This window comes from Ranitomeya imitator, chromosome 6 (assembly GCF_032444005.1).
Source record: "Ranitomeya imitator isolate aRanImi1 chromosome 6, aRanImi1.pri, whole genome shotgun sequence".
Classification (NCBI taxonomy): domain Eukaryota; kingdom Metazoa; phylum Chordata; class Amphibia; order Anura; family Dendrobatidae; genus Ranitomeya; species Ranitomeya imitator.
In genome coordinates this window covers 49177035-49289081 of record NC_091287.1, presented here as the reverse complement: position 1 = coordinate 49289081, position 112047 = coordinate 49177035, and the positions used below count along the sequence as shown (strand labels likewise).

The 112047-nt window shown below is 42.9% G+C and overlaps 1 protein-coding gene and 2 long non-coding RNA genes across 5 annotated transcripts; all 3 read left to right on the top strand.

Moving 5' to 3' along the window:
* The first annotated feature begins 5228 nt into the window (after positions 1 to 5228).
* MAP3K8 (mitogen-activated protein kinase kinase kinase 8) lies at positions 5229 to 69130 on the top strand. 2 transcript variants are annotated; one of them, XM_069729637.1, is made up of 8 exons: positions 5229 to 5247; positions 48598 to 48956; positions 52871 to 53038; positions 56346 to 56607; positions 59216 to 59322; positions 62488 to 62640; positions 64154 to 64397; positions 68591 to 68860. In XM_069729637.1, exons 2-8 carry the CDS (start codon positions 48624 to 48626, stop codon positions 68722 to 68724), a joined length of 1401 nt encoding a protein of 466 aa, XP_069585738.1. In that variant the 5' UTR covers positions 5229 to 5247; positions 48598 to 48623; the 3' UTR covers positions 68725 to 68860. The 2 variants fall into 2 exon arrangements, with proteins under 2 accessions (XP_069585738.1, XP_069585737.1); XM_069729636.1 differs by lacking the exon at positions 5229 to 5247 and adding an exon at positions 35195 to 35556 and having other exon boundaries at positions 68591 to 69130.
* An 11859-nt stretch (positions 69131 to 80989) lies between these two features.
* LOC138643561 (uncharacterized) lies at positions 80990 to 81747 on the top strand. The gene is made up of 3 exons (XR_011314184.1): positions 80990 to 81049; positions 81356 to 81391; positions 81675 to 81747. It is a non-coding gene; the product is annotated as an uncharacterized lncRNA (long non-coding RNA).
* Positions 81748 to 84125: 2378 nt separating this feature from the next.
* Positions 84126 to 92836, top strand: LOC138643560 (uncharacterized). 2 transcript variants are annotated; one of them, XR_011314183.1, is made up of 9 exons: positions 84126 to 84232; positions 85608 to 85752; positions 86546 to 86651; positions 87524 to 87674; positions 88131 to 88308; positions 88401 to 88462; positions 88546 to 88626; positions 89403 to 89501; positions 91564 to 92836. It is a non-coding gene; the product is annotated as an uncharacterized lncRNA (long non-coding RNA). The 2 variants fall into 2 exon arrangements; XR_011314182.1 differs by having other exon boundaries at positions 88078 to 88308.
* Positions 92837 to 112047: the final 19211 nt, after the last annotated feature.

Sequence of the window (112047 nt, the reverse complement as noted above, 5' to 3'; positions counted from 1 at the left end):
TGGTTTGCCTGTCATTTTACACTGATGATTGCAACATAATTTTAAGGACTGGAAAAAATTCCAAGAGATTCCACTTCGATAGTGCTGGGCAGCCCGCCTGATCTAATAGTATGGGCGTCATTAATAGGCTGTAAGCCAGACACTGTGCACTACTTGTGTGTGATCAGCGCCCTAGACGAGCAGCTTTTGTGCAATTTAACCCCAAGCCATCACCCCCTCCATGAGTTGGTAGGTTGTGAGTGGTTGTCTCACCAGTATTTTGCTCCTGTGTTGCCGCCATCTTTACTATATGGGTTTGCTGCATCCTCATAGTGCATTAGTTGGATACTGCTGCCCCTGTTTTTGCTGCATTAATTCTTAAATTTTTGGAGGATTTTTAGTCTTCTTTTTGTGGCTTTGTGATTTAGTTTTATTCCCTAAGGATGCATAATCTAATTGATCTAATGATCAGTACACTGCAGTTATCACATAAGCACTATGCACTTCATTCCCATGTGCTTGTCACAGATTTTAGTTCTTCTATTCAGATCTATAAATCTCCATTCTAGAATCATATTTTTGTATGAATGACATTAGAAATGGTGCCTGCCCGCAGCACATGTACTGTTCTCGTGTCACTGGTGTCCCGGCCAGCCTGCGCACGCCTGCGCCGCCTTCATGCCAGCGATGATAACCTTGTATTCCATGGGGCCATGAGTCGGAATACCATTATTGTGAGTAACCCAATGTACGGTGCATGCACCACTAGCGTATGTTTCATTCATTTAATCCAGTCATATGACCATAAAATTTGTTTCCCCATCTTCTCCTCATCTGAGAAAATCGGATCACACTGACCAGTGTGTGGTTTGCACAAGTGACCATGTTGTGATGAGAGAATATACTACCAAGTGACCCTAGCTTAAGGCACCACACCAGTGTTTTTTTTTTATTTGAACCGATGGAGTGGTGCTTTAAGGCTGTAGTCACACTAGCGTATAGCATCGGATGCGATATTCTAGTGACACTCGGCTCATGCTCTGCAGCGAGTGGGAGCCGAGTGTCTGTGCTCCGATGCGCCCCCATGAGAGGATCAGGGCACAACTGTGGAGGAGACAGAGAAATTAATTTCTCCGTTTCCTTTGTTGCCGGCATCAGCGTATATCGCACTGCACTTGGGTGACATCCGAGCGCAGCGCGATGTTTCGCACGTACCAATAGACTTATATGGGTGCGAGTGAACGGAGCCTCGGTGCCAATTGCAGCATGTTGCGATTGTTCTTGCATGCCGAATCAGCATTAGAAAATAATTGCAGATCTGAGCGGCACCACAGAGTAACACTGGGCCGAGTGCTAAGCGATCTTTTATCTCAAAGCACTCGGCCGTAAGGTACGGTAGTGTGACTCAAATATAATCCCCCTGCCCCCTTTCTCATACTCACCTTATGCTCCCTTCATCAGTTTCCTCCGTCGATTCAGTCAGTCTCCGGCAAAAAGTGATTTGCCGGCAGCTCCAGTGTCTCGTATAGCGACGCAGAGGTCACTTATCAATACAAGTCTATGAGATCCTCGTTCTGGGTGTCATAGACTGGCATTGATAGCTTGTGACGCAGCTTCTGACCAGACAGAGCCTACACTCACAAGATGGCGCCGCGGGACTGGATCGTCATCGAAAAAGGGTGAAGATGCCGGAGGGTGAGTATGCGACTGGGCGTAGGGGACTTACGCTTAAAGCACCACTCCAGCGCTGGAAAAAAAACAACAACTGCTGGAGTGGTGCGTGTAATATAGAAACTACCTTACATGTGATGGAGCATGCCACAGAGAATCTGTTTGGGGGAAGAATAACACCTTGATTTAATATTTTGTCTAGTGCAAGTCCAGAGCTCAGTAAGTATTGTGGATCCACAAGACAATGTGTAAGTGCCTTTATTTTTCTTACATGCAAAAAGTATAGCCAGTTGTGAGAATGACCAGCAGGGGGCTCCATTTTTATTTTGCTTTTTCTATGATTCTGGCTTCTAATCTTTGCCTTACAGCCGCACACAGCAAGGGTCCTTAAATTTTATCTTTGCGCCCTTCATCACTCTGTTTATTACTCTTTGTTTTGAAATGTTATCTTGTTTGTTTGTTTTTTTTCAATTCCCATAAATCTGAATAAACACATTAAATGGTTTAAAAAAAAAAAAGAAATCAATTTTTCCCAGGGTCCAAAAAAATGCAAATCCTTGTGCAAAGAAAGAAAGGGCACTTGTTCTCAGCAGGGAATTCCCCAGTAGATTATCTTCTGCTGATTAAATTCCCATGTAAAGGAACACTAAGCACAGATACAGCAGATATTGAAAAATATTCCAGCAATTCTTTCCATAATCTCCTCATTCCTTTCAATTCTATTTATGTTCTCATACTGAGAAACATGTCCCAGGTGTAGCTGTACAGATGGCTGCAGCAGAAGCCTCTCCCTTCTGACTGGTCTGCAGTAGGACAAACCATTTGTAAGCAAACCCACTTGGCTAAAGAGGTGGTCGTCAGTCGTCCTCCAGGTAAAGAGGGGACTGATCACGAGATTTACCCTAGTGTTCTCTGCAGGATTTCTGCCATAAACTTGCAAACATTAATTGGATTGCTCACCGATCACTGAGGATCAATCCGCTGGGACCCCCGCGATCTAATCCCAAGAGTAGCAGGGCTCTGGAGCTTGGGAACTGGGGTCTCAAAGGAGTAAAGATGCAGATGCTTTACCTCCACTCCATTCATTGTCTATAGGACTGTGCTTCGCTTTCTCCGGCAGTCCCATAGCGAATGAATGGAGCAGAGATTGATCATACGCACCTCTGCTCTCTCCAAGGATGACTCTGCAGAGCTTGGTTCCTGGGTTCCAGAGCCCTTATCCTATGGATAGGAGATAACTATGATTAAGGTCATAGTTTTAGTTGATACAGAACAAAACTGGTGACAGTATCCCTTTCATTATTTTTTATGCTTTATTTCAGTCGTCCATCATCTTATTTTATTAGGCACATTCTTTTATGCAGATCTTCACAATTTTTTGGATGAAGCAAACACATTTACTATTGGTCCTGCTACTGTCCCCCCATATACCAAATGACAGAGAGTGGTAGTCTGAAGCTCAGACTCAGTATGTCACTGTAATTACCGCAATTTTAGTGGTAAAAGGATATCAGGGGTGAGTACAGTTATGCATCCCTGACATCTATGGTAAAGGGCATCTTTAATCTCTAGACGACATGTGCCGTACATGTACGGCGCAAGTCAGAAGTGGGTGCATGGAGCCTTCCCACAGGGCGAGCTCGCCCCATACCCGGCAGATCATGGCCTTGTGTTAAAGCCAGGACCTGCCTATAACAACTGTGGGCAGAATGGAGCCCTGTCTGTGGTTGTAAACCCGTTAAATACTGCTGTCAATCTCTGACAGCGGCATTTTCCAAGAATAAGCATGGGTGCGCGTCGTTCCATGTGCCCATTGGCACGCCCGTCACCAGTGGATTGCAATGACAGCCGTGGTTTGTTGAAATCCTCTGTGCTTTTCATTACAAAGCTCCTTTGAAACTCTGCCTACGGCCGGACAATTGCAGCTTCAAGTTCCCTAAGGGGACTATTAAGAACAGTCTAAGTAAACGAAAAATGGTTAACAAATTATTATTTTTAACTTTTTCAGACATGAAAGATTATTATTATTATGAAAGACCATTACTGATAAAAAGCAACTGCTATTTCTGCAGAGAAGAAAAGCCCTTTTTGTTGCAAAATTCACTTTAATAACCTAAAAAGTAAAAGTCTTTTAAGCATTTCAAACAGTACATGCAAAAAATCTGGAAAATGCATCTTGTGATTAAAGTTCAAAACTGCATGCGTGTTAAAAGTTTAAGGGTATGTTCACACGTTCAGGATTTCCATCCTTTTTTTTTCCTGACTGTTTTTTAAAAAACTGCAGCTCTTGGCAGAAAACGCAGGTCCTTTTTTTGGTCCTTTTTTGGTCCGTTTTTGATGCGTTTTTTGATGCGTTTTTTGATGCGTTTTTTTGATGCAGTTTTCTAGCCAGAGTCTGTGTGTTTTCTAGGAATTTTTTTAGGGTTAAAATGGCTGAAAATACCCTAACCCTACCCCTAACCCTACCCCTAACCCTAACCCTACCCCTAACCCTACCCCTAACCCTAACCCTACCCCTAACCCTACCCCTAACCCTAACCCTACCCCTAACCCTACCCCTAACCCTACCCCTAACCCTACCCCTAACCCTAACCCTAACCCTACCCCTAACCCTACCCCTACCCCTATTCTAACCTTAGTGAAAAAAAAAAAAAAAAAATTCTTTATTTTTTTTATTGTCCCTACCTATGGGGGTGACAAAGGGGGGGGGGTGTCATTTACTATTTTTTTATTTTGATCACTGAGATAGGTTATATCTCAGTGATCAAAATGCACTTTGGAACGAATCTGCCGGCCGGCAGATTCGGCGGGCGCACTGCGCATGCGCCCGCCATTTTGCAAGATGGCGGCGCCCAGGGAGAAGACGGCCGGACGGACACCGGGACGCCGGGTGAGTATAAGGGGGGGAGATTAGGGCACGGGGGGGGCATCAGAGCACTGGGGGGGGGCATCGGAGCACTGGGGGGGGGGCATCGGAGCACGGGGGGGCGGGATCGGAACACGGGGGGGGCAGCCACACTCCGCCCACGCACTTCCGCCCGCTCCCCGCACTTCCTGCTGCAGCGGTTCTGCACATCAAATCGCAGTAAAACCCGCAGATATATTTTTGATCTGCGGGTTTTACTGCGGTTTGGACCTCACAATGGAGGTCTATGGGTGCAGAACCGCTGCGGCTCCGGAAAAAGAATTGACATGCTCCTTCTTTTTTCCGGGAGCTATTCAGCGCGTCTTTTTTTTAACAATTTCCGGACCATGTGCACAGTGTGTCCTGTTTTCCATAGGGTACAGTGTACTGTACCCTGCATGGAAAACAGCTGCGGAACCGCAGCGGCAAAACCGCCGCGGTTCCGCGGTAAAAAACGCACTGTGTGAACATGGCCTAAGGATGTTTTTTGCTATGAGGTGAAACCCAGAAGAAAGAAATGAAACTACGGCCACTTCACACAGGTCTCACTTTCAGTTTCTACAAATAAGGCCACAGCTTGAACTATGGGGTTCTTTTGACACACGGAGGCGGTGGAGGCAGCGGAGGCGGTGGCAGAGGAGGCGGCGGAGGCCTCCTGTGTAAGAGCAGTGATGGCTCCTTGTACTTCAAAGGTAACAATCATTTAATACATGATCTCAGCCGGGCACATTTAACTCTGAAATGAGAAAAGCATGCTATAAAAGCTGCTGGGGATCAAGCAGCACCGACGACTAGTCGGACAGGCGGGTCCCAGTCAGCTTCTCCCTGCTGCCCTTGAGTGACATAGTTGAATAACTAGAGTCTGATGGGCCCCGCTGCAAAACTTGGTCCCCCCTCCCCCCATGTTGATCAGATGTGTGGACCCTAGCAGTAGTGTTCTAAATCCTATAAGGACATACGTGTTGCCCCCCCACTACTGTAGTAATATCCCCCATCTTGTACGTGCTATTGGCCCCCATCCTATACTAATATCACCCATCCTTGGCCTCTTTCTGGTATATATATCCTCCATCCTGGTTTATATGTCCCTCAACCTAGGCCCATCCTGGTATATATGTCTCCCAACCTGGAATATGTCTCCCATCCTAGGCCCATCCTGGTGTATATGTCTCCAATCCTGGTATATATAGCCCCCACACTGGGCCTATCCTGGTATATATGTCTCCCATCCTAATATATATATCCCCCACACTGGGCCTATCCTGGTATATATGTCTCCCATCCTGGTATATATGTCTCCCATCCTGGGCCCATCCTGGTATATATGTCTCTCATCCTGGTATATACGTCTCCCATCCTGGTATATATGTCTCCCATCCTGGGCCCATCCTGGCATATACCGTATGTCTCCCATCCTAGACCCATCCTGGTATATATGTCTCTCATCCTGGTATATATGTCTCCCATCCTGGTATATATGTCTCCCGTCCTGGTATAAATAGCCCCAACACTGGGCCGATCCTGGAATTTATGTCTCCCAGGCTGGGCCCCTTTATGGTATATATGTCGGCCGTGCAGTCGTTATACTGTGTGTAAAGGAGCTGTGGGGCCATCATCCTGTGTATAGGGGAACTATCGGAGCATTATACTGTGTATAGGGGAGCTGATGGTCTATCATACTACAGCTCTGGCAAAAATTAAGAGACCACTGCAAAATGTTCAGTTTGTCTGATTTTTCTCTTTATAGTTATATTTTTGAGTAAAATGTAAATTGTTCTTTTATTCAATAAACTTCTGACAACATGTTTCCGAATTTCCAAGCAATAAATTTAGATTTTGTTTCTGACAAGGAAAAATGGTCGAAATTAAAAAAAAACCTCAGTGCTTTCAGACCTCAAATAATGCATAGAAAACAAGTTCATAATTATTTAGAAACAACAATACTAATGTTTTAACTCAGGAAGCGTTCAGAAATCAATATTTTGTGGAATAACCATGATTTTTAATCACAGCTTTCATGCGTCTTGGCATGCTTTCCTCCAGTCTTTCACACGGCTTCTGGCGCAAAAATGTAAGCAGTTCTTCTTTGTTTGATGGCTTGTGACTATCCATCATCCTCTTGATTACATTCCAGAGGTTTTCAATGGGGTTCAGGTCTGGAGATTGGGCTGCCCATGACAGGGTTTTGATGTGATGGTCTCTTAATTTTTGCCAGAGCTGTATGTATAGGGGAGCTGTGGGCCCGTCCAACTGTGTATAGGGAGTTGTAGAAGGAAGTACTTAGGGGACATTATTAAAGGGAACCTGCAACCCCCAAAATCGAGGGTGAGCTAACCCCACCGGCATCAGGGGCTTATCTACAGCATTCTGTAATGCTGTAGATAAGCCCCCGATGTATCCTAAAAGATGAGAAAAAGAGGTTAGATTATACTCACCCAGGGGCGGTCCGATCCGGTGGGCGTCGCGGTCCAGTCCGGTGCCTCCCATCTTTTTTACGATGACATCCTCTTCTGGTCTTCATGCTGCGGCTCCGGCGCAGGCGTATTTTGTCTGCCCTGTTGAGGGCAGAGCAAAGTACTGTAGTGCGCAGGCGCCGGGAAAGGTTAGAGAGGCCCGGCACTGTGCACTGCAGTACTTTGCTCTGCCTTCAACAGGGCAGACAAAGTACGCCTGCGCCGCAGCGTGAAGACCAGAAGATGACATCATCTGATGAAGATGGGAGGCGCCAGACCGGACCGCGACACCCATCGGACTGGACCGGGAGCGGGACCGCCCCTGGGTGGGGTGAGCATAATCTAACCTCTTTTTCTCATATTTCAGGATACATTGGGGGGCTTATCTACAGCATTCCAGAATGCTGTAGATAAGCCCCTGATGCTGGTGGGGTTAGCTCACCCTCGATTTTGGGGGTGACAGGTTCCCTAAATGTTAAGTGGGCACCTAAGAAGCATTTTTTGTAGGAGCACTTAGGGTATTGTGGCCGTCAAAGGTACACAAGGGGCATTACTACTTTCTAGGGGCAAAATGTGGACATTGTTTTCTAGGTCACTTGCACAGGGTTATAAATATTTTCTCGGGGGCAATTTTACCATCTAGAGGGCACAAAGGAGGCATTTTACTTTGCAAGGGGCACATTGGTGGGCATTATTAAGCGGGGCACTAACAGGAGGACTATTATTGTACCACACAGCCGATGCAGTAATAGGGACACATATGGCAGCATTGGGTTGAGGAGTTTATGCAGGTTCGTAATAGATGGGGACGGTGCAGGAAATGTGAGAAGTCAGATGTGTCTTTGTTGTAATCTGTGCAGACATGTTGTGACTGGAAAAAGCCTTCATATCGGTCTGGGCCAGACGGAGAAGACTTGAAAAGTGAACAACTCCATCAGAAAGAACGTCCTCTGTAAGTCACCATCTATATCTGTACTGTGATCACTTGTATCTTCCACTACTACATGTCACCATATGACAGTAGTGTCCGTGTTGGTCTTTGTATAGGGAGTTATTTTCAGTAACAGCGCGCCCATCTGAGGTTCCCCTGTACCCACAATTAGGGTGCGCCACTATAGTTGGAATCAGGGTTACCGGTTATGGGGGCACTCGTCCCCTGAGCTGAACCTCTAGTTACACCTCTGGTGACCACTCTGTAACAGTCATCCACCAATTGTCCACCATACTTAAGATTATAATTCTAATTATTATTATTATTATTATTATTATTATATTTCAAGTTATTCCTTCTTTTTTATTTAATCTCCACATAATCCATATCTCTATGAGTTACAGCGGGAGCGGACAGATGTGGTGTGAGGTCTCGTTTCAACAAGATTTATTTCCTTTGTGGAAAACTACACCTTCCCTCAGGGACAGATATACCGATCCTTTATTAGATCTTTTTTTATTATGTTGTTTTTTTGGGCATTTTGATCTGTTCTACTCATTTAGTGATTAGCAGTTACAGGGATTTTCCAACATCATTTGATCTTAACATTTTGGCATACTATCTGTCGCGTGCAACTGACTGACTATATTATTTATTTTTATTTTTTTTTTTGCAGTTATGCTAAAAATCCTCACGGGATTGTCACTTTTTTTTAATGAAGAGTTTCCTAAGGATTTTTCCACAACTATGATATTGGTTATTTCCCAGGAGCTGCTCCACTCCATACATTGTTTGCATTCAGCCAGAGATGAACACAGTTGATCAGTTGGGGGTCCTCGTTGATTTTATGTTTAGTCGGCCCTATGCAATGTCATGCATGCATCATGTCACAGTGATGACGTCGCACCAGACCTACTAATTGGAAGAGATGCCAGGGAAGCCGTCATGTCAGAGGAGGTTAGCAGTCATGCATGTCTTTTTGCTAAACTTTAATTTTTACCTATTATAATACTTGGTATACATTGGTATAAATTGCACATATACCAATATGGATTCTGGAGGCTACATCTGGTGTGATAGTCTCAGACAAAGTCTTTCATTTTATAGCAGGGCATTGGAGTCCAACTTAACAGTTATAAGGGTACGTTCACATTTGCGGTTTGCGCCGCAGCGTCGCCGCCGCAACAAAACGCATGCGTCGTGCGGCCCTATCTTTAACATTGGTGCCGCATGGGGCCGCATGTGCATGCGTTGTGTTGCGTTTTGTTGCGTTTTACGCCGCACGCGGCGTTAGGGCGCACCTGTCTGGGCGCGGCAAACGCAACATGTTGCATTTTTCGGGCGGCGCCGACCTTTTAAAAAACGCATGCGTCGTGTCAACCCTATCTTTAATATTGGCGCCGCATGGCGCCGCATGTGCATGCGTTTTGCTGCGTTTTTGTTTGCGTTGTGCGTTGCGGCGACGACGCTGCGGCGCACAACGCAAATGTGAACTTAGACTAAGATGAGCGCCCCCTTCTTCCTTAACCTGTGAAATTTTGCATGACATCTGTCCAATTGACAATCATTTGTTTAGCTGAACTAATAGTTCCAGTACCTAATGTGCTGGCAGAATGCTGATGGCAAGGTCCTACCAACTGAAAAAGAGTGGATGGTGAGTTGTAGAACATGAGAATCAGGACAGTTCCTGGACATATTAGACTGTAATGTGCACCTAAAGCACTTTTAAGGGGGTTGTCGATAGTAAAATATTTTTTTTTTCGGGCATGGATTTTTAAAAAAACAAATGGAGGCTTACGCACCTTCCAGCTTACCTGCTTATTCAGCGATGCCAGTCCTGGAGGTTTTCGCTGGATCTGGAAATGGTGTCTGCTCTATTCGGAAGTTACCAGGACCACTGCAATCGGTTTTGATATCTTGATTGTGGGCAGGGGTTTTTGTTCTGCAGATGTTTGAGGCTGATTCATTAAGTTTCACGCAAATGTGCTCCAGTCTGAAATGCTTGCAAAAAGTTTGAGTCATCTTAGTAGAGCGCACGCCATTTTGCTCTAAAAAAGTCCCCAAAAAAAGTTTAAAGACAAAAATTAATTTTCACAAAATTCATCAACTACTTCCTCCATTTTGAAGAATTTGGCTAAAAAAAAAAAACATCAACGAACATCAGAAGCAAAAAAACGAAACTGACTTGCAAAAAAGCAAATTATGAATCGCCCCCGTAGTGTTTACTAGTTTTTTTTATCAATACTCACTGTACCTCCCTTGATAAAACTCATCACTTCTGCTTTTTTGGGACTTCTCAGGCATGACTTAGGCGTTACTGCGATGTCTAATGTGTCACAGTTTGTTTTTCTCATGTGAAATGTTTATCTCCTGAACTATTAATAACTTCCAGAAAACTAATGAATTGAGTTGTTTTGTTCTCTTGGTTACATCAGGCTTTGGTTTTGTTGATGACCTTTGCAGACCTGAGGTGTCTAATACTCAGGAAAACGGACGAGTGCAAAAATCTTATTGCATTCTGACCAATGTTAATCTGCTCATCTGCGATTTTTTTTTTTTTTTCTTAGCTCAAATCAGGATGAGAAAAAATTGCAGCCTGCTGTGATTGTCCTTGTATATTGGACAAGACTCACCAATGCAAGTCAATGGGTGTGATAAAAAAATCGCAAGGCCTATGTGAGTGCCGTCCGATTTTTACACACTCATGTCCTTTGAAAAGCCGGCAATTCATCTGCCGCGTACAATGATATCACAGCGTGACCCAACAGGATAGATAGAAATAGATATATACACATAGAATAGATAGATATAAAGATGTCAGTGACATACTATATAATTAGTACAGTGATTGTGTAGCTTAGTGTACATGTATTTTATTACGAAATAAATTATTTTCTGAAAAAAATGGCATTTTATTAACCAGCAGAGGGAAATCAGACAGCTGCGGACAGATGTTTATAGCCTGGGAAGGCAGTAATGCCTATGAAACTTCCCAGGCTATTAATATCAGCTCACAGCTGTATACTTAGCCTTACTAGTTATTAAAATGGGGGAAGAAATAAAAAATATTTACAACGAAGGAGAAGTGCTTCTTCTCAGTGCCAGAGTAGGAGCAATCAGACACTGTGGTCTTCTGGCTCCACACTGTCACGGTAATGCCGTGACAAATATAGTTGTTTGTTATTTTAATTCTGTTACAGGAGATATTGGCTTCAGTGGGTTGGGAGTTGGCGTAAGTAGAGCTGGTTTGGTTAATGTAGATTCGTTAAATGAGTCTATGTCATTATTTCAATTAAAAGGACTCTATTCTGAGTGTTTTTTTATACACTATCACTATGGGATTAGCAATGGTGGTGTCTTATAGATACCTCTCCATTACTAACCTCTGGGTTTGATGTCACCTGACAATACAAAGGTGACATCAACCCCCCAACTATCACCCCACTTGTCACCGCACTAGAGGAAGTGGGAAGAGTGAGGCTAAGGGCTCCTTCTCACATGCGCGAGACTTGGATGAATCTCGCACGGCAATACCCCAGCACGGCACCCGGCACTCAGGAGCGGAGTGTGTGGCTGCATGTATTGCTATGCGGCTGCACGCTCCGAACTGAGTGCCGGGTGCAGAGCCGGGTGTTAAACATGTGAGACTCACCTGAGTTGCTCACAAGTGAGAAGGAGCCCTTAGTGTGAGAATTGGCACATATTATGGATGCGCCTTTTCAGAGGTGGCTAAGAGCTGATGTTTTTAGTCTGGAGTCTGGGTGTGGGTCAGTACCCATGGCCCCTTCCTAGGCTATTAAAATCAGCTCGCAGCTGTCTGTCTAGCCTTTGCTGGTTATTAATTATAGGGGGGTCCTACGTCATTTTTTGGGGAGGTCCCCAATGTTAGTAACCGGTGAAGGCTAAGTCTCTCTCATAAATTACTTAGAGAATTGCGCTATGTAAAAGCTCACCATGGGATCGCATTCGCAAGGAAATCAGATTGTACTCGAATAAAAAAATCGACTTTTCAGGAACAAAATTGGACTGTTTTTATTTTCACGGTGATGGATATAAGCCCTAAATAGCACTTTCTTTGAGCGAAGGATTGTATGAGTTTGCTCCTGTCGAATGTATCCACTGTGGATTTTGTCAGAGAAATGCTGAAGGCTTTTCCGGATTTGCATTGCAAAGAGTGAAATGATCAACAGTTAAATCCAAGGCATAAACTGAAATGCTGCGGATCCCGGATCTACACCACATGTTAACATACAACTGGAATTTCCAAATGGAAAGCTGCAGATCTGCCCACCCTGTGAGAACTTATCATATAACCCTAGGAGGGGTTCACTCCTTGTTTGTTAACTGTTTAGTGACTGCAATGAGAAGACATTCACATCATATAGGACTAACCTGGTTCCATCTACTTATCAAGTTCTATAGTTTAGTATTGAAAAAAGTTATTACATTCTATTACATGGGGTCTTCCCTAAACAAGAGCCCTTAGTGATATGCATATGACAAAGGGCTGTCAGTGGCTGGGGGCTGAGTGCCACAAAGGTAAAAACAAGAGAGACAAATCATTTTTCTCATTCAGTCTGGGGGAACTCTTAGGAAATGTGCACACGCTGCGGATTCCATGGCGGAATTTTCCGCAGCGGATTTGCAAAATCCACAGTGAAAAACCACTGCGGTTTTTACTGCGGATTTATCGCGGTTTCTTTTGCGGTTTTCTCTGCGGATTTTCACCTGCAGTTTTCTATTGGAGCAGGTGTAAATCCGCAGCGGAATCCGCACAAAGAATCGACATGCTGCGGAAAATAAACCGCTGTGTTTCCGCGCGTTTTTTTCCGCAGCATGTGCACTGCGGATTTCAATTCCCATAGGTTTACATTGTACTGTAAACTCATGGGAATCCGCAGCAAAATCCGCAGCGTGTGCACATACCCTTATACTCAGTAGGGGGTTGTGAGGCCATCATATTGTGCAGGGGCATCATACTGACAGGTACTACACTGTATGTGTGGGGTACAACTGTAGGGAAGGATTCAATGTCAGGATACTATACTCAGTGTTTGTGTGCCATTGTTGGGAGCATCACACTCTAAAATGGCCATAAAAGGGAAACAGCGAGGAGCTTAAATAGGGATATACATCTTTTTTTGTAGGGGGCAATTAGAACTTTTGCTATAGGGCCCTGTGATTTTTATGTACGCCACTGTCTGATGTATGGGGTAGAGACCCTGATTCCAGCGTTGTGTGACTTAATAGACTACGTGTTGGTGTTTCAATAAAATTAGCAGGAGATTATCACTAGAGGACAAGGTGTCTCATGCCTCCTGGTCCTACCATGCCCCCACCACTGATTGGCAGCTTTCTGTCTATGCATAATGTACACAGAAAACTGCAAATCAGTGGTGTGGACAGGGCTATACACAGCCCCAGCATTTGAGCTCTGCTATATCTGCAGCAGAGAAAACAGTGATTGTATCACAACTGCTGCATCCAGTAAATTAAATGACACATCACTGGAATCAGGGTCTCTGTCCCTACATCATGTTGCTGTTAGATTACATAGCAAAAACCCGCAGACAGACTCCCTTTAAATGGTTTATCTCACCTTCTTCAACAGCCACCACTCCCCTACCTCCTGGCTTCCCGTCTCCCGAAGATTGGCAGTTTGAACCAGCAGCATGGTCAGGATGCTAGTCTGAACTGATCACTCCTCCACTTCATTAGCTGAGGCATCTTTGCCAGGAAGAAGAACGGGGGCACTGAAATAAAAAAAATCCTCAGCCTTTGGAAACAAAGAGGAATTTTAATAAGAAATAAATTGTGAATTTGATTGTTTTTAAAGGGTTAATATAAGAGTACATAATCTTTCAAGATTTTTTTTTTACAGGTATTTTAATTGCATGCAGAGTTTTGGGTGCCCAGGTCTTGAGACAATCACTGATCATTCATTAGAACCCGGAGAATTGTACGTGGGGGCTGTGTGGGGGACATTACTGTGTAGGGGGGCTGTATGGGGGACAGTCTCCAAGGGGGCTGTATGAGGGATAGCATTGTACATGGGGCTGTGTGGGGACATTATTGTGTCAGGGGGCTGTATTGGGGACAGTCTCCAAGGGGGCTGTGTGGGGACATCATTCTGCATGTAAGTTGCGTGAGAATATAATAATATGTTAGAGGGCTTTGTGGGGACACCATAAAGTGTAGGGGGCTATGTGTGGACATCATTATGTGTAGGGGGGCTGTATGGGGACATCATTGTGAGTAGAAGGCTGTTTGGGGACATAATACTGGGTAGTGAGGCTGTGTGGGGATGTCAAACTGCATAGGGGGCTTTGTGGGGATATTATAATGTAAGAGGGGCTTTTGGGGGACATTTTACTGTGTGTGGGGCTTTGTGGGGACTTCATATTTTATTATAAGCTATTGATGAAGGTACAAAGGCTGAATAACAGGAGCAGTATGATTTCTAAACTTTATAAAAAGTGGTACATTATAGGGTGTTGATTCACTGCAACTGATAGGTCTTATTGTAAAATGTATTCTTATCGTAACGAGCAATAACAATAGCAGACAAGTCAATAAACTTAATTCTGTTCAAAATTAAGGGATAAAAAATAAAAATAAAATAATAATAATGAACAGAATTAAATTTTACTGGTTGGTTTGGCCCTCCACAACAGTCCCACTGTTTCATGTGGCCCGTTGGGAATACTTGTACTTCATGGAAGAAGCCTATATGAAACGTGCGTCGGGGTCCTCTCTCCTGCCCTCTAATACCGATCAGGTTATTTACATGCTGTGATGCTGTTGTTTACCATTATGCAATTATGTTTTGATCGCACTATTACCCCTTTGTCCAACTGAACCTAATGTATTATACCTTGTATGCATTGGCATCTTATTCACACCAATTCTTAATTTTAAATGGACACAGATAAGATATATTTATTACCATATTGATTGTTCTTGACTCTGAGGTTATCTAGTTTGATTTTTTTCCTTTGTAGTAGAGGGAGCTTTATCTGTGTCTCATATTCTCCCATTGTATGTGTTTTTATTGTTTTGATTTAAGGAATAAAGTTTGCATATTTTTTAGGCTTCTTGGGTTTTTTCTACTTCCTCTTTCTTTTGGTTAATTTCGTTTTTGGTAATGACCTCAACCCTTGTTTGTCCTTATACAGGTTTTTATCTGACTCATGTGTGGCACGCCAGGAATCCGGATGCCACAATGGCAATGCCTCCCTCACAGGGGGTAATGTCATGCCTGGAAGCAAGAAGGGATCCACTTTAACAGGTAACTCTGGCATACAACACCTTGCCTGACTCCAGACCAGAAGGGGGAGCTCTAAACCCAGTTTCAGGGGAACTTCCCTATAAGTTCTGGTCTGGAGGCGGGGTCAGTCAGTCAGTCAGAGCTAGTGTGTTAGGAAGAGGAAGCAAGTGAGGAGAAGCTGGGGATAGGAGCTGTGACTGAGCTCACCCCAGGACTGAGCGCAACAGACCGGACATCGGAGTCAGTGGTTGTGTGGGAACTGCATGCCCAGCAACTGAATCTGGAGAACAGGAGATTGCAGATCTCTTGGCCACATCTGACACCCGAAGGCACAGCAGCAAACTAGAGAGCCCGAAGTCACCACGAGCTGCCTGCCATGCGGGTAGTGTTTCACTTAAAAGACAGACTGAGAGAGAGGGTCTTGAAGAGAGCTTAAGGCATCAAGAACCTAAAGAACAGCACAGTAGGGAGGCTTCTAACTAGGGGGATTCTGAACTGCTTTCAGGCTGCCCGGATCTCCAATACCACCTGTACCTGTGCTCCGGACTGCACCTACAATTAAAGGTTAAGAAACTACAGTCCCTGTGTCCTCCAATCATTCCTGCACCCCAACGTCCACAACCCCTCATAGACTGTTCCGGTAGCCCTGGGGCCCTGCTTCACCTGTGGGAAGCAGAACCATCCCAGCGGCATCACCAGCGGTCCCTTTAAACCCTTTCTGCCATTAGACGTACTATTGCGTCCATGTGGGGTGGGCTTTACTTCCCAAGGACGCAATAGTACGTCATATGCGATCGGCAGCGCTCACGGGGGGAGCGCCGCCGATCGCGGCCGGGTGTCAGCTGTTTATCGCAGCTGACATCCGGCACTATGTGCCAGGAGCGGTCACGGACCGCCCCCGGCACATTAACCCCCGGCACACCGCGATCAAAGATGATCGCGATGTGCCGGCGGTACAGGGAAGCACCGCGCAGGGAGGGGGCTCCCTGCGGGCTTCCCTGAGCCCCCCGCAGCAACGCGATGTGATCGCGTTGCTGCGAGGGTCTCACCTCCCTCCCTGCTCCCTCCAGCCCCGGATCCAAGATGGCCGCGGATCCGGGTCCTGCAGGGAGAGAGGTGGCTTCACAGAGCCTGCTCAGAGCAGGCACTGTGAAGGCTGCAGCGCTGCATGTCAGATCAGTGATCTGACAGAGTGCAGTGCAAACTGTCAGATCACTGATCTGTGATGTCCCCCCCTGGGACAAAGTAAAAAAGTAAAAATAAAAAATTTCAAATGTGTAAAAAAAAAAAAAAAAAAAAATTCCAAAATAATGAAAAAAAAAAAAATATTATTCCCATAAATACATTTCTTTATCTAAATAAAAAAAAAAACAATAAAAGTACACATATTTAGTATCGCCGCGTCCGTAACAGCCCGACCTATAAAACTGGCCCACTAGTTAACCCCTTCAGTAAACACCGTAAGAAAAAAAAAAAAAAAACGAGGCAAAAAACAACGCTTTATTATCATACCGCCGAACAAAAAGTGGAATAACACGCGATCAAAAAGACAGATATAACTAACCATGGTACCGCTGAAAACGTCATCTTGTCCCGCAAAAAACGAGCCGCCATACAGCATCATCAGCAAAAAAATAAAAAAGTTATAGTCCTGAGAATAAAGTGATGCAAAAATAATTATTTTTTCTATAAAATAGTTTTTATCGTATAAAAGCGCCAAAACATAAAAAAATGATATAAATGAGGTATCGCTGTAATCGTACTGACCCGAAGAATAAAACTGCTTCATCAATTTTACCAAACGCGGAACGGTATAAACGCCTCCCCCAAAAGAAATTCATGAATAGCTGGTTTTTGGTCATTCTGCCTCACAAAAATCGGAATAAAAAGCGATCAAAAAATGTCACGTGCCCGAAAATGTTACCAATAAAAACATCAACTCGTCCCGCAAAAAACAAGACCTCACATGACTCTGTGGACCAAAATATAGAAAAATTATAGCTCTCAAAATGTGGTAACGCAAAAAATATTTTTTGCAATAAAAAGCGTCTTTCAGTGTGTGACGGCTGCCAATCATAAAAATCCGCTAAAAAACCCGCTATAAAAGTAAATCAAACCCCCCTTCATCACCCCCTTAGTTAGGGAAAAATTTAAAAAATGTATTTATTTCCATTTTCCCATTAGGGCTAGGGTTAGAGTTAGGGCTAGGGTTAGAGTTAGGGCTAGGGTTAGGGCTAGGGCTAGGGTTAGGGCTAGGGTTAGGGCTAGGGTTAGGGTTAGGGCTAGGGTTAGGGCTAGGGTTAGGGTTAGGGCTTGGGTTAGGGTTAGGGCTAGGGTTAGGGTTAGGGTTAGGGCTAGGGTTAGGGCTAGGGTTAGGGCTAGGGTTAGGGCTAGGGCTAGGGTTAGGGTTAGGGTTAGGGCTAGGGTTAGGGCTAGGGTTAGGATTAGGGTTAGGGCTAGGGTTAGGGCTAGGGCTACAGTTTGGGTTGGGGCTAAAGTTACAGTTAGGGTTTAGATTACATTTACGGTTGGGAATAGGGTTGGGATTAGGGTTAGGGGTGTGTCAGGGTTAGAGGTGTGGTTAGGGTTACTGTTGGGATTAGGGTTAGGGATGTGTTTGGATTAGGGTTTCAGTTATAATTGGGGGGTTTCCACTGTTTAGGCACATCAGGGGCTCTCCAAACGCGACATGGCGTCCGATCTCAATTCCAGCCAATTCTGCGTTGAAAAAGTAAAACAGTGCTTCTTCCCTTCCGAGCTCTCCCGTGTGCCCAAACAGGGGTTTACCCCAACATATGGGGTATCAGCGTACTCAGGACAAATAGGACAACAACTTTTGGGGTCCAATTTCTCCTGTTACCCTTGGGAAAATACAAAACTCGGGGCTAAAACATATTTTTTGTGGGAAAAAAAAGGATTTTTTATTTTCACGGCTCTGCGTTATAAACTGTAGTGAAACACTTGGGGGTTCAAAGTTCTCACAACACATCTAGATTAGTTCCCTGGGGGGTCTAGTTTCCAATATGGGGTCACTTGTGGGGGGTTTCTACTGTTTAGGTACATTAGGGGTTCTGCAAACGCAATGTGACGTCTGCAGACCATTCCATCTAAGTCTGCATTCCAAATGGCGCTCCTTCCCTTCCGAGCTCTGCCATGCGCTCAAACGGTGGTTTCCCCCAACATACGGGGTATCAGCGTACTCAGGACAAATTGGACAACAACTTTTGGGGTCGAATTTCTCCTCTTACCCTCAGGAAAATACAAAACTGGGGGCTAAAAAATAATTTTGGGGGGAAAGGTTTTTTTTTTTAATTTTCACGGCTCTGCGTTACAAACTGTAGTGAAACACTTGGGGGTTCAAAGCTATCACAACACATCTAGATGAGTTCCTTAGGGGGTCTAGTTTCCAAAATGGTGTCACTTGTGGGAGGTTTCTACTGTTTAGGTACATTAGGGGCTCTGCAAATGCAATGTGACACCTGCAGACCATTCCATCTAAGTCCTCATTCCAAATGGAGCTCCTTCCCTTCCGAGCCCTCCCATGCGCCCAAACAGTGGTTCCCCCCCACATATGGGGTATCAGCGCACTCAGGACAAATTGGACAACAAATTGTGGGGTCGAATTTCTCCTGTTACTCTCGGGAAAATACAAAACTGGGGGCTAAAAAATAATTTTTGTGGGAAAAAATTTTTGTTTTATTTTTACGGCTCTCCATTATAAACTTCTGTGAAGCCCTTGGTGGGTCAAAGCGCTCAGCACACAACTAGATAAGTTCCTAAGGGGGTCTACTTTCCAAAATGTCACTTGTGGGGGGTTTCTACTGTTTAGGTACATTAGGGGCTCTGCAAACGCAATGTGACACCTGCAGACCATTCCATCTAAGTCTGCATTCAAATGGCACTCCTTCCCTTCTGAGCCCTCCCATGTGCCCAAACAGTGGTTCCCCCCACATATGGTGTATCATCGCACTCAGGACAAATTGGGCAACAAATTTTGGGGTCCAATTTCTCCTGTTACCCTCAGGAAAATACAAAACTGGGGGCTAAAAAAATAATTTTTGTGGGAAAAAAATGTTGTTTTATTTTTACGGCTCTGCATTATAAACTTCTGTGAAGCACTTGGTGGGTCAAAGTGCTCACCACACCTCTAGATAAGTTCCTTAGGGGGTCTACTTTCCAAAATGGTGTCATTTGTGGGGGGTTTCAATGTTTAGGCACATCAGTGGCTCTTCAAACGCAACATGGCGTCCCATCTCAATTCCTGTCAATTTTGCTTTGAAAAGTCAAACGGCGCTCCTTCCCTTCCGAGCTCTCCCATCCACCCAAACAGTGGTTTACCCCCACATATGGGGTATCAGCGTACTCAGGACAAATTGTACAACAACTTTTGGGGTCCAATTTCTTCTCTTACCCTTGGGAAAATAAAAAATTGGGGGCAAAAAGATAATTTTTGTGAAAAAATATGATTTTTTATTTTTACGGTTCTACATTATAAACTTCTGTGAAGCACTTGGTGGGTCAAAGTGCTCACCACACCTCTAGATAAGTTCCTTAGGGGGTCTACTTTCCAAAATGGTGTCACTTGTGGGGGGTTTCAATGTTTAGGCACATCAGTGGCTCTTCAAACGCAACATGAGGTCCCATCTCAATTCCTGTCAATTTTGCAGTGAAAAGTCAAACGGCGCTCCTTCCCTTCCGAGGTCTCCCATCCGCCCAAACAGTGGTTTACCCCCACATATGGGCTATCAGCGTACTCAGGACAAATTGTACAACAACTTTTGGGGTCCAATTTCTTCTCTTACCCTTGGGAAAATAAAAAATTGGGGGCGAAAAGATAATTTTTGTGAAAAAATATGATTTTTTATTTTTACGGTTCTACATTATAAACTTCTGTGAAGCACTTGTTGGGTCAAAGTGCTCACCACACCTCTAGATAAGTTCCTTAGGGGGTCTACTTTCCAAAATGGTGTCACTTGTGGGGGGTTTCAATGTTTAGCCACATCAGGGGCTCTCCAAACGAAACATGGCGTCCCATCTCAATTCCAGTCAATTTTGCATTGAAAGTCAAATGGCACTCCTTCGCTTCCGAGCTCTGCCATGCGCCCAAACAGTGGTTTACCCCCACATGTGGGGTATTGGCATACTCAGGACAAATTGTACAACAATGTTTGGGGTCCATTTTCTCCTGTTACCCTTGGTAAAATAAAACAAATTGGAGCTGAATTAAATTTTTTGTGAAAAAAAGTTAAATGTTCATTTTTATTTAAACATTCAAAAAATTCCTGTGAAGCACCAGAAGGGTTAATAAACTTCTTGAATATGGTTTTGAGCACCTTGAGGGGTGTAGTTTTTAGAATGGTGTCACACTTGGGTATTTTCTATCATATAGACCCCTCAAAATGACTTCAAATGAGATGTGGTCCCTAAAATAAAATGGTGTTGTAGAAATGAGAAATTGCTGGTCAACTTTTAACCCTTATAACTCCCTAACAAAAAAAAATTTTGTTTCCAAAATTGTGCTGATGTAAAGTAGACATGTGGGAAATGTTATTTATTAAGTATTTTGTGTGACATATCTCTGTGATTTAATTGCATAAAAATTCAAAGTTGGAAAATTGCGAAATTTTCATAATTTTCGCCAAATTTCCGTTTTTTTCACAAATAAACGCAGGTACTATCAAATAATTTTTACCATTGTCATGAAGTACAATATGTCACGAGAAAACAATGTCAGAATCACCAGGATCCATTGAAGCGTTCCAGAGTTATAACCTCATAAAGGGACAGTGGTCAGAATTGTAAAAATTGGCCCGGTCATTAACGTGCAAACCACCCTTGGGGGTAAAGGGGTTAAGCAGGTTCTGTGCCACGATGGGCACCCTGCAATGTTAACCAGCCTGCATACCCACCGAACACATCGTTGGAAGAGAGGACTGTACCTCATGTCTCATGTATGTTTAGAATGCACACAGAGAAGTATTTCTGGATCTTTACTGTATATACCCAAGCCTTTCAGCAAGGTGCGAAAGATAATTAAAGAGTAAGTGCCCACCACATTACTCTTTATAAAGGGTCAATGACCAAACTAGTTTGCAGTAATCAGGAAGACATGATAATAGACCATGCTACAAGATAACTTGGGTTGAGCCAGTTACTTCACTGGTGCAGCGCAGTAATTCAGTTCTGTGATACATCTCGTAATGGGGTATATCCTACTTCTCACATCAACCAGCTCGCAGCCACGATTGGTTTGTCCAAGGGATCAACTGTGATCCACGAAATATAGCCCCCAATTCATTTTATTGGCGAATATGCCTATTTATCTAGTTTTTAGAATGTTCCTCCTGTTTTTGATTTGCATTCCTGTTCTTCTTGTAATTTACAACTTTAAAAAAAATCCATTTTACACGTATTCCTCTATTTTTTCTTATGTTCGTCATTGTAAGCAGAGATTGTGATTTCCAGTTGTTTTTGCCTGATCCATGAATTGCGCCTTTTTATAACTAATGTCATATGAAACTTTCAAGTTGCATTCCCACAATGAGCTTTTGGTGAGTTTATGACGTGGCAGAATTTCTGCACCTGTTATTTAAATTAGGTTACTTGCGTTTTTTCTTTGCTTTTTTATCGCATTTTTGACTTTGCGATTTTGTCTCTTTTTGGTGTGTCTCATGTGTTTCCGCTTCAGAACCGAACAAAAAAATGCATGTCCATTTCTTACATTTTCCTCATCTAATGCAAGTCTATGGGAAAATCTGCACAGAAAACTCAGCGTACCCTCGAGAAAAATTGGCATGTTGCGGATTTGAAACAAGCAACGCAAACCAGAGATTTCTATAAATCCCATCCACATGGCTGGAACTGTAAGGCTATGTGAACACGTTCAGAAATGTCTGCAGAATTTTCCTGAACAAAACCGGACTTTTTCTGCAGGAAATACACATGCCTTTTTTTTTCACATTTTTATCGCTTTTTTTTTTGCGCGTTTTTTTGCGGATTTTTCGCATTGTTTTCTGGAGCTTCCCAATGCAATAAAATAGCGGCAAAAACGTGTGAAATCCACAAAATTAATGAACATGCTGCGTTTTTTACCGTGATGCGTTTTTTTTGGCGGAAAAAAACGCAACATGTGCACAAAAATTGCGGAATGCACAAAAATTGCGGAATGCATTTAAATGATGGGATGCTTAATGTAAGCTTTTTTTAGCGTTTTTTTCAGCAGAAAACAGCCAAAAAACTGCAAAAAAATCGTGAAAAATCCTGAACGTGTGCACATAGCGTTAGACGCTACATTTTTGACACAGCGTCAAAAACTCATCGTGGGAACATAGCCTAACGAGGTCTAGCCCAAAGCAAAGGAATCTACTTGTGTGCACTATACACCGTAATCTGACACCTTGTAACACTACTGAGAAGTAATCAGTGTTAACTTTTCTGCATTGTCAGTACATGTCTGCTTCGTTGGAATAATTAAAAGATTAATAGTAAACTTGCTTCCTAGAAAACAAGTTTTATGGTGTGAGCTGTATGGGATATATCCAGCTGTAGATAGAAAGATGTCAGTTACAGGACGGTGCATTAAGTTATACCAAGATCTAATGATTTTCTATTCTAGGTTAACTTGAAATAAACACAGCAATAAATCCAAAAAATAAATCTGCATTCACTCTATGTGAAGTGTGCGCACTGTCAGGATTCTCGGGTGCAGTAGCGCTTGACCGCAAATATGTGATTTGTATACATAGCCTGCAAGCGGTTATGGCCAGTCTCAATGTTCAGGACCAGGCCACCTGTGACAAACTCCTGGCAGGTGGGAACGCCAGGCAGAGCGGGAGGCTATAGAACAGGGGTGTCAAACTGCATTCCTTGAGGGCTGCAAACAGGTAATGTTTTCAGGATTTCCTTGTACTGCACAGGTGATAATTTAATCACCAACTCATTATTTGTGTAGGTGATTAAATTATCACCTGTGCAGTACAAGGAAATCCTGAAAACATGACCTGTTTGCAGCCCTCGAGGAATGCAGTTTGACACCCCTGCTACAGAACACCTTGAAGTTGCAAAGCTGGAGGCAACAGAAAGCCGTGAAGCTGCAGAGCGCCAGGCAGAGCGGGAGGCCACAGAACGCCGTGAATCTGTAAAGGTTCCGGAGTGAGGTTCGTTGGATGCAGTGAAGAGCAGGAGGCAGAGAAGGGGTTAACAGAATTTTACTCAAACAGATTATTAACGTATAATGGATATTCCGCACTGGGAGATAATATTAACAAATGCACCGGAACACTGAGCGCCACCACGGAATTTGCACAAACACACAATATTTGGGGGAAAGGGGGTGTACGAAAGAGATAACTTATCGCTTGAAGATCTTGTTGGGGAGAGGCTGGAATATCTCCCGCTAGCATCGTAGATTGTGGACAATGTCTCTGGTTCTGTTACGGAGAAACAAAATGCACTGTCTCCCGACCGTGTCGATGTATCCGGGCTCGCTTGGCTTGAGTACGTTGGAATGTAGAAACAGTCTCTTTTGTTGGTTCCTCTGGGATGTCGCAGAACTCGAGCAGCAAGCAGGGCCGCAGGTCTCGGAAGCGTGGAACCTCCGACGGACTCGCTATGAAGAGAGTGAGTAAAATTGTCTTTCACTGGGAGAGATAAAGGACCTGACGGGTGCAGGAACACTCGGGGACAGCTCAGTCAGAACACACTTCATTGGTAAGTTAATCTGCAGGGAACTAGAGTATGCGGCGTTCGCAGTCGGGAGGGAGTCAATCTTCTCCTATTTCTCCTGTCGCCTTCCCGCCAAATCTCCCCTGTTCCCGCCCTCAGCCCCTTTTATTTCCGCCATGCCCCCTCCTGTCCAGTACAAAGGTCCTTCCCCCTCAGATGAACCACCCCCCGGCAGTAGCAGTGACAGTCCCGATAGTTCCGGCCCCAAAATGCACAGGGAACCGCTGACTTTGTCCTGGCTCATCTTCTTACAAAGCTGCGGAGCATAAGTACCAGAAGGAGATAGCTCAGAACCGGTCTACATCGGGCACTTCAGCACCTCAGGAAACCAAGTCTTCCAAAGTCCGATCTGAGGACTTCTCCTTGTTAGAAAAGGACGGAGACCTGGACTAATTTCTGCTCTCCTTTGAGCGGACCTGCCACCGACACCATCTGGCCCATGATCAGTGGGCCAAATACCTGACCCCAGCCATTTGAGAGGTAAGTGCCTGGACATCCTGGGGGACTTACCAGAGGGGGAGGATCAGAACTACGACAGCATCAAAGCATCTCCGGTCCTCCCAAGACCTCCTTCTCTCCTCCACACTTATTCGCTCCTCATCCAATCGCCTCCAAGACTTCTCCCGAATATCCCCCATCCTCTGGAACTCTCTGCCCCAACACGTCCGACTATCAACCACAGTCGGATCCTTCAGACGGAACCTGAAAACTCATCTCTTCAGGAAAGACTACAGCCTGCACTGACACCGCTGCTGCCTCACCAACACCGGAGCTACCGCCTCACCAACACCGGAGCTACCGCCTCACCAACACCGGAGCTCCTGCAACCCTCAACCTACTGTCTCCTTCCCCATAATCCTGTAGAATGTAAGCCCGCAAGGGCAGGGTCCTCGCCCCTCTGTATCAGTCCGTCATTGTTAGCTTGTTTACTGTATGTGATATTTGTAACTTGTATGTAACCCCTTCTCATGTACAGCACCATGGAATCAATGGCGCTATATAAATAAATAATAATAATAATCAAAGTGCCCTAATCCAGCAGTTCAACTTCATGCTGGAGTCTTACCGCAGGAAGGTCTGGTGCCTGCAGAAAGGCCCAAAGGACACCTGGGCCGACCACATGCGGGCCCTCATGAAAGCTGCTGAGCGTTGGACCAAGGGTCTGGAGCTCACCACCTGCCAGGAGATTCAGGAGCTGTTTGTCACCGAACAATTCCTGTGGAACTCACCTGAGGGTAATGGGGCGCCAGAGAGCTGTGACTGGTGACGGCAGGGGGATATCCGTATCCCCTGGTCCTCTCATGTGTGGGTTTTCTTACAAGTAGTACCCTGGCAAAGCCCCTGACGGACCTCACCAAGAAGCTGCCCATCGCAGTTGACTGGACAGCTTTCCAGGCTCTCAAGACCGCTTTCTATAGCTTTGCCGAACTACAAGCTGCTGACTTTGAACGGCCGTTTGTACTGTAGTATAGACCAATGCCAGTGACTTTGACCTTGGTGCTGTGCTCAGCCAGGTTAACTCGACGGGCCAGTAACATTCTGTCTTGTACCTGAGCAGGAAGCTATTGCCGAGGGAGGTGGCCAACTACATGATGGTAAAGGAATGCCTGGCAATTGTATGGACCCTGCAGCGTCTGCAGCCCTACCATGCATGCAGATTTCTTGCAGAAAATTTCAGGTTTTTCTCAGGAAATTTCTGCAAGAAATCCTGAACCTGTGCACATAGCCTTAGCCTTTGTTCTACCATGGAAGCCATGTCACGTCACGTGTGGGGACGGACAAGAAACTAAGAAGGTGCCTGTGGATGCGAGAGCTTCCCTCCATCCACACGTGATAAGGAACGGTAACGTGACACATACAGCTAACAGCTATCTCCAACCTTCTGTATACCCTACTTTTATCTGTACTTCTGGCTGTAATCTCTCTATAATACTCTGTATATATTTGTAGTATCTAGTGCGCCTTAATAATAATTTTTATTTATATAGCGCCAACATATTCCGCAGCGCTTTACAGTTTAACAGTTTCAAACACAGCAGTCATAAGTAACAACGTTAACAATACAATAATTAAAGCAAAATAAGACGACCCTGCTCGTGAGAGCTTACAATCTACAATGAGGTGGGGAGATACAAAGTACAGGTGTGTATTTACAATTATGTATTTAGGCTACTTTCACACATCAGGTTTTCAGTGTCAGGGTAAATCCGGCAAATGTTGGAAAAACTGGATCCGGCGCAGATTGTGAAAAACTGATGCGACGGATCCGTTTTTTTTACGGATCCGGCTAGCCTATCTAGATTATTGGATAAAAAATTTTTTTGGGAGCATGCTCAGTTTAAAAAACCAGATCAGGCCACCGGATGTGCCGTTTTCCGGATCCGGCACCTTCCGGCTCCCATAGGCTTCCATTCTAGCAAACAGCCGGAAGCGCCGGATCCGGCGCTTCAGGCTTTTTCGCCGGAGACAAAAGCGTTGCTATGGACGTTTTTTCAAGAAACCGGAAGCGGCAGATTTGCCGGATCCTGGTAAAACCGGATGAAACACAATGTTATCCGGTGCAATCCGGCACTAATACAAGTCTATGGGAAAAAAAACCTGATCCGGCGGCAACATTCGCCTGATCCGGTTTTTTGAAAATTAGCCGGATTTAGCCTGAAACTGAAAACCTGATGTGTGAAAGTAGCCTTACAATGATGATCCAGCCATCTTCAGGGGGTGGGGGATAGATGGAGATAGTGAATGGGCTACACATGCAAACATAAAATGACTTTGATTAGTGAACGTGGTAGGCCTCTCTGAACAAATGTGTTTTGAGCAAGCACCTAAAACTATGCAAATTGTGGATGGTCCTAATATCTTGGGGTAGAGCATTCCAGGGGATTGGCGCAGCATGGGAGAAGTCTTGGAGTCGGGAGTGGGAGGTGCAGATTAGTGCAGAGGTTAGTCGAAAGTTATTTGGGGAGTGCAGCGGTCGGTTAGGCCGATAGATCGAAATGAGGGAGGAGATGTAAGGGGTTGCCGCACTGTGGAGAGCTTTGTGGGTGAGAACAAGTACTTTGAATTGTATCCAATAATGAATGGCGAAGAACGATTAGCCAGATGGACGACCCTGGCTGCTGCATTAAGGATAGACTGGAGAGGAGAAAGTTGAGTAAGGGGGAGGCCAATTAATAGAGTATTGCAGTAGTCCAGGCCTTTCGGCAATTAAAATGTCAATTCATTTTGGGCTGCTCTTTTATCTTGAAACCCAATTTCCCACGTCCTTGAGTTCGGCTAGTACTTATACGCTACCTGGGGTTGGTTTCTGACCCGATATAAGCTTGTAAACGGACCGGGCTTATATCTAACGAGGAACTGGTGGCACCGGTCTGGTGTTATTGGGGGATCCTGGCAGTGACGGATCGGAGGTTTATATACATATTCCTTTATATTGGGACTCGTGATATATATAGATACACGGTATAGTGTATATATATATATATATACTCTATCTCTATCTATATAACTGTCTAAGGTCCACTTCCATCTGTCTGTCACGGAAATCCCGCCTTGCTGATTGGTCGCGGCCAGCCGGCTGCACCCAATCAGCGAATTGGCCCCTCCCTACTCCCCTCCTGTCAGTGCCCCCTCCATACTCCCCTCAGCCCGGGGAGACCCTCAGCCTCCGAGCCCATGTCCAGAGGCGCAGTGTGCTCCATGTGTGCCGGGGTTGTGCCAGCTGCAGGGCTCCTCCAAAGCCGCAACTAACGAAGAGCTGGATGTGGTGCGCCCCCCCCCCCCCCCCCCGCAGACGCGGCTGGATGTGGTGCGCCCCAGCAGATACGGCTGTGTGTGTGTGTGCACCGTGCTCCGCTGTGCGCCTCCCTCCTCCCTGTGCTGCTATGTCGCTGTGGAGGTATTGCTAGGGCAGACAGTGTCCGCTACGCACAGCTCTCAGCATCCTCCTCCTGACGTCTCCATAGCCCCAGCTTTCCATCTCTGGGTGCCCTCACACCGCCTCTCTCCTTTCCTCGGAGCCTATCTGGAGAGTGTCTGTTCTGTTACCGTCTAATCAGTGACTCCTCCTTCTCTCATCATAAGTCAAATCAAGGGAGATAAAAGCCCCTCAGCTCCTGCGGCACATTGGGGGGGAAATGTTGCACATTTGTCAGCTATGCATGTAATACAGAGATGCACACACGGTATAGTAAACAGAAGGAATCGGGTCAATAAAAATAGGGGTATACACATACCAAATAAAGATCTAATTAAACCATGATAATAACCTAGTTCTAATCCTATTTTACCCATTAGATGGACACAATAACTGTTCAGTACAGAAAAATATGAAAATCCGATAAAAAAAAATGTACACAAGAACAAAGTATAAAAAAATACAAATTTTATTAAAGAAAAAACACAAAAAACAGTAACATACAAAACAACAAAATACTAAACCTGGTAGGTGTCACAGAGTGGGAAACCAAAAACAGCGCAGGAACCCACCATACTCAATAAAGAGGCACTTCACAGAAAACTAAAATGGACCAAAATGGTGCACATGGTAGGTCTGTAAGCATGATATCAAAAAGAATCACTAATCGTAGAGAACCTCCAAGAGCAGTTACCTATATCAATCTGTAAGTAGATACCTCCGGTGGGTGCTGACGCCTGCCCCTACGCACGTTTCGGCAATCAGCCTTCTTCTGGGGGTGGTATCACACCAATAGGACCATGGTTATATAGTTTAAAACAGCCAATCAGAAAAGACATAACACACAGCATAAAGAAACGGGTTCTCTCAATGGCCAAGAAGCCGCCGGAACTTAATACACAGGGCAGAGGCGTAGCTAGAGCTTTTGCCGCCCGGGGCTGTTCCCGAGTTTGGCGCCTCCCCCCCCCCCCGGCTCAATACACACAAAGGTTACCAAAAATGGTTTTCCTGTTTTGTAGAACTTAAACTGGGCCTAATGGTGTCACCCCCACATGCCACACCTGTGACTTAATACCACCACACCATGACCAGGCCACATAGTGACCGAATAATACTACATACAAGGGACAAATACCACCGCACCATTTCCAGACCACATATTACCACCACATAGTGACTGAATACTACAATACTGATCAGTAATAAAAAAAAAAAAACACAATACTATCACCATAAGTGCCAGTATTCACAGGAGATCTGTACTTAGTATGCAGTGTCTGTGTAGAGGTAATACAGAGATCACTGGTGACATTATACACAGGACCTCTATATAGTATACAGTGTATAGTGTCAGTGTATAGGTAACACTGACTCACCAGTGACGTCTCTAGGTGAAGTCCTTCATCTTTCATCCAGCACAGACCGCCATCATTCCTTCCAGCCAGGACTCGTTTCTGCAGGAAATAACACAGTTATCTCGAGCTCCGCTTGCAGAACACATTACTTAATTTTTCACAACTTCTACATTACATCACATGAAGAAAAAAAGGTGATATAGTGTCACTCTGCACAGTAACAGGCCTGCCCCCCATTTAAAACAGTATACTCAAAAAATAAAATAAATACATCACTGCAGTAATAATATCCCTTAATTATCCCCTATGGTAACACTATTCCCCACCCTGGCCCCGTTTATCTCATTCCTGGCTCCAGCCATATGTTCTCGCATCCTGCCCTCATGAGTATCCATTCTACCCCATATGATCTCCCCATCCTGCCCCACCAGCCTCCATCGTATCCGTCCTGCCCCATGATCCAATCCTGCCCCGTGTCTCCAATCATGCCCCGTATCTACATTCTGCCCATGCCTCAAGTCCTGCCCCCAGTGTGTCCAGCATATTACCCCCATGTTGTCCAGCAATCTGCCCCAGTGTGTCCAGCATATTACCCCCATGTTGTCCAGCAATCTGCCCCAGTGTGTCCAGCATATTACCCCCAGTGTGTCCAGCAATCTGCCCCAGTATGTCCAGCACTGCCCCCAGTGTGTCCAGCAATCTGCCCCAGTGTCCAGCCTTTCCCCAGTGTGTCCAGCAGTCTGCCCCAGTGTGTCCAGCATATTACCCCCAGTGTGTCCAGCAATCTGCCCCAGTGTCCAGCCTTTCCCCAGTGTGTCCAGCTTTGCCCCAGTGTGTCCAGCATATTACCCCCACTGTGTCCAGCAATCTGCCCCAGTGTGTCCAGAAGTCTGCCCCAGGGTCTCCAGCATTGCCTCAATGTGTCCAGAAATCTGCCCCAGGGTCTCCAGTATTGCCCCAGTGTGTCCAGCAATCTGCCCCATGGTCTCCTGTATTGCCCCAGTGTGTCCAGCATTCTGCCCCATGGTCTCCAGTATTGCCCCGGTGTGTCCAGCAATCTGCCCCATGGTCTCCAGTATTGCCCCGGTGTGTCCAGCAATCTGCCCCATGGTCTCCTGTATTGCCCCAGTGTGTCCAGCATTCTGCCACATGGTCTCCTGTATTGCCCCAGTGTGTCCAGCATTCTGCCCCATGGTCTCCAGTATTGCCCCAGTGTGTCCAGCAATCTGCCCCATAGTCTCCTGTATTGCCCCAGTGTGTCCAGCAATCTGCCCCATGGTCTCCTGTATTGCCCCAGTGTGTCCAGCAATCTGCCCCATAGTCTCCTGTATTGCCCCAGTGTGTCCAGCATTCTGCCCCATGGTCTCCAGTACTGCCCCAGTGTGTCCAGCATTCTGCCCCATGGTCTCCAGTACTGCCCCAGTGTGTCCAGCATTCTGCCACATGGTCTCCTGTATTGCCCCAGTGTGTCCAGCATTCTGCCCCAGGGTCTCCAGTATTGCCCCAGTGTGTCCAGCAATCTGCCCCATAGTCTCCTGTATTGCCCCAGTGTGTCCAGCAATCTGCCCCATGGTCTCCTGTATTGCCCCAGTGTGTCCAGCAATCTGCCCCATAGTCTCCTGTACTGCCCCAGTGTGCCCAGCATTCTGCCCCATGGTCTCCAGTACTGCCCCAGTGTGTCCAGCAATCTGCCCCATGGTCTCCAGTATTGCCCCAGTGTGTCCAGCATTGCCCCAGCCCCAGACAGTCAGACATAAAGAAAAAAAAAAAAGTAAAATCCTCACCTCTCCCGTTCCTAGCGCAGGTCCGGTGCAGTCAGCGTCTCTCCGGCTCTGCGACGCTCAGGACAGAGAGGCAGAGCGGCGCGCACAGTAGTGACGTCATCGCGCCCTCTGCTCTGAGACGTCGCAGAGTCAGAGGACGCTGAAGCCGCAGGAACCAGGAGAGGTGAGTATTGGGGCGGGGGTGGGGGCGGGGCCCGGTGGTGGGGGGAGCTGGCCCTGGTCGTGGCGGCGGACGGCGCCGCCCGAAGATTTAAAGGGGCGTTTTTTTTTTTGTTTTTTTTTGCTTCTTCTCCTGCAGCGCCGGCCGCCCCCCGCATTGTGCCGCCCGGGGCGGGGTGGGGCGGGGTGGGGCGGGGCGGGGCGGGGCGGACCGCCCCCCCCCCCGCACCCCCCTTCCTACGCCACTGACACAGGGGCACTATATTTATATCCATACGCACCAATCATGGAGCTATATGGCTCCACATAGCTTATCATGATCCGGTGTCCACCCATCTAATTTAAATATTACAAATACAACAGAATGGGTTGCACCCAATGTAATGAATGACCAATCAAAAAGAACTTAGAAGGTGTGTCATGAAATGACAAGCGTCAAAAAGAAAGTGCCCTGTGGACACATTAAGTTACAAAAGAACTACACATGGAGATATAGGCTGCAGATCTTGATGGCGCACATCGCCCCGCCCGATGTAGCGATGTGCCGTTCCTTAGCGTGCAGATGTGCGCACGCGCCGTTGCCGTTGTGGTGTGGGAGCATTGCTGGGCGTGTCTTTTCGACTCGGCGCTCCGGTCACGTGACCGGACCCTGGCCCAGTGGGCGGGGTCTGGCGCGCGGCCGGACCGCCGATTCTGACGCGCTCTCCGATGTCTCTCTCCCCATCGGGCGGGGCGATGTGCGCCATCAAGATCTGCAGCCTATTTCTCCATGTGTAGTTCTTTTGTAACTTAATGTGTCCACAGGGCACTTTCTTTTTGACGCTTGTCATTTCATGACACACCTTCTAAGTTCTTTTTGATTGGTCATTCATTACATTGGGTGCAACCCATTCTGTTGTATTTGTAATATTTAAATTAGATGGGTGGACACCGGATCATGATAAGCTATGTGGAGCCATATAGCTCCATGATTGGTGCGTATGGATATAAATATAGTGCCCCTGTGTATTAAGTTCCGGCGGCTTCTTGGCCATTGAGAGAACCCGTTTCTTTATGCTGTGTGTTATGTCTTTTCTGATTGGCTGTTTTAAACTATATAACCTTGGTCCTATTGGTGTGATGCCACCCCCAGAAGAAGGCTGATTGCCGAAACGTGCGTAGGGGCAGGCGTCGGCACCCACCGGAGGTATCTACTTACAGATTGATATAGGTAACTGCTCTTGGAGGTTCTCTATGATTAGTGATTCTTTTTGATATCATGCTTACAGACCTACCATGTGCACCATTTTGGTCCATTTTAGTTTTCTGTGAAGTGCCTCTTTATTGAGTATGGTGGGTTCCTGCGCCGTTTTTGGTTTCCCACTCTGTGACACCTACCAGGTTTAGTATTTTGTTGTTTTGTATGTTACTGTTTTTTGTGTTTTTTCTTTAATAAAATTTGTATTTTTTATACTTTGTTCTTGTGTACATTTTTTTTTATCGGATTTACACATGGTATAGTGTATATACTGTACATATATACTGTACATATAGTTTTCATTGTGCATATATACAGATACAATACATATATGGACACATGTATACATAGAAAAATACACATACAGTACATATATACACCTAGACATACAAGAATGAATTGCGGCAATGACCGCTGATGACGTAGCATCACGCGAGACCACTACATCATCACGTATTATTGCCGCAATGCACTCTTGGGACCGGAGCGTCGCGAGGAGCATTGCTAAATGCCTGGCCTGAATCTGGGGGCTGCCGGAAGGTGAGTATATAACTATTTTTTACTTTAATTCTTTTTTTAATAGGGATATCGTGCCCACCTTGTTATATACTACGTGGGCTGTGTTATATACTACGTGGGCTGTGTTATATACTGTGCTATATACTACATGGCTGCTATATGCTATGCGGCTGTTATATACTATGTGGCTGTGTTATATACTACGTGGCTATGCTATATACTACGTGGCTGCTATATACTATGCGGCTGTGCAATATACTATGTGGGCTGTGTTATATACTACATGGCTGTGCTATACACTACGTGGCTGCTATATACTACGCGGCTGTGTTATATACTATGTGGGCTGTGTTATATACTACATGGCTGTGTTATATACTACGTGGCTGTGTTATATACTATGTGGCTGTGCTATATACTACGTGGCTGCTATATACTACGCGGCTGTGTTATATACTACGTGGCTGTGTTATATACTACGTGGATATGTTATATACCAGGGGTGTCAAACTGCATTCCTCGAGGGCTGCAAACAGGTCATATTTTCAGGATTTCCTTGTACTGCACAGGTATTATCACCTGTGCAGTACAAGGAAATCCTGAAAACGTGACCTGTTTGCAGCCCTCGAGGAATGCAGTTTTACACCCCTGTTATATACTACTTGGCTGTGCTATATATAGCACTATGTGGCTGTGCTATATACTACGTGGCTGTGCAATATACTGTGTGGGTTGTGCTATATACTACGTGGCTGTGCTATATACTACGTGGCTGTGCTATATACTAAGTGGGCTGTGCAATATACTAAGTGGGCTGTGCTATATACTACATGGCTGTGTAATCTACTACGTGGCTGTGCAATATACTATGTGGATGTGCAATTTGCTGCGTGGGCTGTGCAATATACTGCGTGGGCTGTGCTATATACTACGTGGCTGTGCAATTACTACGTGGCTGTGCAATCTACTACGTGGCTGTGCAATATGCTACGTGGCTGTGCATTATACTGCGTGGCCTGTGCTATATACTACGCGGCTGTGCAATATACTATGTGGCTGTGTTATATACTACGTGGCTGTGCTATATACTATGTGGGCTGTGCAATATACTATGTGAGCTATGTTATATGCTATGTGGCTGTGCTACATGCTACATTGGCTGTGTTATATACTACGTGGCCTCTGTTATATGCTACGTGGCTGTGTTATATACTACGTGGGCTGTGTTATATGCTATGTGGCTGTGCTATATTTCTCTGCTGTATCTGTGCATAATGAATTGTGGTATGTGTTATAGAAGGGGGGCGCACTGAGACTCTTTCGCCCAGGTCCCTCAAAAACCTGGAGCTGTTCCTGGCTTCACTCATTGGTTGCGCCTGGCCGGACAAATCCTGTGTATTCATTGCATTATTCTTAAATCTTCATAAATAAACTACATACATATTCTAGAATACCCGATGCGTTAGAGTCGGGCCACCATCTAGTATATGTGTATGTATGTATATATATATATATATATATATATATATATATAATATATATATATATATATATATATATACACTGCCCTCACTGCAGAGTGCACCAATAGCCAGTACGTGACAGGGCAGCCCCTCGGGTGACTACTTGTCCTAGGTGCAGTTACCTGACTGACCTGAGGGTAAAGGGGAGCCAGAGAGCTGTATCCCCCGGCTCCTCTCAGGTCTGTTTTCCTTACAACACCGTTACTGTTTTTTTCCGATACCGGTTTTATATGGACGTGTGAAGGGGGGAAAAAAGGTCCCATAGGCCGGACCACCACTAATCATAAACTGATGGCATGTTCTTACTTCAGAAAATGGGATTAACCTGTTAAGTAATAGCGAACCTTTAAATCCCTTCTAATCTGCAGCTTTCCAGTCGTTCCCTTGTTTTGCCCCCAAATCCTGGAAATGATGCAAGGTCTGTGTTATCTCCGTACACAGCCCGTTAACCGTTCGTTTGCTAGATACAATGGTGTACAACAACAAATTATATTGTGGTACCGTGTTAGCCAGAAAAATCGATGTGAATGCTTTTCTGCCCAATGATGACAGAAGTATTCTAGGAGTGATACCTTTATTGGCGAACCAGAAAATAATATGTACAATGGAAGATAACAGACTTAATTTCCCGGTAGCGGAGGCAGTCACATTCTGATCCCATTTATTCGCTCACGTACATTAGATCAGGTCGTTGCTAATGTCACCGTGATATCATTTGCTCATTTTTCCTGTGAAGCGAGTTTCCATTCATCATGGCGCCACCTTCTATGTAAATACTGTAGGCCCTCCCCGGGTGTCGGTGCAGATGGGGGGTTTCTCTGGGTGGCCCGAAGACCTGAGATCACTTCTTAGTTTGTCTCTGTAGGGTGAAGATCTTCTTTGGTGTCTTTGTGCTCTCAGGCGCTGTGAGGGTTAAATCTCCTTCTGTTTCCTTCTCATCATTTCCTGACAGTACTGCCCAGCTTCTGAGAAAAACTTCCTGCCTGGACTTTCCAGCATTGAGCTGCAGGCTGGGCAGAGAGCAGCCATCACCTCAGGACATGGGGACTGTGCGCTGGAGCTCTGCTGGGCTGGGAATGGAGGGCAAGTGACCTCTGCTGTGCTAGCCATGCTGGCCCACATGGAGTGTACAGGTAAGTGGCAGGAGCTTCACTGTGTGTCGCCACATCAGGTTTTACCAGTGCTGTGTGTATGCGGAATACGCCGGGGCACGCACGCCATTGCTTTCTGTCTAAGGCTACTTTCACACACAACCGTCGGTACGGGGCCGTCGCAAACCGTCGGCCCGACGGACGTTGCGCTAATTAGCACAACGTGGGCAGCGGATGCAGTTTTACAACTACTACGTTCACACGATGAGTTTTTGGTGAGTCTTTGAAAAAATGCAAATAAAATTATTTTTACTTAATGGGTGCAGAAAAGCTACAACATCAAAAGCTCATTGTAGGAACGCATTGTATAAACCATATACTGTAATCTGATTTTCATCCAGAAAAAATGGATGATTTTTTTTTCATCTGTATTATCAAATCCATTTTTATTCCACAGCAGTGAATAAACTGAACAAAATCAAATACAGTTTCCAGCGTTAAAGAATTGCAATGTATTTATGAAAATCGGAGGTTGTAAGGTTGATCCACATGGGATTTTTAAAATTTTTTATTTTTTTTTTTTTAATTACCGTATATAACTTTTTTTTTTTTTTTGAGCAGCCGTACACTTGAATATGTGAGCGTCCTCTGAAATCCAGAAGAGAATAGTGCAGGCTGCGTTTTCATCACATGGACAATTGTTGAAAGTAAAAAAAAAAAAAAAAAAGACATTTGAACAGTGCAGCGCAATTCCTGCATTTATGTGTGGGATGGACGGCGCAAGGTCCGATGTTAATCAGTATGTTAGTTTACCTGAATGGTTATTGTTTGTTTTTTTTTTCCACACGGACCAACAGTGTGTGAAATGCATCCCAGCAGGCACTTGCTTCATCCGTTTTTTCAGATGAGAGTCGCAGATATATTTCAATGGGTGCAAACAAAAACGGATGCAATTCGGACACCATGCATATTACATCCGCTTTTTTAATGGTTCCATTGCAACTATTAGCAGATGGAAACTGGTATAAATATTATTGCTGTATAAAAACGGTGATCAAAAATTGACATATGGGCGAAATACTGATGGTATATGGATGACTAGATTGGATCAAAAAATTGTCTTTTGTTCCTGGATGAACTTGGCCTAAGGCTGCTTTCACATTGCATTCCGGCACCTGTTCAATGTCCCCGTCGGGTCTTACATCTGAATTTCCTGCAAAAACGGCATTCACAAGTACGTCCGGGGCCATAGACTATAGTGATGTCGGCCGAGTGAATGCGTGCTTTGCCTTGCACAATTTTCAGGTGTGTAGCCCTACCGGAGGTGGATAATCAGTCAACTACTACGTCTGAGTGTCTGTCTCCAGTGGGCATACGCTTTAGAAAGTGATGCACCATTGTAATCTATGGTTCACCCCCCAGCGCATACATCTGAATCTCGTTTTGCCGAAGTTTCAGACATAAACCCCGACGGGGCCACCGAATGGGTGCTGGAACGCAATATGAAAGCAGCCTAAGACCTCATTCGTATGTCTGTGTTGTATCCCTTTTTTCATGGATAGAACACGTACCAATTATAATGTATGGTGCTATTCACATTTTTTTTCTGGCAGCACGGATGAAAAGGGGCAATACAAGTCTATGGGTCCGTGAAAAAACACGTACAACACATGGATGGCATCAGTGTACTACCGGTGTGCCGTCTGTAAGCAACATTCTAAAGTATAGGAGAAGCTTTGTCATTTATTTATTTATCCATTTGTGAGAAACACTGATGGACATATGGGCCAAACTCTAATAACACACTGATCCAAAATACTGATGACACCGGTACTATGTTTTTCACATACGTGGTTAAACACAGATGTGTGAATGAGGCCTAAGGCCGGTACATCAGGACGTGAAATCCATTTATTTTTGTGATTTCACTCCCCACAAGTTGAAATCATAATGTCTTGGTCTCCTCACCTGAGATGGCAGTTAGGATTAGTACAGTCTAATTAAATTAATAATATGTGTAAAGTAAATATTGGCCAACCAAGGTGTGAAATTGAACAATACCTCATAAGCTCAAGGGCCAACCAAAGTGTGAAAGTAAAGAGTCCTACAAACTCAATGCACTACCAATGTCTTAGGGCTGTCCCACACGTCCAGATAATTCCGGTACCGGAATTATCCGTGTCCGTGTGCCCCTACGTTTCTGTGGCACATCAGTGTGGCACACGTGTGCCGCCAATGTGCCCACTGGGTACCACAGGCACCGTGCTGGGTACCACACGTACCAGCATCTGGTGCTGAAGCCGCGATTCATATCTTCCCTGCAGCAGCGTTTGCTGTAGAGAAGATATGAATAATTGTGTTTAAAATAAAGATCTATGTGCCCCCCGCCCCCTGTGCGCCCCCCCCGCTGTTCTGAAAATACTCACCCGGCTCCCGGCTCCCTCGCAGCGTCCTGTCCTGGCCGCACCTTCTACTGTATCAGCGGTCACGTGGGGCTGCTCATTTACAGTAATGAATATGCGGCTCCACCCCTATGGGAGGTGGAGCCACATATTCATGACTGTAATCGGCGGCACCACGTGACCGCTGATACAGTAGAAGATGCGGCCAGAACAGGAAGCAGCGCCGGCGAGGGAGCGAGCGGGGTGAGTATTTTCAGAACAGCGGGGGGGGGGGGGGGGGGGTGCACAGGGGGTGGGAGGGTTGTTTGGCACATAGATCTTTATTTTAAACACAATTATTCATATCTTCTCTACAGCAAACGCTGTTGCAGGGAAGATATGAATCGCGGCTTCAGCACCAGTGGGGGGGACAGCGCTTACAGTAGCGCTGTCTCCTGCACGGCACACGGACTGCACACGGACAACGTCCGTGTGCGGTACGTGTTTTACACGGACCCATTGACTTTAATGGGTCCGTGTAATAATGTGTTCTCCCACGAACACTGACATGTCTCCGTGTTTGGCACACGGAGACACGGTCCGCAAAAAATCACTGACATCTGAACAGATGCATTGATTTTAATGTGTCCACGTGTGTCAGTGGCTCCGGTACGTGAGGAAACTGTCACCTCACGTACCGGAGCCACTAGCGTGTGAAACCGGCCTTAGGTAAACTATTCCTCACCAATTCACCCCCCCCCCCCCCCGACATTGTAATTGTGTATTTTTTCGTGAACTCATGTTAAATTTTTGTTGTTCAGAATAGTCACTTTTTTTCAGACTCAAATCTTTTTCCACTAAATAATTGGATCAAATTGCCCTTTATTTCCAAAAATAGTTTTATGGTTTCACACACATCTTGCATTGATGACCTGTGTTCATGCTTCTGTGGTGGAAGCAAAGCTGAACTTTGGGATCTTGAAAAACGCAACAAAAGCTGCTTTTTGTAAGCAGCTTCTTTACTGCCAAGAGAGCAGCTTTTGCCTGCAGAAAAAAACGCAACGTGTGAACATAGATTGGAGGTACGGCTGAAGGCTTTGCACCCCTGTATAAGCTTTATTATGGATCTATGTCAAGATGCCTGAGACGCTAAGGTCCTTTTAGGGTCAGAATTTGCTAGCCAAAACCTAATTCGGGTCACAGAAAAGAAGCAAATGAGTGACATTTCGTCCACACAATGGAAATCTGCAGAGTAAAGTGACTGCACTATAGAGCGGAGATTCACAGTTTATTTTATGTTGCAGATTTTCCCCTCTACAATCTAAAGCTATGTTTCCATGGTCCGGAATGGCAGCGCTTTGGACGCAGCGGACACCTGGCCTGTCCAAAGCGCTGCCGGCTTTTGTACGAGCGGTGTTCACTGAATAGTGCAGAAGTGCCGCATTCTATACATAGAACGGTGCTATTTATCTTGCAGAGACTGAGCTTCTCTGCAAGATACATAGACATGCTGCAGTCTAGAAAGACGCGCCGCATGTCCGATTACGCAGGTCTGCCACCTGCGTCTTTGTACGCATAGTGGATATGGGATTTCATAAAATCCCCTCCACTATGCTGTAACATCTGGACGCAGCAAATATGCCACGTGGAAACATACCCTAAGGCTATATTCACGCATTTTTGCGGTGTCTTTTTCCATAGGCAAAAACTGCTCTCTTGGCAGTAAAGAAGCTGCTTACAAAAAAGCAAGTTTTACTGCATTTTTTTTTTTCTCAGCGTTTTTTTGTCTCTTGTGCATGCTGATTAACTTTAGTTCCCTCCCCAAAATCATGATGCAATATCCTTAAAGTTTTTGCACCAAAAAAGCAGCAAAATCCGATACCTGTTTTTTTTTTTTTTTTTTCACATATTGCTTTCTATGGGTGAAAAAACCACTGCAATAATGCTGAAAGAATTGACATGCTGCAGTTTTACAAATCAGTCAGGAAAAAGAAACTGTGCATGTCATTTCTGAACTCCAGTAGCTTTTGCTGGTACTGTAAAACAAGACTTTAAATTTGCATTAAAACAAGCAGCAAAAAAAAAACGCAACGTGTGAACATAGCCTCAATGGAACGTGCAATCAATGAGGAATAAACTGCAACATTGTTACAGAATTAGGCTACGTTCATATTTGCGTTGTGCGACGCAACGCACAACGCAAATAAAAACGCACCAAAACGCACGCAAAAACGCTGCGCTTTGTGACGCATGCGTCGTTTTTTGCCGAAATTTGGACGCAAGAAAAATGCAACTTGTTGCGTTTTCTGCGCCCGACGCTTGCGGCAAAAAAACCGCATGCGTCGCACAACGCAGCACAACGCATGTCCATGTGTCCCCCATGTTAAATATAGGGGCGCATGACGCATGCGTCACCGCAGTGTTTCCCGACGCTGCGTCGGGAAACCAGAATGTGAACGTAGCCTAATCTTGCTTGTCTTATTCTAGTGAGCAGCCTGATCATCCGGAAAGTTAGTGGATGATCTGTAGTGGGTAACCCGCTGTCTCTGGAGAGCTCAGTGTCATAGGAACGACCATAAAGTCTCCTGGCGCCGCTGCGCTCGGGTCTATTCTCGGCGTAGCATGGCCGCCTTCATCTCCAGCATAATATTATGATGTTTGTAACCTGGATTACAGTTCTCTGATACTTTGTGCCTTGAAGTGTAATCCCACCCGCATCCATCCCCCCCATTCACTGACTGTATATGGACTGTGGCATTTTTGGGATTCCTGTCTGGAATTGTCTGTGTGAGGTGCGGATGACAAATGTCACATATCGGTCTGGTCAGTGGAAACAACAGAACAAATACATTCCTGATCCGTAGCGTCACCGAAACCGTCCTTGTTCTCCGATTCTGATACTAAAGATAGAAAAGTGCAATATTTTTACTTTGCAATTGATTTCTATAGTATTTGCAGTCCAAAATATTCTGTTTCTGTTAGAGAAAAAACTTTAGCAAAAACATCAAAACTTGTAGTGACCAAAATGCCAAGTGAAGGAAATAATCAGGCTTGTTTTTCCCTTCTGAAAGGGACTTTCCTGCTCGGCCTTCTGATGATTAATGTGCGCCCCTGCAGTAAGAACGCTTTATAAGATGTGACCCAATCATCAGAGGTTATTGTGGATCGCAGTTTTACACACAGCAAGTTATTCAAAACCAAAAAAGACACCGCAGAGAAGTTTTTTTCCTAGGCCAAATTCAGACGTCCGTGATTTTTCTCATGTGGAAAAAAAACTGACCAATGTTCAACAGCGTGCTGAGTCTGGTTTCAAGATCAGTGACTTTTCTTGCACGCAAAAAAAAAAAATGATGATGCTGGGTGCTGACTCATCAAAGCTTTTATGCCCCAAAAACTGTTGAAAAAGCTTTGGAAAGTCGCCAAATTTTTGCACAGCTTGGAGTTGCCTGACACTTTTGCCATTTTGGATCAGGTTCCGCTGAGATGGGTGAAGCTGGGGAGGAACCGGAATGGGAAATGGACAATCCTGCCCATCAAATTCCTCAAAAGTGATGGCATTTTGTACACCAGAAATACTACTCTAGTCCTTGACTGGAATAGCATTTCTGATGTGGTGTACGCCGTGTCCCTCTTAATTCATTGCCTTCTACTCCATGAAGACAGGTGTATTGGGAGCGTGCGTTACCTCAGTCTGGATAAATCTGCCCCACGGAGCCTTCCTAACTAAGTTCTAGCAAACAGCCAATTAAAAACTGACTGCGAAGATACTAGGATGCCATCAGAGTGCTGTCCGAGTTTTTCTTGGACTCATAGACTTGACTAAATAGTTTTTACCTGTTTCTTGGCTCAAAATTGAACAAGTTTCTGGTGTTTTTTATTTTTTTTTTGCAAATACTTAGTCCCCAATTTATCACTTGCAGTTTTTTTTTATCCCAAATCACTTTTTTTCTTTTATAACCTCGTGTTATATTTGTTACTGTTTTTTTTGCACAAAATTGTTAAAAATGGTGCACGCTGTTCATGAATTTTGAGCAAAGTTAAAAACATTGTTCGACAGACACAAGACATGCAGGGATTCCCTGTTTGTTAGGCAATCCCTGCATGTGTAAGGGCCCCTTTCACACATCAGTTTTGTCGTCAGTCACAATTTGTTGGCTCGACAAATCCGTCGCAGATTGTGAAAAACGGATCCTTTTTTTTTTTGACGGACCAGACTAGCGGATCTGGCTAATTGGATCGTAGCATGCTCAGTTAAAAAAAAAACGGAATCCGTCGCCGGATTCCATCATTTGACGGATCCAGCGCCATAGGCTTCCATTCTAGCAAGCGACGGACAGCGACGGGTCCTTTGCTGTCCGTTTTTTTTGACGTTCACAAAAACCGTTACTTTGTCCGTTGTCTCCGGCCACCGGACAAACAATTTTCGACAGATCCGGCGAACGACGGATGAAATGTGAGGCCATCCGTCGCTAATACAAATCTATGAGAAATAAACGGATCCGGCGGCATCAGTTGCCAGATACATTTTTTTTTCAAAATTCGACGGATTGCGACTGATGGCAAAAAACTGATGTGTGAAAGGGGCCTAACTTTCCATAGTCCACACACCTCCATATGATGCTGCTTTTGGGTTTATTAGCTGAGGATGTCTTAGTAGGGCATATAACGAAGTGTATGCAGTTTCCGTCAGCAGAATATTGGGGCTGTGTACTGTAGCCTGTATTCCATGAAAGCAGCTTTTATAGAAGTTATGTCTTTCCTAGGATATAATCTGCAGAATACAGACCTCCGTAAGTAACGCTGGAATTGTATTAGTCAGTGTCTTGGCTACAGGGGTGCACAAGGTGCTGTAGTTCAACGTGCCCGATCCTTCAGTCCCTCTTAAATTATCTGTCACGCAAGAGTTAGGAGGGCCCTATATACATTGGATAGTTTGTGTCTCCTGCCAAAATCACCATGTTCGGGGGACATCCACCTAATGTGTATGGGGGATTTTAGCCAATTATCATAATGATAGAGTTCTTTCTTCAGTTTTCTCCTCAATTTTTTTTTAGTGGGCACCTGGAAAAGGTGTTTTGGGGTGTCATGATTTGAATGAAGAAAGCAGGAATAGATCCAACTACAAGGATAAAAGTTACTGAAGTTTTATTCGCTCATATTAAAAATTTCACAAAACATCCATTTATAGTCCAAAAGCGAACCACCACTGATGCTTTTCGAGTGCACTAAGTACTTTCAGTCATGGCCATGTAGCGGGATCTATCCCTATTTCATCTGTCTTACCGCCTGAGCAGTGGCGTCGATCTGAGCTCCGGAGCAGAGGTCCCCAACGTTTCTGACCTTGAGAGCCACATTCAGCTCTGAGAGAAGGTCGCGAGCCACATCCAGCCTTGAGAGAGGGTCGCAAGCCATATTCAGCGCCCAACCCCGACACAATAGTGGCAACCAAAGCCCCCATTACAGGAACAATGGTAACCACCTCTCGTGTCTCCCCTTTTCCTCCTAGTTTGTAAGCTTGCGAGCAGGGCCCTCATTCCTCCTGGTATCTGTTTTGAACTGTATTTCTGTTATGCTGTAATGTCTATTGTCTGTACAAGTCCCCTCTATAATTTGTAAAGCGCTGCGGAATATGTTGGCGCTATATAAATAAAAATTATTATATTATTATAACCAAAGATTTTCCACAAAAAAGCAATCACCTCAAAGCAGTATACAAAGATCCAGGGGTTCCTACTCCCAAGACGCTGTCACATCCAGCGTCAAACACCTCCTCTGACAGGTGGTGTCATCTTATCTCCAGCGTACCATAATTAAATCATCTCAAATCCCCTAAAGGCCCCTTCACATTAAGCGACGCTGCAGCGATACCGACAACGATCCGAATCGCTGCAGCGTCGCTGTTTGGTCGCTGGAGAGCTGTCACACAGACCGCTCTCCAGCGACCAACGATGCCGGTAACCAGGGTAAACATCGGGTAGCTAAGCGCAGGGCCGCGCTTAGTAACCCGATGTTTACCCTGGTTACCATGCTAAAAGTAAAAAAAAACAAACACTAGATACTTACCTACAGCCGTCTGTCCTCCAGCGCTGCGCTCTGCTTCTCTGCTCTCCTCCTGTACTGTCTGGGAGCCGGAAAGCAGAGCGGTGACGTCACCGCTCTGCTTTCCGGCTCACAGCCAGTACAGGAGGAGTGCAGAGCGCAGCGCTGGAGGACAGACAGCGGTAGGTAAGTATCTAGTGTTTGTTTTTTTTTTTACTTTTAGCATGGTATCCAGGGTAAACATCGGGTTACTAAGCGCGGCCCTGCGCTTAGTTACCCGATGTTTACCCTGGTTACCAGTGAAGACATCGCTGGATCGGTGTCACACACGCCGATCCAGCGATGTCAGCAGGAGTCCAGCGACGAAATAAAGTTCTGGACTTTATTCAGCGACCAACGATCTCCCAGCAGGGGCCTGATCGTTGGTCGCTGTCACACAGAACGATTTCATTAACGATATCGTTGCTACGTCACAAATAGCAACGATATCGTTAACGATATCGTTATGTGTGAAGGTACCTTAAGACCACATCCAGATCTGCTCTTCTGTGCAGGGTTGCTCACAAACTTCACCATTTTCAGATGTGCTCTTCATATCTGTTTGCAAGAACTGGAGCTAATGCACCAAGCTGACAGACAGCCGCGAGCCACAATTCATGGGACCACGAGCCACATGTGGCTCCCAAGCTACTGTTTGGGGATCCCTGCTCTGGAGAATTACGGACTACTGTGGTGAGCTGGCCTCTCCTTACCTTTTTCGTCATGATTTGAATATCTTGTTAATACTCCCTTACCACATTCAGGTTCTGTGGGCCTTGGTGTAGTCATGGAGTTGTAGAAAATGTAAACTTAATGCATTTGGACCCAAACTATATACTTGGATCAATTAATCCCTGAAAGAATGAAACCACATTCGGACTTCCGTGAAACACGGACTGAATATGGACCTCGATGTCCGGACCGATTTCTGGTCTCTTGATCCAAGCTCAACTGCCTCATATATGTCTATGAGATTTTGGAGACCTCTGGCCGATTTGGACTTCTGAGTTCAGCCTAAGACTTGGTCAGTTTCTCATGTGTTGACCGATGGGTGCCAACTGACTTTTTGGACTTTGCCAGATCCCTGATGGTAACACCAGCTCTATTGAGAGTGGCGATTCTACATGCTTAATTCCTAGCAGCACTAGGCATAAAGCAATATGGCCAACTGGCTAGTTATTAATAGAAAAACTCACTTTACAAATGTAATAACCGAGCCGGGAATAGGCGAGGGAAAAAATATATATATCGGGAAACCGGAAACTTGGCTCCTTCTTGGCTTCCCTGCACATTTACCAGAATGGTATCGGTAATTGTAACTTTATATTAGCTCTGATCACAGTTTGTAAGTTTAGACCCCAGACCTTTCTCACTTCGCACTGGTTTATATTATGCAATAAGGGGAAATTAACTTGTTTACTAAGAAAGGATGGAAGGGTGGAACTTATGGCCGCGATTACGGGCAGACCTCCGTAGACTCAGCCACAGACCACTATCTGACCTATATTTCATTGTCAATCATCCTCAAAGTAGGGCACAAGTTAAAGGGCCAGAAGATAGCAGCTCATCTGATACACTTCAATACAATTTTCATATATTAACTCTTTGTATGCTGACATCTGATTGAACAGAAGACGCAGTTTTGGGTAACTTCTGCAGTCACCCGGCATTAGTTAAGGGACCAAGTAGGCCACACGCTATGATTGATGATGTACTAAATGTCTTAGGACGACAAGGGGACTTTTCCTACTTTTCCATCCCCGCTACCGACTGCTGGGAAACATATTTTTGCTTTTGATGGACTGGGAACTGTGTTGAAGTTTTCCTGTAATCCGTCCCTTTTTTTTTTTTGCCTTATTTGGATTGGGAAAATGAATGTTTTTCTTCTTAAGTCACATTATAATGTTTGCCCAGAAATTGTCTTGTTGTCTCCTCCAGGGATCAAGGCTTAGGTCATCACCCTGCTATTCATAGGCTTCAATCGTGACTTGATTTGCAGGAATTCAGATTACACAGTTACATAAAGTTGGAATTATAAAATGTAATGCTTGGCAACAAGTGGCTCATTAAGTATGGGGACTACAACTCCCAGCATACTGAGAGTCTGTAACTATTAGATCATCCTGTAGGTCGTAGTTTACAGTACAGTTAATGCAATTTGGGTTCATTTGATTAATAATTTCCCTTTTGTATATTGCATAATGGATTTAATGCAAATTTAAGAGGAAGCTGAATAAATGGAAGGATCAGATATTGGATTGTAAGTGCCACAATAGTTATTGTTTCCCATCTGTAAGATGCCATCCATAATTGGAAGCTGATTTCATCTGTTTTTGGGCAGGGCCGGTTCTGCATGACACGAGGCCGCTGCGTGCGGTGCCTTTAGGTGCATTGTATCATACTCGTATTATAACTATGACAGCCATCAAAAGAAATGCAGATTGTTATGCGACGATAACGCAAAGGTAAAGGGTTTGGCCCAGGAACATCAAAGGATAAGTGATAAATGTGTAATCAATCACTGGCGATCCCACCACTGTGACCCTCATAAATCCTAAGAACGCACACCCATTTGAACAAACTGGCGGTCGATCATGCTAACATCCAGTCCATTTCATGTCTTTGGTACTAATGGAGATGTAGTGCCCACTTATCAATCCCATAGACTTTTAATGTAACTATAGTGCACATGCGTGACTACTACAACTCATCCAAATCGGGGGCTTTGGACCACTTATAAAACTAATTTATTCAAGTGGGGAACACTGAACCATTATTCTTGTTATAGGAGTCCCAGCATTGGATCGGTGATAAAGGGCTTGACCTCTATGTAACATTTTAAGGAGGTTTTCCGCTATGTATAAAAATGTAGAGAATGGGTTAAGTAAAAACAATCCTATACTCCCCTTCTTCAACCTTCCTGATTCTCCTGTCTTGTGCTGACGTTTCAATATTTCCGTTTGGTCTCTTCTAACTTCCTGCAGTGATCATGTGCAGTACAACGTTCAGGTGACTGCTGCAGCCAATCAGTGATGTCATCACATACAATATTTGACTACTGAGGTTATTGATTGTCTGCAGCGGTCACATGAATGATATACAGTATGTGACTGCTGTAGGAAGTGAACAGAGATCGACGGTGAGCTTCTGTGGTAGATTACAAAGATGAGAATAGGGTATTTATTTTTTTTATTTAATCACTTGGCTTAATTTTTATTTTTGCTTGGTATAAATTCTGTTTCCTGCCTGAATCTGGCATTGTTTTTTTGTTCTGCCTCTTCATTTAAAGGGAATCTGTCACCCCAAAAATCGTATATGAGCTTAGGCCACCGGCATCAGGGGCTTATCTACAGCATTCTGTAATGCATTCTGTAATGCTGTAGATAAGCCCCCGATGTAACCTGAAAGGGAAGAAAAACGGGTTATATTATACTCACCCAGGGGCGGTCCGGGTCTGATGGGCGTCGCGGTCTGGTGCCTCCCATCTTCATACGATCCCGTCTTCTTCTTGTCTTCCTGTCACGGCTCCGGTGCAGGCGTACTTTATCTGCTAAGTTCTGCAGTGCGCAGGCGCCGGGAAAGGTCAGAGAGGCCCGGCGCCTGCGCACTGCAGTACTTTGCTCTGCCCTCAACAGGGAGATAAAGTACGCCGGAGCCGCGGCAGGAAGACAAGAAGAGGATGGGATCGTATGAAGATGGGAGACCCCGGACTGCGACGCCCATCGGACCGGGACCGCCCCTGGGTGAGTATAATATAACCTGTTTTTCTTACCTTTCAGGTTACATCGGGGGCTTATCTACAGCATTACAGAATGCATTACAGAATGCTGTAGATAAGCCCCTGATGCCGGTGGCCGCAGCTCATATACGATTTTTGGGATGACAGATTCACTTTAAGGGATATGGCCCCTTATCTCTGTATGTAAATCTAGTCTTGAAGGGGATTTTTATGTGGTGTTTCAGAAGCCACAAAGTTGTATAGTTCTAGGGGATCATGCCATGCTTACAAGGGTTAGGGATGTCTGGCCTTTGCGTTTAAGTTTGCAGTCTCTCTATGTGACTGCTGACTTGTGAAACCTCACAGTGCGCTGTCAGGATCCTTCAATGCTTGGAGCGTGATTGCAAATATGCGATTTGCTTACATTAGATCATGTGACGACTAGACGTGTGCGGCCTCGCTGGACATGTCTAGTCGGAATGTGGCTGGAAGTAAGCAAATCGCATATTTGCGGTCATGTGATCGCCCGCTCCTGGCGCCAGCACTTGGGCATCCTCACAGAACGCGCTGTCGTCATTCTCAAGTCTGCAATCACACAGTGACTGCAGACTTGAGCCCCAAACCTGGAAGACCCCTTTAAAGGGATTGTCCACATACTTAAAGTAAGTAAAAATAACAGATACTCTCATTCTGCAGCGGCGCCACTGTTCTGGTGATATCTGCGCTGGATCTCCCAGGGCTTGTGTGATATTGTTAGGCCTCGCGAGTCCTATAGCCAATCAGCGGCTGCTAAGCTCGCACTTTCCAGATGAATGCCCGAATAAAATAAAAAAAAAATAAAATGTACTTGTTTCTGAAGATGAATTTGGTATAGGATACAACATGAACCTCCGTTTTATTTCCTAGGGGTTGCTTTAGAAAGCAGTGCCATAATGGATTTCATGAGCACCACCAGTGACCAGAAGGAGGATGCGGAGATGCTTCTCACTTATTTAAATGTTACGGATTTGGTGACTATAATGGAAAACCTGTATCGTGATGAAGTGTCTGCAGGGGAGAAGAACGCGGTCAGCCATGGACTAGAAGCTTGTAACCACGAGGAGAGGACGGACTCTCTGTTTCTGAGCGGACAAGAAACTTCCCTCCTCTCATCGGTCAAATACGGAACTACTAAGGAGCTGCTCAGCTTTACTAACCAAGTATCTGATGCAACGAAACATTTACATAAATGCTTTGAGCAGGAATGTGGGATTATATTGAACAAGGTAAAGAGACACTTGACTATTACTACTTGTCAGATTTCTCAGTATTTTAAGAAGTTTTCCAGCTAAAACAAAATTGTTCTTGTATTAATGGGGTTGTCCTGGTTTGGGTCTCAAATCTGCAGTTACTCTTTGTGACTGCAGACCTGTGAATCCTCACAACAGTATGCGTGCTGTCAGGATTCTCCGGGATGTATACACTTGTGGTCATGTGCCGACTAGCCGTGGCCCCACTCTATACAAGTAAATAGAGAGAGGCTGGACACGTCTAGTCGGAATGTGGCCGGACGTATGCATATCACATACTTGCGGTGACATGATTGCTCGCTCTCCCACCACCAGAAAATTATGCGAGTATTCACAAGTCTACAGTCACATAGTGATCGCAGTCTTGAGCCCCAAGCCTGGACAACCCCTTTAATTTAGTAATTTACTAATATGGGTCACATCTGAAAAGCGCCAAGATCGTCAGCTACAAGCTCTAGTCCCAGGTCAAGGTTGGTCGTCTTCTGGTTTGTGTCCGATACAGGACAGTCCATTCTTTGTCATTACTGGAGGGGAACTGTGTGTGAAAATGGCTGTCTGTCTGCTCATTGCAATAGGTTACCCAGCCCTCTCGTCTCTATATCTAGCAGTAATCCATCTTCACAGACTATGTTTGTTTACATAGAAAAATGTTCTAGGACTGGAATCGGAGCACAAAGGCTAATTCAAATATATTCCTCATTTATCTTACCATTTCATAAAGCTTTGGCCATTTTTTGTTTCATGGAAAATCCCTTTAAGCACCAGTTAGATTCCGTTCACATTTTTCTTTTTTCCACGTTCACCTTATGATCTGGAAACGTAAAAGAAATAAGTTGTCTCCATTTTTGGCCAACATCTGAAAGTCCTTGATGGAACATCTAACTCTATTAGCATGGGATTCCTTAAATACGGTAAATATTGGTTACCAATGTGAATTAAAGGGATGTCCAGTGAAAACAAATTAACACCCATAGGTGTCAACTTGTTGATTGGTGGTTGTCCCACCACTGGGACTCACAGTGATTGGCAGAGAACTCTAATACCCATGACAAAATGAAGCGGCAGGTAAGATGCGCGACCAACGCTCCATTCATTCTCTATGGGAATGCCAGAAAATGCGCTCCTCAGCTCCGTAGGGAATGAATGGAGCAGTGGTTGAGGGTGGGCACCGTTCCTCAGTTCTAATGGGGATAAAAGTACCGTGTTCTGTAAATTGGTTTATGTCCCAGCGGTGAGACCCCACACTGGTCTAACAAGTTATCCCCCATCTTATGGGTCGGTGGGTCGGTGACGGTGTTTTTACCAGACAGTCCCTTTAAACCAAAGTGAACCTCTGTATTTGATTAGCTCTTGGTAGAGTTGCAGAAAAGTCTAAATTGACATCCAATGCTCATACTTTGATCCCTTTGAAACTGTCAGCAGACAAATGTTGGTCTTTATGATATTTTTACTAGCCTACTGATATTATTCTTTCCTCCAACCTAATAGGGCTAAGAAAGTTAAGGTTTTATTTCAAAGGGGTTAGCAAGAATTGGACAAACATAGTTGTTTTTAGCCAGAAATCTGGCCGTACCGGTCCATAGAAGTGAATGTGGCTGAGCTGCAATAACAAGCAAAACCTGTGTGTGTGTGTGTGTGTGTGTGTGTGTGTGTGTGTGTGGGGGGGGGGGGGGGGGGTGTCTGTTTTTAAGAAAAAATGCTAAGATTTTAATTATTTCTGCCTGTGGTTTCATTGTCATTTCCACATGATCTCCTCCTTAGCATCACGAGGGAGCTGTGCTAATTTCTATACAAAGTTTGATTCTATGGGATTTTTTTTTTTTAATTTATATTTTTATGATGTTTAGTTTCTGTTTTTATTCAGAACCTTGGTTTCTATTAGTCATTAGCTTTTGAGGAAGATGTGAATGTGTAGTAACGGCTACATGTCAGGTTACTATAGCATAGCTTTCGTTCTGTGTCGAGTTTGGGACTAAATCCTTTGTGCACCACGCCTGACCGCGGCGTTCCCGCAGGACGGGTCACAGAACGTATCTTCATCATATGAAGTCCTGTCGATTTATTGCGTAAGTGGTGGTAACGTGTAGTAAACACACAATAGAAGAACAACCGGTTAGTCTCCTTGTCACATCACACTCATTACGATCAGATACTAGGCATTTTGTCAACTAATATTCTGCATGTGAAAAGCCCAGGTAGAGAAAAGGCCGCATCAAAGGGGTTGTTCCCTGTCAAATATAATACATCTTATTAAAAAATAAATAAAAATAAAACAAAAGAAACGTACTGTACTCGCCTTTTCCGGGCCCGCTGGAGAGTCTGCACCGCTGCTTCCGGTATGTTGCATTGGCTGCAGCCAATCAATGAGCCCAGAGTTGGGCATTGTCTCTATACTGAATACTCTGCTCAGAGCTGCCGAGTGTACAAATTGGCTGCCACGTTATTGACGTGATGCCAGCGCCGCATCCAATGCCACATACCAGGAGCAGCGGCGGAGACCCTGGGAAATCCGTAGTTTTTCTTGTGAGTGTCCCTACCAGTAATATAGGCTGGATGTGAGTTGCGTTTATCCAGGATGTTGTTGTCTTTACTTGCTTTCATGTATACCACAGCTCTCATACTGCATGAATTTATTATTCTTGTACTTTCCTCCTTGTCTATAACAATTTTTTTTTCTGTGCCCCCTGAGACACTTTTTCTACTTTTCCACCGCAGACCTTAGAACAAACTGTCCACCCATCCCCCCCGCCCGCAATCTCTACGGCCTCATTCAGACGTCCATGAGCGACGTATGTCTGTGATTTTCACAGATGGAATGCATTATAATCAATGGAGCTATTTACTTGTTTTTCTTTTTTCTTGTGCCCCCCCCCCCCCCCCCTCTTCAAAAAAAAATAAAGACATCTGTTTTTATGGATCAAAATTACCTATACAAGTCTATGGGTCTGTGAAAATCATGGACAACACCTGGATGACATCAGTTTTTGATCTGTGCGCTATCTTTGTTAAACATTGCAACGAATAACAGCTTGCGATTTTTTTTTTTTTTTTTTTTTTTATTTCCCCACCCTTCCCCTCCCACCCCCGCCCCATGCGTGAAAAATCACTGGCCAAACACTGGTGAAAATTGGGTCCAAAATATTGCTGAAAATCAGTCAGTTTTTATGAACCAGAATTGTTATCTTTTTACAGTTTTGCTCATTTTAGTTTTTTTTGTTATTTTTTTATTCTCTGCAATGTAGAAAGATCTGCTAGTCTATGGAAGTCTGACTTGAGCTGCTGTTTGCAGATGTTGTAATGACTGTTTTTGTGTTTTAAACTCTTGGTAAGACTTTCGTGCCTTCGTCCTGATTTATTCTAGATTGCCGTTTTGACACCATTCTTAGAGAAGAGTGTCAAAACTCACCAAACTCATCAATCACAACCCGGGCGCCAGCGAATGTCACTTTTGCGGCTTAGGCTGAACATGTTGACCGCACTTGGCCATTCACCTTTCTTCAAGAAACTCGACCAACTTTACAAAGTTAGCAGAACTGTCTGGGATTGACGTAAAAATGGCAAAAGTCGCAATTTTTTGTGTGCAACTTTAATTTGCGTAAAAATTTGGCAAAATTAAGCAAACTTGGCGGCTTTCATGGCCTCACCAGTAATGTAATTGCAGCTTTACTGTGTTGATGGGAGTGTGGCTATAATACCACCTGTAGGCAGCTGTGGCGCTGTTTTGGAAGAAAACAATGTTTTAATTTTGTCAGTAGTTGGCATTAGTTAACTAGCACCATTTTGGCTATTGTGAGTACGGAACCCTACAAGGGGCATCCACTTTCCCGGTGGATATCATTTACTCATTGATATAGGATGTCGATTAAGTTTTTTCTTTTTTATGTTTCCAGATGCTCACGGTAAGAAATGGACGATATCAGACGGACACTGATGTGCTATTGTTTCCGTGGAAGATGACCTATAAAAGGATCGGTTCCGAATTCATTCCTAGGGGAGCTTTTGGTAAAGTTCATCTGGCCCAAGATGTACAGACGAGGAAGAGAATGGCATGCAAACTGGTATGTAACACCGAGGGAATCCTAGAATAGTCTCTCCATCCATCATTAGACATTTTATAATGCACAGGTTGGATCTGGCAGGTGAAGTGACCAACCATGCAATTCATGGGCACTTTAGGTCCACCAGACGACTTCTGCCTCAAAAGGGTTAATGAATGGAGAATCCACCTTTTTGTAGCGTCCACAAAACAAATATGGAGACAGGTTGTCCCTCGGAAACAAACCCTTTAGTTTCATAGGAAGCCTCAAAAATCAGTTAGGCTACGTTCACATTTGCGTTGTTGTGTGTTGCGTCGGAGACGCAACGCACAACACATGCAACACGCATGCAAAAACGCATTGTTTTGTGACGCATGCGTCCATTTTTGGCCGATTTTGGACGCAAAAAAAAATGCAACTTGCTGCGTCCTCTGCGCCCTGACGCTTGCGCCAAAAAAGACGCATGCATTACAAAACGCAAGGCAACGCATGTCCATGCGCCCCCATGTTAAATATAGGGGCGCATGACGCAAGCGTCGCCGCGGTTGCGCCCGACGCACCGCAAATGTGAACGTAGCCTTAATGTTAGTGATATGTGACCATGCAGGAGAAGCCATCTCCATAGTTGGTTGTGACCAAGTTGAACGTTTCTCACAACCCTAACTTTTATTACATCCTTTAGAAGAATTTTGTATTTTTTTTGGTGCAACCTCTTCAAGTTGAATTAAAGGGGTAGTCCAACTGCTGAAAATATATTTAAAAGAATGAATTAAGCGATTCTTATCCTCACTGATCCCGCGGAGCCTCCCGGTCTCTGCTGGCCTCCATATTCTGTTCCTGGCTCGATACACTTGGTCAATAGAATCCGCTCCGCCAATCGCCAATCCGCTACAGCCATTGATGGGTTGAGAGAGCGTTTCTGGGGTCTGTCAAAAGTAGAGACCGGCGAGGTCTAGGTGACTGACGAAGCAGGAGCAGTGGGGATGGGTGATGGGGAGAGTCTCTCTTTTCATATAATTTTTTTGTATACCAGTTTGAAAAAACTATAAAATAAATAAATAAATTGGCTTTTATAAAAAACCTACACAATCTGTGGGATCTGTACCCCTGTCTGTGTGCGTACTCAGACAGGAGCTGATCGAATCTCCCGCAGGGATTTGAAGCTATTGATTGGGGGGTCTCAGGACCCACATATCTGCTTACAATTAAGAGTGGTACTAGTTATGTAAAATAAACAATAGAAGGTTTAGTTATTCTTTAACCACCAGTCCTAGTAACAAAAACAAATGTCACGTTGTTGGCAAACCCTGTCCTCCGTTGCTGTTGCCTAGGGCTATTTGTTCCGGATAACATTGCTCCCACATTATGGAGATTGTGCTATAATTTTTGTTGTTTTTATATATTTAGACTTTTTATTAGTTACTAAAATTAAACTTTCAGACTGTTCCAACTGTGAAATGTTTCTAAAATCAGATCCTATCAGGTTCTTCGTGCGTCATGCACATTTTCTTTCCTCTGTGTGAACAGGATAACGATTGTTCCTTTCGTTCGCTGTACAGGGAAGTTTACTGTAGATATTACAATATGTTCCATGACGCGCTCCAATCCCAACTTTATAACCATTAAATCAATTGTAACGACTCCTGTGCCCACATATTCTGTAGAGCTGAACTGAGGCCAATTCATAGGAAGATTTTTTTTTTTACTATATTGATATGTTTCTGGGTTGCGGATTAAAACTTGAGAATCTAGAAGAAACCCATAAAAACAAGATGAGGACCTACAAATGCCAGAAGACTTTCTGTTGTAGAATGTTAACATAATCCTTGTTATTACATTGATTCCTCTTCTGTAGGCCCCTTTGATAGATTTCAGTTATAAAAGTCAATGTCAGGCAGCAGCTGCAAAAGCAAACCATATTTTAGGGTGTATAAAAAGAGAGAAAATATAGTGATCCCAATGTATTGTTACCACTTTATAAAGGCCACATCTAGAATATGGGATCCAGTTTTGGGACCCACATTTAAAAAAGGATATTTGGTGGTATCTATATTATTACAAAGGATGGAAGGCCTTCCCTATGAGAGTTTGGAAACGTTGGGCTTGCCTAGCTTAGAAAAAAGTCGCCTTCTTATCGTGGCTGTGGAGTCGGAGTCGTGGTCGGAGTTCATTTTGGTGGAGTCGGTGTCATGGAAATTGAGGAGTCAGAGGTTTGGCTTACCAACTCCACAGCCCTGATATATATATATATATATATATATATTTTCAGTACAGAGGACGGCGCATGACTTATTCCTTCCAAAGACCATACTAAGGACCAGGGGGCACTCATTACGGGTGGCGGAAAGGAGATTCCGGCAAATAAATAAGAAAGGGTTCTTTACAGTTAGAGCAGTCAGTCATTTATAAAATGTGGTGAATGATGTTACAAAGCAAGCTTTCGGGAGATAATCTTGTAGTTATGACACCTTTTAATGGCGTGCTTTGTAAAATTAATTTTATACTTGTTAGCCATTAAAAGGTGGTGAAACTACAAGATTATCTTGTTTTTCAACTGGCTTACACTGTACCGACCCCTCCTTTTTTTTTTTTTTTCTTTAGTATAACACCTCACTCACTCGTAAGTATTTTGCATCAGTATTTGTGTGCCAAAAAAAAAGCAGTTTCTCCAAAACACAGAACAGGTGTCAATCTTACAATTATAGTTTTTCTCCGGGTTCCACTCCTGGTGTTGGCATTCAAATACTGACGTGTGAATGAGGTCTTGGGATGATCAAGCCCTTTCTCCAGGAGAGACCCAGGAACTGGCTGAATTATGTAGGAATGCTGCTCTGGGGTGAGGTTTATGTGAACCTTGGAGGAGAACATGCCTGAATTTGCCTATCATGGCATAGTTGCCTATCATGGCATAGTTGCCAATCATTCTGGGCAGATTTAGTTTTTTTTTATATGGGCCTGAAGGTTCAATTTACATCTCTGCCACAAGAAGAGACCAAAGACAGCTGAAGAGAACGACTTCATACAAAGGGATGACTCGCATTTCTATATTTCTAGGGGGGAGTTTATGAGGAATGCTGCTTAAAGGCTGTTTTTTTTCACTCCTAGGAAGTAATGGGATATTCCTTAGTTGAGCTACCACTTTATATGTAAATTGTGGTACTCCTATTACCGGGACCCTCTCTGACCCTAAGAATGAAGGGACTGCTCTGCTGGTTTAGCACTGTGGCTCCTTCAGTTTTTCTATCCAGAAGCTGACCCCTTTCATTTTAAGCAAAACTCAATAGTTTTTATATTTGGTAGCATATATATTTTTGTGTCTTTATTCCAGATCCCGGTGGAGCAGTTCAAACCAGCAGATGTGGAGTTTCAGGTTCAGTTCCAGCACGAGAATATTGCTGAGTTGTATGGCGCCATCCTATCCGAGAACATGGTTCATCTATACATGGAGGCCGGAGAAGGAGGATCTGTGCTGGAAAAACTGGAGAGCTGTGGACCCCTGCGGGAATTCGAAATTATCTGGGTCACCAAACATATTTTAAAGGGTCTTGATTTCCTTCATTCAAAAAATGTGATCCACCATGACATAAAGCGTAAGTTATCAGAATACATTTTTTATATTACTTGTATTGACCCCATTAAATAATGGATGTCTAGCTTTATGCATAGATACAATTTACCTTCATGTGTTTGTGTCTTTGGGTATGTGCCCACGATCAAGAATTGCTGCGGTTTTGACGCTGTGTATTATGCAGCGTCAAAAACTCAGCGGCCAGATGTTACAGCACAGTGGATAGGATTTCTAGAAATCCCATGTCTAATGTGCGTGTATGTGCACCTGTGGATCACCTGCGGAAACTGACATATGGCGCAGGTTTACGAGCCGTAATATGTCAATTTCTTGTCATGGGTTTACCGCAAAGACCACAGTTATGCCTGAAGACCACAGTGCCTGATTTCTCCTACTCCTTCACGGATTAGAAGCACTTCGCTTTCATATTAAACGGTGTAAATTTCTTTTGGTAGTGCAGAAGTTAATCTGCTCTGTTGAGACCTCCCTGTTAAGGCTCTCAGCTGTGCACTGTTAGCCACTCCCATCTCCTAAATAAAATGGTTCCTGGCTAGCACTCATTGTCAGAGATAGCTTATGCTGCATGGCTGGAGGTTGTTGTTGGTTATTATTGAAGAAGGCGTTTAGTGGATTTATCTGTGACTTTTGCTAGGTTTTGAGTGTGTGATGATTCCCTTTCTTTTCTTACTTTAGTTTAACCCCTTCCTCCACTCTGTTATATGTGTGAGTATATTTGTATAATTATTATTTGTCATTACCCCTGTTCATATTACCTTGTTAGTCTGGTTGATACACTACTACTCCCGTCTTCCCTGGGTGGGGGAACGGTACAGAGTGAAGGCGAATTCAGGAGCTAAGGCGAGGTACTTGGCCTCGGCATCTTCACCATCAGAAGTAATCCGGGGAGCAGGGCGAGCTAGGGTGCCCGTAGCGTTAGGGACAGGGAAGGAGCTCCTGATGCTGAGATGCCCGACAACAGAGCCGTGACAATTCCCCCTCGGAGACGTTAGTAATTTTTATCGTAGGTACATTTCAACAGAGAGAGACAGAATCTTAAAAAATAAATACTCTATATAAAATCATTGTGTGATTTTTAAATACTTATTTCATCCAATAAAATGCTAATTAATTATTTGATGCAATAGAAAAACAGAACTTGATATTTGCTAGAGAAATTTGTGTTTGCAATTAGAGGTCAGACTTTTCCGGTAGTTCTTGACCAAGTTTGCACACACTGCAGCAGGGATTTTGGCCCACTCCTCCACACAGACCTTCTCCAGATCTTTCAGGTTTCAGGGCTGTCACTGGGCAACATTGAGTTTCAGATCCCTCCAAAGATTTTCTATTGGGTTTAGGTCCATAGACACTCTTCTTACAGAGACTCTCCTTAGTTGCCCTGGCTATGTGTTTTGGTCTTTGTCATGCTCGAAGACCCAGCCACTACCCATCTTCAATGCTCTTATTGAGGGAAGGAGGTTGTTGGCCAAAATCTTGTGATGCATGACCCTATACATCCTCCCTTCAATACGGTGCAGTCGTCCTGTCCCCTTTCCAGAAATGCATCTCCAAAGCATGAGGTTTCCCTCACCATACTTCATGGTTGGGGACGGTGTTTTTGGGGTTGTACGCATCCTTGTTCTTCCTCCAAACACAGTGAGTGGCGTCGATACCAAAAAGTTGTATTTTAGTCTCATCTGACCACATGATCTTCTCCCATGCCTCCTCTGGATCATCCAGATGGTCATTGGCAAACTTTAAACATGTGGTGGCGGGAGTAGGGGGACTTTGCATTCCCTGCAGGATTTTAATCCATGACATCACAGTGTGTTACTAATGGTAATGTTTGAAACTGTGGTCCCAGTTCTCTTCAGGTAATTGACTAGATCCTCCTGTGTAAGTTAGGAATCAGCCTAGAACTTTCTAGGAATCATCCTTACTCCAAGAGGCGAGATCTTGCATGAAGCCACAAACCGGGGAAGATTGACAGTCATCTTGTGTTTCTTCCCTTTTCTAATAATTGTGCCAACAGTTGTTGCCTTCTCACCAAGCTGCTTGCCTATTGTCCTATAGCCCATCTCAGCCTTGTGCAGGTCTACAATTTTGTCCCTGATATCCTTAGACAGCTCTTTGGGCTTGGCCATGGTGGAGAGGTTGGAGTGTGATTGACTGAGTGAGTGGACAGGGGTCTTTTATACAGGTAATAAGTTCAAACCGGTGCAAATAATACACGTAATGCGTACAAGGTAGGAGGGCTTCTTAAAGAAACACTAACAGGTCTGTGAAAGCCAGAATTCTTGGTGGTTGGTAGATGACCCTATACTTATATCATACAATAAAATACAACTTAATTATTTAAAAATCATACAATGTGATTTTCTGGTTTTTATATTTAGATTCTGTCTCAGTTGAAGGGTACCTACGATAAAAATTTACAAACCTCTCCGTTCTTTGTAGATGTGAAAATTTGGAAAATCGGCAGTGTATCAAATGCTTGTTTTCCCCACCGTGTGTGTGTGTATTATATATTATATATGCCATTAGCTTTTGGGTGATCGTATACATGCATACATAATAGTATCTAAATCTAACTTCCACCTAAAGCTCTTCTTTCTTTCTTTCTTTCCTTCCAGCCAGCAACATTGTGTTCATGTCAACCAAAGCTGTCCTGGTGGATTTTGGCCTCAGCATTCAGATGACTGGTGATCTGTATTACCCAAAAGACCTGAGGGGAACGGAGGTAATTATCTGTGGGTGATGCCTGAGAACCCACCGGGTATTCAGCTGATGTGTGGGCCGGAGCACTGCTGTATTCCTGAAAGACGGGAAATCACATTATGCATGGAAAGAAGGAATACTAGGTGCTTCTCACAGCTCCAGGTCCCGACTTTCCTCCTTCCCCTTTTGGGTTTAGTCTTTTTTTTTTTTTTTTTTTATACAAGCATTGTGACATGCACAGCGGCTGAAAAAGTACCAAAACAATGATTATATTTAGCTCTCCAAATTGAAGACTTAATATTCAGATAGAACCGTATACACAGGTTACAAATCTGTCTATAGCAGGATAGAATGTATCCTCCAATATACAGACCAAGAATCTAGTGCAGTGTTTCCCAAACTCCAGTCCTCACGGACCCCACGGGTCATGTTTTCAGGATTTCCATAGTGTTGCACAGGTGAGACAATTCCTGATGCCTTGATGATACTTCCACTACTTGAGCAATACTAAGGAGATCCTGAAAACATGACCCGTGGGGACTGGAGTTTGGGCAACACTGATCTAGTACATCAATAAGGGGAGTGAAAAGTGGGGCAGGCGACATGCTAATGCCAGGGTGATATTTGGCAGACCGCTATATCTTCTGACTCCCCCCATATAGGTTTTTATATATATTGGATTACTGACCTTGCAGTGCCGCATTTTGTTAAAGTTACTGATGGGAAAATCTGTCCGTAAGATGATCTCATCCCCAAAGGCCTATATCCGTGACCTGGTCTTCTGAAAGCTAAAGCTATTGACACCTTTTATATCATCTTCTACCTGTTGCTGAATTCCCAAAAAATCAGCATTTTAATTGATATGCAAAAAAGACATTAAGTGCTCTGGGCGTGAGAGAGCACTTCCCAACTTCTTCTTCACAAGGTCATTTCTCCACCCAGAAACAGCCTCTTAACTTGAATGATTGCTCACTGTCTATGTGCCGACAGGTGCCAGACAAAGAAAGCAGGCAGTGAGCTATCAATCAGGCTGATACTGGGCGAGGAACCCACTTTGGGAGACAACCCTTTGGGAAGTGCTTCGGCACACCTAGAGCACTTAGCACCTCATTTGCATTTGAATTAAAGTGCTAATAATTTGCGAATACAGTAATAGATGGAATATATAACTGTGTCCATGGATTTAGCTTTCATAGATCTGCATGCCAATGTATGCGGTTTAGGTGGATAAGTTGATCTAACTGATACAATCACTTTAAACCCTTCGCAACATATGACGTATATTCATGTCATTTGTCGTGTTCCTGACTTTAATGGAGGCTCCGACGCTGAGCACGCATCTTTCTCCCCACATGACAGTTGATTTAATCTCCATCTCTGACACCGGGATTTAACACGCGCAGGTCGGAAGCTCGTCATTTCGGCCGCCCATCGGTGCCATGTCACGTGATCGCGGGGGAGCCATGACATCTGGGGATCTGTTGATGACCCCCGTGCCGGTCACTATGATATACTTGTGAACGCCAGCTCGTGGCCGGCGTTCATAGGAAATTGTGATTTAGTCTAGCACAGGCAATTAGACGATTGCAGCTTCAAGTCTTCTAAAGAGACTATGAAATAAAGTTAAAAAAAAATAACAATTTTAAAAATATGAAAATGTAATAAAAACACAGGGTCAAATCACACCCCTTTTTCCCCACTGAAAATAAAACAATAATAAAAAATTACACATTTGGTATCACTACATTCAGAAATGTCCGATCTATCAAAATCTAAAATAAATCAGATTGGTAAATAGTGTAATGAAAAAAAAGCCAGAATTTGTGTTTTGTTTTGTTTTGTTTTTTGCTGCAACATTGCAATAAAATAAATGCAATAAAAGACAATCAAAACATTGTATCTACCCCAAAATGGTAGCAATAAAACCATCATCTAACTAAGGACACTAAAAATAAGCCATCACACAGCCGCAAATCCCGAAAAATAGAGATGCTACAGGTCTCTGAAAATGGTGACAAATGCAAAACCTTTTTATACAAATTTTGTATTTTATTTTTTTTCACCACTTAAATAATAAACCAAACTTGTACTGACCTGGGGAATCACACTGCCAGGTCAGGTTGCCATATAGTGAACATGGTAAATAAAAAATCCTAAAACCATTTGTGGAATTGCACTGTTTTTTTTTTGCAATTTCATCGCACCTGGAATTTTTTTTCCTGTTTTCCAGTACACTATAAGGCAAAATCAATAGTGTCATTCAGAAGTACAACTAGTCCCGCATAAAAAAACGAGCCCTCCTATGGCTACAGTCATGGCCAAAAGCAAATTGGACATAATTTCACAGAACCCAAAAAAAGGTCGGACAAAATTGTTGGCACCTTTGCAAAATTGTGTGTAAACAACTTTGTTTCAAACATGTGATGCTCTTTAAAAACTCACCTGTGGCAAGTAACAGGTGTGGGAAATATGAAAAGCACACCTGACAGCAGATAAAAAAAAAAAAAAGGGGGAGAAGTTGACTCCATCTTTATAAGAAGGCACAGTGACTACAACACTGACAGTCCTTCCTGTACAATCCATACATCTTTTGTCACTGGTTGAGACTCGCCAGTGACACAGTCCCATACTTGGCTAGCTTGTGTCAGTCTGACAAGCATATCAGAGGTGTTTCCACCGCTACGCTCAGGCATCTATGGAGCAGCTCAGTTGACCTTTTATATTGGCTGCCAGGCCTAAATTGGCGATATGGGAACAGCCAGTTCCACCTAATTCTCCCAGCTGCTCCTATAACCTGGCCCCAAAAACTGGGCCCGTTACACAAACTTCTCAGCACTATTAGTGCTGGTGCTTTCTCTCCAGGTGTTACATCACAAAGGCTAGACACCTCGGTAACACGTATGCTCCATTCAGGACTTGTCCACCTGCCATTTTACAGCATCTACAAAATTACAATTTTTTTAGTATTTTTTTTGTAATTTACCTATAGTGAAAGCTAAAAAAAATTACAATTTTTTTAGAATGTAACCCCACAAATTAAGGCTATTTCTGTGTCACTTATTTTGCAGTTTTTGTGGTTGTTCTGCAGGGAAATGTTTGAAAGGTTTGCCGTAAGATATTAAATGGTTCTGAGTAATAATATATTATTAGTAGTAGATATTTATCAACCATTTTGCTTTCTTTGCAGTTTTACATGAGTCCTGAAGTTGTTCTGTGCAGAGGACATTCAACTAAAGCTGATCTTTATAGTATGGGCGCTACGATCATTCACATGCAGACAGGAAATCCTCCGTGGGTGAAGCGATATCCGCGATCAGCATACCCCTCTTATCTGTATATTGTAAGTTATTTTTTGCTTCATTTTATATTAATGGGAGTTTTTCGAAAATGTTTAATTTTCTAAATATATACAGTACAGACCAAAAGTTTGGACACACCTTCTCATTTAAAGATTTGTCTGTATTTTCATGACTATGAAAATTGTACATTCACACTGAAGGCATCAAAACTATGAATTAAAACATGTGGAATTATATACTTAACAAAAAAGTGTGAAACAACTGAAAATATGTCCTATACTCTAGGTTCTTCAAAGTAGCCACCTTTTGCTTTGACTGCTTTGCACATTCTATATATATATATATATATATATATATATATATGTGTGTATGTATATGTGTATATATATATATATATATATATATATATATGTATATATTATTTATTTATTTTTTTAAATGTTCCAATGTAAAACTTTAGTCTAATTTCTGCTATTGTACAATTGTGAGAGGAGATTGCTGAATTTGGATTTAAAGTAGTCTGTAGAGTGCTGTGGAATTAATGGCGCTATATAAGTGAGTAGAATAAATAAGTATTGTTGGTCAGATTTGGTACATACACTACAAGCCATAGTTTCATTCACATGTTCCATTCCAATGCGGAGATCCAGGTGCGGACACAGACAGAATCATAATGCACGATTCTACCTATTTTCGAGGTGGTAGGGACCCCCTTACCTCTCGGGCCCTTGAGTGACTGCACAGGTTGCACCAATGGTATGTCCGCCCTGTAAAGATCACTCAGTCTTTTTCATGCAAGCTGCTACTTGATGCTACTGCTAATGATGAGAGCATTATACTGCCTCTGTACAAATCCCTAGTTAGACCGCACATGGAGTACTGTGTCCAGTTCTGGGCACCGGTGCTCAGGAAGGATATAATGGAACTAGAGAGAGTACAAAGGAGGGCAACAAAATTAATAAAGGGGATGGGAGAACTACAATACCCAGATAGATTAGCGAAATTAGGATTATTTAGTCTAGAAAAAAGACGACTGAGGGGCGATCTAATAACCATGTATAAGTATATAAGGGGACAATACAAATATCTCGCTGAGGATCTGTTTATACCAAGGAAGGTGACGGGCACAAGGGGGCATTCTTTGCGTCTGGAGGAGAGAAGGTTTTTCCACCAACATAGAAGAGGATTCTTTACTGTTAGGGCAGTGAGAATCTGGAATTGCTTGCTTGAGGAGGTGGTGATGGCGAACTCAGTCGAGGGGTTCAAGAGAGACCTGGATGTCTTCCTGGAGAGTAACAATATTGTATCTTACAATTATTAGGTTCTGTAGAAGGACGTAGATCTGGGGATTTATGGAATATAGGCTGAACTGGATGGACAAATGTCTTTTTTCGGCCTTACTAACTGTTACTATGTTACTGCAAAAATTGTCTTTGTAACATTTTGAATCATGCAAAATACTATAAATCGATTTTCTTATATAGAAACATGGAAAATCATAAATTAGATCCTGGAGGTGAAATCTAATTTCTAATATTCAATATTTTCATCCAGATACACAAACAAGCTCCCCCATTAGAGGACATTGCTGAAGACTGCAGTCCTGTCATGAGAGACTTTTTGACTTCAGTGCTGGATAAGAATCCAACTCAGCGACCTACTGCGGCAAACCTACTGAAGCACGAGGCCCTGAACCCACCACCAGAAGACCAGCCTCGCTGCCAGAGCCTGGACACAGCATTGCTGGAAAGGAAGAGATTGCTGAAAAAGGAGGTTGAGCTCCCTGAAAACATTACAGGTACAAAATGTTACCATTTTTCTTATTGCGTTGTCTGTGTAATGCAGGAGCCTGGATTCAACGTACAGAGATCACGAGGCGGAAACAGCCAGGGGTTGATATATTGGTATTTTTCTGCAACAATAACTTCTAGGGTTAGTAAATATGCAAGTTAACAATATAGAGGATTATAACAGGTTATGAACAAGCTAGAAAGTCTCTCAGTACTTAACGTTAGTGGTGTGCCCAGTCTTGGGAGACACCATGTGAGTTCTGACTTAAAGCTCTGGCGGGGGTCACCGGGTTTTCCCACTAGGCCGCAAATCTCTTCCTGATGTAGTCTATTAAAGCCTGTTGAGCCTCCCACGCACCAACCGGCCCCCTCCAAACCTGTGATCCTAGTCCCAGCCAGCCCCGGTACCATAGGTGATAGCTGGAAGTGACGGTCCTGCTCACTTGCACTGTTCCTCGTCTCTCGCATTCATGCCTCTCCTATTGCAGTCGCGGAACGACCCTTCTCGGCTTGACCGTGGGCGAAGATCTGTTAGGCTCAGGGCAGAGAGGAGCGGGCCTAAACTCTTGGAGGCTTGACCAGCGCAGGGCGCAGATTACGTCTATGACCAGCGTAAGCCGTACTCGGGGATTTCTTCCGGGGATATCCGGACCTTGCCAGGTGGTGACCGATACCCAGGTAGCACAGATTTCCTGCTGAGGCCTGTCATGTTGGTCTCAGTGGAGTCTCTGAAGCAGGTCTGCCCCGTTCTCCTCCCTGGCCCCAAATCTGTCTGTGGTTTGGTGCGCAGGGCTTTTATATCAGGGACGTTCTTACAGAGGGTCACCTGATCAGGTCCAGCACACAAGGTTCTTCCCCCTCCAGATCTTCCAGCACACTTTGGTTCCGCTTGATTTTGGCTGGCCAACAGATGGCAGTCTCCTCATTCATGGCATATCTTGCACCAATTTTCCAGAGGGCTCATGTTTTCCTGTTACACCTGTAAATATCTACATATTACTTTTCCCAGCCCTTCCAGTTTCAAAATTGATGAAGCTGAAAGACGTTTTGGGTTCTGATTCCTAGGAAAGGTGGAATAACTGCAAAACAAAATTTGCAAAATGTTTGATTTTTCCAAATGGCTCGTGTACCCTACCATTTATCCTGGACAAGTGTCATCTGTGGTTTTCATGGACAGCAATAGTGTCCATGATATTCTATGGGGCTGTGCAGTGCACCTGTCCGATTTTTTTTTTTTTTTTCCATCAGACTTTGAGTTAACCAAGTGGAAAAAAAAAAAAAAAAATTAAAGACCTGTCCGATTTTTGATCTGAGTATTGGATCAATATTGGCAATATAAGTCTATGGGTCAGGAAAAAACATCGGATCACGCTCTGATTTTCATGGACTGTCACATAGGAGAAGGTGGAGAAACTCATTTTTTTTTTTTCTCTCCATTTCCAAGAAAAAATAATGCCACTCTGATCAGGATAATCAGACTTTTTTTTTTTTCTCGAATGGAGAGAAAACGGTTGTGTGATCCAGCCCTAAAGGAGATAGGATAGAAAATGATATTAATTTGTATGATCAATGACACCGGATTATGTTGATTTTTCTTGACCTTCGTTAAGGACACAGAGTACAGAGACATAATACAGCATCCATAGGTTCTGTTTGGCCTCCACTTTAAATAGCGCCATAGAGGCTCATGAATTCACCACTGCCCTTTCGTCCAGGGACTGTGCTCCCCTGACTCACTATTTTGTACACAGCTCTGCTATGTGCATGAGCCATAGTCTTCACTCTAGCCAATAATGGCTCCATGAAGGGCCCAGTATGTCCCTGGACTGCATACAACCCCTGTAACAACTGTGGAACTATTGATTCTTATAAACAGCATATAAATCGCCACAGAACCCTTTGAAGACCAAGTTCAGTATAAATGCAGGAGGTCCTGATGGTGATGGATCTGCTATTTGAAACCGACCTCAGGCGACTGGTGAGGGTATAAAAAAGTCAGTTTCATCCATAGAACTCTGATTTTTTTTTTCTCTCACTTGTCATCTATGTGCAATCCATTTTTATAAACCAGTAGCTATCAATCATTTACCAGACCGTTTCCTATTTTATAGAATGTAATGTAATCGTAAAAAAATGGCTGCTATATGGATGATCCGCATGGATCTGTTTTTTGGTTTTTTTCTGTACACCCATAGACTTGAGTAGGCGATATGGAAGAAATTAGTGGATGCTTCCATTTTTTTCACTTGCAAATTCAGTCAGCGGGATAAAATGCTCACGTGAACAGCCCAGTTAAATAACATTGGTCCTAGTACTGCCCGTTTTGTGTCCAATTTTTTTTTTACGGACAGCACTAGGACCAAAAATATGCTCACGTGAGCATCACCTCCGATGTAGTAAACCCAACTTGTGCCAGCAAAATAGGTCACATCACTTACAGGGGTAGAAAAGATATTTGCATATTTCCCGGGGACTCGTCCTTGATCTTTCCCATCCGAAACTCGATTTTCCACTTTTATATTAAGTCTTTGTAACAGAAATGGAGAACTGCTCCCCTGAGTGGATTTTGTGAAGCCTGAAAAGAGGAACTTGCAGGCACAACTTCCTCTATCTATTCTTATCAGGCGCATGGCTGGCAGATTAACATGTAGTATTACTGGAATCACTGAGGGAAGTAAAGAATGATTGTATCAGATGCAAGAGAAATACATTTGCGTTTTGTTTTTTTTTAATTTGTTTTTTTTATTACCATCATAGTGTGATACAAAGCCATTTTGTTTTCTGAAAATGTTGGTTATCCTGCTGGTAACTCCCACATCCAGACATTGCAGAACTCCTGGTCTTTGGTTGCACCTGAGGATTTCACTTCCTTGTAGAAATAGTCTTTGTAGGGTGAGAGAGTCTAAGGCTAGAGTCACAGGACCGGTCTTCTCTCATGCAAGAAAATCTGTTCGATTTTCCTGATCACACTCTGAGCCTCTCCTCTCTGCCATGTTTGCAGCAGGAACCCCCCTCTTTACCATGTTTGTAGCGGGAGCCTCTCCCCTCCTCTGCCATTTTTGCGGCGTGAGCCTCTCCTCTCTGCCGTGCTTGCGGCGGGAGCCTCCCCTCTGCCATGCTTGCAGCGGGAGCCTCCCCTCTCTGCCGTACTTGCGGCAGGAGCCTCCCCTCTCTGCCGTGCTTGCGGCGGGAGCCTCCCCTCTCTGCCGTGCTTGCGGTGAGAGCCTCCCCTCTGCCGTGCTTGCGGCGGGAGCCTCTCCTCTCTGCCGTGCTTGCGTCGGGTCCCTCCCCACTCTGCCGTGCTTGCGGCGGGAGCCTCCCCTCTGCCATGCTTGTGGCGGGGAGCCTCCCCTCTCTGCCGTACTTGCGGCGGGAGCCTCCCCTCTCTGCCGTGCTTGCGGCAGGAGCCTCCCCTCTGCTGTGCTTGCGGCGAGAGCCTCCCCTCTGCCGTACTTGTGGCGGGAGGCTCTCCTCTCTGCCGTGCTTGCGTCGGGTCCCTCCCCTCTCTGCCGTGCTTGCGGCGGGAGCCTCCCCTCTCTGCCATGCTTGCGGGGAGAGCCTCACCTCTCTGCTGTACTTGCGGCAGGAGCCTCCCCTCTCTGCCGTGCTTGCGGCGGGAGCCTCCCCTCTCTGCTGTACTTGCGGCGGGAGCCTCCCCTCTCTGCCGTGCTTACGTCAAGACAAATTATTGCTAGGCCCCTCCCCAAGGGACAAGGTTTCAGCCTCTCAGCAGCTGAAGATGGATATGATGGCAGGAGAGTAACCCCTGCATTCTGTCGGACTCACCTCTATTGCCAGCTTTGCTGGTCATCCATGTGCCCACAAGTATGCAATTTGTCTGCTGGCGGTCATGCGTTAACTATACATTTTCATGCTTCTCTGAATCTTCTACTGAAAGCAGCAGATGAGCAGTAAATCGGACGGTGACAGCAATTATGCAAATCACATAATTGTGGCAACATGACGACCACTGAAGCTGGCAATAGAGGGGAGTCCTGGCCGTGCACGTGCACACTGTCCTGATTTTGCAATCCGGAGTAACTGTAGAAATTTTCGCTCCGCCCGTAAAACCCTTTTAGTTGCAGTAGCGCCTTCATTGCCAGATTCTGAGTATAGCTGAAGTTTAGTCATTGTGAAGAAAGTTTCATCTATTTCTGTCTAGTCCCATTTTTCTTTTAACACTTTTTTTTTTTCTCTATAGATTCTTCTTTGTACACAAGCGAGGAGTCGGATCTGCAGAGAAGACAGCGATCTCTGTCCATTGACCTGGGCGCTCTTGCTGGATATTTTAACCTTGTGCGTGGGCCTCCTACTGCGGACTATGAATGCCAGTAAATGAAGGAGGAAAAATAACTGATATCCAAAGGAAATGAAAGAACATCGATTAAATTCTGCTGTTATATTTCGTATTAAACTGTTAAATGCTGCTTTGTATCAAAAGGGCAAAATCGACGAATATGGGGTAAAAGTGTGAAATAAGAATACAGAAAAAAAAAAAACTTTGAGTCTGTACCCAACACTTTGCTACTTTTACACAATATATATTCCTTTACATGCGGCTCGGCTCACATCAACGCCAAAGTTTCTTTTTCCAACGTTAACGGATCAAAACGGATCCCACTTTAACGACAGTTCTTATGTGTTTTTGCTCTTGCCTATAAGAGGCTTTATTCTGCAGTCATGCAAAAAAAAACAACAAACTGAGCACCAGCAAGAGGCAGAAATGTATTTTTTTTTTTTTTTTAAATAACCATCCCCAGTTAAAAGGGAAATGTGAAGTAAAACAAAAAAATACTAATAAACAATAAGCTATTAAAAAAGAAAAGGATCAATACGTCTAATGCAAAGTGTGGGCGGAATTCTCAAAAAATTGGCTGTGCATTAAAAATGTTTGGTAATGTTGTTTTTCTTTAAAAAAAAAAAAAATATTGTGAGTCTGATTTTGTTAAAACGGTCCAATATTTATCACACGGTTTGATTTTCTGGTGCATTTTCAATTTTAAAGTCCCCCGTACACGTTAGCTAAAAGTCAGCCGAACCCGCCAATCTAATGCTGCAATTTTGGCCAAATAATAAGTCTCTCCAACATGGGTAAAAAATAATTTAAAAGATGCCTTGCAGGCCAGAAATATGTGAATATTAGTGGATGTGTCATGATTTTTTATTTTTTTTATTTTTTTTTTATTTTAAGTAAAATAGTAAAGCACAAATGGAGGCTAACTAATGTCAACTGATGACATGAAAAACTGTAGTCAATGAGATTTATGGGAAATATTTCTCTATTAAAACATCAGTGTGAACGGAGCCTAAATTGCTCACTTAATATTCATGTATATGAGAACACATCCATTATCCTCAGCACTGCTTGTATTATGATGTATATTTTTGTGTTTTTCCTGCCGTATATATAAAAACTGGTTATGAAAGAGCGTATGATTGTAGAACAGGAGCAGGTTCCTAAATATAAATATTATGCGTGAAATATGATATATTATGTCTCAATGTGCATTTAGTACATCCTCATGGATGATGGAGGATGGCGATGACAAGAGCTGCGTTGATCGCATCTATGACACGTGGAAGGTTAATATCGCTTACTGATAGGAAGGAAGTCACAGTGATCAGACCCTGTGGAAAGTGAGATCATACTGTGTATGATGAGTATGAAAAGTGTTCCATTCGTTTTAGAGTGTAATCTATTAAGTGAATCTGTGTATCAGATTGCAAAAAATAATAAAAACTTCTGATATACAATATTGTGTGTGGTTTAATAATATTGTTAATAATGAGTAAACAAGCATATTACTTAAATATAGATCACAGAGAGGCTTTCAAGAATATTAGGAAGTTCCAGCACATATAGTGCTGGCAGAATGCTGCTGAAGAGAAGCCACCTACTCAAAAGAAGTTGATGATAGGTTAGAAAGGATGAGAATCTGACTGTTCCCGGACATAGTAGACAGTTGTGTGCACAAAAAGCAATTTTAATTTTCGGGGATGAGACCAGCAGGCTTTCCTAGAGTGTGTTTTTTGTTTTGTTTTTTTGTAAAAGGATCAGTACACTTTTAACGCTTTCCAACAGGGCTATTTTCAGTTTTTGCTCTCATGCTTTTTCTTCCCCTTTTTCCAAGAACCATAACTTTTTATATTCTGTCAATCGAAACCATACGAGGGATTGTTTTTTTTGTGAGACGAGTTGCGGTTTGAATAACTTATTTATTTTTACTTACATTGTGCTGGAAAACGGGACTAAAAGTCTTAAGGACAGTGAAATTGTGAAAGAATTGCAATTCCACCATTGTTTTGTCAGTTTTGTTTTTATGCTGTTCATAGTGTGGTAAAAACGACCCGGCAACATGATTCTACAGTTCAGTACAATTACAGCGGTGCCAAACTTATAAAGTTTTATTTATTTTTTTTATTTAAATGAAAAAAAAATTGGAACTTAGAAACTCAAAACTTTTTTTTTTTTTTTTTTGCTTTTCATATTTTCTACCACCTGTAAATTTTTTACTTTTTTGTCAATGGACTTCTATGAGGGCTGGTTTTGTTTTTTAGTGTGGCAAGCTGACTTTTTTCAATGATACTATTTTGGAGAAATTAAAACTTTTTATGATTGCTTTTTATTGCATTTCTGTAAAGAGATCTGGCGACTACTGATGAGCGAGCGTGTTTGGCATCGCTCTTCACGCTCTTAACTCGATTTGCGTATCGCGGGCGCTCGAGTCCCCGTCCCACATGTTTTGCAGCTGTTAGAGAGCCAATAAATATGTGGTGATTGTCCGTCACATATAGTAATGCCATAGACATGTTTGCTACTGGCATTACTGTGATTAGCCAGCTGCATCAGGTCTTAAAGAAGACCCTGTGACGCGATGCTCAGTACACTCTCCTCCCACCCACCTCTCGGTGCCTCAGAAGATTTTTAATATTACAGATCCGGTGCCGAGAGGTGGCCGTGGGGAGCAGGGAATGTTCATTTTCAATTTACATCTACTCAACTAGTGCTGACAGCAAGAAAATCAGAAAAGTGAAAGCAATAAAAAGTTCCATATCTTGAAAGGGCTGCCAAAGACCTCTTTCCGGATATTATTGGTATAGTTAAAAAAAAAACACCTGACATAGTCCCTTTAACGTATTAAATAAAGAAAAAAAAAGTGTGGTCCCTCCCATTTTTTATAACCAGCTAAGGTAAAGCAGACAGCTGGACAGCTGCAGGCCTGTATTTTTAGGCTGGGAAGAGCAAGTTAACCATGGCCCTCCCAAATCTGATAATATCAGCTCTCAGCTGTCTGATTTGCCTTTGCTGGTTATAAAAAAAAAAAATGGCGGGGAACACACAAAAAAATGACGTAAGGTCCTCCATTTTTGCTAATTAGCTAAAGTAAAGCAGATCGCTGCTGGCTGATATTATCAGGCTGGGAAGGTCCCTGGTTATTTTTCCCTTCCCAGCCTAAAAATGCAAGTGCGCAGCCGCCCCAATAGTGGCGCATCACTCTAGATGGGCTAACTTTGGTGCTTTACATCGGCTCTTTCCTATTGCCCTGGTGCGTTGGCAATCGGGGTAAGATTTTAGGGGTTGATGTCAGCAGCTGGTGCTGACATCAAGCCCTGTTGTTAGTAATGGAGAGGAGTCTGTCAGACACCCCCATTACTGATCCAGAAGTAAAAAGATTTAAACACACACACACAAATATTTATTTGAAAGAAAAGCTCCAAAAATTTCCAATTTATTAAGATAAAAAAAGAAACGCTGATCAGCCATAGTCCACATGGAGGTCCCACGACGATCCTTGACTCTTCTGTTCAAAACCTATGGAACTTCATTCATAGAATGAAGCTCCATAGATTATCACAGTAACCACTGCCAGGTCTCACAGCGCACTCTGCGAGACCCGGCGGCTGTGATGAGCGGTAGTGTCGTCGGTAAGGTTACAGCAGTTCAGACATCGGGTCACACACAGGGCAGCACGACAGCCGGAATGATGAGCGGTGACGTAATGATTCCACCATTGTTTGTTCTTCAGTTTTCTAGTTACGATTTTCATCGTATTGTAAAAATTACTTGGCAATATGATTCTACAGCCCAGTACAATTACAGAGATACCTAAAAAGTGTAATATTTTTTATTTTTTTTTTAGCTTAAATGGGAAAAAAAATTGGAACTCATGGAAAACAAAAAAAAAACAGTTGTGTTGCTATTGTCTGCGACTTTTATTTATTTTTAGTTTTTTATCAATTGATCCCTATGAGGGCTTGTTTTTTTTTTTCTTTAGTGTGGCAAGCTAACTTTAAAAAAAAAAAAAAAAAACCTATTGGGGGAAATTAAAATTTTATGATCTCTTTTTATTTCATTTTTGTAAGTAGATGTGAGCAAAAAAAAACTCCATTCTTAGAAGTTCACATTTTTTTGATTTATATAGAACATATTTAATTAAGACATTTACTGTTTGACTTTATTTAATATTTTGATCAGGCTTTTTCCGTATGTTGTGGTACCAAATATCCTTATTTGTTATTTGTTTTTATTTCTGAATTATTATTCACTAAACACATTTTGGAGTATACTTTTAGTTTTTCCTCAATAGCAAATAGAAAACAAAAAAAACACAAAAAAAAGGCATAATACTCAATTAAAGGAAAAATAATACAATAGAATGATTAAAAATAGAAATAAAATAAAATGGTCTTTAAGGCTAAAACCAGTTGTGTCCACAAGGGGTTAGAAGCCCACTCCATGTATACTGCACTGGCTGCCGGTGATTGCGGATTATGAGGTCACGGAATGTTGTGATATATAAGCAGCTGCTGAACGGAATCCTCTGAGGGTTTCAGTTAGTGGCTTGTGAGTATCATCCTTATATTAGCTCCTGATTTATGTCCTATCATTTCCCTCGTGTCTGTGACTCTCGCTCATCGTTTTCCTCATTCTCTACTATTTGAACTTTTCTTTATCTGATAAGCAAAATGTGTCATGTATCCAACCGGCCTTCCGTCCCTGTATCCACCATCCATACATGGGTACAATACTTTGTTATGTATGGATTAAGTATCATTACAAATATAGAAATTAGTGCTATAAATCTTTATTTCTAACATTTTAATCACAGTTACATAATACTGATTAGTAATTAGTGATTAGTAATCCATGGAATGGGGTGACATCACACGGTGACATCACACGGTGACATCACGGTAACTGCCGAGGGGACCCTCACTAGAGGGATGCTGTTGGCAGTGAAGTGTATGTAAAGAATTTATTATTCTCTTTTTATGTGCTTTATTATGTTCTGCTACTTTTTTCTTTATCTCTAGGTATTAACCCTATAATGTCTGGATGTCTTTTTCCCCTTACAGATTTTTTATTTTCACTGATTTAAAAGTGAACCTTTAGTTAATGAGCTGAGGTGTCAGTACCCGACTGTTCCCCCTTCAGTTCCTCACAAATATCAATACAGAAATGAAATTTGATGTTGACTATAATTCTTCTTTTTCTCCAATCATTTTAGGATTTTATAGTTTGTGAGTTCGTGAGAGAGTTATTTGAGAGAAATATAAGGTAAATTCTTACACATCCTTAATCTACAATTTCTGTGATAGACTAGGGCCACATGATGACGGAGAGTCACCTTCCATGTCACCCATGATCTCCTGCCCATAGAGAAGCATTGAAGCTCTGTGTGAGGAAGGACAATGGCAGGTGACCCTGTGTTACCATCGAGCATTAGCCTTAGGGAAGAATCAAACTGCTGCATAACTCGGGCGAGGATCGCAATGCAATGCTCGGACTGGCCGTTGGCTCTGCCGACCCGAGCGTGACAGCTGCATAGAAATACTATTACGCTCAGGTCGGGAAAGCTGCCGGCCATTCTGAGCAATGTGCTGTGATCCTCCTCCGAGTTATACAACCGTCTGGCTCTTCCCTAAGGACAAGTTCAGACATGGCGGATTTATATTGTCCAAGTTTTGGGAAATTCATTCATTAGGGGAAATTCATCTTTCATAAAAATGTACAACTTTGGAGGCAACACAAGGTTCCAAATACAATTTAGCTCCTTCTGGCTTTTTTTACACCAGTCCTGACACTTTCCAAAAATATATATACGACCTAGTGGAAGGGCAGGAAAAGCCAAACAGAATAGTTATAATATGCACCAGAAAGTGTTGTAAAAGGGGCAAAATCCAGCCGAAGTCCAGTGTGTGGGGTCATGTTTGGAGGGCTTTCCATGCCGGTTTGGGGGGACATTACTGGATTAAATGTCCCAGATTTGGCTACTCTAATATAGACAAGTAATGTTATTAGATGGGATCTCTGTTCTATAACTACTGTTCATATCTGATTATAAAAACCCTCTAGTGACCATTGATGATCTTGTCATTATCCAGGTCGGGTTTTGCTTTCGGTTTCCCGGCCTGGTCAGACGGGGGTTAACTTTCTGTGTGACTTTTTCCCTACAGTGTATGACCCGGCTTGACTTCTGACCTACCCATCCGTCTTCTGCTCCTGTTTTGGATTGTTCTGTCTGGCTCTGACCTTTGGCGTGTTTCTGGCTGTTCTTTTGTCTCGTCCTCTTGTTACCGCGCTCCCGACCGGCTTTTTGACCCCTGGCTTGCTTCAGACCTTGCTCCTGCCTTCCCCTCTGAGACCGCGTTCCCGGCTGTTGCTGACTTGGATTGTACGACCACCCTACTGCTCCCTAGCAGTGTTTGCTCAGGCTCTACAGGTCTTCGCTGCTTGAGGTGAGCTCCTGTTTACTCCCTTCCTCGCCCTCTGGTGGTTGCTCCCTGTATTGCACGACACTTCTGTTATCAGCTATGGAGCAAATACAATCAATACTCATTGTCTTCCTTACTATTTAATAGGATGAAAGTTGCAGAGGAGGAGGAGGAACATCCACGTGAAATGTACGTATCTGATATAACTGGGATTATTGATTCTCCCATATTCTCCCTGTAATAATATACTATTCTGGTGAATGTGTATGTGTAATATCGTTCATTGTCTTCCTTACTATTTAATAGGATGAAGATAGCAGAGGAGGAGGAGGAGGAGGAGGAGGAATATCCAGATGAGAAGTATGTGTCTGATATAACTGGGATTATTGACTCTCCCTGTAATAATACACAGAGATGTCTGCACTATTAAGGCTCAATAGTATCATTTATATTCCTACCATTTTGGTAAATATGTATGTGTAATATTAGTCACGGTTTTCCTTGGCTTTTTCTTTAACAGGTGGATACAGAGAGTAAAGGACGCAGAGCCAGTATTCCGGTATTTATCTTATTACATTTCCCTACCACATTCGTATAGGAGTAGTGTGTGCACCAGTAAGGGGAGGACTCCATAATGATGGCATCATGGCATTACTGATCTCACTCATGGATTGTTTCCATATGAAGGATACGATTGTTTTCATTAATAGAAAACGTAGACCTCGTTGAATTCTTCATAGTGTTGCTCATCCCTTTCCCCATAGGATAACAATGAGGTCATTAGCGAATTACGGTAATGCCACAAACTTACCCGGACTTCTGACCAACGAAATATTGTCTTGGATCCTCAGATTAAAGGATAATCCTACTGTGCGGCACAATCTATGCGGATGTAGAGCTATGTAGATTCTAGAGGTTGTGTCCATGCTGTTATCTGGCAGATTATATACAGTAGATAATATTTCTATAGGCTCCATATTAGCCAAGGTGTTAATGATTCTAATCACAGCTGTATCTTCTATTACAGGCCTGGTAAATTTGGAGAAGTGTCCCGCTGGCCTCGTCTGGGGACAATTCTGTAAGTTGGTGTAATGAGCAGGGTTCTCCAATATTTTTTATTTCCATAATTAATGCATCTATAAGAGGGAATGATGTAAAAGATTGTAGGAAATTCATGAGAATTTCATATCCCCACAAGGTCACTGTGCCACCATCAGCAGACACAGGGACGCCCCCGTATAAGAACTCTTCTAAGATAACTTATCACCGTGACCCATCACAGCCAATCAGAATCCAGATTTCACAATCTCAGTTTCCTTTAAAATGAGAGAGATGATCTGATTGGTTGCTGTGGGTAACACTGAGACTTTTTCTTAGGCCATGTTCACACATTCTGTATTTGGTCCGAATTTTACAAAATCAGAAGTGGAACATTCAGAGGATAAGTATAATAGAAAAATGTCACCACTTCTGTATTTATCACCCACTCCTGGTTTTGGCTTACAAACACTGATGAGACAAACTGACCAAATACTGAATGTGTTAATGTGGCCGTACAGCAGTGTTCATGGATCATGTCTGGGAGTTTTATGAAACCCTTTATGTCCTCCATACACGGTCCACCATAAATGCATCCTTCATTCTGCTAATGCTTGGATAAAATGGGTGATTATAACAAACGTAATTTATGAGAGTTGCTACATAGAGTCTGTTATATGTCCAATAGTGAGGAAGAGGAGGAAGAAGGAGAAGAAGAGGATGAATTGGATTTTGATAAAACATCAGAAGAAGACAGTAATAAATCCATCAGTTTGTAAGTAGCAATAGTGAGATTATAACGCACTCACCCCACTCCGAGAACATCCGAATCTTCTGGAAAAAGTTACTCAGAGTTGAGTATATAGCAGTTGTATACCGTCAGATCACTTTATCCGTAGGCTTCCTGAGCATCAATTCTTCTAACCAGAGCTGTATTTGTTTTTATTTCAGTCGCTGTGGATGTGATATCAAGATGGCATGGCCTAGTGAGGAGTCACTGGTGTAAGTGATTGGGGGAATCATGGTGCACGACTTTCAGTGTTTGAAGTCCTCATTTATTAAAAAGTAAAAAAATGGCAGCATCGGATACCATAAAACTATTTTTTTTCATCATTACTCTAGTTATTTCCCTAAATGCTACCGTTTGTCTTTGTATTTATTAACGAGAGATACTGTATAGATATTTTCTGTAGGTTTCTTAAGTATCAATGTTTCTAATAAAAGTAAAACATTTTTTTTAGGTCAATGAAATATGTAAAAACAGCCTGGGCGAGCACAGAATCTATCAAGTAAGTTATTAGAACTTTTATTGCACTAATTGCATTAATGGAACCCATAGACCAGGACTGGGGAAAATCTTGGAAAAAAATTTATATATTTTTTTTATTCTGTGTAAGAAGCTAAATTTTATAGAATTAATTTTAAAGAATTATCAAGTTACAACTGTTAATTCATTGCTCAATTAATGCCCTTCTGTATCGTAAGATATCGTATCGTAAGTTACACATTGTGGCCCAGTAGACAATTATTGCCCCACATCCGGCACTTGTCTGTCATGGAAAGGCACGAAAGGGGTCACTATACGTCAGCTGGTCAGAAAAGAGGTAATGAAGAGAAGAACCTAAAAGACAATAAATAGAAAATGGCTACTGAAGTCAATGTTTCCTAACTGACCGTTTGCCCTTTAGTATCATTATGTTCTTGAGCCCCCACTGGATGCCAATTTCCAATTTATTGTTCCCATAACACACCAATGTCTCAGAAGGTTCCTAATAAATGAACAATGAGTGGCAAGTGGGCGCAATGGAGACACTGAACTATGTACCATTTTGCCATTTATTGCATCTTTAAATATGCCATTTATATCTAATCAGTGCCCAAGAGCCCCCCCTTAAAGGGCATATAGGGCCTTTTTTTACTATAGGCCTAAAGACTAACAGTAAGGTACGTGTTACCTACCTGCCTGTTGCGCCCGATCCCATTCTCCGCTGGCGCACAGAGCGGTCACAGAGTGTCGATAGAGCGGCGGCTTCTTTTCCGCTTTGCTATTTTGATGTTGTTTGACTGCTGATGTCATGCATCCCCTGCACCTATTGTAGTTACGCCCCTGCACGCACTTCATAAATTAAGCAAGGTCTTGTCACTACAGTACTGACACACATGTGGACGCTAAATGTGGTTTAGGCAGACTGTGGGGCTCAGAAGGGAGGGGGGTATTTGGATTTGGAAGCACAGATTTTGCTGGATTTCTTTTTGAGGTATGAGAAGCCATGTGGCTTTTCCAGAGCTTTTACATTACCAATTATGCGGAAGCCCCCTATATTTCCGTTAACAGATGATTTACCTGAGTGGGGATTTTTGTGGATTCAGTTGAAGCTTTTATTGGGGACATTTTACGTAGCATTTTGGATCATATTTGTCATGTGCTCTACGCTGAGCACTTACTTTGGGGTTTCCATCTAAATCTCCGAGTGACGTGATTCAGATGAAACCTCTGATGGATCCATTCACTATAATGAGGCAGCAGAGTTACTCTGGACTCCGTCTGGCCTCTGTTCAGTGGTGTCATTCTTTTCAGAAGTGCACAAACCTGTGGCCAAACGCGCTTTTGTTAATGCTTAAAAAGATGGCACCACCGGATCACAGGCCAGACAGCGCCCACGGTGCCTCCATCTGCCTCATTTTAGAGAATAATCCGCCGGGGTTTCAGTCTGAATCATGTATTTCAGAGATTTACAAGGAAACCCTGGAGTAAGCGCTAAACGCAGAGCGCAGGATAAATATGAGTTTTATAGATCAGGTTGTTCCGGACACGACAATATCAAATACGTATACTTTTTTTTTTGTTTTTCCGTAATTAAATAGATTGATTGATATAATATATATATATTTTTAATTCTTTATTTTGTAATTTTTTTTTTATTTTTTTTTTCGAATTCTACAATTATATTACAATTTTTCAAACTTTTTTTTCAAACTTTTTTACTTAGTCCCTCTATGGGTCTTTAACTTTTATTACTCTGATCACTGACATAATATATTGCAATGCATTACACCAGTCAGTGTGACACAACAAAACGCCTTTTAGACCGTGTTCCTGACACCATAGCACCTATACTATAATATTTTAGTAAATATTTGTGTATCTCATAAACTATTAATTGCATAGTATCTTTTCATGGAACTCTACCTTGTGGCATTCCTCTGTTATTCGTAGTGGAAATTTAGAAATAAATTCACATTTAGATATCAGTCAAAAGAGTTTGCCCCTCCACTGTCTGACACTGTCGGCATTGGAGATGAGCGCATCGATCCGCAGAGAACGGAGTTTCAGTTGAATTTCCCAAAAGTTGCGGTTTCACTTTGGAACACATTGTGATTTTATTAGCAAGGGTCACAAAAAATAAAGCATGGCTTCCATTTTAGTGAACCAAAAAGGACCGGCAAATGGTAAAAAAAACCCTCCCAAATCTACTACTCACTTCACCGCTCACCTATCCGGCCGCCCCGCTGCTTGCTCTTCGGTTCTCAGGGCTTCGTTTTTCAGCCATCGCATTCCCCATGGGCCTGTCCGTCACTATCTGTAAAAACTGCACCCCTCCAAGAATGCTCTACTGCAGGGGTCTCAAACTCGGCTGGGTATATGAGCCGCACATAGAAGGTATCCTCACTACTGTGGGTTTATTCAATGTGATCACATTGCGATGTTTTTATCAAGTTTTTCCAAAATGAACCAGTTTTGAAAAAACACTATAGAAACTTCCGCTCATGATTGTATTTAATGAACCTACTCAAACTCTCGCTGTAAAAGAGCGATTACAACAATGGCCATTTATGAGAGTTACTGCATATAGTCTATGTTATGTGTCCGGTAGTGAGGAAGAGGAGCGAGAAGTGGTCAGGAATGACAAAACGCCACAGAGATCAGAGGAAGACGGCAGCGCAGAGACCACCGGACTGTAAGTAGAGAGATAGTATCGGCTGTATACGATTGTAGATGTTTATTAGTAACTGATGAATGACTTGTTATCACTAGGCCGAGACTGAGGAGGACATAAAACATACATATACCTGCCTATCAGAGACCTATTGGGGGGGTTAATGACTTGGGGGGGTCCCCAACATCGGCCTTGTACTAAATACAATTTTCTGAGCCCCTGGTCATATCTTAGCAGTGCTGCCGCTCCAATGTGGCCATGGGGCACTGAGAACAGGGGGGCATTGCCAGTGTGAGACATGTAATGACTGACAGTTCAAAATTTAAAGAGTAGCTGACAGCACAACCGACAGCGGGATGCCCGTCTTAGTTCCACGGACCAAAGTGGAAATGTACATACCCAGGAAAAATGAAGGACAGCATCCAATCCAGGTGAAAAAAACGCTCCTTTTTATTGTGCCAAATGCGACGTTTCAACCATCAAAGGTCATGCTTGAAAAAGACCTTTGATGGTTGAAACGCCGCATTTGGCACAATAAAAAGGAGCGTTTTTTTCACCTGGATTGGATGCTGTCCTTCATTTTTCCTGGGTATGTAATGACTGACAGTCTGCTCTCCTGACCTACATGTCTCACACTGGTAATGCCCCCCTTTTTTTTTAATATCCTCTGGATTCTCGAGGAGAATAGCTGTATCTTAGCATGGGCCATCACAGAGCCAATCCAGTAAGTAATAAGAGCGATCACGGCTGCATTTACTCTAATGAAACCTTGGAGTTTTGAGCGATGACATCATACAGTGACACAAGCAGCGGACATTACACAGGACGACATCGCTGTCTATATCCTCAGAATGTTATGTGAACTGTCTGTATCTCAATTTGTTTGTTTTGATTTTTTTAAGACCAAAACGTAAATGGTGGATCCCGAAATTCTTCAGGAGAACGAACAGGACCAAAGTCAGAAACATGTAGGTTCTTTACCCTCTTCCCACAAATGGACGTTATGTCCTAATTTCCGTCTTCTAGATGCAAAAGTGTTTAATGGTCCGTCCTGGTAGTTACACAGTCCGGAGATCTGTCCCCATGCGGATGCCTGAGACAGTGAGATTTATACTAATTAGTAATGACCTCTATCTATATCATATAGTGAAGTCGATGAGACGGGTCATACATTATGTTTATTGTCTGTGTCCTTATGGGACCAGGATTTGTTCCTGATTATTATTTTACATGGAATTTATTTCTGATCATTTCTTATATATTTCCTACATCAGAAGTGACTACGAAGAAGAACTGAACCGTCCATCAAAGTAAGGAAAAGTATCCTTCATTGTTGTATGTGACATGTTGTTACACTGAGGCTGATAATATCAGGGGTAGATAAACGTTGTGTGTTCCCATTATATCTTTATACTGTATTTTATAATTTTATAATTTTAATGGAACAAACCAATATATAAATGTCTATGTATAAGTCTCATAGTGAGAGAAAAGCCTTTCCCTTTACAGTTCCTGACTTCTGTACTCACTAGCCCTCCCGTCCTTTCTTCTCCATTCTACACACTATTTAATCATTTTTTGGCTTCCTCTTAGGCTCCTCAGAGCATTTTTTTGTTGCTTCAGCACAAAAACTTTAGAGTAAAGAAAAAACGGAAGAAAGAAAACGTAAGTTTTTTTTTTTATAATTTTTTATTGAATGATTTTAAGATTTACAAAATCTAATCAGTATCATCTTAGGTTTTCAATAATTATCATATAAACAGTCGGGTGGTGACAAATGAGCTTTATTCATATGGAAAAACACGTTGCTGTATGTTGATGAAGGTGAAGGGTGTATTGGAGGGGTGACAATCCCAGGCAATCCCTCGATGTGTTGCGGCTGTCGAACAGCTGTGAGACATGCAACTGCGGCGACTAAAGCATTTTTTTCGAGGGCACCAAAAATACTCAATTAGCACATGAGCATGCTCATATAACACCTTGTCTGACCACGATCGCTCACCACTATTTCCAATGCTTATAAGCCACAAAATGTTATCAGGTTGCCGAAGGGTGGTTGTGGTTTTCTACTTAAGCCTGTGTCTTGGCTTCATAGAAGACTGATAATTCTACAATATTAATATACAACCAGTGTATTGTATAAGTGATCCGGTGAGACTGCAGGTTCAAGCTCCTTGTGATCAATAAATATTTGTTTTAAATAATATATAAAAAAAAAGAAAAGTAAAAGTTCAAATTACCCCACTCCCATTTCCAATTGAGCAAGTCACAAAATCTAAAAAATAAATTCTGATATTGGTATCGGGGCAAAATAATAAAAAATACAAATAATCATCCCTTACAGTGAACGCCAAAAGGGTATAAAAATCTAAATGTAAGAATTTCCATTTTGTTTTTTTGTTGCCTCACCCCCCCCCCCCAAAAAAAAAAAATGGAATAAACTGAAATAAAAAAAATCATATGAAGCCTAAAATGGCACCAATAAAAATGGCAGCTTGTATAACAGCCTTCACACAACTCTGTTGACTAAATATTGAAAGACATTTTTTTGGCTCTCGGAATATAGAGTCTGAAGCCAAATTGTTTTAAAAGAAACCTGTGATTCGGAGCCTGGCGGCATGTTTCCTAGTCAGGTACGTTTCTCTCTGAAATGCTCCGACGTTTCCAGAGACTTATCTCTAGATAGTAAAATGATCTGCAGTCAGATATTGGACGTGGCGGGTCCTCAACTCCCCTGACAATCATCTGTACACATTAGACTGTTTGCCAAACCACTGATATCTATACCAAAAAATAAAAAAATAAAAATGTCATTAGCAATAAATTCCTAAATACCTTTAGTTGGCAAATCACAATGGTTTTATCTAGGGAATTAATCACTGGAGAATGTGAGTATGCTTATTGTGCCTTCTATAGGAATGGCCGGATGTAATACCACATTTCCCCTGTAGCGGCCGCTGCTTGGAAAACAAGTAACCGAGAGTAACTTCCGCCAACAAAATCAGTTGATTGCTGGAGATTTTCATTAGCGGATCTGAGACTTTTATTCGATCGCTCAGATTATTGTCTGTGTGATGGGATGACCCTGTTAGATGTAGATGGATTATCGTTGCTAGAGTCTGAACGTCTGCTAAAAATGATCTATTGAGACTTGTCACATTGCCGAAAGCATGACTGGGGTTAGTATGATTGGCGTGAGGACTTCTGTGGCTGGTAATGGGATTCTTCTGGGTGTCACGTGCCGGGTAATTCGTGATGTGTGATCTGTTTATATAGATGGCTCTGTGCTCACTGCTCACAGGAGAGCCCCGGATAGTACACAGGATGCATGGATGTTACTATATTAATGAACAAAGTGGGGAAGTAATATATATATATATACACCCATGTTCCCTGCATGGGCGCAATATAGGGGTAAATATGTAGCAGATTTTACATCTGGATTAGCGGGTGGTACATAAAAAATGACAGTAAAGTGAATGAGGATTTAACAAATTCAATCCACATGGAGGGGAAAAAAAAATCAATGCGGAAATTGGTCTACAGTGCAGATTTTAAAACCTTGGTGACTTACGACGTGCATACACCGGTTATGTCATTATTTATACTGTGACATAAACGTCAAAATTTCTGTTTTTTTGGAACACTTCACTTCTAAAAAAAAAAAAAGAAAAAGGAAAGTCTTTTTTACTCCAGAATAAGTGCCAATAAAAACTAAAGTTTGTAATGAAAAAAAAAGATATGGCAGCACAAAACAATTTTTTACTTGTTTTTTTTCTTGTAGTAAAAGAAAAATCTAATTTTTTCCTACAGATGCACATCAGGATTTGTATGAGCAGCACGTTTTCTTGCCAGGATGAAGTCTGAAGAGGAAAAAATTAAGTCCCTTCTGCCCATTAATTATAGTGGTCCGTGGGGTCTCTGCACCCAGACAAGACAAAGGTATCCTTAGTTTATATAATTTTTCTATATTTTTTCTATACTATGTGGTTTTCATTGTATAAATACTTCATGTAATAATCATTTTTCTATTGGAATATTCATCAAACAGAAGAAAAAAAAAAACGATAAAGGAAACGCCAAATTCTGAGGACACCAAGTCGGACTATGCATCTGAGGGTGAAGAAATTAGGACACGGCAGCCTTCAGAGGTAGATTGCCCTCTTGTTAATTCCAAAATGCTAAATCTTGTGGTGAGCAGGTACATCTGCATGGGGTGTAGATGTTCTCCTCTCACAATCACGTAAGTTTCCTAAAGATATTGAACTTTCAACCACCACTACAAAAGTTTGTAAACTGATTGGAGAATATCTGATCTTCTCTCAGTTGATTTATGACTTCACCAAAGTTCAGGCCAACTTCTCAGTGCTTATTTATAACCACAGATCACAGACCACATGGAAGTTCAGAAAAAAATAGATAAAAGGGTTACAAACTATTCACCATAAAGGGCTCACTGACAGTTTCTGTATTCCCCTGCAACTGGGGCTTCTAAGGACGTCCTAGTAGCAGTGGAGGACTGCAAAATAAAAATAAAAAAATATGAGAGAACCCCTCTAATTCCATCAAATCAATTAGGGGCATAGGCAAAATTTACTGCACCACCTGCCCCAACTACACCATTAAAGAGGACCTGTCGCCACTTTAAAATGACCGTTTTTTGCTCTTATTATATTCTTGCTTCTCCCCTGAGTATATATAGAGAAGAATCTGGCACTGCAAAATTAAAGAAAATCTTGAATTTATTGTATACAGTCAATCCAGTACTGTGCATATAAATGTGACGTTTCGGTCAATCAGACCTCTCTCAAACATGCACTATATAAAAAAGCAAAAATACAGGATTACAAACTGTCAACATGAGTATGAGTAAGTACTGTTTGTTTTTTCCCAGAGATATGGGCCTTTTCAGAGGTGTCAAACTGCATTCCTCGAGGGCCGCAAACAGGTCATGTTTTCAGGATTTCCTTGTATTGTCCAAGGTGCTGGAATCACTATGTGCAGGTGATTAAATTATCACCTGTGCAATACAAGGAAATCCTGAAAACATGACCTGTTTGCGGCCCTTGAGGAATGCAGTTTGACACCTCTGGGCCTTTTGATATAGTTCTAATTGTTATAGTATTTGCCAAGAGTATGTGGCTCATAGAGTTCCTTGGGGGCATGTGTTTAGACTTCTCTGTTTTATTACTCTGTTAACAAAAGTAGAATCCATAAAAATTAGCACTTACGGTAATAAAAAGCCTATATCTCCGGAACCGTGTGATGGATTTTTTTATAAAAAAAAACAAAAAACAAAGAATGTAATACTCAGGAATAAAATAAGAGCAAAAAGTTTCCGCTTGTGATCTGGTGACCGCTCCTCTTTAAAATAAAGCGCCTGGCTCTACTAACTGAATTAGCAACCCTGAACCCCGCTCCCGAAGCTTGCTTCATAGTGTTGTATGTAGCAAGTGTACGATTACTGTGAGTATCTGTGTTCATCCACATTCCCTGTTTTACCTCTGAATATTGTCATCTCTACAGAACGTCGCTATTCCAATACACAAGCTCCAAGACATTCATAAAGCCATGGAGCTGCTTTCCGCCTGTCAGGGTCCAGAGAAGAACCTTGACCAGGCAAGCAAATGCAAATACTAAGTTTGGGATTCACAACCAGTACCAAAACTAAGTAAGTTGTCCCCAGAAGGCTCCCAGATTCATCCATTGCTTGTTATTATGTGTTTTACATACGTTCACATGTGATTTTGATGGACCACTATAACACTCTGCTCAAAAAGTTTGGCCCAAATCTCTGGAATAAAAAAAAACCCAACAAATAGGAGGCGGGAACTTAGACAAGATGGGGGTAAAAATACCAGATTAATCAAAGCGCAATAGCAGCTATGATAAACCTGGCACATTTTAAGACTGTCTATTCCAAGTTTACGCTATCTAAGAAATGGACAGAAGTCATAAATTATGTGCCTATGTGTCTGGTGTATTCTCGGATCGTTCTTTAGCCAAAAGTACAATATATTTTCTGAATTTCATGGTATACACTGCAAAGAGTAAACTTTGGTTTAGTAAGATTTCATCCACCTAGCTGGTACTCTAATATACTGAAAATTACAACTCAAACACCCTGGTAGGAAACATTTGGGTTTATCCACCACATTGTAGAACTTACACCGTGACTGCAAAATCAGACTACACTGGCTTTGCTTGTAGTCTGTTACCATGGAGATGCCTTTTTCAAGATATTAACTGTAAACACAAATATTATGGTGTTTCTATTTGTTTACACAGGTGGATGTGTTTTAAGATTGAGTTTAGAACATAATGTTTTACAGTGGAATTTATATCCTATACTAAAATATACTTCATGCCACTGAGAACATGTGCCATAGGCTGGAGTGAGGACAGAATAATTTACATTGTGGATCTGTGTATATTGTCCTCTAATGCTGGCCTTTTCATTTTAGATGGAATTGTAATTTGTTATGGTCCGTTTGACCCTGACGAGGATACCATACGCCATGAGCCATACGCTTCATGTGGGACACGTTAGACCTGAGCAATGCTGAAGTGGTAAGTCACCAACTCCTGGGTCATTGCATTAATTGATGTAGCTGTGTCCAGTCACTGTTCCTTTTATCATATACAGCATACATAGGAGTAGAACGTCCGTAAAGGGCTGTCCAGTACTTGGATTTCCTTAGGATAGGTCATCAATATCAGATATGTGTGGGTCTGACGCAGGGCACCAGATGGAAACTATAGTGGTCCCTAATGCAATCAAAAATATTCTATGGCTCTTAGGTTTTTAGAATTTGGAAGCAAAGGTGCTCAGGTGCTGCTGCACAAGAAACGCAACATTCTTACTGTCTGCAACCCCCACTAGAGGGAGCATGGGAGCTTACTGCATACTGATTCCGTCAGCTCCATCTAGTGGTGGTTGCAGGGAGCACAAGCATAGCGGACAATGCGGAGCTCAATCTTTTGTATAGAGTAAATGCCATGAACTAAAAATATATTTTGACGCCTGCATTTTTAGAGTTTTAAAATCCAGATTAGGTTCTTTATTGATTGTTGTAAAGCCGCATCTACAAAGTGGTTAATCTATGTACAGAACTGCTGGCCCGTCCATGGTTTTGTTTTTTTATTCATCATCCCCCTAATTTTATGTATTTTTGAAGCAAATTTGAAGTAGCGTCTGTGCTTCATAGGAGATCATCAGTTTTACAATAGACTGCAATACTATGTTATTGGAGAAGCGATCGGAGGTTCAAGTTCACTAGGGGGACTAAAAAATTAGAAAAATAGAAAGTGGAAAAATATCAAACAATGAATGTGTTTGGAATCATCGAGTCAATAACTTTTGACTTTAAAAATGAATAAAGTATAATATTTATTCCTTCTTGTGAATGCTATAGTAAAACATTGATCTACGGTAATTATAGAATCGCAGTATTTTGGTCACTTCGGTTCCCCAAAAAAGATGGAACGAAAAGAGATCAGAAAGTTGTGTGGACACCAATAAAAACCAGGGTTCAGGCTGCAAAAGACAAGACCTCTGTAACCTGGAAAAATAAAGTTACGGCTGAGATTGTGGTAACGCAAAACTATTCTTTAATACAAATATGCTTTCTCCTTAAGCGCACTGATCCTTAGCACAAACACGTACAACTTTTCTAAGTGTTTACTCCAGATTTCTGGCATAAACACTTTTATAAATTGGGTCCATTGACTTCTTGTTTTTATGCTAAAATGATTGCTGGAAGTTCCAGGCCTAAAGCTTGAGGTTCTACTACTGAGCGCCTCTGATGATAGCCTGAATTGGGTCAGGTCCAGTGTTTAGGAGCAGAATCCGATCTCCCATACACTGGAACCCGACAGCCCCCAATGGAGCCTAATGACTTCTAATTGGATCGGTTAGGTGAAATCACGATGTGTGATGTTTCCACATGAGGATAGAGCTTAAAGGGGTTGTGTATGTTTACTTTAAATGTCCCAGACTACGTCCGCCTCCTCTGTGCATCCGCCTTACATGTCGGCTTTGCGCTCCAGCCCTCGGTCCTGTACCCCCACAGTGTGCAGTCGCACTTCCTGCCCTGGCTCTGCGCTCCAGCCCTCGGTCCTGTATCCCTGCAGTGCACAGTCGCTTCCTGTGCCGCCTCTTTAAATCCCACTGACCTCCCATGGCTTCACACATCACCGCAGGGACGCCAGCACACCGGACCCGCAGGTACTCTATTTTCTATGTTCCCTTCCTATCCCCTAGGCTCTGTACTTCCCGTCAACATCACAGCTGATCCCTTTTTTATGTATTCTTTGCAGCACATACTGGGAGTTTTTTTCCCCTTCCCTGACCTACATTTTCTATGCATATACGCCAAACGGTATGTCATATACCTACAATCTCCTTCCCCCCTTTACATATTTTCTCCATTTCACTTAACCCTATACTATTCCCTCTCTACAGTTTTCACTGGAGCCTGCCTTATGCTACTATCTGTCCCGCAATTTCGGGGTACCTTCCACACTTCTTTTCGTCTACAACAAGGTTAGTCGCCCTTTGTCTCACTACTAGACTTGCATTGCTTTTTTCAGGCTTTGTCAGAACCATATTTTTGGATGTCATTTGCCGATGTGTACGCCACCTTTCATGTCAGCTCTATGAATGTATATTTCACTAATTCAACTAGTGGCATGATGTATATATTTAATGTGTATATAAAGTGTCTGGATTAGATAGATGTCACTGTATATGGCTCTACAACCTCAGCCAGCAGTTGTTGCACATGACTAATGTATAGCACCTTTGTGTAAATTTTTTTGTACTTTTTTGTATTTCTTTGTTCATATTAGTAATATATTATAATTCTTATTGTCTTTCCATCTGTCCCGCAATTTCGGGGTACCTTCCACACTTCTTTTCGTCTACAACAAGTGAGGTTTGACAAAGGCCCACAGCAGGGCCGAGACGTTACCTCAGTACCTTTATACTATTGTGGTGACCCCAGCTTCGCAATATCACTGTGGTGAACATAATAAATTACTCCTTTGCATATGAAAAAAACAAAAACTCTAGTGCGGCTGTTTTTTACTTATCCGCCTTACATGTGTACAGCATATTCCGGGTGCACAGTAGGAGTTGACCCGACTCCATTCACGGTGGGTGTCGACCTTGTTATACAGCCAGCGTCTTCCTCTAACAGCAGCAATCAGAGCTTGTGCTGATCCCTGCTGATTAACCATTTTAATACCTCTTTAATCTCTGTGCAACCTGTAGACGACCTATGTAGATCTCTGATGGCAGTACCTGTGTATCTATTACAGGGCGCTGCGTCCTCCAGGCTGGCTGTCTCAGGGGTATTGTGGTGTAAGAGTGGCTTCCCACAAGACATGAGTTGGCTTTATAATCCGTATTTATGACAAGTAAGTATTAGTTGTTATTATCAGTGTCTTTAGGGGTTGTGGGGGAACGCTGAGAAATGCTGCTGTACAGTAGATGATGTCAAGGATCCTTCTGCCTGTTTCTTAATAATAATAATCTTTTATTTATATAGCACCAACATATTCCGTAGCACTTTACAGTTTTGCACACATTATCATCGCTGTCCCTGTTGGGGCTCACAATCCAAATTCCCTATCAGTATGTCTTTGGAATGTGGGAGGAAACCGGAGAACCCGGAGGAAACCCACGCAAACACGGGGAGAACATACAAACTCCTTGCAGATGTTGTCCTTGGTGGGGTTTGAACCCAGGACCCCAGCGCTGCAAGGCTGCTGTGCTAACCACTGCGCCAGTGTAAAGAAGATGGTAGAAATGAATTTCCTTTGTGTCCAAAAAGATGCGATCAACGCGCGTGACTTCAGTCCTCATCCGAGAAATAACCGGAGAGTAAACCTGGAGGGAATTTTCCAAGCCGTTTCTGCAGCAGGGGTTGTCCTACCAAAGCTGGTGTCTACATGCAGGGCCGGTATGCATTGCCTATATGCTTTATGCCTGTACTGTATATACCTACCTCCTGAGGCCATGCTGCATGTCGCCAATACTTGGCATTCATTTCATTGCGAGAGTAAAGGCCCTAACTTGTGAACACATTGTGTGTATAGTATACCAAATAATTGCTGTCTTTTTTACACCATACCCATGCAGTGTAGTGCTGCAAGTTGAAAAAGAAACAACCCTAAAATAATAATTGTACCTAAAAGTCGTATCAACCCAAACAAACTTTAAATAGATTTTTTATTTTAAGGGTTTTGCCAATATTTTATTTTTTTTTCCTGTAATGTCATAAACAGAAATCAGTAGTACAAGTGAATACAAGAAACTTTGTAATTTATCTTAGTACAGAAATCAGCTTTTTTCTTAATTTCTTCTCTCTTCCCGCCTCTCAAATTCACCATCCATTCTAAAAACTAATAAAATCTGTATTGATGGACTATCCGTTTTACAATTTGCAGCTATAAAATGAGAGAAAATGAAGGGGAGAGAAGAATGAGGGAGAGAGCAGAAAGACGATGCTGGATTCACATCTACACTGCTCACTACTACTAAATAATGTCCTCCATGCAGCTGCTGCTTATGGACATGTGCTACCTAGAGACAGGAAAGGAAAAATCAATCCCTCATGCCTGTGTGTGCTGTGTGTAGGAGACATCATAGCATCTAGTCTACACCCAGTAGCTCAGAGAAAACTGGAAATGAGTGAAAAATGTCGGATATGTAATGGCCAGAAATTGTGTTATTCCTCATATGCACACATGGCAGCTTATTTTGAAAAGTCATCTGAAATTACAGGTACGCTTTAAAAATGATTAGATTGGGGATCCTACTCGTTCTCTTTTTAAAGGGGTCACAGTGCACCTAAAGTCCCAGATAAGGCCTTTAATAATAGTAATAATGTTCAGACCCATTCTGTTTCTCAGCTAACTCGGCCGGGAGTATGGGGGGGTGTCTTATAGTCCGATTGTAGTTTACCGGGGAGAGCAGCGGCAGTTGAGCGTGTTCACAGGCGGCAGAGTCGCTGCTGTAGGAAGCCAGCAGTAGAAGGAGTGGTGCGATGAGAACGTAAAGAGTTTTTATTCTGAAGTCTGAGGGCAGATCTACTTTAATTGTGTTGATTGACGAAAAGTTTGGTGCTCGCAAGTTGCTGTTATTTGGGCAGAGCGATCAGTTTTGGTCAGAGTATGCATCGGTCCCAATTTTTGGAAGTGAGCTTGGCATTGCCAGACGTTGCAGACCAATATTGGTTACTTTGTCTACACAAGACCAAACTCTTAGCTACTTGTCAATCGATGAACCAACAGCAGAAGAATAGCTGTCGGCCAAACCAGGGTGCGGCCCAGAGTTATTAAAGCTGTAAAAGTACCAAAATTGGGTCAATAGTTGAAACTGAAATGTCCCTGTTATTTTTTTTTTTTGCTTTTCCGTCCTGATCTGTTTGTTCTGTTCGTTGTATCTGTAACAATATAATGTTTCTCTTCTCCTCAGGTTGTAGAGGAAGCTCTGGACAAAGCTGGGGAAGGTCGCACACGTATCGCCATCGCTCACCACCTGTCCACCATTCAGAACGCAGAAGAAATCGTCGTGATCCAGAACGGAAACGTTGTAGAACAAGGGTCACGTCAGTAGATGAAGGGGGTGTATCACTCATTGGTCACAATACAGCTCGGACCCACACGAGAAAGACATGCGAGCGGACATTGCAGATTCAGATGTTACTGTGAATCCAAGGACCCATTAACGGGCCAGCACTACGGACATCGGGGCTGGATCTCTCGCTCTTTGTTCTTTCTAATGAGAACCAAACGTGAAATGACAAAAATGAATGTTATGTTGTGTAAGAATGGGTTATGTCGCGTTATTTACAGTGTATGTTGGGAGGGAGCAAAGGCGTTGTTATAGAGTCCCGGATGATGAGCGCTCCACTAGTGATGGTGGTGCTGTTCTCTGTATGCGCTATTCACTTATTCCCGGATGCCGTTTTAAAAAGGAATAAGACCCCATCACAATCTCCATTTCAGTGCATATCGGCGGTTGTTGAGGGACCTTAATCTCTCACCGCCATTTTAAAATGGCATCTGGAAATAAGTGAATAGCCCGACGGGCGAAGTTCCCACCGGTGACAGCTGTACATGACATCTGACACCCTGCGGTATCGGCCCCGAGACAGCTGTATGTAAGTGGTTAAAAAAAGGGGGTTAAAACCCCCTCTTTGATAGGATTGACCACCCACGATCGTAATCACAAGTGCCATGATACCTCGAGGTCATGTGATGACTCCAGGCTACGGAGGCCTGTGAGATCAAGGGTCTTACTTTTTTTTCCTTCCACGTTGTTTAGTTCTCGTGAAGCACCAGAAGGGTTAATAAACTTCTTGAATGTGGTTTTGAGCACCTTGAGGGGTGCAGGTTTTAGAATGGTGTCACACTTGGGTATTTTCTGTCATATTGACTCCCCAAACTCACTTCAAATGTGATGTGGTCCCTAAAAAAAATGTTGTTGGAAAAATGAGAAATCGCTGGTCAACATTTAACCCTTATAACGTCCCAGCAACAAAAAAAAATTATTTCCAAAATTGTGCTGATGTAAAGTATACATGTGGGAAATGTTTTGTATTAACTATTTTGTGTGATATGACTCTCTGATTTAAGGGCACAAAAATTCAAATTTTCAAAATTGCAAAATTTTCACAATTTTTGCCAAATTTCTTTTTTTTTTCATAAATAAATGCAAGTCATATCGAAGAAATTTTACCACTAACATGAAGGACAATATGTCACAAAAAAACATTCTCAGAATCAGTGGGATCCATTGAAGCGTTCCAGAGCTATAACCTCATAAAGTGACAGTGGTCAGAATTGTAAAAATTAGCTTGGTCTTTAAGTACAAAATTGATTCTGTCACTAAGGAGTAAATGTTGGAAAGTACTTTGAGTTTTTTTTAATTTTTTTTAAAACTTTTTAATAGTGCTGTATTTAATGAGGAACATACAATTGTCTTTCTGAACTAATGAGGGCTTTTCCAGTGAGTGCTAGTAAGTCCAGGGTCACACTTGCGCAAGTCTCTTGTATCAATACCCGGCACTGCCGCCGGCACTCGAGACCGGAGTATGCGGCTGCATAGAAATACATGCAGCTGAACGCTCCGGTACCGAGTGTCGGCGGCAGTGCCGGTATTGATGCGAGAGACTCGAGCGAGTTTTTTGCATCACACTCGCAAGTGTGACCCCAGCCTAATGGCCATGATGGCAGTGAGCGCGCAGGGGGCCGTGCCATCCCAACCCTGAGGGATGTCGTCACCAGCAAGGAGGAGGAGGCAGCCTTATCCTCTTCATGGCTTGTCCTCCTCCTTGCGAGCTACAGGTTGGGGAACCCTGTGGTAATTAAAGTACCGAAAAAAAAAAAAATGTTTATGGAATCTCACATTTTTCAATTTTGAAACACTTGGAATTTTTTTTCGCTTGATGCAATGAATGATGTCAGTGAAAATGTTCAATTCGTCCTGCGAAAAAGAAGCCCTCATACAGTTATCGGGACAGAAAAATAAAAAAGTTATGGCTCTTGCAAGAAGAGGAGGAAAAAACTAAAACAATAAAAAGGAAATTCGCCGTGGTAGGAAGGGTTTTAAAGAACCCATTTGTTTTCTGATCTGAAAGTTTTAATTTACTCTCAGTGAGGTTGAGGGAGAATGTTTTTTTGTTTTTTTTAATTTACTGCTTTTGAAGAACCTAGTGGCAGTGAATTTTTTTTTTTTTTTACAGTGGATTTTGGAACTCGTCAGAAAACTCCATGTGAACACACCCAAACAGTTATCTGTTCGAACTGTTGGCATGGTGGATGCAAGAACATTTAGTACCAGGAGATGGCAGTAAAGTAATGTACAATACTAGATGCAAAAATTAAAAAGAAAAAAAAAAAAGATATTAAAACGTCTGCCGATAACAAGAATTTTTAGATATGAATTCGATAGATATCTATAGGAATATGAGCTGATTAGGAAGTTCACTAGTTAGAAAACTATCTAACAGATGTTGAATAGATTGATATATGCAGAATAGATATTTGGTCAATAGTAATATGGAAAAAATCAGGGAAAGAAAATGTCTCCGGTCTCACAGTGAAAATATTTTTTTTTTTTATCTGAAAGTATAAGCCATGATTTAAGTAATTTTCCCAGATAACCCATTTTCAATTTTGTCTACAAAACTCCCTCAAGCTCCAGATGTAAAGATGTGACATCTTAATAGCTGGATAAAAGCTTTGTATAGCCCTCATCCATATACAGTGTGAAAAAAGAAATCCTTAGTTCGGTTTAATATGATGGCAACACTGGATATGAGAACAGAAAATGGACAGTGACCAGATGACTGTTGAAAAAATAGCTAAAATCAATGTAAGCCCAGTCAATACAAGTGTGCAGGTACAACCAAACTCACATACAGAACCAAGGAAATCTACAAGAGAAAACAAAAGTAAACCACCTGTACGTCTGGTAAGACATATCTCAGCTGTCTCTAGAAGGGGAGGCCGCTAAATGACTGAAGAAAAATAAATGAATGTATTCCATGTCAACCAGGGATGCGTTGATGTGAGCTGAAATGAGGACCACTAGTGCAGCGCCCCAGAGGCTTGGTCATTGCAGTAACGTTGCTCTGCTACTAAGGGGAGTGATGGTATGTCTGATGGCACTAAAGGAGTTCATCTGACCAGGTATCACCAGCACACATTATACTTCACACTCCGGCCACTAGGGGGAGCAAAAGGTTTTATTTACTAGGCCACTCCTCACACTGATAAAACTAGGGGTTGGATAGGAAGTTAGGCAGAAGCTGACTGTGTTTTGTCCAGGCAACATCCTGTGGCAGGGGGTGTTGCGGGGAATATTCAGGGGGGTCCCTGTCAGGCGTGGGAACCTGGCAGGTACCTAGCGACTAGAACAGAATGTTACGGAACCGCGCCTGCACCAACCGCGGCGGTATCCTAAGAAAGAGACACGAAGCGAAGGATATTGTGGACAGTGAGAAACGAGATCAAGCACAAAGGAGAGCCAGTAGGAGTCGTGCCCGGAGAACGGCAACATCCTACTGAGGCGCGTAGCCGGTGGCCAGAACACAGAGGAAGTAACTGACTATGCCTTACTTCAAACTCCGCAGGACAGTTAATTATAGGTTGGCTGTCTACCTTACATCACCTAAGCAGACATAGGGGGCAACGCGTGGAGAGGGGCGTCTCTAGGGTCCCGGAAGAAGTCCGAGCCTTCCCGTCAAACGGGTGCGTCCTAGCCATAACATACCTGGGGGACGGAGAACTAGAAAGAACTGGAACGAATTAGAAAGAACGAGAATAGAAGTTGTGAGGACTATCCCGAATGCTCAGCAGGGAAGCACTACAACACACAGGCGCTAGTGGTAGGCAACGATTTCCACCTGCAAAGGGAACCCTGGATGTGCCTTCGGACCGGCCGGTCTCAGACAGCCCTGTGCTCTGGATTGCAGATCCTGAAGTCTTCAGTAAAGAGGTAAAGAGACTGCAACCTTGTGTCCTCGTTATTGACTGCACCTCACACCATCACCATCCACCTTACTGGGAAGCCCTGGGGACATACTTTACCTGTGGGAAGGTTCACCATCTAGCTGCCATCACATCACCCCAGTGGACCCCAAGCAGCGTCGGTCGCCCTGACCGAACACCACAGGTGGCGTCACGAAACCTTGACAAACTACCATCACCCCTTTTATTGGATGCCCCTTAGCAGGGTCACGGACCGGGTCCAGCCACCGTGACAACCCCAGAACTGAGACAGAGAGGACCGGTACCGAGTAACCTGTGGCCCTGTGTCTGGGGGCGCTCCACTCACACATAGGGTTGTACAGTTTGAAACAAGAGAAAAGAAGACGGTGGGATTATGCTCACCTTTATGGGTTGTGTCAGGCACAACACCCTCTATGGGGTGTATGTTCAGTTGCTGTTGCTCCATGTGTAAAAGATAAATCCTCAGTAGAATAATGGTTTTGAAGAAGGGAGATCCATGGATAAACTGCTGAGCTGTTTTGCATAGAAAAGTCATCACACAAGATATGGTGCAAAAGGAGAAAAGCTCGAGTCGCTGCGTTTCAAAGCTGTACCAGCTCCTTTATCAAGATAAAACTACAGAAGACTCTAAGGCTTCTTTCACACTTCCTTCGGCAGGCGGCCATCAGAATGCGTCGATGTAACGTATCGACGGATGTCTTAAAAATAGTGAAAAATGGACGTAACACATCCAGTTTTCTGACGGATGCGTTGAACTAAGCGCTGCCCGAATTTCAATGTATAAAATTCTGGAGAGAGAGATTTTCCCCTGACTAGAAAATCCTTCCAGGCATGCTCAAAATACAAAAATGGGATACATCGCTGGATTCCTGTTTTTGACGGTCAACGACGGATCCTGCGTCCATAGGCGTCCATTATAGCCGACGACGGGCAGCGCAGGATCCGTCGCTGAGCGATTTTCCGACGTGAAAAAATGTTACTCTGAACGTTTTCTCAGCCCGACGTACAGCAATTTTCCGACAGATCCAGTGTACGACGGGTGAAACGGATGGCCATCCGTCACAATCCATCGCTAATAAAAATTTGCAGGATCCTGTTTTTTCAAAAATCGACGGATTTTGATGGGAGCTAAAAGACGGAAGTGTGAAAGAGGCCCTATAGCAGACAACTTTGCTTGTTAGCGTCTTCTGTAGTTTTGTCTTGATCATAGAGCTGAAATGCGTCGACCCAATACACTGCATTTCTCCTTTTGCACTATATCTTTTGGGAGACTTTTCTATGCAAACCAGCTCTGCAATTTATCTGTGGATCTCCTTTCTTTCTATCCAGCCAGGAATGTCTGGCACTCACACTAATGAATAGAGTTAGGCTACTTTCACACTCGCGTCGGGCAACGTCCGTCGCAATGCTTCGTTGTGGAGAAAAAATGCATCCTGCAAAGTTGCCCGCAGGATGCGTTTTTTTCTCCATAGACTTTCATTAGCAACGCATTGCGACGGATTGCCACACGTCGCATCCTTCGTGCGACGGATGCGTCGTGTTTTTGTAGTCCGTCGGGACAAAAAAACATTCCATGCAACGTTTTTTTGTCCGTCGGTTCTGCATTTTCCGACCACACATGCGCGGCCAGAACTCCGCCCCCTCCTCCCCGGACCTTACAATGGGGCAGCGGATGCATTGTAAAACTGCATCCGCTGCCCCCGTTGTTCTTTTTTTTTTCACAGCTAGCATCGGTACGTCGGGCCGACGCTAGTGTGAAAGTAACCTTAACCAAGCATTTTGATGTGAAGTTCCATTTGGAATCTTCAAGAATTAGGAACACTGGACTTACAGTAGTGCCCATCTGAGGACATGGCCATAAATATATTTGAAAAACCATAGATTGCAGACAGAGACATTTGGAACTGCTGAAGTAGCTGCATCGAATGGCTTGAGAAGGGCATATTGGAATACACAACAGCTGCAGGCTTGTGTTTTAGCACAATAGATGTTGCTGGGTTATATGTTACAGTTTGGTAATACTGTATTGACTGACCTCTTTATGTATAGCATTCCACATACATGTAGCTAAATCCAGAAAATAATCAACTTATTACAGTGGCTTTATCCTTTTTTCTACTGCATCAAATCTCTGAAAAGATGGGTGGTGCGGTCCTAATAAACAATAACATCACAAAATAGTTCCAGATGTCGAATGAATAAAGATAAGAAAACAACATTATCCTTTCAATTGAAGCCCGTTGCCAAATATTATAAAATCTATGTGGATTTTTGTTGCACATTATTGTTGCAGGATGACCTATGGCTGTGTGGGCTGGTATTAATTCAATGCAAAAAAAATCAAAATGAAGGCACTTATTGTGTAACTCTTGGCTCCATCTTCATGTGTCAGGAAGAAGGAACAGATAGAAAACATATACATTTTATTGTGGGGTCTGAGTGGGTGTCTCCCAACAGGCTCATAAAGATGGAAACTCCAACGCCATGTATTTACGAGTAAGACCAACCTTAATGTCTCACATCCACCAGAGAAATTTAAAAAAAAAAAACTTCAAAAATGCAATTTATAAGATAACAGTCAGTAAGCGAAAGATTTGGAAATTTGAAGACAGGATGTATGAGGAATGCTTATCATGAGAAAATGTCCAAATGCACAATTTCATATTGTACTTTAATTAAATTCAACTAGGTTTGCTATATACAGATTTTTTCTCTTTTGCAGTTGCCCAGTGTATAGGAAAGCAATAGCCTGCATTTTCCAGTACAGAAAGAAAAAAATATATGGTGCATTGTACCCCGATGGAGGTGAAAAGTACTCTTTTGGCACTACATTTGGAGACTGCAGCCTTATGGCTAGATTTGGTGTACGTGCCACTAGTCCTAGTGGAGACAGTTGTGGTCAACAATTTATGTGCCTATGTATTATTCACCCCCCTTCTCCCTGTTTTGGCCGTCAGTCTTTCTAGTTTATGCAGTAATCTTGTATTATTTTTATATTTCCGGTTGTTGTAATTAGCGAATATCAATGATGTGCAGAATGAGGGCTCATTCAGACGTCAGTCATTTTTTTAACGAGAAAAATTATCCAAGTTTCATCAGATTTTTTTTATCAGATTTTCATGAGACTTTGGTCCAAGCTACATCAGATTTTTTTCGAACGGGAAAAATGTTTCTCCAGTTTCTCCTGTCAAACAGTCTGTGAAAAATAGACATGGTAAGGATGGCATCCGATTTTTCACGGATCAATGTACTAACAATTAGCAAGGTTGATCCAACACTCAGCGGATCAGTATCGAACAAGTCTCTATGCTTTTGTGCAGACTTCTCAGACCGAGCAAAAAATTGGACAGGTGAACTACCATACAGAGCAGTGTTTCTCAACTCCAGTCCTCAAGAACCCACAACAGGTCATGTTTTCAGGATTTCCTTAGTATTGCACAGGTAATAATTTCATCACCTGCTCAAGCATTAATTCCATCGCCTATGCAATACTAAGGAAATCCTGAAAATATGACCTGTTGTGGGGTCTTGAGGACTGGAGTTGAGAAACACTGATATAGACAATAATAGGTACGAGTGCTATCTGTGAAATACAGTATGATGAAAAACTGACGTCTGAATGAGCCCTAAACTTCACAGCTTTTGCAAAGTTGTAGCTTGGGTTTCTTATACTCAGGGCACAAAATATAGTTTGGTGCCCTAGTCTTATATCTAGATACTGTCACGGGGGTATTGGGTAGACTAAAGCTGATTACCCGGGCCCCTGCGATATCCCTCAGACTAGGGAAAACCCTGTCTGTCCCTCTCCCAGAATTTACACTGATGGTGTGCTTGTCTGGGTCGCCAGGCCTGACCCTGACTCCTGTTTCAGCCCTATGCTGAAACCTCGAACTGCCACCCAGTGATAAGACCACACACCAACCTACACAGAAAGTACAGACAGGGAAAACTAAAAACGCACCTCGCCGCAGACACACAGGAAAACACTATAATGTGCACAGGGCAAAACTAAACCCAAATATAGGAAGGAGAAATAGGACAAAGGATAATACACCACCAGATACGATACTTCAACTCCTAGACCACCACTGCAGACTGAGATCACCAGGCACAAGACACAAGCTATAATCGGCGACGCCCAAAGTCCAGAATGACTATTTAAAGGCCACGGGAGTGACCCAGCCTCCAACCAGATTACCAGCCAGATTAACCCTGGATAACCTGAATAAAATCTAGCCGGCACCACTGAGCGTATAGTGGACAAATGTGGAATTACCGCTGTATGTCGGACGCCCTAGTGTGAACAGCGTCCGACATGACAGATACCATGGATAAGGCAAAATGGTGTGTTGGTGTCCACTTTTTGGCATCCAAGCGTGTGATCCACCAGTCTCCTGCCAGCTATACCCTTAAGTCATTGATATCTGATAACAGGCACCAAAGATGGAGAAGACAGTGGGGAAAAATGGAGCAGTAGTTTGCTATCCGATTACAGAATAGCTTTAGTAATAGGTGTATTATTTATTCCCAATGGTTATACAGCACCAACATATTCCACAGAGATTCACACTATTGACATCACTGCCCAATAGGTCTCCTAATTATTTAAGACCTTTTCATATGCACACTGAGGTCAGTCTCCGTAGGGAAACACCAAAAGGTGTAATGATCATGGTCGCAGAGGGTGCAACCGTCACCGGGTCCATGCCAATTGACGACATGCATTGCCTGGAGAAGAACAAGGGACATTATTACTGGAAGATGCCTAGGATGGAGGACATTGTTTATGGGATGGGGTCTAGGATTGAAGGGGGAATAATTACAGGAAGGGGTCAGAAGAGTGGACGTTATTACTGACATTGGCCAGAAGGGGGACATTATATAATTGGAAGGGGGCTTAGGATGGGGGACGTTATACTAGGAAGGGGACCACTGATGGGGGACATTATATCAGGAAAATACCCAGGATGAGAGACATTATATCAAGAAGGGACCCAAGATGGGGGGCATTACAGTATATCAAGAAGGGGCCCAGGATTGGGGACATTATATCAGGTAGACATTGTTATAGAATGGGAACAATGGGGGGGCATTATATCAGGAAGGGATCCAGAATGGTGGCCATTACAGCAGGAAAAGGCCCAGGATGTGGGACATTGTTATTGGATGTGGAGGCATTATTAAAGAAAGGGGCATAGAAAAGGGACATGATTCCTGGAAGGGGCCGGGAGGGGAGCTGTATTACTGGAAGGGGCCAAGTCATGGGACATTATTACAGGAAGGAGACAGGACAGGAGATATTATTACATGGGGGGGGGGACTGTGAAGATCCATGCTTTTATAATGGCCCATACATCTGTTCAACATACAAGTGAGGACCCAGGTCCAAATTTAAACACTTGAATTGTAACACTCATCTGTTAATGTAATCATACATTCCCAGGCTGAATAATAGAGTAATGAGGCAAGGTGTCGAGGAAAATATGCTGAAGAATTTTTATAGTTAATAAAGGATCCTCATCTCGTTGTCAGAATGGAGAATGGTTACAATGATCATCTACTTTTTTGGAGGCCTTATCATGCATTACACAGACAACCCATTCGTATGAATTACAACTGTGTAATGTTTCATTACCCCTTTATGAAGCTGCAAAGTAACTGAGGATCCGACTTGATTATAGCGAGACACTTTGTGATCAGTTTGTTGTTGAGGATCCCTTCCGACAAGTAGGAAATGTCCGAAGTGGAGAATCAGAAATTCAGTTTTGTAATAATAATCTGTGGCATGCACAAGGTTAATAAAACGGATTATTGTCCTGCTATGAACGGAAAACTTATTATCGGCTCTAAAGCTCCTAATTTTGTTTGTTTCTATGAGAAAGGCTTTTGGGGAGAATCTTGATTAAAGCACAATACATTTCTGAGAAAACGACGGAAGGATGTCTGCCGCAGTCTTACAAGAATGCCTTATATAATAAAATAGGCATTTATTAATTTCCATAGATGGAGAGAATCAGGCGGTCTCCTGCGCCTTGTGTCTTCTTGAGGTCGGAGTCTTGAGACAAGCTGGCATTTCCCTGAGATGTGTTTAATATGAGACACACAGTTCGGTATGTTTGCCGGTCAGGTTTAATACTCGGCGGCGGCTCGGGCAGAATGAGGCTTCTGTGCTTCAGTTTGTTTGATTAAGCATTTCACGGCTCCAGCGATGGACGGGAGTTGGCTGAATCTGTTAAAAATGAAAAACATTTTGAGAAGAAACAGGAAATCAGACTTCAAATGTTTCCCACTTTCTAGCTGCGTTAAGTGCTTCTGCAAATAAAAGGTTTTAAATACTTAAAAGAGAGTATTTATGTAGAGCGGAGCCTCACAATAACACACCAACAATGTCAGGATGGGGAGGAAAAAGCCACGTCCAGTAACCGGACAGAAATGAATGGAAGCTTTTACAAATATTAATCTCTGCTTCCTAGGACTCCACTTTTATGTGGAAACCCGGCTATGGGGAGCAATAAAGTGAAGCCTGGGTGACTACAAGTCTAAGACTTGATGAGATACTAAGTAGTTATGCTACTGACTTGACAGTAATAACTTAAAGGGTGGTCAACCGGGATGGATTGGTGGGTGGATCCGTGTAGAAGAGAAAAGCTATGTAATGTGTACAGATCCATGTATACTGAAGTAATACATATTCAAATCATTTAACCATTTTGTAGACCTCAGAATGACCCCCACGGACCACTACAAATGTGCATCATCCTTAATAAAATTAATATTAACACTTGTACTAATAATTTCCAGCTCATTTTTATATCTGGGAGTAGTGGTAAGGCTGTGTAGATGCTTGTCCTTCAATAAAAATTAAAAGTTTTCTATAGAGATCCGATGTGCCAGTCATGTGAAATCTGGTATGGAAGCCATATGCAAATCTGTCTGGGAGTGCACAGGGGGGTGTCAATACTTCTTCCAAGTGCTTGTACACTAGATTCCTCATGATTGGCACATCAGACCTATGCAAAAAAAGGTATTATTTTGGGCCAGTAGCTGACCAGGCAGTTACTGTCATGTCCCATGACTTGGGAATCATACAGTGTTGTATCATTGTATTGTTGTTAATATTCTGCTTTGCAATCAGTTTGCCTTTTAGAAGTTTGTCCCGTTTCTCTCCCTGTAGCCCAACTCTGATGTAATAAACCCCTCCCATTTTCCTCAGTTAGTGTTTGTCAACCATCTTCGTCTGAAGTTCATCTCGGTACATCAATGCTTCAGAATTGTCTTTTTACCTATTGCAGTTGTTGCAGCTTCTGCTGTTACTATTGTTCATAATTCAAGAATTCAGCCTGAGAATAAACTTCTTCTGGAATCTTCATACGTTCCTCTGCAGTCGAGTCAAGCTATCTGATGAAGTTTCATTGTGTGAGTACTGGTTTAGTACAGACATCCATAGAAGCGCTGTCTCAAGAGCGCGACACAGCCTAGATATAGAGTCATAATAGAGACAGGTGAGGAGCTAAATCAATTTGATAACATATTGTTATAATATACGGTAAGTAGAATTTCCTGGATGAATCTGAGTGAATCGGCTGAATCTCAATCTGGGCAGATTTGAACAAAATTTGGGTGCATAGATAATAATAGTAGGCAGGAGTGAACTTATAGTGTCCATACACATTACAGACAAGTCATCCTAATCAGCAGATTCTGTGGGATCAGCTAACTACACATATGTGTAAGCAGATGGACATATTGTCCATGTTCCCACTTGAAGGATCAAGCATAATGTTATGTGATGTTGTGCTGTGTAATGTGAATATTGTTATGCGTTAAAGATGTTTGTATGTGTAATGATTTTCATTCTTAGTAATAAAGCTGTATTCTGCCCAGCAACAGGCAGCTGACAGGGACAGTGAGAGTCAAGAGTTGGGTCTACCCCAGAGAGGAATGGCCAATGTAACAATATCAGAGACTACTTCCTGGTAGTGAGTAACATATTGAATGGAGTACATAGAGAGAGGACCTGAGGTCCAATGTGAGCAGAGACGCATTCTGGGGTGTCTCTGAGGTGAGAGTAGACCAAAGCAAAGAGATAGCAAGATCCGGAGCAAAAGTGAATGATAGACAGAGTGATCTACCAAAGACAGGTCTTGGGAGAGGACGCATAGCAGAAAGGCACAGAGAATGTAATGGGCCTAAACAGGATTGAGTACGTAAGATGAGTAAAGTGCCTGGGCGGGAGTTCCAGAGCATCAGTATTAGAGGACTGTCCATATTGGCACCCTATGGGGAAAGAAGATGCGGAGCTGTTGCTTAAGTAAATGACGGCTACCAGGCACACATAAAATTGGCCATTTTTATGCGCTAAAAGCTCTCATTTTTCATATTTCTAGTGCAGTAATGCAGTTCAAATTTCGTGTTTTCAAGTTTACATGTTTTAGCGCTGCAGTGTGCTGCCTTATTTACTTAACTATATACGAGTTGGCGACTCTAGGTTCAGCACCTGTTCACACTTAGTCTATGTTTGGATGTGCCGGTCAGGTTTTTGAAATGTATTCTTTAGCCTTCTGATTGTGCACTCCACCTCCTAGCTTCAGGTGTTTTAATTACTGCAGGTCCAATACCCCTCCACAGAGAGAGAGAATTTTAGTCTAGGAAGAGGTTTTCACATGTACCCATTCAGATGGAGACGTTTATTCTCAGCGAGGTAAGGCAAGTTTTAGGACCTGGTATAAGAGAGATGCCATAAAGGGGCTACCAGGTACACATAAAATTGGCCATTTTTATGCGCTAAAAGCTCTCATTTTTCATATTTCTAGTGCAGTAATGCAGTTCAAATTTCGTGTTTTCAAGTTTACATGTTTTAGCGCTGCAGTGTGCTGCCTTATTTACTTAACTATATACGAGTTGGCGACTCTAGGTTCAGCACCTGTTCACACTTAGTCTATGTTTGGATGTGCCGGTCAGGTTTTTGAAATGTTTTTGAAATTACAGACAAGTCATCCTAATCAGCAGATTCTGTGGGATCAGCTAACTACATATATGTGTAAGCAGATGGACATATTGACAATGTTCCCACTTGAAGGATCAAGCATAATGTTATGTGATGTTGTGCTGTGTAATGTGAATATTGTTATGCGTTAAAGATGTTTGTATGTGTAATGATTTTCATTCTTAGTAATAAAGCTGTATTCTGCCCAGCAACAGGCAGCTGACAGGGACAGTGAGAGTCAAGAGTTGGGTCTACCCCAGAGAGGAATGGCCAATGTAACAATATCAGAGACTACTTCCTGGTAGTGAGTAACATATTGAATGGAGTACATAGAGAGAGGACCTGAGGTCCAATGTGAGCAGAGACGCATTCTGGGGTGTCTCTGAGGTGAGAGTAGACCAAAGCAAAGAGATAGCAAGATCCAGAGCAAAAGTGAATGATAGACAGAGTGATCTACCGAAGACAGGTCTTGGGAGAGGACGCATAGCAGAATGGCACAGAGAATGTAATGGGCCTAAACAGGATTGAGTACGTAAGATGAGTAAAGTGCCTGGGCGGGAGTTCCAGAGCATCAGTATTAGAGGACTGTCCATATTGGCACCCTATGGGGAAAGAAGATGCGGAGCTGTTGCTTAAGTAAATGACTCTTGCTAAACAGGACTGTCGTTTTGAGTTGGGTTGTGGTGAAGTGGAAAGAAACAGTGGAAACAGAGGACAAGTAAAGAGGAAAGGTCAAGGTAAAAAACAATAGAGAAAAGAAAGAAGGAAATTGTGTGGAAATTGCTTCTAATTGTAAAGGAAACTGTGTACTCGCTATCTCTTGTACATATTCCCTACAAAGTTCCCATTCAGTAAAATGTTTATTTTTGAATGATCATCTCTTTCATTGAATTGTGAAACATCTGGCCCTGGCAAACCAACAACATCGGTTACAAACGGCCTGCACAGGTATAGTTCCCTCTCAGCACAAGTCCACACACCCAGCCAGGGCTTCCACCTTCATGAAACATGCCAGGGCATAAGAGACAAGAACCCTGCCCATGGCTGCCACCCCAAATGCAACAGATGATGTCAGGTAGAAAGAAGAATCGGCATGTTGAATTTCAGTATACAATCCATCTTTTCTCAAAGAAGATAAATCTCCGCTCGAACGGTCTGGCAGCAGATTATTTTTCTTCTCCCACCTAGTAATGCATGAATGCTTGGTGAAATTGAGAGTGCATGTTTATAGGTATAGATACCTATAAAATATCTTATAAAGACAAACCGTATAATGAACATAAACAGTGAAACAGTGTATATAAAGGTATTATGGGCAGGGGCGACTCTTCTGTAGCGGGAAGTGAAATGTTATCCTGCATGCCTATGACTGGCCATGATAGCAAAATGCCCTGCAATGTATAGCAACATATAATCCTCAGGAGAATAAGTAGAGAGAGATTAAGAAGCAGATTTATTATAACACTCCAATGCAAAATCTGCCACAACCCCCCACCTTGTGCCACTTTATCACTGGCCTTTAATTTGGTAGCAGAGTAGCCTATGGGCCCCCTTAGGTACCAGGATTTAGAACAACTGCTACTTCTGCACCCCCTGTATCTACACCTTTGCACTCCCTACATCTGCACCAGAGTTTTCCCATGTCCGTAAAAAAAAAAAACACGTGTTCATGATTTTTTTTTAAGCTGGAGAGTCTTTTAAAGATAATTATTGTTTCCATATTTATCACACTTTTACGGTTCACAGTGAAGGCAGCGAATGTCTTGATATAAGGTTTGCGGTCTGTAGACATGTATCACTTACAGTCTTAATGATTTATTGTGATCATCCAATGTCTCTGGAAAAAAAGAGATCAGTCCGTTATTTTTGAGAAACTGTGCAGAAAAAATTAAGTTGGCAACCCTGACCTACGCCCCTATTTCAGTATATGGAATGGATGTCATGATGAATACTATTTTTCAAGTTCCCTTCTTTCCATTTTTTTTTTCAATGCAATATAACCACATTAATTCTTCCTCTGTTCTTTGTACCATGTAAAGTTTACTGGTGCCCTCTTTTACTTAAGTTGATATAACCACAGGAATGTGATTAAGTTTTCCCCATGACCCTATCTGATGTCCTCAGTTATAATAATATAATATTTGTAGTAGGAAGGCCTACGGAATCATCGACCGCAGTGAACTCATGAACTTCTGATGCCTTCAGGTAGTTAACATTGCCCTGAGTTTAGAAAAATAAAATGCTACAACAACTCCTTCACTTGCTGGAAGTCCAGGATAGAATACAAGCGCCCACGCGTTTCCCTCCCTGATTGATTACTCATAAATTGCTTCCTCTGTGTGTCCTGTAATGTTATACTACAGTATGGGCCTTGTTAGTTAAGCACTCAAACGTTTTTCTACCCTAATTCAAAAGATACTTCATTCATAGTGACAAATGAAAAAAACATGAGGCATGGTGAGCACGTTCCACCAGGAAGCACCCTTCATTTACTAAATTTGGATGAATTTTGGCATGTACCTGAAATAATCCCTTAGGAAGCAGTGGCGTACTACCAATGGCGGTAGGCAACAAGGCTACTATGGGACCCGTGAGCCGAGGTGCCCAGTGCCAGCATAAGCCCTGGGTCCTCCCTTGCCCCCGCCCATCATTGCACATTCAACTGTATCGGAATCTTGGATGCCAATACAGTTGAAAACAATGATGAAATCAGAAGTGTCACCTGATGCGCCCTCCTCCATCATTCTTCTTTGGCGTCTGACGCTTCAGCGTTGAGATGTGTAGCGCTTCAGAGCGCTCGTTGCAGAGACCGGAGTAGTGAGAGAACGAGGAGGAAAGGTGAGTATTGTATTTAACTTTTTTTTAATTGTGTTTAATGTTTAATACTGTATGGAGGACTGCATTATATGGCAAAGAGGACTATGGGGAGTGCATTATACTATATGGAGGACTATGGGGAGTGCATTATATTGCGTGGAGGACTATGGGGAGTGTATTATAGTATATAGAGCACTATGGTGAGTGCATTATACTACATGGATGACTATATGGAGTGCATTATTCTGTATGGAAGATTATGGGGAGTGCATTGCGCTATATGAAGGACTAAGCAGAGTGTATTATACTATATGGAGGACTATGAGATGCATTATACTGTGTGGGGTGCATTATACTATATTAAGGACCATGGGGCGTGTATTATACTATATGGAGGACTATGACAAGTGTATTAAACTATATAAAGGACTATGGGGAGTGCATTATACCATATCAAGGACTATGGGGAGTGCATTATACTTGTGGAGGAATATGGAGAGAGTATTATACTATATGGAGGATTATGGAGAGTTAATTATACTATATGGAGGACTATGGGTGCAATATATGATATGGAGGACTGTGGGGAGTGCATTATACTCTGTAGATGATTATGGGGTGCATTATACTATATGGACGCTATGTGGAGTGCATTATACTATATGGAGGACTATGTGGAGTGCATTATGTTATATGGAGGACTATGGGGGTATATTATACTATATGGAGGACTGTGGGGAGTGCATTATACTATATAGAGGACTATGGGGGCATTATAATGTATGGAGGATTATGGCGCCATTATTCTATATGGAGAACTATTGGGAGTGCATTATACTATATGGAGGACTATGAGAGTGCATTATAATACATGGAAGACTATGGGAAGTGCATTATGCTATATGGAGTACTATGGGTGCATTATGCTATATGGAAAACTATGGGGTGCATTATACTGTATAAAGGACTATGGGGAGTGAATTATACTATATGGTGGACTATGAGGAGTGCATTATACTCTATGATGACTATGGGGTATATTATACTATATGAACGACTATGGGGAGTGCATTATGCTACATGGAGGATTATGGGCTCCTCATTATACTGTATGGAGGACTATTGAAAGCATTGTATTATATGTAGGACTATGTGGTGCATTTTACTATATGGAGGACTATGGGGAGTGCATTATACTATATGAAGGACAATAGGGTGCATTATGCAATATGGAGGACTATGATAAGTGCATTATATTATACAGAGTACTATGGGGATGAATTATATTATCTGGAGGACTATGGAGGGTGCATTATATTTTATGGAGGACTATGGGGAGCGCATTATACTATATAGAGGACTATAGGGAGTGCATAATACTATATAGAGGACTATGGGAAGTGCAGTGTACTGTATAGAGAACTATGGGGTGCTTTATACTAAATGGGGGACTATTGTTGTGAATTCAGCTTTTGGACTCCCTCCGGTGGTTGTAGAGGGTAATGCAGTTGTGCCTGGACTGCCGGAGTGGACAGGTGTATCTACTAATTGCAAAACTGACTGGGGTATATAGCTTTGCTGGATCCTTTAGTCAGGGCCATTTGTCCATTGTTCTTGAAGGATTCACTTCCCTGCTGGTCTCTCCAGTTTGCTGTGCTTTTCTACAAAGTTAAGTCCTGGCTTTGTTTTTGCTGTCCACCTGCTGTGGACCTTCAGTTCTGTGCATTTTCATGTTTTTGTCTTGTCCAGCTTGGTCTGTGAAGGATTTTTTGCAGCCTAGCTATTTCTCTGGAGATGCAGATATACCCCCCATGTCTTTAGTCAGATGTGGTGATCCGTATTTTCTGCGGTGGATATTTTCTAGTGTTTTCATACTGACTGCATAGTACTCTGTTCTATTCTTTCTTTTTAGCTAGTATGGCCTCCTATGCTAAAATCTGATTTCATATCTGCGTATGTTATTTCCCTTTCCTCTCACAGTCAATATTTGTGGGGGGCTATCTATCCTTTGGGGATTTTCTCTGAGGCAAGATAGGTTTCCTGTTTCTGTCTTTAGGGGTAGATCTTAGGCTGTGCCGAGGGATCTAGGGAGTGTTAGGTACCCCCCACGGCTACTTCTAGTTGCGCTGCTAGGTTCAGGGTTTGCGGTCAGTACAGGGACCACCTTCTCCAGAGTACGTCTCATGCTGCTCCAAGGCCACCAGATCATAACAAACTATGAGGTGCATTATACTATATAGAGGACTATGGGGAGTGCATTATACTCTATGGATGACTTTGACATGCATTATACTATATGGAAGACTATGGGGAGTGCATTGTACTATATGGAGGATTATGGGCTCATTATTATACTGTATGGAGGATTATGGACAGTGCATTGTACTAAATGTAGGTCTACGGGGTGCATTATACTATATGGAGGACTATGGAGAGTGCATTATACTATATGGAGGACTATGGGATGCATTATACTATATGGATGACTATGGTGAGTGTATTATATTATATGCAGTACTATGGGGGTGCATTATACTATATGGAGGACTCTGGGGAGTGCATTATATTATATGGAGGACTATGGGGAGTGCATTACGATACGATACGATACGATACACTTTATTGATCCCGTGGGAAATTATGGTATCACAGCAGCACGACTTAAATCATAAAAATCATAAAGGAATTACATAGTTGACATGACAGTGGAGTTGACAGAAGAACATTATACATTATACATTAGAATAGGACATACACAACGAGTGAACTGAAATGTAGAGAAATAAGTAGACATTCACCTTGGTGGTTTAACCCTAGTGTTATTGTTGTACATTCCCATGGCAGTTGGCACAAACGATTTCCTATATTTTTCCTTCTTACACCTCAGAAGTATAAGCCGGTTACTGAAGGTGCTCTTCTGTCTCATGAATAGCTCATATAGTGGATGTGCATTATTGTTCATAATTGTCATACACTTTTTCAGAGTTCTTTTCTCCACTACCTCCCCAAAAGAGTCCAGATTACAGCCGACAGCAGAACTTGCCTTCTTAATAATCTTATTCAGCTTATTAGCATCAGAGGCCCGCACACTACTACCCCAGCACGTGATTGCAAAAAAGATGGCACTTGCCACCACAGATTGGTAGAACATTTCTAACATTTTGCTACACACATTAAAAGGCCTCAGTTTCCTTAGGAAATACAATCTGCTCATCCCCTTCTTGTAGACAAACTCTGAGTGGCATCTCCAGTCCAGTTTACTATCCAAATGGACCCCCAAATATTTGTAACTCTCCACCTGCTCTACCTCCTGACCAGCAATAGTGATCGGTAAGCATTCCATCTTTATCCTGCTATAGTTGGCCACCAACTCCTTGGTTTTCTTAACATTTAGTTGTAGATAGTTACCATTGCACCAATCCACGAAATTCGACACCACCCTTCTATATTCCTCATCCCCCTGATCTCCCCTAATGCATCCCACAACCACAGAGTCATCCGAAAATTTTTGAAGGTGGCAAAGTTCAGATTTATACTGAAAGTCTGAAGTATACAGTGTGAATAGAAAGGGCGCAAGCACCGTTCCCTGGGGGGCACCTACACTGCTCAATAATCTGCTTGACACCACTGCTCCCATCTGTACAAACTGTGGCCGATCTGATAGGTAGTCAGTTATCCAATTTCTCATCCCCTCCTCAACCTTCATATCAGTCATCTTTTTGTGTAGTAAAAGTGGCTGCAGGGAGTTAAATGCACTCGAGAAATCGAAGAACATCGCTCGCACCGTGGTTCCGTCAATCTCCAGAAATGAATGTACCCTATGTAACAGAGAAAGGATAGCATCATCCACCCCCAATCTATGTCGGTAGGCAAACTGAAGGGGATCGATAAAAGCGTTAACCCTCGGTCTTAAGTGAGAAAGCACTAATCTTTCCAAGGCCTTCATAGCATGAGATGTTAAGGCTACAGGACGATAGTCATTTAGGGTTGCAGGAGAAGAAGTCTTGGGTACCGGCACCAGACAGGAAGTTTTCCATAACACTGGTACCCTCTGTGTTTGTAGACTTCCATTAAATAGGCGTGTAAAGACAGTACACAGCAGGTCTGCACAAACTTTAAGGACACGTGAGCTGAGTCCATCAGGTCCTGCAGCTTTACCAATGTTAAGTGACTTAAACTGCCTCCTCACATCATTTTCGGATACTCTAAAATTAGTCTGCTCATCCTTCAATATCGATGTTGCAGAATTTGCACCCAGTTCCCATCCACTATCAGTTGGTATTACACATGTACTGCTAAATCTGTTGAAATACTGATTCATCTCATTAGCCTTGTCCATTGTTCCTCGATCATTTTCAGGCCTCAGCTTAAGCCCATTATACAATATGGAGGACTATGTGGAGTCAAATGGACTGTATGGAGGACTATGGGTGCATTATACTGTATATGCAGGACTATGGGGAGTACATTATAATATATGGAGGACTATGGGGTATGCATTAAACTATATGGAGGACTACGGGGTGCATTATACTATACTGAGCACTATGAAAAGTGTATTAAACTATATAAAGGACTATGGGGAGTGCATTATACCATATTAAGGACTATGGCGAGTGCATTATACTATATGGAGGA

Coding starts and splice junctions, on each gene's coding strand:
- MAP3K8 (XM_069729636.1), top strand. CDS start 35,532: ATGCTGGCCCACATGGAGTGTACAG. Junction 35,557..48,597: donor GGCCCACATGGAGTGTACAG/GTAAGTGGCAGG, acceptor TTTATTTCCTAG/GGGTTGCTTTAGAAAGCAGT. Junction 59,323..62,487: donor AAGACCTGAGGGGAACGGAG/GTAATTATCTGT, acceptor CTTTCTTTGCAG/TTTTACATGAGTCCTGAAGT.